This window comes from Hyperolius riggenbachi, chromosome 10, assembly GCF_040937935.1.
Source record: "Hyperolius riggenbachi isolate aHypRig1 chromosome 10, aHypRig1.pri, whole genome shotgun sequence".
In the NCBI taxonomy this organism is placed as follows: Eukaryota; Metazoa; Chordata; class Amphibia; order Anura; family Hyperoliidae; genus Hyperolius; species Hyperolius riggenbachi.
This window is the reverse complement of record NC_090655.1, coordinates 216,537,163-216,678,752: the sequence shown is the minus strand read 5'-3', so window position 1 is coordinate 216,678,752 and position 141,590 is coordinate 216,537,163. Positions and strand designations below refer to the sequence as shown.

The 141,590-nt window shown below is 45.2% G+C and overlaps 4 protein-coding genes across 8 annotated transcripts in view; all 4 read left to right on the top strand.

Annotated features, from left to right (window-relative positions):
* The first annotated feature begins 10,958 nt into the window (after positions 1–10,958).
* Positions 10,959–40,418, top strand: LOC137534457 (uncharacterized). Of its 3 annotated transcripts, XM_068255955.1 has the most exons (5): positions 11,017–11,048; positions 20,582–20,711; positions 21,733–21,971; positions 27,073–27,834; positions 36,906–40,418. In XM_068255955.1, exons 4-5 carry the CDS (start codon positions 27,084–27,086, stop codon positions 39,308–39,310), a joined length of 3,156 nt encoding a protein of 1,051 aa, XP_068112056.1. In that variant the 5' UTR covers positions 11,017–11,048; positions 20,582–20,711; positions 21,733–21,971; positions 27,073–27,083; the 3' UTR covers positions 39,311–40,418. The 3 variants fall into 3 exon arrangements, with proteins under 3 accessions (XP_068112055.1, XP_068112057.1, XP_068112056.1); XM_068255954.1 differs by lacking the exon at positions 20,582–20,711 and having other exon boundaries at positions 10,959–11,048; XM_068255956.1 differs by lacking the exons at positions 20,582–20,711; positions 21,733–21,971 and having other exon boundaries at positions 10,990–11,048.
* Positions 40,419–55,887: 15,469 nt separating this feature from the next.
* LOC137534463 (uncharacterized) lies at positions 55,888–66,241 on the top strand. Its single transcript, XM_068255964.1, has 2 exons — positions 55,888–55,929; positions 62,268–66,241. Exon 2 carries the CDS (start codon positions 62,556–62,558, stop codon positions 65,175–65,177), a length of 2,622 nt encoding a protein of 873 aa, XP_068112065.1. The 5' UTR covers positions 55,888–55,929; positions 62,268–62,555; the 3' UTR covers positions 65,178–66,241.
* A 19,154-nt stretch (positions 66,242–85,395) lies between these two features.
* On the top strand, positions 85,396–120,362 carry LOC137534477 (oocyte zinc finger protein XlCOF6-like). Of its 3 annotated transcripts, XM_068255988.1 has the most exons (9): positions 85,396–85,632; positions 85,724–85,873; positions 93,432–93,489; positions 93,803–93,900; positions 95,248–95,341; positions 100,024–100,121; positions 100,262–100,373; positions 103,691–103,788; positions 116,947–120,353. In XM_068255988.1, exons 3-9 carry the CDS (start codon positions 93,456–93,458, stop codon positions 118,231–118,233), a joined length of 1,821 nt encoding a protein of 606 aa, XP_068112089.1. In that variant the 5' UTR covers positions 85,396–85,632; positions 85,724–85,873; positions 93,432–93,455; the 3' UTR covers positions 118,234–120,353. The 3 variants fall into 3 exon arrangements, with proteins under 3 accessions (XP_068112089.1, XP_068112088.1, XP_068112090.1); XM_068255987.1 differs by lacking the exon at positions 85,724–85,873 and having other exon boundaries at positions 85,396–85,643; XM_068255989.1 differs by lacking the exons at positions 85,396–85,632; positions 85,724–85,873; positions 93,432–93,489; positions 93,803–93,900; positions 95,248–95,341 and having other exon boundaries at positions 100,084–100,150; positions 116,947–120,362.
* Positions 120,363–131,515: 11,153 nt separating this feature from the next.
* LOC137534488 (zinc finger protein 547-like) overlaps positions 131,516–141,590 on the top strand; it is an 11,356-nt gene continuing 1,281 nt past the window's right edge. Inside the window, exons 1-10 of the mRNA XM_068256006.1 lie at positions 131,516–131,612; positions 134,078–134,230; positions 134,476–134,667; positions 134,752–134,875; positions 135,001–135,098; positions 136,373–136,472; positions 138,580–138,698; positions 139,073–139,175; positions 139,283–139,380; positions 141,043–141,590. The exon at positions 141,043–141,590 is cut by the window's right edge and continues 1,281 nt beyond it. Coding sequence (XP_068112107.1) covers positions 134,153–134,230; positions 134,476–134,667; positions 134,752–134,875; positions 135,001–135,098; positions 136,373–136,472; positions 138,580–138,698; positions 139,073–139,175; positions 139,283–139,380; positions 141,043–141,590 — 1,460 coding nt within the window. The 5' untranslated portion in view covers positions 131,516–131,612; positions 134,078–134,152. The remainder of the gene's footprint in view (positions 131,613–134,077; positions 134,231–134,475; positions 134,668–134,751; positions 134,876–135,000; positions 135,099–136,372; positions 136,473–138,579; positions 138,699–139,072; positions 139,176–139,282; positions 139,381–141,042) is intronic.

The window sequence follows — 141,590 nt, the reverse complement described above, 5'->3', positions numbered from 1 at the left end:
TATGACAGTCTACATCGGTAGGAAGATGGCCAGGTTTTTTGCCAGGTCTACCTCTGTAGGAAGATGGCACGGTCATTCGTCAGATCTACCTCTGTAGAAAAATGACAGGGTCATTTGCTAGGTCTACCTCTGTAGGGACATGGCAGGGTTTTTGCCAGGTCTACCTCTGTAAAAAGATAGCAGGGTCATTGTCCAGGTCTACCTCTGTAGGAAGATGGCCAGGTCTATTGTCAGGTCCACTTCTGTAAAAAGATGACAGTTTACATTGTTAGGAAGATGGCCAGGTCTTTTGCCAGGTCTACCTCTATAGGAAGATGGCCAGGTCTACCTCTATAGGAAGATGGCCAGGTCTTTTGCCAGGTCTACCTCTGTAGAAAGATTGCAGGGTAATTTGCTAGGTCTACCTCTGTAGGAACATGGAAGGCTATTTTGCCAGGTCTACCTCTGTAAAAAGAACATTAACAAAATTAGGACCAATCAGGATTCCCTACACTGTTTTTTGGGAATCTAACTAGTTTAGTTTTGGCAGATCTCACAGAACTTCACTGAGATGAGACTACATAATTTTCTCAAATTGAATGACCTCCAATACCTGAGATATCCATTGAGACAGTTGGGGCTGATCAGGGAAGAACCACCTTAGAATGTTTTTCTTCTGGCTAAAAATAGTGTTTTGCTTACAAATGTTCTGAGAGGATGTAGTCCCTTGATCTCAAGCATCAGACCAAAAAGACAAACCTTAGAGTCTAAAGTAGCATACTTCTGACATCAAATAAGATTTAAATGACCTGTCACCAAAAGGTCTCCTCCACCACAGGGCACGACCAAATAAGAAGAACTAAATCTGCATCAAACACTTCACACTTAGGGAAGTCAGTGTTGTCTCTCAGCTGTTTAGCAATCATGGAGGCTGGAATCCAGTACTCCCGATGGACAACATAAGGTTGAATGAGCTGGTTGTGCGCTGCAGTTGAGGAAAACCGGACATCAGAGTGAATAACAATATTACTGTGCGAGTGAATAACAATATTACTGTGCTCCCATTTAGCAACCCCTAAAACCACTTGATGCTCCTTAGCACTCAAAATATGCATGTACAAATAAGATATAAGGCCTCGAGCCCCTAGAACTCCGAGGACCCTGATCAGTGGATAGTTAGTGATGTGTAAAATACCTGTGACAAACTGAGCTTTCAATGCTTATCTGAGCTGAAATGCCCTTAGTGCTGCTGAGCCAGGCACCTGGTGCCTACTACTAATTTCTTCCATAGAATTATTATTATGTATTGTGTTTATAAAGCTCCAACATATTACGTAGCGCTGGACAATAAATACATACAATGATACAAAGGATGACAGATGTAACAAGGTTATACAACATAGGACAAGGTTATCCAACATAGGACAAAGTTATACAAAGAAAACAGGGTACAAGATACATGATCAGGCAATTTTGGGTTGGTTAGTTAGGCCCAGTAATACAAGTACAAGGGGATCATAGGAAAGGAGCTTACGATTATGTAGAGTACTCTAGGGAAGGGAGGACCCTGCCAAAGACTTACAATCTAAGGAGGGGAGGTGGACACACTTGATAGGGCTGTGGAATAAATATTCAGTAGAGAGTTACTGTGTGATAGGGGGTGGGTAGGCCATCTTAAAAAGGTGGGTTTTGAGGGCTTGCTTGAATGTGTTAAAAGAAGGGAGCAAGTCTGATGGGCGGTGGAAGGGAGTTCCACAGGGTGGGTGCGGCTCTTGAGAAATCCTGCAGGCGCGCATGGTAGTGGGAAATGCGTGGGGCAGTTAGGCGAAGGTCGTTGGAGGACCGGAGGGGATGAGCTGGTGTATACCTGGGAACAAATTCCGAGGTGTAAGTAGGGCAGGTTTTGTGCAGAGTTTTATAGGCCAGGCATAGTAGAATCTTGAAACTGGATAGGCCAGCCAATGTGATTACCCCTCTTGTCTTCTAGAAATTGAGGTTGAGGAGAGCACGCAGGTGGGGAAGTGAAACTTTGGACAACAAGGGAGTCTCCGGAGGAAAGTCCTGGTATTTGTGCACTTTCTTGCTGAGTCTCCAAACCTGAATAGCTAGTCTTTGTACAAAAATTAGTGAACATGTGCCCCCCCCCAACACCTTAATCTCTAGTTATCTAGCTTGCAGTCACTGCCATGTATCCCATTTCTCTTTGCTCTCTGACCTCCCATGAAGCAGCCTGAAGCACCTACTTTCTATACTGGGGGCACCTATACTTAGCTTCCTATACTGGGTGCACCTGTACCTGGCTTCTTATACTGGGGGCACATATACCAGGCTACCTATATTGGAGGCACCTATACTTGGCTACCTATACTGAGGGCATCTATATCTGGCTTTCTATACTGGCGCCACCTATACCTAGCTACCTTTATAGGGGCACCTACAGTATATCTGGCTTCCTATACTGCGGGCACCTATACTTAGCAACCTACTTATACTGAGGGCATTTTTTGGTCACACCACAGCTATAACGTGCCGTGCAAATTGTCGGGTGGTGTGCGATCATTCCAAATCAGGGGGGCACATCCTCACAAGTTTGCAGCAAAACTCAAAAAAGTCCAGAACAGGACCTTTGTGGGCCTGTTCACATCTCTGTGTTATAACTGAGTGAAGTTATTCTAACTCGCTGCATTGTATTAAAGTCTATGTCCAGTCTCCACTGCAGTTGACCACTGCAACTGACCATTGTGAATCAAGCTTAATACTTTAATCCATAAACCCTGAACAAGTATGTAGATCAGGTACCCTAAGCACTATTTAATACTGAAAAATTATTGCAAAGCGCAAAAAACTTTATTATGCAATTTTTCGGATATTATGTTTTGCGATTTTTATTGTAAGCTAGGAACACAAGGAGAAACGCAAGAAGAAATGCAGGAATTTCATTCACTTATTTGTTGTGTCCTTTAATAGTGAATTAAAAGAAAAGAAAACAATGTGTGGCAGGAGATCATGTGATTATGCCTAACGAGCATGCTGGGAGATCTACATCACCAGGAGCCATAAGCCGTCTTATGCATTCTCTACCTCACTGTAACTGCAACAAAAGAGTCTGGCTCTATTTCTCTTTAGACTTAATATAAGATGCCCCCCTTGACTCAGGACTACATTAGCATTAGCATGCCTAGACTAAACAAGGGAATGATGCTGAAATAGGTAGTAGAGTATACTCTGAAAATAAATGTTCTAACAAAATGAAAATCATGAGCAAAAAATAAACATAAGGGAATGTAGATCTAATTACTGTAGTACCTTTGTGCAGTTAATGGTAATGACATGTTTCTATAGTTTTGTATTAATGATATTTTTATTTTTTTACAAATGTGAACCCACCAAGATGATGATTATCAATAAATGCAAATATGACTTTAATAAATGATTTATTTGTGTCTTTTTATTGTGCATGTAGGAGATAAAATGTAAATGATGTTAGAGTATGCAAAGCAGATGCCTCAGAACCTGTACCTAATAGGCTACCCACTTCCATTTGTGGACCACTTGACCATCTAACCTGCAGACGGTTGGATCTGCTACCCATCCCACACCTGTGGAGGATCTGTAACTCAGAGTATTAAAAAAACTGATACCTCAGGATGGGGAAGCCTCTGGAACCTTATGAGGCTTTCCACGTCCTCCGCAGCCAGCCCGATCCAGCGCTCGGACCCGCAGACAAACGATAACAATCACAGTGGCCTGCCTGCGCAGGCACACCAGCTGTCTGCTCGGGCTCTGGAAGAAACAGCCTGATCAGGTGGGCTCTACTGCGAGGGCCGAGCCACAGACTGCTCGCATCTGCGCAGTAGAGCAGACCCAATTGGGCTTGGCTATTTCTGCCGAAGCCCGAGGAGTTTCTTTCAGAGTAAGCATGCATCAAGGGTGTGGCCACCTCTATACACCTATGCAGAGCTCACAATGACTGAGTGCCATCGCCTCATCGGAGAGCGTGCATTGGGAGTGTGTCACCTCTCACACTGGAAGGCTCGTGCAGCACAGTGTGCTGGATTTGGTACTCTTACCTGATCTGGATGGGGCCCTCCTCTCTTCTGAAAAGTAACTGACTCGAAACTCCACCTGGATTTATTGCAGCAATACTGCTTTATGGCATAACAGAACCAGAGCTACTACAACAGCATAATGTTTCGCTCAACCAAGCTTGGTTGAGCAAAACATCATGCTGTTGTAGCTCTGGTGCTGTTATGCCATAAATCAGTATTGCTGCAATAAATCCACGTGGTGTCCTGGCTCAATTACTTTTGATGTGAACTTTTTGCTCCTGAGAGTCAGGGGTTCCTGGATCTACTCCCCGGTTGGTATACTAGGAATATCCATAGGTTGAGTGTGTGGTGGCTTTCCAAATTTGGACCCTCTCCTCTTAGAAGGTAGAGATAGTGCAGTGAAAAAAAAACCTGCGAGAATCTGAAGGGAAAAGACAGAGGACAGAGTTGATGTAGAGAGATGAATATGGTATCTGTGAAAAATCAAATGGTGGTGAGAGAAACCGCTCATAGAATGAGGAATAAAGTAGGGATGCTCAAATCCAAATTCGGGTGAATCCGCATAGTTGCTATCCAGGTTTCGCCCAGTAAACCAGGGGGGGGGAGGGGTTCAAGCTTCTTCGGGCCGTCCCTCGGCACCTCCCACGATGCGTTCCATGCGGCGGTCACGTGAGTACAAACACTTCCTCCTTCCGGGTGGAAGGAGGAAGTGTTTGTGGTCACGTGATGCGCGTGGCCCGCGTCGTGGGAGGCGCCGAGGGACAGACCGAAGAAGACGTCAGACAGGTAAGTTTGACACCCCCCCGCACAGCCCGCATAGGTTTACTGGGTGAAATCCTGATAGCATCTATCCGGATTCACCCGAATTCAGATTTGAGCATCCCTGGAATAAATAGTCAGCATATTATGGATAGTAGTTAGAAGACGGAAATGAAGACCAACTACAGAGCGACAACAGAAGCAAGCAAGAAGAGAAAGAAGCAAAGCCATATGCCTGGCGGGTCTGGATGCGGAATTAAGACACCGTAAACACGTGAAGCACGGAGAGGAGTGGTCCCGGAGGTCATTGGGCGCTGACCACAGAGGGGGACTTCCTGCAGAGACAGCCAGTGCCCAGCTTACAGGTAGAGCCCATTCCAAAAACTGCGATTTTTACCTACAGAATTTGTAAGTGCACAACTTTTACAGTCAATAAAATGTTATTGTTTTACGCTATTAGAGGCTTTTTACTTTGAGGTATTGCTGCAAGCAAGGTATGATTCTATATGAATTGAAGAGGATAAAGCAGAAGAAGTCAAGTGATTACAGTGTAGTCAGCAGGCCAGATTTACCTCACAGAAGCCTATAGGCACAGATGTCCTGGCACCGCAGACTTCGACCTCCATGAACCTACAAACCCCCACCAGACTTTACTGCAAGAAAGTGTACTGGCTGTCCCAGCTGTCACTTCTCCCTTACTTTGGCCGGGTTCAGGTAGCTACAGGTGCCCCATAGTATCAGGTGGCCAGAAGTATCCTCAATATTAAGTAGCTAGAGGTGCCTCCAAGTATTAGGTAGCTAGAGAAACCTCAGTATTAAGTAGCTAGAGGTGCCCCCAGTTAAAGGGAGATCTCGTCAGTATAATGCTGAGAACCGGGTGAGTAACCTCTCACTTCTACTCTCATCAGGACTCTGCGTATGGAAGGAGGGAGGCACTGGAGAAGGGGAGTGAGCCACCTTTCCATCATCAGGTGCCTGTTGGCGCATGCCTACAGTGCCTTATGGTAAATCTGGCCCTGGTAGTCAGTGAGGTGGGGGAGAGCCTAGTGTCCCAAGATGTATGCTGTCCTATGTCTAAGGTCTTTTGGTCTGGTGAGTCTGTATGCATTGGGAGTGGTGGTGGATCATCAATGCCATCTTTCAAGTGTTATTGAAATACCAGTAAGAACAGTAAACTGTTGACGAACAGTTCTTACCAAATACCTTTCCTATTAAAATAAGCCTGGAGATCCTTATCTGCATATATTTCCCAGGAAAAAAAATTCCCCTCCCACTTGTGATGTGACCTCTCCCCAGTTGTGATGTGGCCACTCCCTGCTAGTGATACAGTCACTCCCCACTTGTGGTGTGCTCTCTGTTGATGTCATTCAGTGACCGCAGAATTTTTCTCATCATTTCTATTTTATTGCTACACAAAGAACATCACAACTTACATTTATTTTTAAACTTATTTTTTTCCCTTCACAGATGGCAATAAATAGGTTACTTTACCACCAATGTATAAATAATATATACAATATGCATATTGTGAAGTTTGGATGAGAGGAAAATGCTCCTAACTAGAGATGGCCCAGCTTTGGAGAACTCATGGAGAAGCATGTGATCAGTTTGATCAGCTGATAGATTTGCTGTGATGACTTCCTGGTTTAACACATGATCATGACCAACAAATCTCTGCTGGTCTAGGAAGTGGAAACTGTGCTAATAATTAAAACCCATAAGCCACCAGTAACCTAGCTGGCAGCTAATTTTGATTGCTTAGGCCCCATTCACACTTACAAAACGCTAGCGCATTTGCTAGCGTTTTGCTCTGGCGTTTTTTGGTGATTAACGCCATTCACACTTGGGGCGATTTCCCAGCAATCGCGATTAGCGCTTCTATAGCACTAAACGCAATCGCTGGGAAATCGCCTGAAAATGGTGCAGGATACAAATTTTTTGGGGAGCGATTTGCATTAATCGCCAGCGATTAACGCAAATCGCTCAAGTAGAAACAGGCCCATAGGTTATTATTGCACTAGCGCTTTAAAAAGCGATAGCGCTTGATCGTTTTGCCGAAATTGCCGGCAAAACGTTCTAGTGTGAATGGGGCCTTACTCCACAAATAAGTGCGTTGAAATGAAAGGGCAAACATAATTCTCAGATATTCACATTATGTCTGTAAACAGTTTAGACACCAGGCTTTAAAATATTGTGAATTCTCCCTGTTCTGCGGGTAGTACTGACATCACCAGGAAGATTGTAGCTCCCATTAATCTTTTGTGAATACATACTTCAAACAAATATGGCATCTGCATATTGAAGCAAGAGATGTGTTCATCACAGTATGTCTTCATTGTTATTTCCTTCCATGCCTGATTTCTGCAGTCTCAGTATTTTTTCCCTTGCCTGGAAGCAGGGCCGGCCTTAGGTTTCACAGCGCCCTGAGCAAAAGCTGATTTTTGTGCCCCCCCCCCCCCCCGCCCCCTTCATCCTCTTTCCACGTACGCACACCCACACACCCACCCATATGCAATTCACCTTTTCTCCTGAGATATCTCCTAGGACAGTGGTTCCCAGCCTTTTTGACGTCGTGACACATCACGCCAAATGCTCAGATCTCCGTGACATGTCACATATGTATAATAGAAAAAATATTATTAATAACCACGAATGGATGGAAAGAGTGCATTATCCTGAATATACTTAAAAATGAAGGCTAGAATCTTTCAGGAATATTAATAAAAACAAGCCCTCCCCCCACTTAGAATGATAGCACAGCACCAACAATTTGCACCAGGCGTTATAGCCGCAGTGCGCCCCCCCCCCCCAAAAAAAAACGACCTCAGACTCAGTATAGGTAGGTAGCCGGGTATAGGGGCCGCCAGTATAGGATCTCATGTGTAGGTACTCTCAATATAGGTTGCCAAGCATAGGTGCCCCAGTATAGAAAGTCAGTTGAAGGTCTCCATCCCTCCCATAGGTAGCCAGGCATAGGGGCCCCCAGTATAGGTAGCCCGGTGTTGGTGCCCTCAGTAAAAGTAGCCAGCTATATGTGCCCCAAGTATAGGAAATCAAGTGTAGGTGCCCTCAGTATAGGTAACCAGCTATAGGCGCCCCCTTGGAAGCTTGTGCCCTGAGCGACCGCTCCAGTCGCTCAGGTCAAAGGCCGGCTATGCCTGGAAGTGGCCATGCCAGCACTGTGCACAGAACCGGAAGGTTTCACAGCACTTATTGACTGAAGTGCTTTTGTGTCACCGCAGCAAATCAGCACTACACGTTTAGTGTTAAATAATGTTTCTACTCCCTGGTTTGGCTATAGAAGGTGAAAACAAGAAGTGGCCATAAATAATTCTGCACTTCCGCACATGATCTGCACTGATGAGATAACTGGGCATATGTATACTTAGTGTACAATCTCATATGACATCTTTATTTTTCCTGTGCAAGGTGCATTTTAAAGCCCATCTAACCCTGACACTGATTACAACAGAGTTTATATTGATTAGCATAAATTGTCTGTATTAATCCTTGGAACTGCACGTATTGTCCAGCTCTGGTTATCCATAGCGTGTTAGTTCACATCCTATAAAAACACGCACACGGCTTTGTTCACATTATAAATCGCAAGCGCTGAGCAATTTATACTATGATTTTTTTTATTTTTTTTCCCCCACGATTTGCACTTACAAAAGCACTTACAAAAGCACGTTTCTAAGCGCTTTTGCTCAGCAATGATTTTTTTTTTCACTTCCTGACGTCAGTCCCATTCATCCTATACCTTCCATTTAGCCAAAGCGCTCAGAAAATGGTATATGTAGCGCATATGAGATTTCAATGATATCGAAACGCTTAAATGTGAACAATGTCATAGGAAATCATTACACAAGCGCTTTTAGGGCAAATTGGTAAATCGCCAGCGCTTAAAAAAAAAATCAGCAAATGCTGATAGTGCGAGCAAGCCCTCAGGGCCCATTCACACTTAGAAATGCAAAACGTTGGCGATTTTTGCCGGCGTTTTGCGGGAGTGATTTTTCCGCAATTTCACACGGAAAAATCACTGGACTGTGCAGCGAGGAAATCGCCTGAAAATGGTGCAGGCTACGCATTTGCATTTTGCGATTTTGGGTGATGTGCGGCGATTAGTGCAAATCGCCCAAGTAACAACGGGCCCATAGACTTTTATTACACTAGCGCTTTCAAAGGCGCTAGCATTTGAGCTTTTTGCCGAAATCGCCAGCAAAACGCTCAAGTGTGTATGGGCCCTTACTGAGTGTATTAGTTTTATCCCCCCCCCAAAAAAAAAATGGCACTCATTTGCCAAAATGCAAAAAAATTATCTTTATGCAAAAGAACATGAACATGCATACAGTCGCCAGCATATGCCTGTGCGGTTCCACGCAACCCACTCATACATCCAGGGTACCCATTGCAAAAAGGACAGTTGGAAATAAATAGGGCCCTTTTAAGCTAGCTGTATGCATGCATAAGTAGCGCTTTTGTAACATCTGATGAATCCAGCATCTGAAAGCAATTCTGTGCAATCGTATAACCAAGCAATCTGTAAAGCTAAGAAGTTCCAAGCAGCTAAATCCAGCATCTAAGGTGCACAGCCAAAGTTCAGCAGCTTGTCCGAGGTGGTAAAAAAAAAAAAATCTACTTACCCGGGGCTTCCTCCAGCCCCTTGCAGCCATCCTGTGCCCTTGCCGCAGCTCTGCTCCCAGCTACTCGCCCGGGGGTCGCCTCCGGTGCAGATGCTGACTTCGCCAGGTCGGCATCTACTGCTCCTGCGCAGAGTCCCGTGGCGAACCCAGGACGTTATCCAGGACAAATTTCAGCCTGGGATAGAGGACCCCAAATCTGGGACCTGTCACAGGTAAAACGGGACATCTGGTCACGGAAAGCAAAGCACCACTGTGAACATGGGTGTCAGAGCCCTTTTCCACCAGCGCGTTTGCGCTGGCTGAATCGCAAAGACGCAAACCGCTAGCGATTTTACAATCGCTACGGTTTGCTTTTTAACATAGGAATCGCGGTAGGTCATTTCCACTACCGCGATTCGTTTTTTTACGGGAACGCGAACGCGCGGCGGAGCGATATTTGCCGCAATTTTGCTATGCAGTGCATAGCATAGCAAAATCGCGGCCGCAAACGTCGGGGAATCGCTGGTAATAGCGATTCAGCAATCGCTAGCGTTCAGTGTGAACGCTAGCGACTGCTAGTGGAAAAGGGCCCTAAAAGAAGTTTAGTACAAAGTCTTGGCTCAGCGCCAGCTTTCTGCTTTACTCAAAAATATGCAAATAATAAATGTAGATTTGGGCAAGATATTTAACCACTTAACGACCGCCGAACGCCGATAGGCGGCGGAAGGTCGTAAGTGGAATTGCATGGACCTTTCAATGTCAGTTCACGGAGGGTGTCTCCGTGAACAGCCTGCGAGCCTCAGATTAAATGTAAACACCCGGGGAAGAAAACCCCGGTGTTTACATCATACTGTGCTGCTGCGCAGCAGCACCATAAAGGAGATCGCCGATCCCCGCCCTCTGATTGGCCGGGGATCGCCGGCATCTGATAGGCAGAAGCCTATGAGATGCGGCGCAGGCAGTGTTGCCAACTCATCCCTTTAATTACTGACACATATGAATTATACAGGTTTTGGGGCTAGGTAGATGCAGTTAAAGCACTGATTATGTGCAAATAGCCCCAGAACCTGTATAACTTAGATGTGTCAGTAATTAAAGGGATGAGTTGGCAACACTGGGCGCAGGACGGATCGCTGTCCTGTGCCGCCCATAGGAGGGAGGGAAAGGAAGCGAGGAGGAAATTTGCCCCCTCCCCCGCGCCACACGCAGATAGTCGGCAGCGAACAGACCCCCCATCAGGACATCCCCCTAGTGGGTAAAAAAGTGGGGAAGTCTGATCGCCCTGCCTTTTATATGATCTATGCTGTGGGCTGGAGAGCCCACGCAGTACAGATCTTAGAAACCAGCCCCAGTCCTTAAGTGGTTAATATATACAGTACAAACATAATTGGCACTGGCATGTGGCTCTGTAAACAAACAAAAAAAATAGCCGGCAATGAAAGGGTTAATATCTGGTCGGAAATGAAAATAGACCTAGGAAAAAAAATAATCACTGTGTTCATAAGAATGTCCTCTGTGCTGGGAGTAGCCATTTTGTTGTAGCCAAAAGGAAGTAAACAACATCCCCCCTCCCAGCAGCCCTGCTGAGCTGGGATCCGTGCTGAGCTGAAATCTGGCTGCACGGTGAGGAGGAGGAAAGGTAATGGTTATTTATCCTGTTATTTTTGTAATCATTTCATTATTCTCCAGTGCTGTGTGGATTTCTCATTATACAAAGAAAGGAGGTATATTTATAGCATTTCATACAGAAAAAAATGACATAAATCCAGGAACTTACACACACTTCCCAACATTTTGAGATAACATAGGACATCTTTAAGCCGTGCCCCTGCTAAAACCTTAGTTAGTGACGCCCCCACTCTCTCTAATCAGGCATACCATAAAGAATTCATAAGCAAAACATGCAAATATGTCATTCAAACCACACCGGTCCTTTTTATCATCAATCCTTCGTATTAACATTTAACAATCTATATCTATCTATCTATCTATACATACATACATACATACATACATACATACATACATACATACATACATACATACATACATACATATTCGGATGTATGGGTGTATGTGCCGCGATCACGCGAAAACGCCTTGATCGATTTGAACGAAACTTGGTATACAGATCCCTTACTACCTGGGATGATATGTTCTGGGGGTCTCGCGTCCCCCCTGCACACCTGGGCAGAGCTACAAACAGAAAATCAGATTTCACCCATTCAAGTGAATGGAAAAGGCTGCCATTCTCACAGTAATTGAGCCAGAGTCCCCACACTTGGCGCAGTTGGTCACTTGGTGACCGAGGTTACAAATTCAGGAAAAGTGGGCGGAGCATGAAACAGCCAATGAAATTTCAGACATTCATTTTAAATGGAAAATGTAAACTGCAGCCATTCTTACTGTAACGATCGGTGTCAGCACACAGAGAGAATCTGATTATTGGTGAACTGCAGTATCACCAAGAATACAGATATATATATATACCTGATTATTGATGATCTGCAGAATCACAAATAATACAAGTATAACTAACCTCTGGACACCTGATGAAGTGTAAGTGTTTGGTGCAACAGTATATGAGCCTGGATCACCTGAGGAGCAGGTGACCCTAGAGCGTATAACGAGTATCTCCTAGTTAGGGTTGGAGATAACCAGAGAGCCAGTGATTCCCTGAACTGCTGGGAGTCAGACTCTACTGCAGTCAAAGGACTCCTATGGGATAGAGTCCCTAACTGGATTGCAGAGGGGTCCCTCTGAGGGACAGGGAGTCCCTGCAACTACTGAACACCCCACCGGGGGGTGTCACAGGTAGAAGGGTCGGCCAGGCCGGGTCGGCAACACACGAGCAGATAAGGTACAGAGACAGAAGGCTGATTCGGTAACCAGAGACAGGCAGGGTAGGCAACAGGTAATCAGATATGCGAAGGTACCGAATCAGAGAGCAGGAGAAGGGTCAAGAGAGCAATAGGTCATAACAGATATCAAGCAGAGGCCTAGTCTAGAGTGTGAGGTCCGTGGTCTCAACACTCAGGAACTGATCTAAAGAATAACACAGCAATGACACAGAATCCCTAATCTTGGGTGTGAGGTCCGTGGTCTCTACACCCTGGAACTGTTCTAAAGAATAACGCAGCAATGACACAGTATCCCTAATCTTGGGTGTGAGGTCTGTGGTCTCTACACCCTGGAACTGTTCTAACAATAACGCAGCAATGACACAGTATCCCTAATCTTGGGTGTGAGGTCCGTGGTCTCTACACCCTGGAACTGGTCTAAAGAATAACACAGCAATGACACAGTATCCCTAATCTTGGGTGTGAGGTCCGTGGTCTCTACACCCTGGAACTGGTCTAAAGTATAACACAGTAATAACACAGTAATCTGGCTAAGTGTGAATTCCCAGGTCACCTGGTTCTAATACACTGAGGGATCTGACTATGGTCTGAGTGCTAACACATAAGCATTCGCAACGGCAGACAACCAGCAACTGACAAGCAAGAAGTATATATAGCAGAGCGCTCCTCAGCGCCGCCCAGTCCCATTCAGCCAATCACCTACTGCGCTGGGATCAGCTGATCGTCCTGATCAGCTAATCCCTCTCCTATTGGCATAAAGGGCCTGCCTGTTAGCGCGCGCACGTTGCTCTCCATCTGTGTGCACTACTAGGCTCAAACAAACCAGACGCATGCTGCTGCGGAGAAACCGCCGGTCTGAACGCGGAACCAGCCGCCTCGCTGTCAGACCGCGCGGCGGTGTCTCCGCAATCCATTACACTTACATTGTTAATCGCAGGGTTTTCAAACTTGGCACACTTGGTTACTGGGTGAATGAGATTAATATTCAGGAAAGTGGGTGGAGCCAGCCAATCAGACTTTCTTGGTGGATAAACTGCTTCCATTTAGGGACACAGTGGGACGTTAAAGTCACACGTTAAAACAGCATTTAACGCAGAATACCTCACTGCAATGAAAAATCAATACCTCGTTCACAGTGCACACGTTGCGTTGGTGCCTAACGCTGCACGTTAAGTAAAAGTACTGCATGCTGTGCGTTATACACGTTATTAGCTGCGTTGGACTGTTTGCACATGCTCAGTAATGACTTGGAAGCATACTTTTCATTGCCTGTATTTTCTACTGTATCTGCTGTATGTGACGGTAACGCTGCATTGCGACATTTTGGGCGCGTTGCGTTGTAAGTTTGCGGTGCGACTTTAGCGTTGCATCAAAACGCAACTTCTCACTGTGAATCTAGCCTCACACATTTTTGATGCCAGGAACCTGAAAGCTCACAAACTTGGTCATTGAGTGACTGTGTGTCAAGGTTACAAATAGTGGACGGAGCCAAAAATAAAGTTCACTAGGAAAATATAAACTGCAGCCATTCTTACACTGTTACTGGCAGGGTTCTCAAACTTTGCACAGTTGGTCACTGGACGACTGGGATGAATATTCAAGAGAGTGGGGGGAGCCTACAACAGCCAATTAAAATTCACCTGTTGATTTTCAAAGGTAATATTTACATTGCTGCCATTCTTACACTGTTAATAGCAGATGCTTCAAACCTGGTACTGTTAGTCACTGAGTGACGGGTTCAAATTCGGAAAGGGGGCGGAGCCATGGACAGCGTTTGTGAACAGCAGTTTTCAGATCTTGCCACAGATTCTCGATTGGATTTAGATCTGGACTTTGACTGGCCCATTCTAACACATGGATATGTTTTGTTTTAAACCATTCCATTGTTGCCCTGGCTTTATGTTTAGGGTCATTGTCCTGTTGGAAGGGGAACCTCCGCCCCAGTCTCAAGTCTTTTGCAGACTCCAAGAGGTTTTCTTCCAAGATTGCCCTGTATTTGGCTCCATTCATCTTCCCATCAACTCTGACCAGCTTCCCTGTCTCTGCTGAAGAGAAGCACAGAGAGCATGATGCTGCCACCACCATATTTGACAGTGGGGATGGTGTGTTCAGAGTGATGTGCAGTGTTAGTTTTCACACATAGCGTTTTGCATTTTGGCCAAAAAGTTCCATTTTGGTCTCATCTGACCAGAGCACCTTCTTCCACATGTTTGCTGTATCCCCCACATGGCTTGTGGCAAACTGCAAACGGGACTTCTTATGCTTTTATGTTAACAATGGCTTTCTTCTTGCCACTCTTCCATAAAGGCCTTTGTGCAGAGCACGACTAATAGTTGTCCTACGGACAGATTCCCCCACCTGAGCTGTAGATCTCTGCAGCTCGTCCAAAGTCACCATGGGCCTCTTGACTGCATTTCTGATCAGCGCTCTCCTTGTTCTACCCGTGAGTTTACAAGACAAGCCTTGTCTTGGTAGGTTTACAGTTGTGCCATACTCCTTCCATTTCTGAATGGTCACTTAAACAGTGCTCCGTTCAAGGCTTTGGAAAAAAAAAATGTATCCTATGCCTGCTTCAAATTTCTTAATAACTTTATCCCTGACCTGTCTGGTGTGTTCTTTGGACTTCATGGTGTTGTTGCTCCCAATATTCTCTCAGACAACCTCTGAGGCCGTCACAGAGCAGCTGTATTTGTACTGACATTAGATTACACACAGGTGCACTCTATTTAGTCATTAGCACTCATCAGGCAATGTCTATGGGCAACTGACTGCACTCAGACCAAAGGGGGCTGAATAATACACACACCTCACTTTGCAGTTATTTATTTGTAAAAAAAAATGTTTGGAATCCTGTATGATTTTCATTCCACTTCTCAGGTGTACACCACTTTGTATTGGTCTTTCACGTGGAATTCCAATAAAATTGATTCATGTTTATGGCAGTAATATGAAAAAATGTGGAAAACTTCAAGGGGGCTGAATACTTTAGCAAATCACTGTATATGTGTATATACACCCACACACACCACACACACACGTTCAAAATTATTCAACCCCCCACTGAAATTGAGTGTTTTGGCCAGTTTGACACTGATTTTGATCATTTCAGTCATCTTGTTTACAGTTAAATCAAAGAGGCACTTGTAAGTCAGACAAATATAACATAACATTTATAATGAAATAACCACAAATGTATTTTCTGTGCTCACATCATTATCAGTTTTATTCAACCCCCAAGTGACATTCATTCTTAATACTTAGTACAATATCCGTTTCCAGTTATAACAGCTTTTAAACTTGAAGTATAGCTTGTTACAAGTGTCTTGCAGCGATCTATGGGTATCTTAGCCCATTCTTCATGGGCAAAAGCCTCCAGTTCAGTCACATTCTTAGGCTTGCACGCTGAAACTGCTTTCTTTAAGTTCCACCAGAGGTTCTCAGTCGGATTTAAGTCTGGTGACTGTGATGGCCACTCCAAAATGTTCCAGTCTTTGATCTGCAACCATGCTCTAGTGGACTTGGAGGTATGCTTGGGATCATTGTCCACACACGTCTCCCAAGCCTCAGGTTTGTGACAGACTGCATCACATTTTCATCCAATAACTCCTGGTACTGAAGAGAATTCATGGTACCTTGCACACGCTGAAGCTTCTCTGTACCTGAGAAGCAAAACAGCCCTAAAGCATGATTGAAACCCCCCCCCCTTCCCCCGCCATGCTTCACAGTAGGCAAGGTGTTCTTTTCTTCATAGGCCTTGTTCTTCCTCCTCCAAACATAGCGTTGACCCATGGTCCCAAACAGTTCTAATTTTGTTTGTCTAATTTATATAGATAAAAATGTTTATATAAATACAAAAACAAGATGTCTGAAATGATCAAAATCAATGTCAAACTGGCCAAAACACTCAGTTTCAGTGGGGGTTGAATAATTTTGAACACGTGTGTGTATATGAGCATGTGTGTATGTATGTATATATGTGTGTATGTATATGTATGTGTGTGTATATATATATATATATATATATATATATATATATATATATATATATATATATATATATATTCGTTATGGACAGAACCCGAAGTCTAAAAAATGCGAAGTGGCCATCTCACTGTTAACCTCTTGAGGACTGCAGTGCTAACCCCCCCCCCCCCCCCCTCCCCCAGTGACCAGGCCACTTTTAATAAAATAGGCCACTGCAGCTTTAAGGCTAAGCTGCAGGGCTGCACAACACCACACACAAGTGATCCCCCCCCCTTTTCTCCCCACCAACAGAGCTCTCTTTTGGTGGGGTCTCATCGCTCCCCCATGTTTTTTTTTTTTTTAATAAATATTATTGTTGGCTTTAAAAAAAAAAAAAAAACCTGTTTCTTTAAATACCCACCCTCCCTCCCCACAGCCAGCCAATTATTGCGATCAGCTGTCATAGGCTTCTGCCTATGAGAGCCGATCGCTTTCTTTTCCCTCAGGGGGAGAGCCGTGTCACACGGCTGTCCCCAGTGCAGCCCTGCTGCTGATCGCAGCGCTGCACCATGTAAATAGACGGCGATCACGCCGTGTAACAGCCTCCCGAGCAGCAATAGCCACTCGGAGACTGAAGGCAGGGCGGAGCTCCGCCCCCCAAGCAGGAGATGTGCTCGCAGCCTGCGTGCGATCTCCTGCAAAACAGAGCCCCAGGACTTTACGCCAATCGGCGTTAGGCAGTCCTGGGGCTGCCGCCGCGGAAACGCCCATCGGCGTGACGCGGTCAGCAAGAGGTTGATGTTAGAAATTAAAAAAAAGATTTCTGCATTCCCCGGGGCCGCCTAATACTCTCTGACAAATGAAGCCGGCTTCTGGGCTTTGATTCCCCAGCAGCCACCTAATTCCTGTTTCAAAGTGTCAAATGAAGCCAGCTTTCCGGCTCTGGCTCTTCTCCCTTTGCCCCTCCTATTAAGCTCTGGCAGCCGGGGACACTGGCATCCCCCCAGAGTCGTTCGTCATGGCAGTGAAGCAGAGCGGGAATGCGGCATTCATTGCTTCTGCCACCACCCGCTCTGCCTAAATGAGCGGCAGGAATCCCTGCTTCCCTGCCGCAATGAATGACTCTGGGGGGGGGACTCCAGTGTCCCCGGCTGCCAGAGATAAAAAGGAGGGGGACAGGGAGAGGAGCCAGAGCCGGAAAGTCTGCTTCATTTGACACATTGAAACAGTAATTAGGTGTCCACTGGGAAATCGGAGCCGACGAGCATAGAGTATAAGGTGGCCGCCGGGAATCTGTGAAATCTTTTTATCATTTCTAACATTGGCCGCAGTGAGACAGCCACTTTGCATTTTGCCTGGTCAGCTGAAATGGCCAGACTTCTGCTTCTGGCCGTTACATACACACGGCGATAAGTCAAGTCGAGTTGACTCAAAACCATAGCATGAGTGTACGGTAATGGAAGTGCATGAACAGTTAGGAGACGCAAGGAGGAGGACCCTGCCGAAGGCTTACAATTGAGAGAGGTAGGGAGATGAATGGTAGGGGCCCAGAATTCAAAGGTGAAAAGGTGCATTTTGATGGCTTTCTTGAAGATGTTGGAGGGTGCAAACCTAATGGAGGGAGGTAGGGAGTTCCATAGTGTTTGAGCAGCTCATGAGAAGTCCTGGAGTCGTACATGGGACTGGGTGGTGTGGGAGGGCCATCAGTCAAAATTCATTGGAGGAGAGGAGTGAGCACCTTGTTCTCCCCAAGCACTTTTAGCCGGGTACTCCACCCGGCTAGTTTTGGTGACCACCCGGCTGTCATCAGCTCACTTCCTCCTAAGCTGTAAGCAGAGTTGCTCACAGAAGCACTGGCCCTGCATTCTCATCTCGCCCCACCCAGATACTATTTCATGCCACCCGGCTGAAAAAAAATTCTGGGGAGAACAGTTTTGTATTCTAGACCCAGTATCTTTAAATCTGATTCTGGACTGGATAGGAAGCCAGTGGAGGCATTCACAGAGGGGAGCCGCCGTGTTGGAGCCATGGGAGGATGGGATAATTCTGGCTGCTACATTCATGATGTAGTGCAGTGGGGCAATTCGGTCCATAGGGAGACCAGGCAGAAGGGCATTGCAGTAGTCAAGGTGTGAAATTATTAGGGCATGGATGAGAAGTTTGTTGGTGACAGAGGTCAGGAAAGTGCAGATATTATGGAGGTAGAAGTTGCAGGACTTTGTGAGGCTTTGGGTGTGCGGGGTAAAGGAGAGTGTAAAGTCTAGGGTGACAACTATATATAATAGTCTGAGCCTTGGGGCACTCCCACCGAGTGGTGGTTGGTGTTGGATGAGGACTCATTGAAGGAGATCATGAGGAGCGTCCGCTGTGTCAAAAGCTGCTTAAAGGTCTTGGAGGAGAAGAATGGAGTATTTTCCTTCACCTTTAGCTTAGACAAGGTCATTGACCACTTTGGTGAGCACTGTTTTGGTTGAGTGGGCAGGCCTAAATCCAGATTGCAGTGTGTCCAGTAGGGAGTTGGCGTCTAGGTACTGGACCAGGCGTTTGTGAACCATACACTCAAGGAGTTTTGAGGCAAAGGGGAGAAGGGAGATAGGGTGGTAGTTGGAGGCTAGTGCTGGGTTGAGGGAGGGTATATTGAGCAGGGTTAGCAGTACAGTGGCCTGCTTGAAGACAGAGTGGAAGGTGCCTGTGGATAGGGAGAGGATAAACAGGGCAGTTATCACTGGGTGACTGGGTTCAAATCCAAGAAGTAAAGATGTAGTTACTCAGAAAGGACGGGTCAAGTGGGGAGGTGGTGGTATGAAAAGTCTGCAGTAGGTGGTTGACTTCCTCAATGTTAGTAGTAGTGAAGCAGGTGAGGGAAGGATATGGTGGAGGAGGAGTTGGATGAGAGGGTTTGGGAGGTGAAGGTTAAAGGCTGAATATTTCCTAATGTATGGAGACAATTTTGTTATTGTAGTGGGTGGCTAAATCTGTGGGAGAGAGGAAGGAAATTGAGGGTAGGGTGTGGATATAGGCAGGGAGTTGAAAGTGGAAAAGAAACATCGGGAGTTGGAAGCTAGTGTTTTGATGAGCTTGGTGAAGTGTTCCTGCTTCGAATCAGCAAGGGCAGTCTGTAAATGTTGCAGGTTAGCCTTGTACTGTAGGAATTCCTGATTAAGACGAGTTTTCCTCCATGTCCGTTCAGTGGCGCTTGCTACTCTCTCGAGTAAACCAGAAAGAAAAGGACCTGTACATAACCACTGCACCACCAATTAAGTATATAAGATAACAACTTTTATTGAACAATAGAAAAATCCATTCCATAAAAACATCTAAAAAGGTAAAAACCACTAGAGAACACCTATATAGACACATGATAATGTCATAAATATAAACCTCACCTCTGATCTGTAATGAATACCTGCGCTGCAAAAGAGCCCAAATTGGGGTTAAAAAAATGAGCCCCAAATGTGAGCAAACGACCCGGGTTGGACTAATGAGATAATTGCCTGTGATAACCCAGTGCTAGTGCTCAAAGGAACAGGTTAGGACCCGAAGGAAAGTGAAATGATATGCTCAGAAACCAGCCCAGGGTCCCAGCAAGGTATGAATATGGCAGCGATAGTTGCAGGCAGAGGGAGGCACAGAAGCGATCCACGCGTAGCGTGGTCCACGTGACTACTTCGTCAGGAGCTCTTTTCTTTCTGGTTTATTTGAATACAATTTTCCTGTATTATTGCATGCCTATTGCATTTGGGAAGTGCTGATGTCTTAACAATTCTAATGCATGCTACTCTCTCGAGGTTGCGAGTATGGGTGGTGCACCAGGGCTGGTGGTCAGGGGGCGTTTGCTGTAGAATATTAGGGGAGCAGCTTTTTCTAGGCCTGATGACAGGGTTTGAAGATACTGAGCTGCAGCAATATTAGGACAGGTTTGGGTGGTAAGAGAGAGGAGGAGAGGTCATGAAGGTGATCAGCTATGTCACTATGGTTGAGCTAACGTAAGTCCCTTGGTCATTGACCAGGTGGGTGGTCGGGAAGTTTGGAGGTGCCTTCTGTGAAGAGATTAAAGGTGAGAAGATGTTGGTTTGAGGGCAGGAAAGGTGTGATGCCAAGGTCTGTAATGGTGGTGGATTTAGTAAGTATTCAAGAATTTGACCTGCAGAGTAGGTGAGGGTGTTGGTGTGTTGTACTATGCCAAAGGGAGTTGGCTATGGTGAGTAGCTGGGTCACGACAGAGTTGTTGGGTTCATTGATGGGAATGTTGAAATCTCCAAGGATGGCAAAGGTCAGAGAAGATGATGTGTGGGAGCCAGGAGGCAAGGTTGTCAAGGAAGTGTGATGTGGAAGCTTTTCCTTGTAGGCTATGTGGTGGAACACATCCAACCAGCCCAGGATTAGCGTGGATTGCACAGAATTACAGTCAGCCTAAAGAAATGGATCATGCTGCAACGTAGAAGAGTGACAATTGAGAACAGCTCATATAAAAAAAGGTAAGTTCACCAAGTTTCAAATTTTTTGCATAGGCCACTAAATTTAGGTTTGTACTTTTCACCATCATTAGATTTTTGCCATGCAGAAAACCAAATTCTAACAAAGCTACAGCTGCACTTTAGATGTCCATTTGGTAGAATTTTGCAATTTTTTAGTTTGGCATATACTGTATGTAGAAAAAAAACAAAGTCTTGTAAAAGTAATACCTTTTTAATGGCTAACTGATAAAGTTAAATAAAGCAAGCTTTCTGGGATCTAGTCCCCTTCTTCAGGCATATTTCCAGATGTTAGCTGTAGTAAAACACTGATGCAGGTAAATGGCAAACATGAAGAGGCAGTTGTGCTGGTTGCTGTTTAGCTGTTAGATGTCAGGTGATCAGCAGGCTGGAGCCAGTGAGCTCATGCAAGCAAACATGAAATCTAGCAGGTTTCTGAAGATCATGAAGCCAAGTCAGTCATGTTAAATAAGGAGTCATGAATCCCCTTCCACAATTTAACCCTTCTGTTAATGTCTGAGACATTTTTCATAAATTTGTACTCAGAAATCTTTCTTGCTTGTTCATTTTTGAAGCTACCCTTAAGAATAAGTACTTTGAAATCTTGCATGCTGTGTCCTGGTTCACAGAAGTGTTGGCCCACTGGTGTCTCCATTTTACCCTCATTAATTTTAAAGCGGTGATGGTTCATTCTTATGCACAGTTTTTGTCCTGTTTCTCCTATATAGATTCCTCTTGAGGGGCATTTCATGCAGTGTATCATGCATACAACATTGGATGACTAACAGGAAAATTGGTCTGATATTTGATGATATTTCTGTGAGTTTGGTATTTGTATTTGGCTTGTGCACAAGATATAAGGGCAGGTCTCACACCTTGCGTTATTGCAGGGTAATGTGCCTGGAGTTTCTGGTGTTAGTTTGGCATAGAAATCTTCTATTTCCACTGCACAAACCATTTCGGTTACGTTGTTTTTCAAGTGATTGTGACCTTCCCTCAACCCCACCTTCTCTTTGGATTGCAGCCTGGAACAACCTTTTTTCCTGAACCCAAGAACTCTTAGGATTGCTGCCTGGACCGACTTTTTTCCTGAACCCGATTACTTTTAGGATTGCTGCCTGGACCGACCTTTTGCTTGAACCTGATTACTCTTACGATTGCTGCATGGACCTACATTTTGAATGAAAACCAGTATTCTTTGTATTATTGACCTGATTTACGCTTTTGTTGAAGATCACAAATCTGAGGATCTTCAAATTTAAGGTAATTGTCAAATGTACTGTGTTTTGAGTATTTGTCAATTTTTTAATTTTGCTCCTGCAAGAGTGGTATTATATATATCATGTGCATTGTGTCGTGTCGTGTACTATAATGAAAATGTCATGTACTTTACAATTTGTAATTTATGTGTGTGACTGCATACACAATACTTACAAATGTTGCCCGTCGTCGATCTAGGGCCAATTTCCTTTTTGACAATATCGCTAGGCCTGGAGAGGCATATCTAGAGGGGTACAGGCGCCACAGCACCATGGCTGCCCCCTCATTCCTTGTGCCCCACTACCATACTGGGGGATTTCTCTTGGGCATATGTACCTGCTCTTATGCTGAAGGACAGCTCTCATTACCTATACCGGGGTGGAGCTACTTATACTGGGAGACCTGTCTCACTACATATATTGGCAGGGGCCTTCTAATTATATGGGGGGAGTACCTGGCACTACCTATACTGGGGGACTACTTATACTGGGGGGACACCTGTCACTACTTATGCTAAAGAAGGCTACTTGAGCTGGGGATACACCTTTAACTAAATATACTGGGAGGGCAACCTAAGCTGTGGGCTACCTATACTGGGTTAACTAGCTCTGGCTACCTATACTAGGATGCTAGCCCTGGTTACTTATAGTGTGGTGGCTACTTATATTGGGGGGACCCGTAACATTGCCCAGTGGGAGGGATTGGTCTTTCTCGCCCTTTGTCAACTGTGGTACTACTCTAGTGGTCTATCTATTGATATGCCCTTGTGGGGCATTTTATGTGGGGAAGACCAAAAACGAGTTTCGGTCCAGAATCTCACAACATATATTACTAGTATAAATAGTTCAAGTGTTACCAATCTCACCCCAGTGGCCAAGCATTTCAAAACAGCTCATGGTGGTAAATACCATTCTCTGCGATTCGTTGGTTTGGATAGGATTCACGGTTCACTTAGAGGGGGGGAATATGGATCGTTTACTTTTACAGAACGAAGCTTATACATAGGTGGCATGTCAGAAGGGTTGGGACACGCCTCCTGAAAAAGCCGGTAGTAGCCGGCGAAATCCTTCCAGCCATCAGTCACCAGAAACAGTAAGAGCCCAATGGGGCATACCCTATCGCTCACCAGCAGCCTGGACGCTATGTGACAGCAGCAGTCTAATGCACCTGCCTACACAGTGAAGTATTTACCTTCAGTTTGGCTAACCTCTGCTTATAGCGAACTTGCTAATGCATATGCTTGTGCCTAACAATCTACAGTCTGCTGCCTGCATGAACTCTGCTTTGAGCTTGCTTTTGCTGACTTAATGAAGACTAACTGGCTGACCAAGCAGTAGTTGCTGAGTAGACCTGTCAGGCGGTGGTTCAGTGGCGGATCTAGAGGGGTGCAGGCATGGCTGGTGCCATGGGCGCCCATGTAGCATGGGCACCATGCCTGCTCCAATGTCACTGCCGACTGCCTTCCCTCACGGTGGCACCCTACCCCCGCCGCCTGTCCCTGATCATTAGTGACTGACGTTATTCTTCAGATCGCGTGGCAACTGCAGAATCACAGCCTGCGCACGCTACCCGCACTGAACTTATTCCAAATGCGGAAGTGACATCATTGACCTATGACGTCACTTCCGCATTTTGAATACAGTGAGAGCGGGTAGCGTGCGCGGGCTGTGACTCTGCAGTTGCCGTGATTTGAAGTATGTCACTATGAGAAGATGATCGGGGACAGGCGGCGGGGACCGCACCAAGATACAGCATTGACGTGGTCGCCGTGATCTGAGGTCTATCTCCATGAGAAGAGGATCGGGGACAGGCTACAGGGGCGGCAACAGGAGGAGACCTAGCACTATCTGACGAACCGGGCGCCGCAGTTTGAGGTCTGGAAGAGCACCCAGTCACCAGCCTGCTCCCTGCACCCAGCCTCTGCACCCAGCCACCAGCATGCACCCTGTCCCTGCACCCAGCCACCAGCATGCACCCTGTCCCTGCACCCAGCTACCAGCATGCACCCTGTCCCTGCACCTAGCCACCAGCATGCACCCAGCCACCAGCATGCACCCTGTCCCTGCACCCAACCACCAGCATGCACCCTGTCCCTGCACCCAGCCACCAGCATGCACCCTTTCCCTGCACCCAGCCACCAGCATGCACCCAGCCACCAGCATGCACCCTGTCCCTGCACCCAGCCACCAGCATGCACCCTGTCCCTGCACCCAACCATCTGCCTGCACACTGAACCTGCACCAAGCCCGCACCCAGGCACCAGCATGCACCCTGTCCCTGCACCCAGGTACCAGCATGCACCCTGTCCCTGCACCCAGCCACCAACATGCACCATGTCCCTGCGCCCAGCCCCCAGCCTGTATCCAGCCACCAGCCTGCACCCAGCCACCAGCCTGCACCCTGTCCCTGCACCCAGCCACCAGCCTGCACCCTGTGTCCCTGCACTCAGCCTGCACCCTGTCCCTGCACCCATCTACTAGCCTGCACACTGCCCTATAACCAGCACCCTGCCCCAGCCATCAGCCTGCACACTGCCCTAGCTAGCACCCTGCCCCAGCCACCAGCCTGCATACTGCCCTAACCAGCACCCTGACCCAATCTACACCCTGCTCCAAACAGCACCTTGCTGCAATCTGCCACATCCTGCACCCTGCTGTAATCTTCCCCAATCAGCACCCCGCTGCAATATACCCCAACCAGCAATCTGCAGTCTGCCCTAACCTTCACCCTGCCCCAACCAGCACCCTGCACTCTGCTGCAGCCTGCTCTAACCTGTACCTTGCTTCACCCTGCTGCAACCTGCACCCTGCCCCAGCAAGCACCCAGGTAGCAATTGTGGGACTGCTATGGCTACCAAATATCTAGGGGCACATGTTGCTACCTAATACTGATATCTAGGGGCACATAGCTACCTAATTCTTTTATTTGGTGAACATGGCTGTTTAACTTATGTATCCAGGATGGACTTGGTTTCTAAATTGTTTTATCTTGAGGCATCTGTCTATTCAATTTGTTTATTGTGAGGCACCTGGCTACTTAATTATTTTATCTGGTGTGGTTGACTGTTACAACTTTATTTTTATTGGGCAACAGGTGACTACTTGATGAATTATCTGACGGCATGTGACTACTTGATGAATTATCTGGCGGCATGTGACTACTTGATGAATTATCTGATGGCATGTGACTGATTTTTGTGTGTGTTGGGGGGGGCGCAATTTCAGCATTTGCCATAGGCGGCGTACTACCCAGATACGCCTCTGCGGTGGTCTGACTATTATCAGCGCAACACCTGTGTCACAGTATATTTTCTTCATTGTATCTACTGCATATACTACAAGCATCATTTCTGGATACTAACATTTGAACTGTGCGATCATTTTTGGCTTGGAGTAGAGGACGCATGACACCTGATCTCCCCACACTTTCTTTTGGAAACTAAGTGCAATCCTGTGGATACTCTTCATCTCCTCCTATATATGGCCCAGTGCACACCGAGCGGTTTTTGGAGCGATCCGCCGGCCGCATCCGCCTGGAAAAATGCTTGGCTAATGTATTGCAATGGGATGGTGCACACCGGCGGTTTGAGGTTTTTGCCAAGCCGCAAACGCGCCTCCTGCTGCGCGTTTGCGGTTTGCTAAAAAACCTCAAACCGCCGGTGTGCATCACACATTGAAATACAATAGTCAAGCGTTTTCACTGGCTGATGCGGCTGGTGGATCGCATACAAAATCCACTTGGTGTGCACCCGGCCAAATATCTGCTCTCTGCTCCCAAAACCGCTAGCGTTTTGACGATCTGCTAGCGGTTTTGGTGTGCACTGGGCCTATGTCATAATGGACTATTAGTATTTTTGAGCTGTGCAGCTTTTATTTAGATCCATGTGCACATGAGATGCAATTCCTTTGAAGGATTTTGTGGGTAGTTTTTGGTGGGTATGTGGATTTGAGGGTGGGAGGGTTTGGGTGATCCGTTGTCATGCGTGGTTTTATATTAAAAAAAAAAAGTTTTTTTGCAAGACGTTTAATAAAGTTTTGTACTTTTATAAATCTATTTGTATTCAATCAGGTCATTCCCCTCCCATAGTCTATCTCAAAGGGTTTTTTTTTCTATTGCAAGAAAATAAGCTGTTATTATGGGGCAAAGTGGTCTAACTGGGGAAGGGGGGGGGGGTGGCGCAATTTCAGTGTTTGCCATAGGCGCTATGTTACCCAGATACGCACCTGCCTAGATACACACAACCTTGTCAACTGCGGAGTTGACGACACATTTTATTGCTATCCGTATTAGTGTGTAGTACACGGAAGGACAATAAGCCGCACTTAATTAAAATCACACATTGGCCGGGGGAGTGAGATGAACAATTGGATTGTCATCGAAAAACCTGGATTTACCTCACAGGAGCCTATAGGAACAGATTAACTGGCACCCTAGACTCCGTTATCCAATAACCTACAAAAACCTACAGAACCAAACCACAAGTGTGCTGGCTGTCCCAGCTGTCACTTCTCCCTTACTTCCCCTGCCTGTCATAGGTAGCTTCAGGTGTTCCTTAGCATTAGGTAGCCAGAAGTACCCTCAATATTAAGTAGCTAGAGGTGCCCCTGACTGATGGGAGATATTGTCAGTGGAATGGTGAGAGCAGGGTGAGTAAGCTATCATTTACACTTTCATCTGGACTCTGAATAGGGAACAGGGAGGGAGGCGCCTTTCCATCATCATGTGCCTGTAGGCAAGTGTCTACACAGTGTCTTATGGTAAATACAGCACTGTACATCGAGGCATGATGACGTGTAGCTGGCATGTGTGATTTTGCATATTGAGAGTTCTGCGCATTTGCGGTTCTCTAATATTGAATTGCGCATTCGCAGGACTTTCATGCCGACTGCCAGGACATAAGCATGCAGGAACACAGGTACTAACTCAAGTGTGAATGTATTAGCTTTATGCTTTTTCCCGGTATTAAAAAAAAAAAAGATAAACATAGCTGCAAGTCACATGCCATAATTTCCAAGGATCGAAATATGTCACCCTCCATATCTGTCTTACATCATGTTTACCTTTTAATTGTATTTTATTCAATTTTATTTTCTTTTTTTTTTAGATACCTGTACAATGCCAAAATGCATCATAAAGAATTGCTCCAACAAAACTGGTCAACCTTCATCGTCACAACCAGTAATAATGCATGTATTTCCAAACGATATTACCGGGATAAAAAAATGGATTCTGAGTACTGGACACAAATTTGAGAATGAGGATGGAGTAGCAGACAAAATTTTAAAAAGTAAAACAGTTGATCTTTACAGAATGTGCTCTGAACATTTTGATCAAAGCTGTTACACTGAGACTGGGAAAAAAAAGAGATTTAAAAGATTGAAATATGAAGCCGTACCTACCATCTTCACAGCTGCAGAAGACAATATCTATATAGATGAGGAGCGTGTTATGTCCGCAGGTCAAAAAAAGGAAAAAAAAAAACCAGTTTGTGCTGAATGTGAGCGTAGCATTGAAAATGGAACTCCCAAGACGTTTGTTGATTCTTCTACACAGACAGATGACAATAGAGGCATTGAATCCTCTTTTTCAAATTTACATGAATCGTCTTTTTCTGAAAGTCATGTTGAACATCCATACTCATTACTCGACACCGTTGAAGATAAGTGTTCAAGAACCACCATCAAAGAGGGGCGAAGCTTGCCATGCTGCCGTGAGGACACGTTCTCTAGGAGCTCCTCATCTACAAGGCAAAAATTAGAGTGGGAAGCCGAGCATCCCTCATCTAGCGACCCCACAGCATGTCAGGGAGAACCAAGGGGAAAGCAGGATCAAAATCATCCTCCCACGGATCTCCGGCAATACAGCAGTAAGATAAAAAATACCTTAAAGAGGCACTTAAAGCGGAATATAACCCTGCATTTCAACTTTTTTTTTACTAGACCAGCATTGGAAGGGTTACACAGGGCTTTAAAGTTCCTGGAGATTTCTGCAGACGCATCCAAAGCTGAAATAGATACATTTTGTTTACATAAATGTATCTTAAGTGTTGAATGTGACTCACTCTCTCTCACTGAGAAGGAGCTTGGAGGACAGCCAAAAAGTGCGTAACATTTATCAATAGGTACATTCAACTAAATAGAATGTATCTATCTGAACTTCTGCATATCTCTCCACGGAACTTTAAACCTCTGTGTTTAACCCTTCCAATGCTGGTCTAGTAAAAAAAAATGCTTTTTGCATATAATATGCTGTAAATAATATTTTAGAGCAAAGTTGAAATGCAGGGTTATATTCCGCTTTAAGTAAAAAAAAAAACTTTTTAAACATAAAGGATGATACAGTGCTCTACTAAGACACTTACTGCAGTGTCTTTTATCTCCTGCAGCCCTCCATTGTCTGGCAATCCTCCCCATCAGTCTCCCCTGTCGGCAATGACCCAGGATCATAATCCGTAGCAAGCTCCCTCCTGCGATGGGTCCTAATTTCGCCGGCTGCGCTGCAAGTTCCTGAGCTGCGCAAGCAATAGCATCTTGGCTACGTGCGCGCGCGTGCACGATGGTTGCGCGTGGTGCACGCACACACCTGCTTTCTAGTGCACACACATAGCCAGCGATCCAGGGACAGTGTTTTATTACAACTTATTGCAGTGCGTCAATTTTATTGAATATATATTATATTCAAAATGATTTTTTTGTATATAACGTTACATTATTTATACATTAATAATGTACCTCCCAAAAATTGGGTTTTTTATTAACGTTTTACTATGCATATAAGTATTGCATGATTTATTTCTACAATTAATTATTATGATAGCATTTTTTTTTATTAATTATATGTACACAGTATATTTTATTTAGTTTGCTCTGACGAATTGCAGGTTGGCATAATCTCCAATGTGAAACGCACTTTCAATAGTGCTTCAATTGTGTTCACCAAAATTTATACTGAGTGCTATTTCACACTTGGCGTTTTGAGCATCGGTTACCCATGATCGCTGTACAATTTTAAAATTGCGTGCAAAATTTTCCATATGAACGCAATTTGCATTTATGATTACCATGTAGTAGAATTAGAATACGGCCCCATTCACACTTGCAAGGGCGGGAGTGATTTTTCAGCGGAAAAAATCACTGAACAATGTGGCTATTTTCCCGCGATCGTGTTTAGCGCTTCTATAGCACAGAAACACGGTCGCAGGGAACTCGCATGAAAATGGTGCAGGCTACGCGTTTGCCGATTTGCGTTAATCGCCGGCTATTACCGCAAATCATCCAAGTGAGAACGGGCCCATAGGGTTTTATTACAGTAGCGCTTTAAAAAGCGCTAGCGTTTGAGCGTTTTGCAAAAATCAATGGCAAAATGCTCTCGTGTGAATAGGGCCTTAGGCTTTAAACCCACTACAAATCTATATCGCAATTGCTTGCGTTTTTAATGCGCTCTTTGTAAGCAATTTCTTAACCTTTTTTGTCGCTTTTATTAGCAATTTTAAAAAGTTTTAGGGCCCGTTTCCACTTGTTGCCACACGCGACAGTGAGACGCGCTGCGGCACTTCCGGGTGTGCGGGATCGCAGGCGAATCCCAGAAGCCGTGCCATACACAGCTATGGGATTCGCAGCCTCCCGCATGAAATCTGTGGCCAGTGTCGGCCAAATTGCTAGGGTAAGCGATTCGTCCGGCGGCGCCATAGTTTCCTATGGCAGAGTTTCCCTGCGCGACTTGCCTGCGGGGAAACTCTGCGGATTCGGAGCAGTTTCCGCTCCAGTGGAAATGGGCCCTAAGCGTTTTGCCAGTGATTGTGTAGCGATTTGTGCTTATCGCTTTTAATTCTTACTGGTCCTCTCAATTAATTTTAATTCTTTTCAGGTCTGGAACCCACTACAAAACGTAATAGCAATCGATAGTGTTTTGTATGAGCGGTTTGTAAGCGATTTCATGAGCGTTTTCAGGAGCAATTTTAAAAAGTGTATTCAATTTGCCAGCGGTTGTGTAGCGATTAGCATTTTAATTCTGATTGGTTCTTTTAAATTAATTTTTAATTTTGTTACAGTGTGCAGTAACTTCAAAACGCTATCAAAATCGCTCTGTGCAGGTTTTGAAGAGCGATTACGCCAGTGTTTTTATACTTTACATTGCAGAACCGCTAAACGCCAAAAATGCTTTATGTCATGTGTTTTGCTATTTGGTAATCGCAATCGCTGCAGTGGAATGTGGCCCATCTATTAACATAAGCTGAGCGTTTAGAGAAATTGCTAGCAGTTTTAATCGCTTCCTAAACGCTCATAAAATTGCTCTAGTGGGTTCCAGCCCTCAAAGTGTGCGGTAATGCAATAACACTAGCAAATCACTATGCATAGCGATTCATGAGCGATTACTCCAGCGTTTATATAGCTTACATTGCAGAAACGGTAATGCAAAAAAACGAACTCTTAAAAATGCTGCATATCCTGCGTTTGCGATTTTGGTAATCACAATTCTTCCAATGGAATTCGGCCCATCTATTAACATTAGCTGAAGGTTCAGTGAAATTGCTGTCGTTCTGAATCGCTCTCTAAACGCTCACAAAATCGCTCTAGTGGGTTTCCAGCCCCAATGCTGGGGATACACGGTATGGTTTTTTTTTTTTTTTTTAATCAATCAAGCCGCTGATGGCGCGATTGAGAATTTCCGCCGTGTCCGATACCCCGCCGGATCGATTCCGTGCTCGATACGGGCGGGCAGGACAATAGAAGAAACGAGCGGAAGATAAGACAAGAAGACAAAACGTACCGTGTATCCTCCGCATAATGCTGGGAATGCACCACACAATTTTATGTTAGATTTTCTGTTAGATTTACCTGCCAGATAGATAAAGTCCAACATGTTGGAAATTATCTATAACCAACTGTCTGCCTAGCAATTAGGCATTGTTCTGCTCAGCAGGAGATAACCAGAAGACCATGCATCGGAGATAATGTCCAGTCTCTACAGAAAATAATCTAATTACATTAAATCTAACAGAAAATCTTATGCTGGGCATACACGGTACGTTTTGTACCATGTAATCGAGCCGCTAGCTCGATATCGGCGCGTCCCCGCGGGCGCCCGGATCGATTCCTGCTCGTCCCCGCGGGCGGCTTATTTTCCGCTCGTTTATTCTTTTGTCCTGCCCGCCGGTATCGAGCGTGTAATCGATCCGGCAGGGTATTGGACACGTCGGAAATTATCAATCGAGCCGTCAGGGGCTCGATTACACGGTACAAAACGTACCATGTATGCCCAGCATAACAGAAAAATTCTAACAGAAAATTGTATGGTGTATCCCCAGCATAAGAGCTCTTTCACCAAATGCAGTTTCCTGCATTTTGCAATCAGATTCAAATCACTCATGGGCCTTGATTCACAAAGCCGTGCTAACTCATAGCATGGTCGCACTAGTGTTTCGTGCGCGGAAATGCACGTAGGGGTTTTCGTGGTCAATCTAGAATTTTTGCGTGCAATTGCGAATTTCACGTGGGCAGACTCTGCCATGTTCACGCTGAAATTTACGTCTGCATGCGATAAATTCACAATTTCACACGAAAACCGTTACGCACTTTATATCGCACGCAAAGCGCTAGCTCGAACCATGCAATGAGTTAGCATGGCTTTGTGAATCAAGGCCATGGATTGCAAAAGTAAGTGTACCATTACAGTACTTGGAAAAAAAAAAAAAACAGTCCATTCCATTCCACAGCTCAGAGATTCACTATACTGTTTGCCGTACCTCATTCACAGTTGCAAGCAGGGCCGCCATCCGAAATTGTGGGGCTCCTCACACATTATCATGCCTGGGCCCCCCACCCCCCCATGGGTTCACCCACTGGTTGTTCTGCCCACCCACTAGCCACCCCACCCCACGAACTGCGCTGAGGCAAAAAAGGTGCATGGCTCCGACATTGATGAAAGCGGCATGCACAGCGTGATTCGTCAGAAAGTGGGCTTGACCATGGCATGTTATTGGTGAAGCAAAATACTAGCAAGATACAGGTATGAACTTGGAGATAGGAACTTGGAGGTCCGTTTTTAGCCTTTATCTGCTCTTTTGTCCCCCTCCTTTTCTTCCTGTGCCTCTTTTGTCCCCCTCCTTTTCTTCCTGTGCCTCTTTTGTCCCCCTCCTTTTCTTCCTGTGCCTCTTTTGTCCCCCTCTGTCTCACCTCAGTCTGTGCCTCTTTTGTGTGCCTCATGTTACGTCTCATCTCTTTTCTCCCTGTGCCTCTTTTTTCCGCCTCTGGTCCCCCTGTGTCTCTTTTATCCCCCTGTGTAACCTCTTGTCCCCTTCTGTCTCAGCTTATCCCCCTGCCCTAGCCAGGTGTAGGTGCCCCCAGTATAGGTATCCCGGCATAGGTGGTGCCCCAGTATAGGTAGCCTGGTATAGGTGGTGCCCCAGTATAGACCAGCAAGATACAGGTGCCCCCAATATAGGTATTCAACTATAGGTGGTGCCGCGGTATAGGTAGCCTGGTATGGGTGGTGCACCAGTATAAGTTTTCCAGGTACAGGTTCTCCCAGTATAGGTAGCAAGTTATAGTCGCCCCAGTATAAGTAGCCAAGTATAGGTGGTACCCCAGGAGAGGTAGCCAGGTACAGGTGGTTCCCCAGTATAGGTAGCCAAGAATATGTGGTGCCCCAGTATAGATAGCCAGGTCTAGGTGGTGCCCCAGTATAGATAGCCAGGTATAGGTGCTTTTAGCCCCGGTATAAGTAGCTAGGTATAGGTGGTTCCAGCCCCAGTATAGGTAGCTAGGTATAGGTGGTTCCAGCCCCAGTATAGGTAGCCTGCTAGCTAGATATACTGTAGGTGGTGTCACAGTATTGAAAGTCCGCTGTAGCGGGCTCACTCATCTGCTCCCCACGTTCAAGCACTGAAGTCACTCTTCTCTCAGTGCTGGAACGCGGTGTGCTGGTTAGGAAGTCAAAGGCCCGCAGCCATCACATACGGCACTTCCAGTGCTTTGGGAGGGCCCAGGGCCCCCAGAAGCCCTGGGCTTCTCACTGCAGTTTCAGTTGTCTACCACCCCCATACCTATCCCCCCCCCCCCCCCCCCCTCGATGGCTGCCCTGTTTGCAAGAGCACTAGTGACGATCTATTTCTTACATGACTGCACTGCAGCTCAATTTTGAATGTAATAACTTTTCCAATTGAAAAAGAGGCCTAGTGCTTTCACAAACTACACTGCAGAACAAAATTGTTGTCCTGCCACCAGTTTGATGTGTTCGAGCTCAACTACCCTACTGATTTCAGTAGCTCAATCAAACATTCAGAAGTTTATTATTGTAATTTTTCTGTACATACAATAACATTTATATATTGATTGATCGCATCCACAGATTAGCTGCAGTCAAGTATGAAATTAAATCCAACTATTGCGTTTCTGAATGTGTTTTAGCTACAGTTCTCTGTATAGTGTACATTATCACAATTGAAACAATGCAGGATGAAAATTCCGACAAAAATGCAACGCTATTGTTTCACACTAAGGGCCATTTATTTTGCATTCAGATTTCAATCACTTGTGGAAAATATGGCCATACCTCAGGCGATTTGGCATCCGGTCAAACATCCAAATCTATTATTATAATTGAATTGGTTTAAAATCGGTATCGAAAAATGCATGCATAATCTAAAATGCTACCAATTTCTGTACATAAAAATTGTTCATATTCTCGATCTAGCATGCTGCATGATGCCTGGCCAACATGCTGGATTAATTGGGCTTCATGAACGTCTTTCTATATTCCAACTATAGACGAACGTGACTGAACACTCAACGCTGTGCCCCTACCTATTGAAAATGTTTTCCCGTGCTGCGTGCAAAGTATACATAAACTGTCCACAGCCTTCGCTTGCCCCCTATTGGCTTCTGTGATTCCTCCTCTGCATACACGTAAGTACAGCGTGGTTTACTAGTAAGGGTGCTTGTGTGACGTCAAACACACACAGTCTTACTAGGAAACCACGTAGGGCGCACATGCATGCAGAGGAGGAAGAATGGGGGCCAGTGAGGGACAAGCATAGGCTGCAGAAATTTTATGTATACTTTACACATGGAATGGAGGAACATATACACTATGAGGGGACAGTGTCGGGCCGGCGGATGCGACACACAATCGGCCGATTCCAAATCGATTTCAGCATTTAATTGATCAGGAATTGGAATGTGGATTATGGTCAACTGTTAGATCTCTCTTACCAAATTCCATCAGAGAGATACTTGTCTCAGTCTTATGCTGGGCATAGACGGTACGTTTATGCGCCGGTATCGAGCCGCTAGCTTGATGCCGGCACGTCACCGCTTGTCCGCGCGGGCACGTGGATCGATTCCCGCTCGTCCCCGTGGGCGCTTCTTATCAGCCTCTCGTTTTTTTCTATTGCCCGCGAGGATCAAGCGCAGAATCGGTCCACCGCGGTGATCGGACACGTCAGATATTCTCAATCGAGCCAGCAGAAGCTCGATTGATAACAAGAAACATACCATCTATGCCCAGCATAATATGCCTATAAAACACATAAATGTCTGTCTACTTTTAGGGTATTAATAAAAAAAATAAAAAATACAGCGAACAAACCAATTAATAAGATTTAATTGAATTGTTTTGTTCAATTGGTTTCAATGTCTAGTGCATAAGATGGGGGGGTAGCAATGTCTAGAGCTGTTAAAAGTGCATTATTTTATTAGGCAACACGTTTTTTGGGCCAGATAAGGTTGTTGAGTGTGGATGCAAGAAAGTCAAGGAGGTTGTTTAGTGCAGTTGTGCTCCAAGGTTATTCAGATCTCCTTTCCACCATCTAGGAGGGAATAAGGGGTGTGGTTGCTTAAGGATTGGGAAATTGGTAAAAAGTTATAAGTTGATTTTCTGAGAGGGTGAAGGATGGGCAGGGTGGGTGATATTGAGAGAATGTGATCAATATTGTTGTAGTGTGGTGTGTAGGGGAATTGGTGTACTATAGGGGGCCATACACTGGCCGACCAACCAACCAATCAACCATCCAATTTGATTATTATAATCGAATTGGCTGAAAGTTGATCTTCAAAAAAAGGGAAGAGACTGGCTTGGCAAGCACATCAGGATAAAAAACTGTCACCACTTTATTCACACATTAATAGGCTTCAAAGTCACTGCTATGCATCAAGCACCTTGTGACAATACACTCTGATCCTCAGACCATACAGTTCAAAACATGCCCAATATTCAGCATAAGCAAAGCAGATTGCAAAGCACATGACATGCAGGGAGCGTAGACTTTTGCAGTGCAGGCTATACTTGCGTGACCCTTGTGGTGGCAGGTGAGGGTCTGGATGGAAGCACCGATGCTCAGGGATTCTCCAGGGTGACTGTCCTTACAGCCGTTTCGACCCTAGCTATCCGTGGGCCTCATCAGAGGGGCGGTGTCGCACTATCTGGGTCCCGGTATTGTGGCTTGCTCCTCCGGCTCCTACGTCCGGTATCGGCGCATCGTGCGTTGCTAATTGTTGATCTTGCCAAGTGCATGCCCAACAGACAAAGCAACCAATGTCTGGACCGAAATTGGCCACATGGTCGGTCGCGCATGCTGGAAAATGTTGATCCAAAGTTGGTCGGTTATGGCGGCCGAATTCCGAACGATCAACGAGACGAAACCCCTGCCGCTGCAATGTATGTAGTGTAGTGCATTTATGCATTACCTGTCCGGTGTCAGCCTCCATGCGGTTTCCGTCTTGCCGGGTTATGCATACACGCTCGCGGCGATATGTCTGACGTTAAGAAGGTGCATAGCGTCTGACATCAGACACTAATGTGTATGCGGCTTACCATGCAAGATGGACGGACACCATGCGGAAGCTGCTACAGGACAGGGAATGTATAAATGAATGACACTACATACATTTATACATTGTGGGGGTAGTGGTGGGACAGACGCGGTGGCTCAGTCGATTCACTGATGATTTCATGCTGAAATCGGACGGGAATCGGCCTGTAGTGTATGGGCAGATTCGACTAGAGACAAATTTATCTCTAATCAGATTCGATTAGAGATACATTTGTATCTTGGTGGAATCTGCCCATAATCGTTGTAATGTATGGCCACCTTATGAGAGGTAAAGTTTATTTTTGAGGTGGGGATTGAGAGGCTGGTGGTGGAGTAATGATTGTTCATGTGAATAATAAAGGCCACAAGGATGATAATGGAAATGTACAAGGAGAGGAAGTTTTCGAGTCAGGAGTCCATATTGTACAGAAATTTTGTATAGGAGCAGGATGGGCAGCAGTAAAGGACTGTAGTCACTGCATGGTAAGGATGTTAGAGGCGGATAACATGGGTCTCAAAGCAGGCAAAGTGCAAGAAACAGGGGTGGCATGGTGGACATGGAAAGTGCATGATGTGGAGAGTATAATAAGTACTTATTGTTGGTGTAGGAGCTTTGAAAAGCTGAGGAAATCCACTTACTGTTCACGCAGCAGTAATCAGATGTTGCTGATCAAAGTGAAGAATTGTTTCTGGTTTCTGTTATGTGTGAAAAGAACGCGTTTTATACTGCTTGGCCTGCAGGTTGATTTCACCATTTTTTTCCACCTCCGCCGCAAAGAAATTTGTGAAAAGTTGGAGGCATTCGTCCAGGCAGTGTGATATTCACCAAAATTTAAAGACCTGTACACTACCAACCTGACTTCTCATTATTTGTGATACAGCACTGCCTGTCCGATCACCATCAACTCTTCCCACATTCATTCCCAATTAACTACCCCCTACCGATCGGCTACATTCAGCATTCAGTACTTTTCCTTATACCTATGACGTGTCCCTGGAAGAAAAAGCTGTAGGAATTTTTACAACAAAATAGTAGAATATAGTATTTTTTATTCCATTTTTAATTGTAATAATTTTTAACTTATATATATATTTTTTTTAATTCTTTTCAAATATTTTTTTTACAGCTATACCAATCATGCCGAGCTGCATAATCAGTGGTTGTCCTCACACATCTGCTCAAAATTTGACACAACAAGGAATAATTCTACATGTTTTTCCAAGTGAACCGATTGCAATCAGACGTTGGTTGGAGAACACTGGACAAGTTTTCAACAACATTGACAGTATCATAGATAAAATAGTTGAAGGCAAGAAGAATGACTCATTCCGGATTTGTTCAAGCCACTTTACAATCGATAGCTATAATTATAAAGGCACTCGAAAAGTACTAAAGAGACTGGCTTTACCATCCGTTTTCCCACATGTTGAAAATAATTTAGTTATAGATGAACAGTGGGTGTTATCATCTGGGAAAAAGAGGCCTCCTCCAAAAAAAAAACCATTAAAGACCGGCGAAAGTTCTGAAATATGTTCCAAATGCCAAAATTCCCTGACATTGGGTATAACATTAGTTGAATCTAGCACACAAACGGAAGATTTACAAATGGATTTTGCTATTCAAGGTCAATCAGTAATACAAAATGAACATTTACAACAACTTTATGCACTGTCTTCACAATTTTTCTCCACACCATTGAAAGATGTAACTGTGATTTCTGAAGCTTCCCCCTTTGTTTTGTCCTCACGCCAAGAAAGTCCAATCTCTTTTGGGCCACCACAGTTCAGTTTACGGCATACACCTTTAATCCAGGAACAGCAAGATGATAGAGAAATAGAAGCTCACAGTACAACAATAAATCCACCTACAACTCAACATGATGACTCCGAAATGATGTGTACAGACATTTCAGCCATTTCCGATCAAAAAACACCATCTCGTGGAGAGGAGTACGATCGTTTAGATGAAACGCAAACTGATTCTGAAATGATGATCATCGTTAAAGATGAGCAAGATCTGTATCTAGAAACAGCTGAAACCGAATCTAATATCTTCAAAAATTATGTCGATATGCGAAAATTTGTAGTTTTCGAATCCTGTTTGGACGAGCTTCTGAAAAAGGTTAAATGTCAATATGATCAGTCATGTCAAAAAACTGTAACAAGTGTCAACAAGCAACTTCAAGGTTCCGCAATTATTGTTCGTGGAGTTTGTGAGGACGGACATAGGTTTAAAATTTTCGAGTCACAACCCAAGGTAAAAAAAAACTATGCAGGGAACATTTTATTAGCCGCTTCCGTGATATGTTCTGGTTCAAATTTTTCAAAAATGGCTCATTTCTGTAAAGTATTTGGTTTACTTTTTTTTTCGGAGGTTACTTTTCATCACTATCAAAAAACACTTTGTTTTCCAGCAATTCATAACGCTTGGGAAAAGGAAAGAAACTCTGTTGTTCGTCAAATCGCAAGAAGACCGGTCACAATTGGAGGAGATGTGCAGTGTGACAGCCCAGGGCACAATGCAAAGTATTGCGTGTATACAATGATGGATCTAATGTCCAAAAAAATTGTTGACTTTGAAGTTGTTCAAGTCACGCAGTGTAAATCTTTAGCGGCCATGGAAAAATACGGTTTTGAACAATGTATGAGTCGAGTAGTGGAGAACAACATTGACATTGAACATCTGGCTACTGACCGACATGTAAGCATTCGAAAATACATGAGGGAAAAATACCCAGACATCGATCATCAGTTCGATGTCTGGCATTTTGCTAAAAATGTATCCCAAAAAATTTGTGAGGGAAGCAGGAAAGGAGGATGTGGTGATTTAAAAAAGTGGATAGACAAGATAAACAACCATTTCTGGTGGTGTGTGAAAAATTGCAGAAACGATGAACATTTACTCAAACAAAACTGGCTGTCGGTACTTCATCATGTTCGGAACGAACATGAGTGGTATGAGGATGGAGTTCTTCACAAATGTTCTCATCCTCCTCTATCACAACAAGAACTGGAAAACGGAAACTGGCTTCACATAAGCACCCCTGCTTACGATAAACTTTGCAGTATTGTTGAGAGCAATGACATTATCATGGACCTCAAACATCTCACGTGGTCATGTCACACTGGGCCATTGGAGGTGTTTCACAGCTCGGTTTTGAAATACCATACAAAATGCATTCATTTTGGGTATGACGGCATGCAAGCAAGAACAATTCTTGCAGTTCTTTCAAACAACTACAATACTGACAAAGAACAGGCAGTTATCAAAAAGAAATCTAAACGCAGTGGAGAAGTTGGAACTAAACCGGTCAAATACTATGCCCCAAAAGGTAAAGGGAAGTGGTCAACAAGGAATATCTATGAAGAACGCAAATTTGATTACCTAAATGACATTCTAATTGATACCCTACAACTGCACGAGGGATCGCTTACTTCATCATGGGTGTCCAGGTCTGACAGTTTACCTGAAAACCTTGCTAAAATACCGATGCCAGACAACACAGAACTACTTAGCAAAAGACAATCTTGATTTGGAACCTCATCTTAACAGATTATGTATTTTAATTAGATGTCTGACAGCTGTGTACATCCTACAACTTTGAAAGGGGTCTATTTTTTATAATTTTACATACAAGAATATTTTTGGTGTTTTTATGTTTTCTTAAGTTTTTTTATTATTACATTTTTTAACAGAATTAACAGATAGTAGCAATGAACGATTTTAGGAATATATGTAATAGATCAATTTTAATTCAATTTGTCATTTTAAATTGAACTCAGATTTTGCTACAATTATAAATCACCCTCCCACCCTTCTGTGCCTCAGTGTCCCCATGTCTCTTTTTGTGCCCATTCTGTGTCTGTCTTTGTCTCTCTAGTGATGGCCCCTTTGTCTGTTTCCCCTTAGTGTCTCTCTTTGTGCCCCCTCTTAGTCTCTATCTGGGTCCACTTTGTCTCTCATTGTTGACCTTTTGTTTCTCTGTGCCCATTGTCCACCACGCAGCGCTACTGCCGGGCATAACTTCCGCCACGAGTCTAGCTATGCCTGTCTATCCACTCTGTCTCCTGCATGCTCTATTGCATGGCCTACTTCCTGTATGTCCTGAGACATACATGAACCAGGAAGTATGCCGTGCAGTATAACCAGGAAGACTGCGAGAGGGGGTGAACAGCATAGGATTTCTGCATAATGCTGGGTAAACACGGTGCCTTTCCGCACTCGATGCCCTGCTCGATTCCCGGCTGCTCGATTTTTTTTCCGAGCATTTCCGATCGCATTTGATGATTGTTAGGTCAATTCTCATGTAAAGTATGCAAAATAAACCAAACCATCCATCGAAACGCGAATCGAAAATAATCAAGCGCCGGGAATCGACGGGAACGCACCGTGGGAATCGAGTGCGGGAACACACCGTGTGTACCCAGCATAAGGTATGTCCAACACTGCCGATGATGCAGAGCACATTCGTCTAAACCTGTTTGAAATTTGAATCCGCGTCTTTCAAATTCTCCTCATGAGGAAATAGACCATTTGTTTATTCGAAACATCTAATTTATGTATAATAAATTTTGTAGAAAATTCTATTGATCTGTTAGTCCTTACCATTGTTTTTGAATTTTAGAAATTGGTTTGTTATTCTCATAGTTATTCTGTTTAACAATTTTTGTTGTAATTTTTATTAAAAAGTTTAATTTTATTTAAAAAAAAAATAGTTTTTTAATTGGAAAGTATTTGTATATTGTTTAGCTAAATTTACATTAATTTTCTTGAATTGGTTGGAAATAGTCTTCCTAGTATCCGGTGCAAGTATGCACCTACATAGGCTCAGGGATATCAAACCTATTACGCCAACTGTGTTGTCTTCTTGAGGAGCCAAGGCAGGACCAGAGATTGTGCCTGTTCTGCCACCACCCAGCTTACAGCCACTGTCCTGGATGTATGGCAAACCGCCCTGAGCTAGAGGGTGTAGTGGACAAAGTGATGGAGAGGGGGGGGGTCATATCCCCAGACTCCCTAACTTGTGACCCCCCCTATCAACTCTCCCTCCAGCTATGTGCGCAGCATGTGTGTCAGGCAGAGAGCAGGGAAGTAATAACTCACCTCTTGCTTTCTTTTTCCTGCTCTGCGTACCGCAGCTTGTCTCTTTCTCAGTGCCACCCACCGTACTTGAACAACTTTAGTGGTTTGTTTTTAGGAGCAGAGGAGCTGTGATATGCAGCACTGGACGGTGTAGAGTCAAAAATAAAAGTGGTAAAATATATACAGGATCTTCTCAAAAAATTAGCATATTGTGATAAAGATCATTATTTTCTGTAATGTACTGATAAACAAAAAAAAGTCAACCTTCAAATAATTATGTTCAGTTATGCACTCAATACTTGGTCGGGAATCCTTTTGCAGAAATGACTGCTTCAATGCGGCGTGGCATGGAGGCAATCAGCCTGTGGCACTGCTCAGGTGTTATGGAGGCCCAGGATGCTTCGATAGCGGCCTTAAAGGGAACCTTAACTGAACGGGGGTTAAAGAGTTTCACTTACCTGGGGCTATTACCAGCCCCCTGCAGCAGTCCTGTGCCCTCGGAGCCGCTGTGAAATCCTCCGGTCCCCTGCTGTCACTTAGTTTCGTTTTTGACGACTCACTAGTCGGCTGGCCGCCATGCGTATTGTTGGACGCATTACCTACTGCAATTAGCGCTGTTGCGGACCGCAACGCGTACAAAAATACGGTCCGCAACAGCGCTAATTGCAGTAGGGAATGCGTCCAATAATACGCATGGCGGCCGGCCGACTGGTGAGTTGTCAAAAACGAAACTAAGTGACAGCAGGGGACCGGAGGATTCCAGAGCGGCTCCGAGGGCACAGGACTGCTACAGGGGGCTGGTAATAGCCCCAGGTAAGTGAAACTCTCTAACCCCCGTTCAGTTAAGGTTCCCTTTAAGCTCATCCAGAGTGTTGGGTCTTGCGTCTCTCAACTTTCTCTTCACAATATCCCACAGATTCTCTATGGGGTTCAGGTCAGGAGAGTAGGCAGGCCAATTGAGCACAGTAATACCATGGTCAGTAAACCATTTACCAGTGGTTTGGGCACTGAGCAGGTGCCAGGTCGTGCTGAAAAATGAAATCTTCATCTCCATAAAGCTTTTCAGCAGATGGAAGCATGAACCCACTTTTGAACCAGAAACAGCGGCAGAAGCGCCTGACCTGGGCTACAGAGAAGCAGCACTGCTGGCACCTGCTCACAGTGCCAAAACCACTGGCACTTTGAAGGTTGACTGTTTTTGTTTTAAAAACACTTTTCTTTTATTGGTCGGATGAAATATGCTAATTTTTTGAGATAGGAAATTTGGGTTTTCATGAGCTGTATGCCAAAATCATCAATATTAAAACAATAAAAGGCTTGAACTACTTCAGTTGTGTGTATTTGAATCTAAAATATATGAAAATCTAATGTGTATCAGTACATTACAGAAAATAATGAACTTTATCACAATATGCTAATTTTTTTAGAAGATCGTGTGTGTGTGTGTGTGTGTATGTATATATGTATATATATATATATATATATGTATATATATATATATATATATATATATATATATATATATATATATATATATATATATTTTACTTTTTTTTTATTTATATATTTATATACTAAAGCTGATGCATCAATATGCTTGTATGATCTTGTACATTTTATCACCCAATATTGTTCTAACTCCAATGTCACTTATGTGCCTTGCTTTATCCCTTGCTTTATCCCTTATGTGCCCAACTATGTCCCATTATGTCAACTCCTGTGTGCCCTTTGTTACCTGTTGTCAAGAGTGGCCACTCTGCCCTCTGTCTCCATACCCCCTACTATAATTGTAGAATGTGTTTGTTGCGGCTGGATTAAATTCCCACAAGGACACCGGGATTGTAGGCATCTGTCTCCTGTTGAAATGCTGGCTATTCTCCACCGCATACCCGCTCTATCTACTGTGTATCTGGTCCACTTGTGCAAATTAGGCAGCCGGCTACAGTAAGGCTTGCCCTAGTGGGTTGCAGACATCTGTCACAAGTGCAAGTCTGCCTTTAGTGAAAGGCTTGTAACGATAGCGTCCTAAGTACAAGCCTTTCACTACAGCCATACTTGCAGACGTCTGTAATTTCCACAGGCATGCGATACGGAAGTCGGATGCCCGATTTGCACTAAGTGAGACACGGCTTAGTTTGCATTGCACAGGACACAGATGCCTATAATCCCTGCGGCAATGCAGTATGTTATCCGGCTGACTGAACCAGTTCTACAATTGTGCATTGGTCATGGAGACACGGGGGAAAGAGCAGTGAAGCGTGCACACACAGGCCAGGGAATCCCCAACATGGCTGCGTGATGGCGTTTATTATCGATACTAGTTAGTAGGTGATGGATGCTCTGCATTTCACGTATAAGATACATTGAATTTTTATTCATTTTTTTTTGTTCACAAAAATATATTTAAAAAATTTAATTACATGACATAAAATGCATTAATACTTCACTACACAATAATATAGATATGAAAAGTTATAATCTGAGTAGGAGTTTGGAAGCAACAGAACACTTTGTGCTTGATTCACAAAAGGGTGCTAACTTAGCACACCAAAAAAAGCCCATTAGCGCGCCCAAAACCCTTTAGGGCGCTCAAAGTTTTATTCGCTAAATTAGCGCGCACAAAGTTTTGCGGTGCGTGTGAAACCGAAACGTCTCACCTGGTGCGCCAGAAACGACGCGCTGTGTGATGCTTTGGGCGCACCCAGGGCGACGTTTGTGCATGCAACACGCAGCGCTAAACTTTACATACGCTAATTTAGCACACAAAACTTTTAGCGCCCTAAAGGCCTTTGGCCATGCTAATGGGCTTTTTGGCGTGCTAAGTTAGCACCCTTTTGTGAATCAAGCCCTTTGTCTGTTTCATTCCGCAGATTGTGTCATCAGGTCGTTGATATTGAGGATGGCGGCCATAATACAGTTGTATTCCTCTTCTGCTACTCTCAAACAAAATTTTTTTTTTCAATTATTGTACATTCACATATGCCTTAGAGTAAATACAAGTAAAGTGTTATGGGGTTTGGGGTAGAGACATTTCCACAATTACCCCTATGGACAACATCCTTTTGACACCAAGAGTAGAGATGTGAAATCTTGCACTACTGCAGGAAAAAAGTCGATGTGGGCCAGCAAGGATCACACAATGGCAGCTCCTTTAATGCTCGGCTGTGAGCGAACTACTGAGAGATAAAACCAACAAAACGGGAGGAGCACTCTGTAGTGTGATACCTTTTAATAAATTAAAACTGAGCAAATACAAGAATGCACTTACTAGATATGTGCGAGTGACAAGCATTCAATAAGGCATGTAGCCTAGAAGAGAACCGTCCCCTCATAGGAGTGGAACCTGGGGCCAGATGGTATATGGACATCAGATCGATCTCCGAAGTGACTGTGTGCAGGTATCGTCAAGACTCGTTTCGGCGTATCCACGCCTTCGTCAGTTAACTGACGAAGGGGTGGATACACCGAAACGAGTCTTGACGATACCTGCACATGCTTGTCACTCGCACATATCTAGTAAGTGCATTCTTGTATTTGCGCAGTTTTAATGTGTTAAAAGGTATCACACTACGAAGCGCTCCTCCCATTTTGTTGTTTTTATTCTTTTGGCACCGTTCACATCTCAGTGGGAATCGTGCAATTCCCGGCTCAACGCAAACCACTACCGCTTTTTAAAACCGCTTATCACGTTATTCTATGGTATTATTCTAACTTCCGCAATCGTCCGTATTTTGCAATTAGCAGTATTCACTAACGCGTTACCAGCAGCGTTTATGTGGAGATTGAGCGATCACAATTAGCATATATAGAACCGCTAATTGCGATCGCTCCCACAACTATACTGTCTCCAATGATTTATCTACGTTAATTGCAGCAAAATAAGTCATGCAAAATGCTAGCGGTATTCGATAGAGTTTTGCGATTTTTGGTGTGAACGGGCCGTTAGGATGAATAGTGCAGCATATGTACAATATCTTTCAAATTCTTTACATAAATGTGTTCTGTCTACAAACCTTTTTTTCTCCTTTGATCAGTGATGCTGCCTAAAGGGTCTCCACTTCCATGTGTTTATGTCATGTGATTAAACAGCTCGTACAAAAGAGGTAAGACATGTCTGTTAGCTGCACAAGATGGAGGATGGACCACATTGTGCTACCATGTTTCCCACCAAAATAAGAATATTTTTTTAATGTATTTTTTTCAAAAACATACTTGGACAGTGGTTCCCATAATTTTTGAAGTAATGAAAACTCATGCCACATGCTTTGATCTCTGTGACACATCACATATGTATAACAGAAAATTACGAATAGTGCTAAATGTATGTAAATACTAGGGATGGGACAAATCCACAATTTCTTTGAATACGAATACGAATCTAAAAAGGTTCTCAAATATCTCGAGCCTTTTGAATCACGAATAGGGTATAGTGGCCTTCAGTATAGGCAGCAGGTTATAGGGGCCTTCAGTATAGGTAGCAGGCTATGAGGGGCAGCAGTATAGGTAGCAGGGTAAGGGGGCTTCAGTATAGGTAGCAGGGTATAGGGGGGCTTCAGTATAGGTAGCAGGGTAAGGGGGCTTCAGTATAGGTAGCAGGGTATAGGGGGCTTCAGTATAGGTAGCAGGCTATGGGGGGCTTCAGTATAGGTAGCTGGGTAAGGGGGCTTCAGTATAGGTAGCAGGCTATGGGAGGCTTCAGTATGGGTAGCTGGGTAAGGGGGCTTCAGTATAGGTAGCAGGCTATGGGGGTGCTTCAGTATAGGTAGCAGGCTATGGGGGAGGGGCTTCAGTATAGGTAGCTGGCTATGGGGGCTTCAGTATAGGTAGCAGGCTATGGGGTGGGGAACTTCAGTATAGGTAGCAGGCTATGAGGGGCTGCAGTATAGGTAGCTGGGTAAGGGGGCTTAAGTATAGGTAGCACATATCCTCCTCCCTCCCCCCGCAGCCTCCTCCGCTCGCCCCCCTGCATAAATAAGGAGAAGCAGCCTCTCACCTCCAGCGTGGAGTGCAGTGCGGCAGACTTCTCCTTCACTTCCTTGTTCCCCGCTCCGGCTCTTTCTAGTGTTGTCCGGATCATGATTGATTCAGTACTTTGATCCGGATCTTTGTTGTGAGTCGAATCATCCGGATCATCAAAATGAATGATTTGGTTCACAAAGGGGGTGGAGCCAGGAGTGGCACGCCCCCCTCTCAGCAGGCAGGGGGTCCTTGAAGCAGAGCAGAGATGGATCGCTCAGTTGGAGGGGAGCCAGCCTTGCAGGGACAGGTAGATGAGAGAGGGGACATGGGTGCTACTGCCAGATATGTGTAGTGCACACGTACTGGCTGTAATGTGCTGTTAATCTTAGGCCGTCTGTTCCGTAGCTGTGCATAGTGAACACATGGGAAACTTTTGGCTCAGAAGCACAGCTCAGTAACTTTGCAGAAAGCGTGCTGGGCTAGAATGACAGGGCAGGCACTGTAATTGCAGTGCAATATGATCATCCTGCACTCTGCTCTAAACAGCTGCACTTGACCTCTCCCTAAATTTGGGGAATGCATTCTTTCACTGTGAGACGTTTGCATTCAAAGTATACAGATGCACATATAGGTGAAATATATTTAAAGCATATGATTGCAACATGTGGGTAATGTGTGCAAAAAAACATTTCTGCTCTCTGCTCAACCCTCTTTGTCCACCTCCTCCCTTCTCTGTACATCTTCTCCCCTTCTCTGTCTGTCCAACCCCTCCCCTTCTCTGTCCATTGTCTCCTCTCTGCCCACTCCCTGCCCTTCTCTGTCCATCGTCTCCCCTTCTCTGTCTGTCCCCCCCCCCCCCCCCCCCCTTTACCCTTCTCTGTCCACTGCAGGGAAAGTTCTGACCTGCCAGTCATTTCACCCCCAGAATGCTTCACTAGTAAAATGATTCGAGATTCGGTTCTTTTCAGATTCGGATCTTTTCAATGATTCGATTCGAATCATCCGAATCATTGAAAAGATCCGGACTTCTCATCTCTAGCTCTTACTGATGATGCGTAGTAAGAGCCGGTCACTAGGGGGAATAAGGAAGACTGCAGGAGGTCTGCCGCTCCGTGCTTCACACTGGAGGTGAGAGGCTGCTTCTCCTTATTTATGCAGGGAGGCAAGCGGAGGAGGCTGTGGGGAGTGGGGGAGGACACTTGCGAGTGGGTGAAGCGGCGGATGCGTGGTGATGCAGCATCGGAATTCGGTGGATTCGACGAGCGGTAAATAACGTCGGGATTTGAATCCACAAATCCCAAATATTTCCTAATATTCGAGGGATTTGAGGATTCGTCGTCTCATCCCTAGTAAATACACTTAAAAATGAAGCCTATAATCTTTGTGGTATATTAATAAACAAAATAAGAGAAACTATTATCCCCCCATTTGAAATGATTGCACCGAAACAGACTGCAAATTTTTGCATTGGTGCAAAGGTCCTCTCCAAACACACACTCTTGCTCAGTACATGTTAGTTAGCCAGGTGTACTACCCCCCCCCCCCCCCCATCAGGTGTAGGTGCCATCAGTATAGGAAGTCCTGTTTAGGTGCCCTTAGAATACATATGTAGGTGCAATCCGTATATATACATACAGTGGGTTGCAAAAGTATTCAGCCCCCTTGAAGTTTTCCACATTTTGTCATATTACTGCCACAAACATGAATCAATTTTATTGGAATTCCACATGAAAGACCAACACAAAGTGGTGTACACATGAGAAGTAGAACGAAAATCATACATGTTTCCAAACATTTTTTACAAATAAATAACTGCAAAGTGGTGTGTGCATAATTATTCGGCCCCCTTTGAACTGAGTGCAGTCAGTTGCCTATAGACATTGCCTGATGAGCGCTAATGACTAAATAGAGTGCACCTGTGTGTAATCTGTCAGTACAAATACAGCTGCTCTGTGACGGCCTCAGAGGTTGTCTAAGATAATATTGGGAGCAACACCATGAAGTCCAAATAACACACAAGACAGGTCAGGGATCAAGTTATTGAGACATTTAAAGCAGGCTTAGGTTACAAAAAGATTTCCAAAGCCTTAAACATCCCACGGAGCACTGTTCAAGCGATCATTCAGAAATGGAAGGAGTATGGCACAACTGTACACCTACCAAGACAAGGCCATCCACCTAAACTCACAGGCCGAACAAGGAGAGCGCTGATCAGAAATGCAGTCAAGAGGCCCATGGTGACTCTGGACGAGCTGCAGAGATCTACAGCTCAGGAGGGAGACTCTGTCCATAGGACAACTATTAGTCATGCACTGTACAAAGTTGGCCTTTATGGAAGAGTGGCAAGAAGAAAGGCATTGTTAACAGAAAGCATAAGAAGTCCCTTTTGCAGTTTGCCACAAGCCATGTGGGGGACACAGCAACCATGTGGAAGAAGGTGCTCTGGTCAGATGAGACCAAAATTGAACTTTTTGGCCAAAATGCAAATGCTATGTGTGGCAGAAAACTAACACTGCACATCACTCTGAACACACCATCCCCAGTGTCAAATATGGTGGTGGCAGCATCTTGCTCAGGGGGGGCATCTCTTCAGCAGGGACAGGGAAGCTGGTCAGAGTTGATGGGAAGATGGATGGAGCAAAATACAGGGCAAACTTGGAAGAAAACCTCTTGGAGACTGTAAAAGACTTGAGACTGGGGCGGAGGTTCACCTTCCAGCAGGACAATGACCCTAAACATAAAGCCAGGGCAACAATGGAATGGTTTAAAACAAAACATATCTATGTGTTAGAATGGCCCAGTCAAAGTCCAGATCTAAATCCAATCGAGAATCTGTGTGAAAACTGCTGTTCACAAGCGCTGTCCATCTAATCTGACTGAGCTGGAGCTGTTTTGCAAAGAGGAATGGGCAAGGATTTCAGTCTCTAGATGTGCAAAGCTGGTAGAGACATACCCTAAAAAGACTGGCAGCTGTAATTGCAGCAAAAGGTGGTTCTACAAAGTATTGACTTAGGGGACCGAATAATTACGCACACCCTACTTTGCAGTTATTTATTTGTAAAAAATGTTTGTAATGATGTATGATTTTCGTTCAACTTCTCACGTGTGCACCACTTTGTATTGGTCTTTCATGTGGAATTCCAATAAAATTGATTCATGTTTGTGGCAGTAATGGGACAAAATGTGGAAAACTTCAAGGGGGCCGAATACTTTTGCAACCCACTGTAGCTGCCCTCAGTATATGTATGTAGGTAGCATCAGCATACTTAGGTAAGCATAGGTTCCCCAAGGAAAGAAAGTCAGATATAGCTGCCCTCAACATAGGAAGTGAAGACCAGGTGCACCCAGTAAAAACTGCTGAAAACGGATGGTAAAACCCTGAACAAGTGATTCTTTTCATTGGAAAATATAGTATAGAAAATGTCAGGGCCGGAGCTACCATTGGAAAAAATGGGCAATTGCCCCAGGGCCCCAGAGCCTGTAGGGGCCCCCAAGGTGTCCCTCCCCATCTTAACTGTTGCTCCCCAGGGACTTTGCAGAGTTTGTTAAGTTGGGAGTTGATTGGGGGAGGGTCAGCAGCCAGCTCAGGGGCCCAGGAGGAAAATTTGGCTGCAAAAAAGGGCCTCTAATTACGCTTTTTGGTCGGGGGGTGTCTGTTGGGGGGCCCCCAGACTAATTTTGCCCTAGGGCCCAATTGTTACTTGAACCGGCCCTGCATAATGTAATATGCGAATTAAACAAAAATGTGCAAATAGTAATCATGATTTTTATAAGTTAAAAATAAACATATTATCTATGTAAAAACCAAAATGAAATACAAATTTGATACTCAACATAACTGTTTATTGAAATATTTGAAAAAACTATATTATATATATATATATATATATATATATATATATATATATATCTATCTATCTATCTATCTATCTATCTATCTATCTATCTATCTATCTATCTATCTATCTATATATATATATATATATATATATATATATATATATATATATATATATATCTCTATATATATCCGTGAAAAAAAAATTACAATACCAATGAAGTATTAAACTACAACATTTGATATTAACCTTCCTGGCAGCGCAGGAGGTTTTCTCCGGCCCTGCTGGGCCGATTTTCTTAATTTTTTTTTTTGCTGGACGCAGCTAGCACTTTGCTAGCTGCGCCAGCACACTGATCGCCGCCGCCCCGCGCCCGATCGCCACTATACGTTGCGGCGCGCGGCCCCCCCCCCCCCCCCAGACCCCGTGCGCTGCCTGGCCAATCAGTGCCAGGCAGCGCCGAGGGGTGGATCGGGACTCCCAATGACATCACGACGTCGGTGACGTCATCCCGCCCCGTCGTCATAGCGACGGGGGAAGCCCTCCAGGAAATCCCGTTCTTTGAACGGGATTTCCTGATCGGAGATCGCCGAAGGCGATCGAAGCGGGCGGGGGAATGCTGCTGAGCAGCGGCTATTATGTAGCGAGCCCTGGGCTCGCTACATGATTTAAAAAAAAAAAAAAACTGCCGCGCTGCCTCCTGGCGGAATTTTTCATACCGCCAGGAGGGTTAATATTATTCAGTGACCATGTGCTCAGCTGCACCATCTCGATGTTCTCTGTATCCCATGTAAACACAGACAGGGTCAGGGAATGCTTGTCTGACTTTGTTTACAACACATGCAGGAATAGGCCTTCGATTGCTGTGACCCAACACTCCATGGACCCAGCCAGTAAAGGCACGATACACTGACTTTCGGTAAGATCTGTAAATTTAAAAACATCTTGTTTATATAACAGAATTTATAACAATAAAACATAATACAGCAATTAACATATTTATTAACCACTTTACCCCCGCGCGTACGTATTTCTCCGCCCCTTTTTCCATCCTTTAAAAACCAGGGACGGAGAAACACGTACTTTCCGCGTTCCCGACGCTGCCCGCGCTCCCGCTCGTAAACACGCCGCCCGCCGCTAGTAAACACGCCGCCGCCCGCTCGCCCAGAGATCAATGAACGGGAAAATCCATTCCCGTTCGTTGATCTAAGCCCCGCAATGATCAGCTGCTCTCCTATGGGCAGCGCGATCATTGTGAGAAAAAACTCACGTGTCCAGCCTCCTTATTCTTCCTCCAAGCTTCCGGAAGGAAGCTTGGAGGTCGCATTAAAACAAAAAGTTACTGTGGCCATCTTGTGGCCAAATAGTAAACTACACCCTACACATTTTTCACATACAAATAAATGACTTTTACACATAAAATTAACTCATTACCTCCCACACTCCCCATTTTTTTTTTTTTTTTTTGTAATTAAAAAAAAATTAAAAAATTTACAATTAAAAAAAATACATAAATAGTTACCTTAGGGACTGAACTTTTTAAATATTTATGTCAAGAGGGTATAACACTGTTACTTTATAAACTATGGGCTTGTAATTAGGGATGGACGCAAAACTGAAAAAAATGCACCTTTATTTCCAAATAAAATATTGGCGCCAAACATTGTGATAGGGACATAATTTAAATGGTTTTATAACCGGGACAAAAGGGCAAATACGTTTCATGGGTTTTAATTACAGTAGCATGCATTATTTAAAAACTATAATGGCCGAAAACTGAAAAATAATTATTTTTTCCCCACATTTTTCCTATTTTCCCATTAAAACACATTTGGAAAAAAATAATTCTTGGCATAATGTCCCACCTAAAGAAAGCCTAATTGGTGGCGAAAAAAACAAGATATAGTTCATTTCATTGCGATAAGTAATAATAAAGTTATAGACGAATGAATGGAAGGAGCGCTGAAAGGTGAAAATTGCTCTGGTGCTCAGGGGGTAAAACCCCTCAGTGGTGAAGTGGTTAAAATATAAATTTGACGTTTTCTACGCTTATAATATGTAGAAAAAGTACATATATACTGTCCAAAATTGGTCCACCAATTAGAATCACTGGACTACCATAACTCATGACAGTTGCTCTATTGTCACCACGTGCCTCTTTGTGGACATTATGTTTATTACATTTCCCCCTCATGTCCCCGCTTGCCTGTGCATTATCTGTAGTATTGACAATTTGCATTATCTAATCCATGTTTCTTGCCAAATTCTCCTTTTGCAAATGCTTTATCTACTGTCATCTTCTTATGAAAGCCTGCTCTAGAGTAGCAGTGCGATTGAGAGGAAGTCTGTTTAATTCTGCAGGAACCATAGATTAGGTGAGCAAAAGAAATATGTAAGTGTTGCTATTCAGAGCCGGATTAAAGTGGATCCGAGATGAACTTATACTCATTGCATAATTGTGTTCCTTTCCTATTGTTTATAGGGCATTCCTCAAGCCAAATACTTTTTTGTTTTAATACTCTAATTCCCTATAAACTAAACAAGCCACGCCCACGGGTTTTCAGAGAGCCAAGGCACTTTCAGACAGTAGCAAGGGCTCATGGGAGCTCAGTCTGGGCAGGAGGAGGGGAAGTTATTACTAGCCAGAGATTTCAGAGGCAGAGGGGTAGGAGGAGGGGGGGATTAGAATTTTTGCTCAAGATGCAGATAAGCCTGCCTCTGTGTAATGTTTACAAACAACATGGCTGCTGTCATTGTATCACAGGAATAATCAATCATATTCTATTAAAGCTGTTTGCAGCTAGATAGATTGCTGTGTGAACTATCTAGACGTTCGGTAACATATATAGACAAGTTACTTGTTATAGTTAGTTTTTCATCTTGGATCCGCTTTAAGGCCGAATGGGGCCCTAAGCAAAATAGCAGATTTGGGCCCCCCTCTAAATAATATATATATATATATATATATATATATATATATATATATATATATATATATATATATATATATATATATATATATATATATATATATATATCACACACTCACAGTATAAGTTAAGCGAGTGTTGAGTGAGGATGGAAGGAGGATGTTAGAACTGAGGAAAAACAACTGGGGGAGATGTATAAATTGAGAGGGGTAGTTAAAACTGAGCAAGCAGCCAAAGTTGAGAGAGATCAATCAGGTTGGTGTGAGGAAAGAAAATATGGAGGGCAGGTAGAAGCAGCTTTGTGCCCTACAAGTAGCTAAAAGTACATAGCTACTCATAATTGGAATTTAAATTAGATAGCCCTGCCTGCGACAGAGGGGTTAACTTACCCATGCCTTAGCCAATGCGCTTCACGTTGCTCCCATGCTTTTTTCTTCCAGATTGTAAAAAGAAGCAAAGGAGTGACATGGAACACGATGGGGAATACATCGGCTAACTCAGCGGCATGAGTAAATTAAACCTCTCCTCTACCGCAGGCAGCGCTAATTTAAATTTTGATTATGAGTAGCTACCTACTTGTAGTGCACAACACTAGTCAAATGTGAGGTTGTGATCAGGATGAAGTAAATCAGGGTAGGAGAAGGCAAAAAAACTAGGTGCTAGCAATAGGGGCAGGGGGTCAACAAGGGGGGGGGGGATCAGTATGGGGTGAAGCAATTCACAGGTCCATAATCTTACACAGAAATAAATATCATAAATAAGCCAATCATCTTACTGATGACCTCCAGAATCTTCTCATAATTTTTTCTCTCAGATGATAGATGGGGAGGGAGGTGGATAATCTATATTGGGGTTCTGGTTCAGGGCAGTTTCTACCTCCCAGGGCGAGAATGTATAAATTGCCCTCCCCCCCAAGACTCAGGCACGCTATTGAGATGCAGTAGCCAGAGGTGCCCCCCACTATTAGGTAGCCCCCAGTATAGCTAGCCTGAGGTGGGCCCCTGTATTAGCCAGAGGTAGACCCACTGGCCTTTATAGGTAGCTAGATGCAGCCCCCAGTACTGTATAAGCCTCCCAGTATAGGTAGAAAAAGAGCCGCCCTCCCATGTAGGTAGCCAAAGAACATGCTGTACACATTGCGTCACATACAGTGAAGCATACAGTCAATGAAAAGTATGCTTCACTGTAACCGTTAACGTGCACGTCTCACAGTAACACACTGCATGCAGTGCACTACCATGCCACACTCTGTTGTGCGGCAGCGCACCCACCGCATAGGTGGTGCATTGTAGTGCAGCAAGCTGCGTTACTGAATGCTGTTATGCTGAAACAATACAGTGACCAGATTTTTCTAGGCAAGTGGGACAGGCGGGTGCGCCACGGTGAAAATGGCTGTAGCCATGGCATGACATAGGCGGAGCTAACTGTAATGTAACACCGTAACTCAAATTAGACTGCATTCATCAAACACAAAATGCCAAATGCTGTAGCAATAACCCTAAAGTAGTAGTTGCTATAACCATCAAATAAAAGTGGCAAACGTTACCTCCAACACATGAAATGTAGCAAACATTAAATGCAGCAAACATTACCTCCAACACATGTTAAAAAGCAGCAAATGTTACCTCCCACACATGAAATGCAGCAAACGTGAAATGTGGCAAGCCTTACCTCCAACACTTGTGTAATGCACATACATTACCCCACATATATGAAAGGCAGCAAATGTTACCTCAGACATTAATGCATTAAACGTTCTCCCTCACTGGGTGCTGTTGGGTAGGAGGATGACACTAAGTGCAGCTGAGTGGGAGGTTGACTTTGGGTGCTGCTGCCTGGTGACACTGGGAGCTGCTGGGTGGGATAGGAGGGTGACACTGGATGCTGCTGTGTGAGTTGGGAGGGTGACATTGGGTGCTACTGGGTGGGGTGGGAGGGTGACAATAGATGCTGCTGGATGAGGTGGGAGGGTGACATTGGGTGCTGCTGGATAAGGTGGGAGGGTGACACTGGTTGCTGCTGTGTGAGGTAGGAAGGTGACACTGGGTAGGATGTGAGGGTGCTACTGGGTGCTGCTAAGTGGGGTAGCATGGTGACACTGGGTTGGAGGTTGACACTGGGTGCTACTAGGTGGGGTAAGAGGGTGACACTGGGTGTTACTGGTTAGGGTGGTAGGATGCTACTGGGTGCTGCTAGGTGGGGTGAGAGGGTGACACTGAATGTTACTGGGTGGGGTTGGAGGATGAGACACTGGGTGGGAGGGTGCTACTGGGTGGGTTTGGAGGGTGCTGCTGGATGGGGTGTGAGGGTGACACTGGGTGGAGGGTGCTACAAGGAGAGGTTGGAGGGTGCTGCTGGGTGGGGTGGAAGGGTGAGGCTGGGTGGGAGGGTGCTACTGAGACTGGGTAGGGTTGGAGAGCTGCTGCTGGATGGGGTGTGTGCCGCGCCATGTGCAGTGTCCTCCTCTATCCCTTATGACCGGGCTGCTGAGACACAGCACACACATTACCTCCTTCTTCTCAGCACATTGCCGTTGTGTATGTGTGAGAGGCACATAGACAATGACAGCACGCTGGGGTGGAGGTATTATGTGTGCAGCAGGGGTTGGACACTGACTGGGCGGATCAGAGGAGGGCAGGAGGAGTCCTACGGCATACCCCAGACTTTACACAGGACAAATTTGAGCCAAGTATAGAGGACCCCGAATCTGGGACCTGTACTGTACTGGGTAAAGTGGAACATCTGGGACTTGTACTGTACCGGGTAAAGTGGGACATCTGATTACAGAACTCAATGCACCAATGAACGTGTGCGTAAAAAGCATTTAGTACAAAGTTTTGGCTCAGCGCCAACTATCTACTTTACTCAAATAATATGCAAATAATTCTAAGTTGAAGCAGAATTATGCAAATGTCACAGTGAATCAATGCAGTTTGCAAATTACCAGTCAAATGCTTTCACTGCAAGATTTGATTAGATCATTTTACAACAGATTTTCACAATAATTAGCATAATTGCCAATAATCTCAAATTTATTTGAACCTCAATGACAATCCTACTGACTAATATGAACTTTTCTGCATGTAGATTTAGGCAAGATATTTAATAAATACAATACAAACAGAACTGGCACTCGCATGTGGCTGCGTAAACAAAACATAGCTGGCAGTCTAAGGGTTACTATCTGGTCAAAAAGGAAATAGACCTAGTAGAAAAAAATATCACTGTGTTCATAAGCATGTCCTCTGTGCTGGGAGTAGCCATTTTGTTGTAGCCAGAAGGAAACATCCCCCCCTCCCAGCAGCCCTGCTGAGCTGAGATCTGGCTGCAGGAGGAGAAGGTAATCATTTATTCTCTTTTCTCTTCATTCTGTTTTTTTTTTTTCATAATTTAATTATTCTACAGAGGTGTGTGGATTGCTTATTACAAAGAAAGGAGGTATAGTTATGGGATTTCATACAGAAAAATGACTTAAATCTAGGAACTTACACACACCTCTCAACATTTTGTGATAACAAAGAAGGACACCTGTAAAGGACTTCCGAAAAGCAAAATATATCATCTATTTTTTACTCACCTGGGGATGGTCAGTCCGCCCCTGGTTGGGAGCTCTGCTTACTTAGTTGTATAGCAACTAAAGTCTGAAATCAGCGGCGGACTGACCATCAGGGCACTCGGGCATGGACCGAGGGTCCGTGGTCAGTAGGGGGCCCGCCCCTGGCGTAATTAAGAGGCAGGGAAGGGGGAGCAGCAGTGGGGGGAGCGAGCATAGTAGTTACAACTCAGTTGTAACTAGTCTGTCGCATTGGTAACAGCACCTCCCTGGGATGACGTGACTGCATGTCATCACAGGGGGCGCTGTTACCAATGCGACAGATGCCGGGAGAGAAAGGAGATAGAGACAAGACAAGACAAGACAAATAACATTTATATTGCGCTTTTCTCCTTGCGGACTCAAAGCGCCAGAGCAGAGCAGCAGCCACTAGGGCGCGCTCTATTGGCAGTAGCAGTGTAAGGGAGACTTGCCAAAGGTCTCCTACTGAATTAGTGCTGGCTTACTGAACAGGCAGAGCCGAGATTCGAACCCAGGTCTCCTGTGTCAGAGGCAGAACCCTTAACCATTACACCATCAGCCAACTGCCAGGCTGCGGGGGATTGGTGGCGGAAGTTGAGTTGCAACTACTATGCCCGCTCCCCCTGCCTCTGCGGGGCACCTACCTATCTAACCTATACAACGGGCATCCAACTATCTAACCTAAACTGGGGGAGAACCTATTTATCTAACCTATATGGGGCACCTACCTAGGCCTGAAAGATAAATTGAATTTAAACCGAAATCGTGATCACCAAGATCACAATTTCAGAATCACGTCATTTCCACATGGGGGAAGTTTGAAGAAGTAGCTTTAAACGTCCCGGCGCCTGCAGGAGGTGAATTGGATAGACGGCCATCGCTGGACTCGTGTTTGAAGCTATGTCCAGAACTGATGCAACTTGGGGGACAGAGGAGGCACCGAGAGACACAGAGACAGAGCGGGCACAGAGAGACACAGAGAGAAACAGAGCGGGCACAGAAACGCAAAGAGAGAGACCCAGAGGAGGCATACAGAGACAAAGGGGGCACAAAGAGAGACCGGGGGACAGAGGGGGAACAAACCTTGATTTGAAGGAAATTGTGAATCCAATTGAAATCGCAATTTCAGACAGAAATTGATCAATTCAATTTTTTCCTAAAATTGTTCAGGCCTACACCTACCTATCTTACCTATAATTGGGGCACCTGCCTATCTAACCTATACTCAGGACCTGGGCCGGATTTGTACTCTTTACCGCACAAGGCCACTGTCACCAGCTGCCCCCCTTCAGTGTAGGTGGCCAGATGACCCCTCCCCCCTTCCCTTTAGTACAGGTAGCCTGATGATCTCCCAGTACAGGTAGCCAGATGACCCCTCCCCCATTTCCATCCAGTATAGGTAGCCAGATGACTCCCTTAATCCCTCTCCTCCTCTTCAATATAGGCAGCCAGCTCGCCTTCACGCCGCAGCAGCCATCAGTGTTACTCATCTCTCCACTGGTCTCCAGTGCAGAAGCTTCCTCTTCCTTTCCGTCTCCAATGCTGCCCAAGTCCATAGCTGCCGGCCACAATGCTAACGTGCACAGAGAGCAAGATGGCTGCTGCACAGGTGGCTAGCAGCAGAGTACGGTGATCAGGTGCTTGCCTGATCTCTCTGCATTGCAGCATGTGCAAGCTTGCAGCGGTTTATCCTGCTGCTTTGGTGCCCTTGCTCCTGTGGTGCCCTAGGCCATGGCCTAGGTGGCCTTGTCCTAAATCCGGCCCTGCTCAGGGCACCTACCTATCTAACCTACACTGAGGGCACCTACCTATTTAACCTATACTGGGGCACCTACCTGTGTAGCCTATACTGGGAGTACCTACCTATCTAACCTATACTACTGGGCACCTACCTATCTAACCTATACTGCGGGCACCTACCTATTTAACCTATACTGGGGGAACTTACCTATCTAGCCTATACTGCGGTCACCTACCTCTGAAGTGAGGATGTTGGAATGCCAGCTGTCAGATTAAGTGGAGATGAAAGCGGTTAGAGTGGCTGTTACCTTATAAGAAGCTGTCTATAACCCTCCAACTAGCATACAATCTAATGCTAGATACACACCATGCAATTTCCCGTAAGATCAACAACCGATAATTTCTGACATGTCCGATCTGCTCCCAATCAATATCGGGATTGACTTGTGACTTGTGCAATAGTGATGTGAAAATTGATGGCGTTATCAGTTGGGAGCAGATCAGACATATTAGAAATTTCAATTCAACCCATCGATCTGATGGAAAATTGCATTGCGTGTACGAGCATAACCTATGGGATTCCACATTCAGCTGTTAAAGAAAATATGAGGGACTTAGCTTAGAAGAAGGAAGTCTCTGGATCCTATATAGGCTTTCCACATCCTCCTGGACCCCACGTTTGTGGGGACAGCCGTATATGTTCATTTGGCCGCGCTCCCCGCCGTGTGTAGGTGTGCGGCTGTACGGTACCTGTGCAAGTATCCTGGCTGTTGTGCGAACCAGTGTTTGCAAGTATGCGCTGTCCTCAGGACCACCCCCGCAGCCCAAGACCCTCCTAAAAGTTAGTGCCATATTCACACAGGCACAGTATGGCCACGCTCATGTATGAAGAGGAGCAAGAACTTCAGGAGGGTCCTGGGCAGCCGCGGTAGTCCTGAGGATGGCGTGAGATCCAGAGGCATTCCTCTTCCTAGGTATCTTTTTTTTTAATTTTTTTTTTTTATGCTGCCTCAGGTTTACTTTAAGCTCGCAAGGGAAGGGCTTTCTCCCTCTTATGCTTTGTAAAATGCTGAATGTTTTGTTAATCACCATTCATCCGGTCTCCTCCAAGTGTCTGTGCCTCCCCCCCCCCCCCTCACGGTGAGTGTTGCTGGCTCACTTGTCATGCCAGTGCAGCAGATCCTCACCTCCTCCAGTGTGTTTTTGAATTGTCATTGCAAATGCCTAAACAATGTGACACCAACATATGTACTGACTTGCTGCATGCGCTGGTGTCATGTGGTACGTCCACTTACAGTGGCAGTTCAAAAGACATCGGAGGAGGCGAAGATTCGCACCAGCGTGACATGTAATCCTGCAGCACTCATCACAGGCATGTGGGTGACATATACACTGGGGAGGGGGGGGGGGGGGGCTGGCAGGCGATAGCAGTGTTAGGAGTATTCTCAGTAGAATTCATGCTGAAAACTATTCTATTGGTCGAGCTTGAGGCAGATCAACAGGCGTATGGGTGCAGTGAGCCTTGTAGGAAGACCTTTTTCTCAAGGAAATTAATGTGTGCAGTGTCCTTTAAGATTTAGGAGAAAGGATGGTCCAAATTCTGCTTTATTTCTTCTTAATCAATAAAAGACAACAAGACAAGCATCAGCAAACTTACAACCAGGCATAAGCATTGACAAACAGGTGTAGGAGGAATCTTGGCTAACTTTTCACCTACGACTTAGGGCTTTCTGAAGAATCTTGACCAACATCTTACCCACAACTCAGGGCTACCTCAAGAAACTTGGCCAATGTTTCAACCACAACTTAGGCTTCATTCTCATCATCTAATGTTGCACACCATACGCGCTGCCAAAATGCAAATGGCAGTGCGTATGGTGTGCGACACGCCAGAACGGCAGAAGTGCATAGACAGCAATTCTGCCATTCAGATCATATGAGCTGCGCAGCGGTGTGATACTCTATCGCACTGCTGCATGCATTTTTCGGCCAAGCGCAACGCTTACCCATTCACTGTAGTGAATGAGATCAGCGGTGTCGATGACGTTGCATTATGATCATACAGCCAATCTGTGTTGCAATGTGGATGAGGCCTTAGGACTTTCTCAAGAATCTTGGCCAACATTTCACCAACAGCTTCGGGGTTTCTCAAAAGTCTTCTTTCAGAGCAGTCTGTGAACTAATGAACGCTCCTCTGGCAGAGGAAAAGTAAATAGTCCAGGAACAGTTGAGATAATAAAAGTCAAATAACAGCCCTCTCCACGACTTTGAAAGTCGCAGAGCTTAATTGCTTTTTTGCATAGAGATAACAACTGGAGATTCTTAACTCTTCCTGTACTGGAAACAATTAGACTGATGTATCTGATCTTAATGTTTTATTTCTTAGCTGTACTACACATACAAATCATAATTTTTTTTCGCTTCAGTGTCTCTTTAAGGACCACGGGCTTAAACCCCCCTAGTGACCAGGCCATTTTTTTTACTAATTAAGCCACTGCAGCTTTAAGGCCTCGGTGCAGGGCCGCACAACTCAGCACACAAGTGATCCCCTCCTCTTTGTCTGCCCACCAACAGAGATTTCTGTTGGTGGGCTGTGATCACTCCCACGATTTTTATTTATTTTTTAATAAATATTTTTTTTTTGCTTTCATTTTCTAACCCTCCCTCCGCCAGCCAATCAACATGATCGGCTGTCATAAGCTTCCCTGCCTCCCCAGTACAGCACTGCCGTAGATCACAGCGCTGTACACAGTAAATAAAAGTCTCCTAGCGGCAATCGCTGCTGGGAGACTCATTTCAAGGGGAGGTGCGTGCATCGGCCTGCAAAACCCCGCCCCAGGACTTGGCGCCAATTGGCGTAAGGCGGTCCTAGGGTTGCTGCCCCGTTCACGCCCATCGGCGTGACGCGGTCGTAAACAGGTTAAAGAGGAACTTTCATGAAAAGGGGTAAAAAATAAATTCATACATTGCAAAGTAAGTAGTTAAAGGGAAGGTTCAGGGACGCCTTGAAAAAAAGAAAAATCCATATCCACTTACCTGGGGCTTCCTCCAGCCCGTGGCAGGCAGGAGGTGCCCTCGCCGCCGCTCCAGAGGCTCCCGGTCGTCTTCGGTGGCCGACCCGACCTGGCCAGGCCGGCTGCCAGGTCGGGCTCTTCTGCGCTCCATGGACGGGCTCTTCTGCGTCCCACGCGGGCGCGCTGACGTCATCGGACGTCCGCCGGGCTGTACTGTGCAGTAGCAACCTCTGCAACCCCTATTGCTATGCCACTGCCTGTCCCCAATCAGGATTAAGAAGTCACTCTCTGTAGATCAGGAAAAAAGGGGACATCAAATCAAAATTTTTATCATATCTAACCCATGGGAGGTTTTAAAAAATCGTGTGAACTAAACCTGCTGACTGTGTGAAAGAGTTTTGTGAAATCTTTTCACGACTTCTACATTTCTTTTCATAAGGTTTACTTAAATGATATTTCACATGAGTGTGGAACATCTCTTTTAAAATAATCTTCAAAATAAGACATTACCCTGAAGTGAGGGACGCCTCCGGATCCTATTTAGGCTTCGCTCTGTGGTCTGAAGCCCACCGTTACTGGGCGTCCCCACTTAACATTGTAGCCGTGCAGCTGCTCTTGCTTCATCATAGCCACGCGAGCCCATCTGCGCATGCACAGTAGCAAGGAGCCTGTGGCTCTGACTTACTCCCCATGCGTGGTCAGGCTCGCACGACTACTGGGCGATCACGATGCAGGATGCATCCGATATCATTAGCGACAATGCCTTGTTGCTGGTCTTCAGGGGGGGTGGGGCTGTGTTCATCGACAAGCTGAAGGAGGGAAGCCTCAATAGGATCCAGAGGATTCCCTCACTTTAGGTAAGTATTTCATTTTGTACCTGAGCTTCAGCTTTGGTACACTTTAAGTGCTATTTGTTATCTATTCTTGGGGCTAAATTTTTTTTTTCAGTTAGCACAATTTGAATTAAACAATACGAACTACCTTGCCACCCAGTGGCGTAGCTAAGGAGCTGTGGGCCCCGATGCAAGTTTTACAATGGGGCCCCCAAGCACTCTATACATAACAATTGATACGGCGCACCAAAACCTGCCAATGGCAACTACAGTGTCAGAGGTGCAAGAAGGGGATGGGGGACAGTGTGTTAATGATTACCACTATTCAAAGTATCTATAGAAGTGATTATTATGAGCACAGGACCAATAGAAAGCTAATACTGTAGTTGAAGGAGGGCCCTTTGGGGCCCCTCTGGTCCAAGGGCCCCGATGCGGTCGCTACCTCTGCACCCCCTATTGCTACGCCCCTTGTTGCCACCTTACAATAAGTAAACTTTTTTTTCTGTTTTTCATGTAGGAAAATACCCAAGTGCATAGTTAGAGGTTGCCCCCATGGCACAGGGGTGAACGTTTCCTGTAATCCTTCATCAGTTTCTAAATAGATGCCATAAAGCATTGGCTGATGGTCGGAGGTCTAGATGAAGAAACTATGGAGAGAGCAGTCCTGTAAATATTGGAGGATAAACGAGAAGATACGTTTAGGATGAGTGCTACACACTTATCCGCCAACAACGAATGTATTAAGGACTGTAAATGAAAATCGTGGCCCCGTGTTACCCCTAATCTAAAGCGTGAGAATAGTACTATGAGTGTTATAAGGATTTATAGAAGATCACCAGAGTCATCCAAAACCTTCAGTGTTTTGCCTAAACTCTGTTTCTGCACCTGCCATCATTACAGAAAGTCTTATGTGGATGCATCCTCCCAAACAGATAAAAATGATTTCTCACCTTTAGCTGCAGAGGAATCCTATTCATTGGCGGCAAGTTACAAAGACGTATATACTGATCATAGATATGATTCAAACACTCCGTATGTTTTGAATGATATTAGGAGCTCCACACCTAATCACCTTTCTGCTGAAAGCTACGGAGACATAGACGGAGATCCTGGACCTGACTGTAATTCTTCCTGCGCTTTGGAAGACAGTGGGATCTCTCCCTACAATCACTTTTCTGATCTCCTTTCCAATGTAACTTGCAATGACATATACAGAGATTATGGACATGATTCCACACCTAATAACCCTTCTACTGCAAGCTACAGAGACATAGTTGGAGATCCTGGACCTGACTTAAACTCTTCCTACGCTTTGGAAGAAATTGGGACCTCTCCCTCCAATCACTTTTCTGATCTACTTTCCACTATAACTTACAACAGAGATCATGGAAATGATTCACGTTCTTCAGACTTTTTAGAAGATACTTGGAGATGTTATCCTGCAGCTTACGAAAAAATTTTTGGAACTCCTGGTAAAGACAAATATTCTTCATCCATGTTAGAAGATACTCCTAGAGCTATCCCGAATCAGCTTTCCATTGCAGGCCAGCTTTGGAATGTTAGATCGCCCTGTAAATCCTCTGCTACCAATACAACGTCACGTCAACCTGCTAAGAACAAAGAGATGAGTTTTAATGCTGAATCACACCCAGAGAGGTCATCTCTATGGTTTTCACCATTAACCGATTTTCAAGACCTGGGAGCCGATATACAAATTGAGGCACCTCCCTCACCGGTCATATTAGAATCTAGAATGGAAATGTTGACTTCTTTCTCTGAAACCGATTCAGCAATTACTTCTTTCTCTGAAACCTCATCAATAGATGAACCAATCTGTAAAAAGAAAAAAATACCTTCTGATGTCTCTTACGCACCTCATCTAAGTGAACTAAGTGACTCTGATTGTGCAGATACAGAACAGGATCCTGCTGGTGAAATTACCATGGGTGAGAAGACTGTGGTTACGGAACGCAAATTCATAGTTTTTGAATCCTGCCTTGATGAGCTTTTAGGGAAGCTTTACTGTAAAGTAGATTGTTGTCTTCAAAGATTGAAAAGATTTGATAAGAGAATAATGGGAACGCTTTTAAAAGTCTTTGCGACCTGTGCAGGCGGCCATAATTTTCTGCTGTGGCAAAGTCAGCCACGCATCCGGAGTGTTGCAGTGGGAAACCTACTACTTGCATCTGCCATCGTTTGCAGCGGTTCGTCATATACAAAAGTAAAAGAAATGTTTGATCTGATGAATATCAATTTTTTTAGCCCATATGTTTTTTATAAATATCAAAATGAAGCAATTTTCGGAGCAATCGATCACAACTGGCTTCTAGAAAAAGAGCGAGTGTCCTCGATAATTAGCCATAAACCACTGTATTTGATTGGAGATGGCCAATGCGACAGCCCTGGCTATAATGCTAAATATTGCGTGTATACCATGATGGATATGCAGACTTCCCTCATCCTGGACTTTGAGGCTGTACAAGTGTCTCAGACCACGTCCTCCGTAGCGATGGAAAAGCTTGGGTTTAAAACATGTGTTGACCGAATTAGAGAAGAGAAATATGATGTTCATATGATCGGGACCGACAGTCACCCAGGCATTAAAAAATTAATGAGAACTGATTACAGCGACATCAACCATCAGTTTGACTTGTGGCACTACAGCAAGTCTATCAAGAAAAAATTACTAAATGCCTCAAGACCTGCTGGCTGTGAAATCATTCTGGACTGGATAGGCCCCATTCTTAATCACTTTTATTGGTGCAGCAGGACATGTAAGGGCAACATTGAAGTGTTTCGTGATCGCTGGCATGGTGTTTTAAACCATGTGTGCAACATTCATCAGTGGAGGAATGGAGACGTAGAAAGTGGATGTAAGCATGGTGAGCTAACTGGAGATAACGGTTGTCGACCCTGGCTTAGCAAACCAAGTCTGGCTTACATAGCCCTACGGGATGTCATCCTCTGTCCACAGATGGACAGGGATTTGAAACATTTAGTTTTTTATTGCCGTACGGGAGCCCTTGAGTCATTTCACAGCCTGGTGTTAAAGTACAGAAGCAAACAACATCACTATCCAATGAATTCTATGGAGGCTAGAACCAAGTTAGCAATTTTATCTAATAATAGAAACACAAATCGTCCTCAGGCTGTTTTGAAGACACCTAATCGAACAGGTGCTCCAGCTGGAACTCCCCAAACAAGACTAGTATACTCCAGATTACAAAAAAAATGGCAGGTGCGTAAAGTGTACGAGCCAATGAACAATGAACATGTCAAATCCATAATGATGGATGTTGTAAATGTGACCAAAGGTGATCTAAAACCAGTATGGCAGTCCAGAAACAACAAATTGCCTAAAAATGTTGCGACTGTTGAAAGACCAGACAAGTCTACCGCCATTGCACAACATCGCTCAAGGTTTTAAATTACTGAAGATTTGTCATGATTTCTGAAAACTAATGGTGGTAATCCAGAATGTGGTAAAACCACCGGTAGTCCCCAATTAACGAACAAGATATGGACTGTACGTTCTATCTTTACCTGCATCCATTTGTAAGTTGGAACACTGTTCTACCTTTTCATCTGTGCTCCCCTTTCCCTTAAGTGTCCCTCTCTGTTCCATTGTCCCTGTCTGTGCCCCCCTGTTCCTTCATTGTGCCACCTCTGTCCCCTGTGTCCCACTTGTGTCCACCTGCACCGTTTTCAGTCACCTGTGCCTTCAGTATCCCTGTCTGTGCCATCTTTGCCCCCCTGTGCCTCCCCTGTGTCGCTCTGTGCCACCTCTGTCCCCCTGCACCTCCAGTGTCCCCCTCTGTGCCACCTGCACCTCTTTCAGTGCCCTGTGCTTTCAGAATCCCCATCTGTGCCACCACTGTGCCCCTCTGTCCCCATGCCTTCAGTGTCCCCTTTTCCTCCTTTAATCCATCTTCGAATTCAGTATCGTCATCTGTGTCACCTCTTTCCCCCTGTGCATCCACTGTGTTCCTCTATGCCACCTCTATCCCCTTTTGCCTCCAGTGTTCCTCTCTGTTCCCCTGTGCCCCCCTCTGTGCCACCTTACAACCCCCTGTGCCTCTTTCTGTCCCCCTCTTTGTTTCCATTAGTTCCCCATGCCACCTCTAATCCCCTTGTGCATCTTTCCTGGTGTTTGTGGCCCCCCTCCTGTGCTCCCTGAAGCTCACTCTATAATGTAAAACAGAGTTCCCCAACCCTATCCTCAAAGCCCACTAACTGTAAAAAATAAAATCAGATGGATGATGGATTTCCACAAAACATGCACTGTTGGTTGGCCTTGAGGACAGGGTTGGGGAACACTGAGTATAGATGCAGCAACAGCCTTACTTCTCTCACCTCCTCTCCAGAGTCCAAGGCTGTGTGTCCTCTCTGCTCACCTCTCGCTCTAGTGCCCGGCATCTCTTCCTTCTTGTTGCGTGATTAAGTACCAGGCACTAGATTGAGCTTCTGGGAGCTCTGGAGGGGGGTGCACCGAGACACGGAGGGAAGGGGGGGGTGTTGAAGCTGCTCCTTCCTCCTTCTTTAAAGGATACCACAACTGAAATGTGACATAATGAGATAGACATGTGTATGTACAGTGCCTAGCACACAGATAACTATGCTGGGTTCCTTTTTTTCTTTCTCTGCCTGAAAGAGTTAAATATCAGGTATGTAAGTGGCTGACTCAGTGCTGACTCAGACAGGAAGTGACTACAGTGTGACCCTCACTCATAAGAAATTCCAACTATAAAACACTTTCCTAGCAGAAAATGGCTTCTGAGAGCAAGAAAGAGGTAAAAAAAGGGGAATTTCTTATCAGTGAGGGTCACACTGTAGTCACTTCCTGTCTGAGTCAGGACTGAGTCAGCCACTTACATACCTGATATTTAACTCTTTCAGGCAGAGAAAGAAAAAAAGGAACCCAGCATAGTTATCTGTGTGCTAGGCACTGTACATACACATGTCTATCTCATTATGTCACATTTCAGTTGTGGTATCCTTTAACCATGACAGGATTGGTGAGCTGTTTATATAGGCGGGTCATTGCATTCTTCACATATGATGGAGTTATTGCTTCTTGAACTAGCATATTTACTACGGTATGTCTCTGCTGTTACTTCTTTCCCATACATCATTTCTGCAGCCTGCTTTTTCCATGCGTGGGAGCTGCCATCTTCCTGGTGTTGTCAGCACTATGCATAGAACAAAGAGAAGTCAAAGCATGTTTAGTCCATGTAGCCGAAACAGTTAGAGAATCAGTTTCTTAATATGAAGGTATGGTGAAGCACAGCTTCTTTTAAACAAAATGGATGCGCCTCGGTCCAATCTGGCAGCACTCCAGAGTAAATTGGTGTTTCCAAGCTATTATACACTATATTAAACAAGTTGAGAGTGTGTGTTATATTGTCATTGATATTCAGCCTAGCTTGAAAAAGGAGGTGATACTTCGAAACGTCGCTACCATGGCTGTTTTGTATCATTAAAGAGCATTAAAAGAGCATAAAATACTACGGATGGTGCCGGTCTGACCTTTCTTCTAGCAAGAATCAGTTTCTTATAAATTATTTTTTTCCATTTGTAATAACTGAGAGATATAATAATTATTCATCACATATATCAGATGGTACATGAGAAAAGAGGCTGAGATCCAGATGAGGTGAGACCGTCATAATTAAATACAAACTGAAACTACAGAATGTACATTGACATTAAAGCAAGCCTAAAATGAAAATAAACTGAAGAAGTAAACAACTGTATATATTGACCTATTCCGAAAGAAGACTTTCTTGGGGTCTCATTGCCGTATTTTGGTTTTAGAGGTTAATGATCTATATTTAAAGTTTTGACTGTCTCAGGTAAATGACAGCTGATTTTTAAAATGTGTCTTCATCTCCCATTCAGCCAAATCTTGAACCTTTCATCTGTTCCTTTCACTCAGAAGTGTTTGTGTTTTTTCCTGCCACACAGTTAGTAAGAAAAAAAGCCTATTTCTAGGAGCAACTTTCCTATCAAAACAATTGGTTGTTGGGCGGGGGGTTGTCTGTAAAAATATTCCCTAGGTACGCCACTGTACCTCACAGAAGTACCTGACAAAATTTCTTATTCAACGGGACTGTATTGATACTTGAACAATGCATTTCGCTGGTCTGGCCCACTTCTTCAGGTATTATGCCTAAACGGATGGGGTCTCACTATGTTCTCTTTAAGGGGAATCTCAGTATTCCCTTTGTTCTTTATAAAAGCCCTCCCTGCAAAGGTTCAATAGAAAAATACCAGCAGGCCTCCCTACTTGTTTGCATACTGTGTTTAGCAGTTGGACAAAGCAATTGCCATTCAGTAAGGTCTTTTAAAAATAAAGGAAACCCTTAGAATCCCCCATGAGGAGATGGACTTGTTTAAAACTTGTCAGATTTTACTATTTATACTGTATGTATACATTTTCAATTTTTCAGGATAGTAGTCATTCAATAACCTCTGTCTACCTCTCCTAAATTTTCTTTTATATTAACAAAGAAGTAGTAGTGATTAGAGGATAGTGAAAGAGGAGGGTCAGGGAGGGAGCAAAGGGGGAAGGGGTAAAAAAAATGCTCTATTGTTGTATATAAATGTGGATGTACATAGATGTGATTATATTTAGTCTAATTGCTGGAATCTGTGCTTATAAGTGAGAGATAGTCTGGTCAGGCCCGGCCCTAGACCTTTTGCCGCCTGAGGCAATTTTCAAAGAAATCGCCCCCCCCCCCCAAGCCGTGGGTGTGGGGGCCGCCCGAGCTGGAGGGGACAGCGGGCAGGGAGGGGGTATTGGGCCTAGCGGCGGGGAGGGGGGTCGGACCCCCCCTCCCTCGCCTGGGTCCCCCGTCCTCCGCTCCCCTCCAGCTTTAACAAGGTCCGTGCTGGCTGCAGCTATTTGTAAGAGGCAACGGGCAGGGATTACTCACCTCTTCCTCGTTCCAGGCCAGCGTGCGCTCCACTGACGTCACTTCCTGCGGCGTAGCAGGAAGTGACGTCAGTGGAGCGCACGCTGACCTGGAACGAGGAAGAGGTGAGTAATCCCCGCCCGTTGCCTCTTACAAATAGCTGCAGCCAGCACGGACCTTGTTAAAGCTGGAGGGGAGCGGAGGACGGGGGACCCAGGCGAGGGAGGGGGGGGTCCGACCCCCCTCCCCGCCGCTAGGCCCAATACCCCCTTCCTGCCCGCTGTCCCCTCCAGCTCGGGCGGCCCCCCACACACACGGACGGGCGGGTGCCGCCCCCCCAGAAGTGCCGCCTGAGGCAAAAGTTTCACCCCGCCTCATGGGCGGGCCGGCCCTGAGTCTGGTGAGTGGAGGAACTCATTTCAGTAGAAGCACATTTTACAAGAAGCTCTGTTCTGAGTTTTTAAGACAGGCAGTAAGGTTTTTGCGTGACATTGTTAATAATGTGATTGTTAATGATATTTTAAGCTACTGCTGAATGGTAGGGGGATGAGGTTATCTCTACAAGCACAAAATGTGAACTTCTGCTGTTCTTCTAAAAAGGGTTAAAAAGATGGCAGGGTCATTTGCCAGGCCGACCTCTGTAGAAAGAAGGCAGAGTAATTTGCCATGTCTACCTCTATAGGAACATGGCAACGGCCATTTGCTAGGTCTACCTCTGTATAAAGATGGCAGGGTCATTTGCCAGGTCTACCTCTGTAGGAAGATGGCAGAGTTATTTGCCAAAACTACCTCTTTAGGAACATGGCATAGTCATTTACGGGGCCTACCTCTGTAGAAAGATGGCAGGTTCATTGGCCAGGTCTGCCTCTGTAGAAAGATGGCAGGGCCATTTGCCAGGTCTACCTCTGTAGGAATATGGCAGGGTCTTTTGCCAGGTCTACCTCCATAGAGAAAGGGCAGTACCATTTGCCAGGTCTAACTCTGTAGGAATATGGCAGGATCATTTGCCAGGTCTACCTCTGTAGGAATATGGAAATTCATTTGCAAAGGTCTATCTCTGTAGGAAGATGGCAGAGTCATTTTCCAGGTCTACCTCCATAGAGAGAGGGCAGGGTCATTTCCCAGGTCTACCTCTGTAGGAAAATAGGAGGGTCATTTGTCAGGTCTACCTCTGTAGGAAGATGGCCGAGTCATTTTCCAGGTCTACCTCCATAGAGAGAGGGCAGGGTCCTTTTCCAGGTCTACCTCTGTAGGAAAATAGCAGCGTCATTTTCCAGGTTTAACTCCATAGAGAGAGGGCAGGGCCATTTGCCAGGTCTACCTCTGTAGGAATATGGCAGAGTTATTTTCCAGGTCTACCTCCATAGAGAGAGGGCAGGGTCATTTGCCAGGTCTACCTCTGTAGGAAGATGGCAAGGTTTTTTGTGAGGTCTATAATGTAAAAATAGAATATATCATTTATAATAGAACTATTTACTTGTTAATTAACAGACAAAGCTCCCTTAGGAATTGTACAATGACAGGAAAATAAGTTATAGGGCACTCTATATAGTTTATTGTGTGCACAGTTTTAAAAAAATGCTGTCCAAAGTGTCAAGGGACCAATAATCCCACTTAGTAATATCGATAAAATCCCATATGCTAATCTGACCCCGGCCTCCTATGTGCTGAAATTCAGGCTTGCACAGCCTTGACAAAGCCCAAAGGATTGGGCGACTGGAGGGTTTCCAAACTGCTATCTGGTATTCCACGATTGGGATCTGGCTGCACCTGCACACTCCATACAGTTTAACGTGTACCTGAGACAAGAAGGGTCTCAGGTACCATACTTACCTGGGGCCTCCTTAAGCCCCTTTAAAGCTGCTCGTCCCTCACCGTATCCCCAGGTGGCTCCGGTCCCCCGTAATTCAGCCCGAAAGCCTGGCCAAGTTGCGCTTCGTTGCGCATGTCTTTTGTCAAGTCAACTTCTGTAGAAAGATGGTCTGTAGGAAGAATTTAAATAAACCTGTATATGCTGAACTTCCGAGGCAGGTTATCTGGGTGTATGCACGGAGGTGCGTGGTGCCAGATGACAGCGTGGCTGTAGCTGCAGTGCTATAGTCTGCACCCTGCGTAAGGGTAATTTGGGGTTCTGGCGATCGCTGGAGCCCAAATCCCTTCTCCCTCCGAGTTGCTACGACTCGGAGGGGGAATAGTATTGATTCAGTAGCAGCAGGGTGAAAGATCATTTGGCTCGCCCTGCGCCCAACTGAGTGGGTGGTGTACTAATACGTAAGCTGTACTTCTGTAAAAAACAATATTAACCCTTAAAACACTATTAAAGAACAACTGACAAGAGAGGGATATGGAGGCTGTCATATCAGTTTCCTTTTAAACAAGGCACATTGCCTGGCTGTCCTGCTGATCCTCTGCATCTAATACATTTAGCCATAGACAATAAACAAGCATACAAATCAGATGTTTAAATTAAAGCAGAAGTGAAGATAATCTAAAAATAAAGAGTTTCATTTACCTGGGGGCTTCTGCCAGCCCCTTGCAGCCGTACTGTTCCGCGCTGGTCCTCCATTCTCCCACCGCCAGCTACTTTCGGTTTCACCGTTGGGCCACTGCGCCCATGGGCGTCCGCACATATGGCAAAACCGGGCATCTGCCCGAGCCTGGCCGCCCGCTGCCCCCCCCTGGCCGCGTGCCCGTGCAGCCAGCAGGAGGGGAACACGCAGAGAAGAGAGAGAGCGCTATGGGCACAGTGGGGAAGGGCGGACGTCTCCCCCCCCTTCCCTCACCTTAGGGGTCTCTCTCTCCCTCGCTGTCCCCTCCGGAATGAAGTGTGCAGCGGCTGGCAGCGGTGGGCGGAACTTACCTCCTCTCGCTCCTGCGCCGGAAGTTCTGGTGCCGCACTCTGGTCTGGATCAGGCCAGAGTAGCGGCTAATCCATCCGGCGCGTGCGACGAGAGGAGGTAAGTTCCGCCCACCGCTGCCAGCCGCTGCACACTTCATTCCGGACTCCGGAGGGGAGAGCGAGAGAGGGAGGGAGAGCCCCCTAAGGTGAGTGCCCATAGCTCTCCCTCTTCTCTCCGCTGCTCCCCTCCTCCTGCACACATGGCCACTTTTTCTGGGGACATATCCCCCTGGCTACATATACCGGGACATATACCCCTGCCTACATATACTGGGACATATACCCCTGCCTACATATACTGGGACATATACCCCTGCCTACATATACTGTCTGGGACATATACCCCTGCCTACATATACTGTCTGGGACATATACCCCTGCCATGGGCGTCCGCACATATGGCAAAACCGGGCATCTGCCCGAGCCTGGCCGCCCGCTGCCCCCCCCTGGCCGCGTGCCCGTGCAGCCAGCAGGAGGGGAACACGCAGAGAAGAGAGAGAGCGCTATGGGCACAGTGGGGAAGGGCGGACGTCTCCCCCCCCTTCCCTCACCTTAGGGGTCTCTCTCTCCCTCGCTGTCCCCTCCGGAATGAAGTGTGCAGCGGCTGGCAGCGGTGGGCGGAACTTACCTCCTCTCGCTCCTGCGCCGGAAGTTCTGGTGCCGCACTCTGGTCTGGATCAGGCCAGAGTAGCGGCTAATCCATCCGGCGCGTGCGACGAGAGGAGGTAAGTTCCGCCCACCGCTGCCAGCCGCTGCACACTTCATTCCGGACTCCGGAGGGGAGAGCGAGAGAGGGAGGGAGAGCCCCCTAAGGTGAGTGCCCATAGCTCTCCCTCTTCTCTCCGCTGCTCCCCTCCTCCTGCACACATGGCCACTTTTTCTGGGGACATATCCCCCTGGCTACATATACCGGGACATATACCCCTGCCTACATATACTGGGACATATACCCCTGCCTACATATACTGGGACATATACCCCTGCCTACATATACTGTCTGGGACATATACCCCTGCCTACATATACTGTCTGGGACATATACCCCTGCCTACATATACTGTCTGGGACATATACCCCTGCCTACATATACTGGGACATATACCCCTGCCTACATATACCCCTGCCTACATATACTGTCTGGGACATATACCCCTGCCTACATATACTGTCTGGGACATATACCCCTGCCTACATATACTGGGACATATACCCCTGCCTACATATACTGGGACATATACCCCTGCCTACATATACTGTCTGGGACATATACCCCTGCCTACATATACTGTCTGGGACATATACCCCTGCCTACATATACTGTCTGGGACATATACCCCTGCCTACATATACTGTCTGGGACATATACCCCTGCCTACATATACCCCTGCCTACATATACTGTCTGGGACATATACCCCTGCCTACATATACTGGGACATATACCCCTGCCTACATATACTGGGACATATACCCCTGCCTACATATACTGGGACATATACACCTGCCTACATATACTGGGACATATACCCCTTGCCTACATATACTGGGACATATACCCCTGCCTACATATACTGGGACATATACCCCCGCCTACATATACTGGGACATATACCCCTGGCTACATATACTGGGACATATACCCCTGCCTACATATACTGGGACATATCCCCCTGGCTACATATACTGGGACATATACCCCCTGCCTACATATACTGGGACATATACCCTTGCCTACATATACTGGGCACATATACCCCTGGCTACCTGTTCTGGGGACATCTCTACCCCTGGCTACCAGTTCTGGGGACATCTATACCGCTGGCCACCTATTCTGGGGACACCTATAGACCTGGGGCTACCTATTTTTGGGGAACCACTGCTGTCAGATTGAGTGTATTTTGGGGAACTGCTGCCAGGTGAGAGGTGTCTACATATTAAGGGGGCATTCTGCCTATTTATGTGAAAAGCTGTCTATTTATGTGCCTCATGACTGCTGAATTTGTCTTGTTGCGGGCCTCATGGTTACTGACTTTGTCTTGTTGGGGGCCTCATGATTTGTTGGGGGCCTCAAGATTGCTGAATTTGTCTTGTTGGGGGCCTCATGATTGCTGAATTTGTCTTGTTGGGGGCCTCATGATTGCTGAATTTGTCTTGTTGGGGGCCTCATGATTGCTGAGTTGGTCATGTTGGGGGCCTCATGATTGCTGAATTTGTCTTGATGGGGGGGGCCTCATGATTGCTGAATTTGTCTTGTTGGGGGTCACATGATTGCTAACTGCGAGACTATGGAAAAAGCTGAATCATCATCATATGAGACAATAGCATTAAACCTACTTTTTCTGCTTTTTAAAACAGAAAATGAAACTGGGAGGTTCTAAAAAAAATGAATAATTTTTTTCAGGAGTACGATGGATGAAATTGTTTATCTTCACAGTTTATTTTCAACTTAATTTTCCATAATGTTCATGTATGAGTTAAAACGTTTGTATTTAGTTTAAATTGCTGTTGGCACTTTGTGATAGTAAAGTGACTTTGCAGTTTGGACACTCGACCTCCAAAAGGTTCGCCACCACTGTCCTAATCTAATGTCCCACCATTGCTTAGTTCATGTAAACTTGTCTCCACCCACGACCACACCCACATTCTGGTTCATGACCACACCCATTTTTCGGCGCGCCGCGCTACGCGCGCCGCATGACGTAGCTCCATTTTACCAGCCCAAATTTTTAACTCCCCACTTTTTGCCCCCCCCTGGAAAATTTTCTGCGGACGCCCATGACTGCGCCTGCACGACTCTGGCCACGTGTATCCTTCTTCTTGTTCCAGTCCACAATATTGCTATTGCAGATGGGAACACATAAAAGAATACGCTTGGCAGCCCCTCGACTTACAAGTAACGAAGCTAACTGGCAGCAGGGAACGGAGGATCGTTGAAGAGCAGCACGGGACAGGACGGCTGCAAGGGGCTGGCAGAAGCCCCAGGTAAGTGAAACTCTTTATTTTTAGATTATCTTCATTTCGACTATCAGTTTGAGTGGATTAGATTCATGCTTGTTTCAGGTGCGTGATTCAAGCACTACTGATGCATGAAACATCAGCAGGATGCCATATATGGCAGCCTTCATGTCCCTCTCAGGTCAGTTGTGCTTTAAAACCAAGAGTGTGCCTCTGCAAAGTTAACTTTATTGAAAATATGCAGAATCTGACACCAGCAAGAAGAATATAGAATATGAACAAGTGAACCTAGCATGAAAATAAACTGATGAGATAAATAACAATAATAAATAATTGTATAATTTCTCCTACTCCTCAAAATTGCTTTTTTAGATACCCCATGGCTTTATTTTATGTTCAAACATGTACAAAGTAGACTTAAAGTTGTATTGTCTCTACTCAATGGTAATCTCAAGAGCCCCAGAGCTTAAAAAAAAAAAGTATGTAAACTATTGACCTTCTTTTATCCATCCCCTGCTCTCAGAATAACGACCGCCGATAATGACCACCTCAGCCGATAATTAGGTGTGTGTACGGCAGCAGGCGACTACCAACCCATGAGCGATTCACCAGACGGAACTACTCACCCCCAGCGATGCCAATCCCATTTTTCGGGCCGCTCCCCTGCCCGCTGTGTGTTGTCACAAACGTGCCGCGCATTGACCCTCTATTGACCTCCTGCCCTGCATGTATAGCAACACAGCGCATTGTCAGCTACACAGCTGACACGGGTGAGTGCAGCCCAGGCCCAGCGATGTCATCCAAGGGTATCAGGTCCTGATCCCCGATGGGCAACATCCGTCAAAGGTGTGTACACATCTTAAAGGGAACTGAGCACATTCTCTTTCAATGGAATCTCTCCTGGCATAGAAGCTGCCATGTTCCCCCCCTCCCCTTCTCACATTCCTTATTTACAGAAGTCAGAGATGCTATCTTGACACATTGACACAAACTAGGTCTTTGAAGAAACAGTCCTAATTACTAACCCCCTTTGTTGTCTAATAGCATTGTTTACCTCTTGGTAATTAGCCCAATAAAACAATTAGGAACCTGAAAGCTCTGCGGCCGGGGACGGCCGGGCAGCCCTGCTGAAACAGGGTAATTAATCTACTTTAACTGTAAAATACAAGGTAAAATGAAAGTTTATTTTAATAATGAAACAGATTGTCGGCATGCATTTTTCATGTGCTATAGAAATGTCCTGAATGATAAAAAAAGGTGCTCGGTTCACTTTAAAAAGGAACTTCAGCCTAAACAAACACACTGTCATTAATTTACTTTAGTTATGTTAATTAAAATAGATAGGTAATATAATCTCTTACCCACCCTGTTTTAAAAGAACTGGCAAGTGTTTAATTTCATGAGGGCAGCCATCTTTTTGGTTGAAAGGAGGTGACAGGGAGCAAGAGACATATTTCCAACTGTCCTGTGTGCTGATCACCCCTCCCAGTTGCTAGGCAACGTGAATAACAACATAGGAAATCCCATCATGCTTTGCACAGCAGCAGGGAAAAAAAGCCCGGGCAGTTTTCTTTAATGTGTGGAGCTTAGCTAAAAATACAGCTAAAAATGATGCTGTGGTAAGAAAAACAAAATTCTGATGCTGTGAAAATGTTAAAGAAACACCAAGCCTTTTCAGTTCTGCTGAGTAGATTTTTAGTCCGGAGGTTCTCTTTAAGACTGCTGCAGGATGGATTCTCTTTACCCAATCCAAGAAATATAAAATGTTAATAGCTTATTGCACAAGAAGAATAGTGCAAAATTCCCATAAACACACCTCTAAACCGTATGGAAAGCCTCCGCTGAAGGGTTAAAGCTGTTCAAGCAGCCATTATCTTCTGTACCTCCTGGCGCCATTCATGCTGAATACGTGCGTCAACCTATGTGTGTCTTTATAGATCAACAATTTTAAATGACAAGGATGAATAAAAGGGAGTTTTTAAGATAACATTGCCTGCGCATAAGGGAAATCTTCTTTGATTTCTCTGCTGCTTAAAAAATGTCCATATTAAAGCCTATGGACTAAGAATGTGATGTAGTTAAAGTTCATGTGGGTGTAAAAGCAGGCATCCAGTAAAAGCAAGTGTCCCAGTACTTTCTGCAAAATAGTGTATGTTCATACAGTACTTTCTTTACTATATAATTTTCTGATATTGTTGGCTGAAAATCAAGTGCATGTACAGGTGTCCTGTAATGTTGTTGGCGTTTGAATTTCCCACAGTAAAGCACCACTTAGTCAAATCAGTCAGGCCAGTTGTGTTTATAGAGATAGTTAGGGCCCATTCACACTACCACGATTAGCAGGCGATTTTTAAGTTGCTAGCGCAATTATAACCCTCAAGTGAGGAAAGAATGATGATGGAGCACCGGTTCTGCTATTAAAGGTTTATTGCATCACGTAGGCATAACAGGCACACCAGAAGTGAAGGGTGGAAATACCGGCCTAACAGCCGTTTCGCGGCTACTGCCGCTTTCTCAAAGGCACAGCAGGTAACAACCTGTTATAACACTATGGCAGTGATCTCATTGCCGCCAATCATGGGCGTTTCACGATTAACAGCAATAGCAAAACGTGTTAGCTGCAGCATTTTGCCGATCAAGTTACACTGATGGCAATCGTTGGGAATTGCGGGAGTGTACAGTGATTTTACCACGCTAATCGCGGTAAAATCACCCGAGCAGAACGGTAGCACTAAGCGCTTCTGTTTTGCTACTTTGTAGTGTGAATGGTCCCTTACAGAAGTTATACAATACAACCTGGGCACCCGGATTAACTCCTTTTATTTAGTTCTTACCACATGCTACCAACTTTCAGGTGTTACTGGGGCTGGTAACCTTATCTGCCATTACGCCACATACAGATCAAACTTGAAAAATTAGAATATGTGCAGGTGTTTTGAATGAATTAACTGATTATTAGAGTCTGACACTCTGAGCCTGGAATATTGAACCTTTTCACAATATTCTAATGATCTTAGATTTTGATTTTGGGGTTCTCATCAACTGTAAGCCATAATCATCAACCTAATAACAAATAAAGGCTTGAAATATCTCGCTTTACATGTAACGCTTATATTTCATTTATTAGTTTCACCTTTTAAGTTAAATTACTGAAATAAATGGACTTTTGCAGAATATACTAATTTTTTGAAGTTTCACCTGTACGTGGACTTTATATTCAGGAATTTCATTCACTTGTTTGATGTACCCTTTTATGATGAATAAAAAGAAAAGAAAACAATCTGTGGCTGGGTTCCTGGTCATGTGATTATGCCTAACAAGAGCATGCTGGGAGATCTACATCACCAGGCGCATCAAGCTGTCTTATGCTTTCTCTACCTCACGGTCAGGGCCGCCACCAGAAATTTTGGGGCCCCTCACACATCCCCACCCTGGGCCCACCCACTGGTTGCTGTACCCGCCCACTAGCCACCCCACTCCCGTGTCCGTGCGTGAAGTGTGCTGTGGCGAAAAATGTGCATGGCTTCTGACACTGAAGAAAGCAGCATGCAAAGCGTGATGCAGCAAAAAGTGGGCGTGACCATGACATGTTGTGGGTGGAGTCAAATACTAGCAAAATACAGGTAGTCCCCGGTAACCAAGTATAGGTGGTGGCCCAGTATAGGTAGCCTGTAGCCAGATATAGGTGGTGCCCCAGTATAGAAAGTCTGCTGTAGCGGGCTCACTCATCCACTTCCCACGTTCCAGCGCTGATGTCACTTTTCTCTCAGTGCTGGAACGCGGTGTGCTGGTTAGTGAGCCACAGAGGCCTGCAGCCAGCACATGGGGCCCTTCCAGGGCATTGGGGGGGGGCTCAGGGCCCCCAGAAGCCCTGGGCCCCTCACTGCAGTGTCAGTTGTCCCCCCCTGATGGCTGCCCTGCTCACGGTAACTCTGCAACAGAAGACACTAGCTCCGTTTTCCTTTTTGAATGATAAAATAGAATAATGGAATGTAGATCTAATTTGTACCTTGTGCAGTTAATGGTAATGAGATTTTTGTTTTTCTAGTCTTGTATTAATGATTTTTCTAACAAATGTGACGCACAAAGATAGTTATAAATGCAAATATGACTTCATTAAATTATTTTTGTGTGTCTTTTTATTGTGCATGCAGGAGACACACTTTTAAATAGAGTATGCAAAGCAGATGACCTAGAGATTTATGTGGGCTTGCTTTGTTAGATTTACGCCTATACTCTGCTCATGGCCTGTACCCAATATGCTACCCACTTAATTTATGGACCCCTTGCCTACACCAATCTAACCTGTAGATGGCTGGATCTGCTACCCAACCCACAACTGCAGCCCTCCATGGTACAGCTTGCTTTGGCATTGTGCCAATCCACCACTCCCTCCCAGAGTAAGCATGCATCAAGTAGGGATGATCAATGAGATGCAAATTCTTTCACGTTGGTGCAAATTTTTAAGCAAATGTATGGAGTTTGAAAATTGACCAATCAATTTAAACCCAGGTTTAAACTGATTGGTCCATTTTCAAACTTCACACATTTGCATAAAATTTTGCATCAACTTGGAAGAATTTGCATCTCATTGTTCATCCCTAGCATCAAGGGCATGGCCACCTCCCTACACCTATGCAGAGTTCACACTGACAGAGTGCCAACACCCCCATATAGAATGTGCATTGGTAGTGTGCCACCCCCCTCCCCCCGCATACTGCATCTATTAAAAATCTATTTGTAGTGTGGCAGGAATAGGTTAAAGAAAACCTCTAGTTTAAAAAAACCCTCTTTTGATACTTACCTCTGGATCCTAACGAGGAGTCTCTGGATCTCTCTGTTCCCTCCTTTGAAGTCCCCGATCACCGGGGGAGTTAAATATTTACCTTCCCCAGCGCAGGCGCATTAGCAGCTCTCTGATTGGGCTCGGGCAGAAATAGCTGAGCCCGATTGGGTCCGCTCTACTGGGCAGGCGCAAGTCTCCTGTGCAGTAGAGTGGACCCGATCTGCCTTGGCTATTTCCACCTGAGCCCATCGGAAAGCCGCTACTGCACCTGAGCTGGAGACGGGGAAGGTAAATATTGCAGGCGCTACTGCACCACAGCCAACACAGGCTGTTGACTGTGGTTTCGAGGGAGCCAGTGCTGAAACAGAGGGAGAGAGGTGGATGACGAAAGACTCATTAGGGTCCAGAGGCGTCCCCCTCCCAAGGTAAGTATCCCCAGAGGAGTTTTTTTAATTTACAGTGTTTCTTTAAAGGACACTTTAACTGAATAAAAAAATGGGCAGTTGCTTACCTGAGGCTTCTTTCAATCCTCCGAATCCTTCCCTTGCTGTAATCCTGTGTTGCCTAGTTCTCCAGTGTTGACCTCCAAACCCTGAATGTGTAGCCCTGCACCTCCTCCAATGTGCTCCTGTAGACAGGAGCCAAAAATTGCTACTGCACATGCACAGAATTCTCCCGGTTGGGGCAGTGCGATGGGGAGGTGTGCGCATGAACAGTGGGTGGCCAGTGGCCCGACTTATGTAGGAAGATAGCAGAGGAACGATGGAGCAGGGAATGATTGGAAGGGACCAAGAGGCCTTCAGAGGGCTGGAAGAAGCCCGAGGTAGGTAACTGGGCAATTTTTTGTTCAGTTAAAGGGGCACTACAGCGAATTTAAAGCTTTTTAGTTATATAAATAATATCTATGGCAGCAGAGGTCTGTTAATTACAAAAACGTACATGGATTTTTTGCTGTACACAGAGGGGACACATTACGCATGTAAGGTTTGTGCAGGGCGTCCATTTACTGGCACAGTCCATTCACATGTGGGGTAGAACAAGCAGCTTTATTGTTCTTTTTCCTCCCCTCTGCGGCTGTGTTTATCTTTTAAACCTCTGATGCCCCGCGCCCTGCTGGAGACGTCTGTGTTTCAGAGCTGTGAGGTTCTCTGAGGCCCCTGCAGCCTCAGCTGGTGGAGTAACAGACTTATGTTGGCCACTAATGATCCAATCTTTTTCATCCAATCTTACCATTTCTATCTAATATAAGGGAACTGCCTATAGTATCCAATTAATATATTCCATCAGTTTACTCTTCTACTACATAGATTTGGTAAGATTGGATGAAAAAGATTGAATCATTAGTGGCCACCCTGAAACTGTTCACAGCAGAGCCTGTATGGATCAGGAAACAGTCGTTCGTTATCGGCGGAGATCCCCAAGCCACATGGCCGTGTGTACTTAGCTTTATAACAAGTGCCCCGTCCTTACAGGTCCTTGGGGATCAGCTAGCCAAACACTTATCTGATTAGAGAGAAAAGGAGACTAGGATCAGCGATACTATGCCAGGGAAAAAAAACACATATATAAGTAGATAAATACTTGATCTACTTACATAACACATGTATTGTACTGTCCACATTTTGATTTCAGTGAATGTTATATAGTAAATTACGAGAATTCTGTTCATGGTGGGGGCCATGCCTTTTGCCCACAGTTAAGGCTAACTCGTGATGTAATTTCTGCCCTTTACTTTTTTTCTTGTCTCCTCCAATCGCTGAGTCGCCTCAGCCTTGCTTGTAAACACAAGTGAGTAGGGGATTAGGTTTCAGATAAGAATCTGGCAGGGAAATAAAGGGAAGAGGAGGAATAGATTATAGATAAAAAGAACCCCCAGCATGCAATTATTTGGCACGACTACTAAAGGGCCAGTGTTCCTTAAAGCGGAATATAACCCTGCATTTCAACTTTGCTCTAAAACATTATTTACAGTATATTATATGCAACCAGCATTTTTTTTTACTAGACCAGCATTGGAAGGGTTACACAGGGCTTTAAAATCCCTGGAGATTTTTGCAGACGCATCCGAAGCTGAGTTAGATACTTTTTGTTTACACACATGTATCTAAGTGTTTATTGTGACTCGTCTCTCTCACAGAGAAGGAGTTGGAAGACAGCCAAAGAGTGTGTAACATTTCTAAATATATACATATAACTAAATAGAATGTAACTATCTGAACGTCTGCTCGGAACTTAAAACCTCTGTGTTTAACCCTTCCAATGCTGGTCTAGTAAAAAAAAAATGCTTTTTGCATATAATATGCTGTAAATAATGTTTTAGAGCAAAGTTGAAATGCAGGGTTATATTCCGCTTTAAGTATGTGATAACTCCAAATCATAACAGCAGAAAAAGTTTTGAATGCAGGCTTAGCATCTTTATCACTTAATACACTCAGACCAGTTGCTGTTGAAATTTGATTTTTATGGTGACGATACCGCTTTAAAGGGATTCTCTAAACAAGTTTTATGGCTGGAACAATAAAGTTATTTCAGTAACTATCACCTTTAAAGCCCCGTTCACACCAGGGGATTTCTGACACCCGGTAGGGATCAGTACATGATGCTGTATAGATAAGTGACGGGCCTCCAGGCCAGTGACGGGTCTGTTGCTATTGAGGGAGTCGAAGGGAGAATGAGCGCCGTGCAGGGGAGTAGGAAGAACAATGGGATCGGGCAATGTTTGGGCACGGGGGGATTCCTAAAGTTCCAGCATTGTGGATCTTGAGCAGACGTTGGGCATTGGGTGGCTGCTGTACACACGCTGGTGCGACCCACTGTTCTCGGCCGAGGCGTTCTTTATCATTCGCCACAGCCGAGTTCATTCCAGCGTGTACATAGCATTACAGAATTAAGCCAGCCCAGCAGGGAGCTAGAAAATACACTATGCAGACACTGAATAGTAGACATGGAGAGAAGTTGTTGACCTTTCATATTTGTTATAATAATTCTGAAAGCTGATTGCCCCTATTTCAGCACAAACCCTCCTTCAATTGGCTGGAAATCTGAAAATTCAGCCTGTGAACTTGGCAACTACAGGAACCTTGCAAAGCCCTAGATTTTGGCTTCTTAATTGGTCATCTTATGCTGTGAAGAAAATTCTAACAGCTGGACTTTAAAATTGGGACCAGACCAAAATTAATCTCATTATTCTTACTTTATGGTAATCTAATTTATTTTCTACAGTGGTTTATTTGCTTCAATTGTTGTCTGTAATACTGATTCACCATCTTTTATTTTATTAACCTCCTTGGTGGTATCCCCGAGTGTAGCTCGGGTTACGTTTTACAGGTATTAGTGCAGGGGTCTCAAACTCAATTTACCTGGGGGGCCGCAGGAGGCAAAGTCAGGACGAGGCTGGGCCGCATAAGGAATTTAACAATCGCGGCGCATCGCCGCCTCTGCCCGCCCCTCTCACTCTTCCTTCACAGAGAGGGGCGGGGAGAGGCGGCGATCCGTGCGGCGATTGACGTCAGGAGGGGCAGAGCTGAAGCTGAAAGCTCTGCCCCTTCCAGGAAATGCCGGCGGATTGCCCCCCGGGCGATTTGGGGGCTCTGCAGCCCTCGTTTAGCGGCGGGGATGCGGCGGATAACTTCGGAGCACTGAAGCGAACTATAAGGAAGCTTTTGCCGGCGAGGGCCACAAAATATTGTATCGAGGGCCGCAAATGGCCCGCGGGCCGCGAATTTGAGACCCCTGAATTAGTGGTAACTCGACCTACACTCGTGGATACCGTTAGGAGTGCCTGGTGCAGGGATTGTAGCAGAGATGTTGATCACTTACCTCGCCAAGATCCAGTGGCAGCAGCTTCCTGCCCTTCTGGGGCTGCATCACTATGCCAAAATAGTCGTCTATCACATGACGACAGATAGTAATATCAGCATAGAGTTGCAGCCCCCCCCCACACTACAGGAGGAAGACTTCCAAGACATGACCGGTTCACGGAAGGTGAGTAATCTACAGGCTCCCTGCAGCTCTGCATAGTGGATGAGGGGCCACTCATGGGACCAATACTGAATGGGGGTCACCCAATGGCTACACAGTAAAATCCCTTTATAGTAAACTCCAAGGGACCAGAAAAAATAGTTTACTATATTAGAAGTTTACTATTTCAAAATTGGTCATACCTTGTATATTGATACAGACACATTTACTGGGACCTGAGGACTGAGTTTACTATATCCAGAGGTTTACTATATCAGAGGTTACTATAGCGGGATTCTACTGTATATACTGAAAGGGGGGGGGGGGGGGGAGGAGCACACTCTGACATCCAAAAAGGATCTGGTCCTTAATGACATCCAAAAAGGATCTGGTCCTTCATGACATCTAGAAAGGATCTGGTCCTTGAAGACGTCCAGGAAGGAACTGTTCCCTGTTGACATCCAAGAAGGATCTGGCACCTGATGACATCCAAGAAGGATCTGGCACCTGATGACATCCAAGAAGGTTCTGGCACCTGATGACATCCAAGAAGGATCTGGCACCTGATGACATCCAAGAAGGATCTGGCACCTGATGACATTCAAGAAGGATCTGGCACCTGATGACATCCAAGAAGGATCTGGCACCTGATGACATCCAAGAAGGATCTGGCACCTGATGACATTCAAGAAGGATCTGGCACCTGATGACATTCAAGAAGGATCTGGCACCTGATGACATTCAAGAAGGATCTGGCACCTGATGACATCCAAGAAGGATCTGGCACCTGATGACATCCAAGAAGGATCTGGCACCTGATAACATCTAAGAAGGATCTGGCACCTGATGACATCCAAGAAGGATCTGACACCTGATAACATCCAAGAAGGATCTGGCACCTGATGACATCCAAGAAGGATCTGGCACCTGATGACATCCAAGAAGAATCTGGTACCTGATGACATCCAAGAAGGATCTGACACCTGATAACATCCAAGAAGGATCTGGCACCTGATGACATCCAAGAAGGATCTGGTCCTTGGATACTTTGAAGGAGAATCTTGTCCCTAAACAAACAAAAGCAATCTGATTGGTGTCTATGGGCAACACCACGTGCTGCCTTTCTAACCTAACCTTACTGCACTTTGCACACTGTGTATAAATAAGATATTGTGCTACATATCTTATAATACTATTATTAAAGATAGTCATTGAGATGGTCATAATTCCAGATTGCATGCAAACTGGATGCAGCTTGGAACTGGACCAATCAGATGCTAAAGATGATGGACCCAGTTTCAAGCAAAACATGGAAAAAGGGCGCCTAAGGCACCCTGGAAAGAAGGGCACCGGCATAGGCTGCTATCCTAAAAGCTGAGATTAGCAGCTATACACAAACATTTGGGCACCTGGAGGTGCCCCATAAAACACCTGGCTGGGGGTTACCCACTATGCAAATTGCGGCTATAAATAAATTTTATCAGGCGTTCCAGGTGCCCAAGTCTCTATTGCTACTAATTGCTGCTTTGCAGCAGGGTTTTCTTTCATGTTAGGAGTGTGGGAGCCCTTAGGGGGTAAGGTTAGGCACCACTATGTTAAGGTTAGGCATCAGTAGAGGGAGGGTTGAAGATTACCAGGATTTTACTATTGGAATTAAGTAGTACTATATTGGTAATTTTACAGATATTCCACTAGTGACAATATCTGGCACCCTTTTTTTCCAGGCACCTTTTCCCATGTACTGCTTTCAAGATGCACACAATTTGCATTGTATATTCATGCAAGCAAGAAATTATATAATATATACAAAAATATGTACTATAAACAGTAGATAGATAGATTATAAGCATATACCCATATACCATGGCTAAATACCTATTTAACATTATTATTAAAATGTTAATATTTTATAATATTGCCGGTCCAGTATATAAAGTCATCAGCGTGGCTCAGCTGTCTCTCCACATGACATTTCAGATTTTACAATTCACATTATTATTTACTACAGAACCCACAAGCGCCTCTTACTTCACCCCTATGGCCCCAGCACTTCCGTTCTATGCGGTCCACCTCTGACCAGCTGTTTCCTGATCCATAGTGACCCGTCCTCCATTCAATACGTGCGGCGGCCATCTTCTTGTAGTGCATTCTTCTAGTACTGCATTAAGAAAGCTGGGGCTTGGTTAAATTTTATTGTTTATATTTGCACAGTTTTTTTCTAACTCGTCGGAAATGAAAACTGACCTAATAAAGAAAAAAAGTAATGTATGCATAAACATGTTTTGGTGCCAGCAGCAGCCATTTTGCTGTACAAGGAAGGAAACATCCCCTCTCCCAGCAGCCCTGTTGAATTGAGAGCTGGCTGCACGGTGAGGAGGTGGTAATTAATATTCTCTTTCTTTTCTCCTCGTTCTGTGTCCTTTCTTTATTTTTTTCTTTTAATTTCATTGTATTCTACAGAGGGCAGTGAAATCAGCAAAGGGGTTTCCAGCACTCTTTGTATACTGGATGGAGGTGCCGTGAATTTCCTTACTTGTCAGTTACCTACAGGCTACACTACATGTTGTCTGAAGGAAGCAAAGTGTGGGTTGCTCAGTACAAAGAAAGGAGGTACAATTTATCACAATGAAGGATTTTAGCAAGTTCACATTATAAAATAATATGATGAGGTCTGCATTGTGCAAGTTCAATTTCATTTGGAATTTTATCCTAAAACATTGTGACTTATTTTTCTGTTAAATATCTGCAGATATGCGGTTAGTGGCTGCTAAGGCTACACAATAAGATACAAAAAGAGTGTATTAATCAAGAAGTCTGAGGAGATGCATAGGTTTTTATACAGAAACATGGCATGAATCTAGGAATGTATGTAGTTTTGCAGTCTGAATGAGAGCTATGAGATAAAGTGGTTATGGAAGTGATTAAAGTGGCTGTTAACTTATACCAGAGAGAAGTGGCATAGGATCCTCAGCTTTATGTTCAGTCAGACAGGGTGGCTGTTTAAGGGCTCTGCCTCTGACACCAGGGCTGTGGAGTTGGTACAGAAATCATCCGGCTCTTTATTTTATGAAACCACCGACTCCCGGTACTCAAAAGTTGCTCTGACTCCACAGCTCTGTCTGACACAGACAGGAGGCCAGGGTTTGAATCCTGTCTCTTCCTGTTCAGTAAGCCTGCATCTATTCAGTGAAAAGACCCTGTGCAAGACTCCCTAACACTTCTACTGCCTATAGAGCATGTCTTAGTGGCTGCAGCTCTGGTGGTTTGTGTGGAGATATATTTAGGTGCTGATGATATTAGGGAGTACAGAAACCTATTCTATCATTTTTATGTCTGCTGTATATCTTTCAGAGGTGGAGGTCAGCCAGTATGACTTGAAGATAGTGGCAGCTAGCTTCATGGACTATTAATGTGATTGTGTGTGGTGTCAATAGACAGACAAAGGGAACCTCATTACCTGTTTCTGGCTGTCCAGAGGAACTGTTCGCTGTGATCTTTTGTATTAATGTAGACAGCTGCCATTGTCTTCAGTGAATGGACCAGTCCCCTTCAATAGGCAAGGAAGTGGGTATTGTCTTGACCATATGAAGGTCTTTGAGTTTCTGCTAATGGGATTATCTGCCTGTCTTTTTGAACTCAGGAGACAGCCCATTGTCTCAATACACAAAGCAAGCCTTAGCGCATAGCTAGAGTTGATCTCGACTTCTGGTCGAACAAGCGGCATGCTCCTGCCGACAACGTTGAGACTTTCAAGTTGGTAACGTTTTTTTAATCCCCATTTTTATTTTACGCAAATATCTGTGTGTGTTATCTTTGTAACTTTTATCTTGTAACTATTTTTACTTTGTTTTTTGTAATCTTTTGTATATATTAAGTTCTGCACTGTTCTATGTTTTTCTGGAATATTTAATTATTATTTAATAAGCTTGACTTCTGCCGTACTAAACTAACACTCATAGCCTAAAGGAGACTGAAGTGTAACCGTGTATAAGTTCATGCCTAATTGTACGCTTGAGCAACACTACCGTATGAAATTGTAATTGCATTGTGTGTGGGGGCGTTTGTCATACGTTGGCCTAAGCGCGCAGCTGACCCAACGTACGAACAACGCCAGTGCAAGTAGCGACAGCAGAGTGGCTAACAGTATCGTTCGGAACGACTGGTAGTGGGTTTTCGCTTCACGACAGTGTAAGATTGCAACTGTGTGTGTGTGTGGGTGCGTGGCGTTCCCGTATTCGGCCTAAGCGCAAAGCTGACCCGAATATGAAAACGCGGAGTGCGCGCTGAGGACTCAACAGCAGAGTGGAAGAGTCTAGCGAACAGCTAGTGGTGGCAGTGGGAAGTGTTTGAGGGGTTCCAGACTTGTTTGTAGCTTAAATAAGGCTGTTCCCCGCTTAATCTGGTCAAACCCGCAGTCGGGAACCGTATACGCAGGCGTGCCGCGGGCCGGTTCCTGACATAATTGGCTGGCAGTGGTGGAATCGTTTAGTACATTAGTACGCAGTTTAGCTCGCTATTCTGAGTACTAAAGGCTGGAAGCTTGCTAGAAGCAACTAGCCTACAGAAGTCTACTCAGTGCAGAATCTATATACGTTTTTTTTGTTCAAAGATACACACGTGGTATTTTGCTTTCCCTTCCCCCCTTTTTTTTCTTTTTCTTTTTTGCAACACGATGGCTCAGAAAGCATCCAGCTATGCAAGGCAAAACAAAGAGATGCTACTCAACCTGTGTGAGCACAAAGGCATCGAGACGGTGAGCGGCCAGACGAAGGTGCAGTTGGTTCGTGCCCTCGAGGAGTATGAGGCAGAGCAAGCCCGTGCTTCAACGTCAGCGGATGCAGCTCACGACACGCCAGAGGAGGAATCGCTCCCGCCACAGAATGCGAGTGGAGACGATGTCCTGGACGATCCACCGAGCAGGGAGATGCCATCTCTGGAAGCTGATCTACAGCTACTGAACTCGGCTGATCCTGAACTGCGCCTAAAGCTGATCCTACTGCACCGACAGGCAGAGGAGGGGAGAGCTGAACGGCGACGCCAGGCCGAGAGTGAAAGACGCCGGGCAAAGGAGGGGAGAGCTGAACGGCAACACCAGCTGGAGCTGGCTAAACTTCAGCAGCAGAACCGGTCTGCTGGACCCGCAGAACGCGAAGGTGAGCGAGTCCACAGAATCCCCCTGGATAAGTTCCCCGCTATGGACAAGGACTCTGACATCGACACTTTCCTACAGGGGTTTGAAAGGACTTGTCGGCAGTATGGGGTGCCCCGTGAGCAGTGGGCAAGATACCTCACACCAGGGCTGAGAGGCAAGGCCCTGGAGGCGTTTGTGAGTCTCCCCCAGGAGGAAGAAACAGACTTTGAGGCAATTAAGAAAGCCATAGGTGTATCGAAAACGTTTCAGGACAGTGCAGCGAGGTCCTAATGACAGTTACCTGGATCACGCGTGCAACCTGCGCACTGCCTTCCAGCAGTGGGTAAAAGGACTGTCAGTCAAAACCTTGGATGCCCTGCAGGAGCTGATGATAAAAGACCAGTTCCTACACACCTGTCCTGTTGAGGTCCGGCTGTTTGTGCTGGATCGAGAACCCAAGACAGTGGATGAGGCTGCGGAAATGGCCGATGCCTACACCGCCCATAGAGCACCTGAGTCCCGGAGGACTACTACGCCCAGCTGGAGAGGAGAACAGATTGCTAAACCTGGGTCACCCAGCACCCAGAGGAGGCAAGCACCGCTGTCTCCGGGATTCAAGCAACCTGACACTCGGAAATGCTTTGTATGTGACAGGGTGGGTCATATCAGCACGACTTGCCCAGAGAGGAAGAGGGAGGCCCCAAAATCCAGTGAGGCTTCAAACGCCAGTGAAGTCCCAACGGCTTTGTGTGCTACCAGGAATGCCACTGGCTATGCAGAGAATCTGCAGCTTGTCACGGTTGGGGGTACAGTTGCCACTGGGCTGAGAGACACTGGAGCAGAAGTGACTCTCATACATCCCCAGCTTGTGAACCTGGAGCAGTACATACCTGGGAAAATGATTGCTGTCAGAGGAATTGGGGGTGTCACCCCAGCAATACCCACCGCCTTGGTCCACCTGGATTGGGGGGCCGGCAGCGGACTGAAAGAAGTTGGGGTAACTGACAAAATCCCCACCAACGTTTTGCTGGGTACTGACCTGGGACGGTTAGTGGCCCGGTATGAGCCTGCTCCAAACCCTGTGGAGCCCGCCTCCCCAGCAGAAGTTCAGGACTATTGCAAGGTACTGTGTGATAATGCTGGGCAAGTGGGGAGTGCTGGTGAGGCCCCAGGGGCTATGGACTGTGTACTAGAAGCCAGCCCTAGTGATTCTCCAGTGCCTAGGCCTGGAGTGGGACATGTTGATACAAGGAATGCAGAACCGGATGATGTCATTTATGACGCACGGACTATCGATGCAATCGATGCTGGAACTGTTGATGCTACGGGTGAAGGGCTGAGTAGCAATGGGTGTAATACTGCAGATAATGTTGATGTTTTATGTGATGTCCCAAATGACAATATATGTAGGGCTGATAATGCTGATGTCATATGTGTTGTGCTACATAATGCTGTGTGTCATGTGGACACTCCGTCAGCTGCAGGAGTAATCGCTGGGCTGCAGCAGGTGGACTGTCCACTGAAGGGGCAGATGGCACCAGGCCAGATCCTTCCCCTTCAGATGGTTTCAAGACCAAAGGTGATGTGGTTTATGATATGGGTAAGGTGGGCGCTCCCTCGGCTGCCGTGGTAACCCGCAGCGCTAGCGAGTCTACAGCAGAGGGACTGTCCACTGAAGTGACAAATGTTGCTGGGTCAGCAACATCCACTTCGGAACCTGGCTCTGAGGGCCCAGGAGCCTCTCCGTCTGCAGCCTTCCTAGAATGTGTGACAGGCAGCACTGAGCTCTCTGGGGCTGTTCGATTTGACAGCAGCCTGGAAGAGCTCTGGGGGCTAGCCAGCAGGTCACCAGCTGGGAGGGGCGGGCTGAGAGGGTTCTGGGAAGTTATTCCCTCGGAGCTGTCCGAAGTGGAGGAGGCAGCCCGGCAGAGAATCGTTCCCCAAAGGGACCGAGAGATAGCTCCTGCCACTATAGAGAAAGTGCGTGTAGCGACGGTTGGAACCCTCCCCCAGCTGCAGCACTGTCTCTATGGTCGCGAATTCACGGTCGTCACTGACCCACATTCCCCTGGTTGGTTACGTCCGGTTGCCAAGGGCAACGACACATTGCAGCAACCTGACCTAGCTTTCCAGTCGTGTAGCTTGGAGCTAACTGACAGGTGGGGAACCCTCCTGAGGATGCTAAAGGGTTACCCCACCCGGCCAGGCCGTCAATGTAGGCTATGGCAGGATGATTCGTTAGAATCACCTGCCAGCGCTATCCGGAAGGGGAGCAATCATGGGAATGCTGATGGGCTGTCCCGTCAGGCAGAACCAACAGTGTAGGTGCAGGCAGGATGAACTGGGAAGATCATCTGCCTTGCACCAAGTTAACGGCGGAGGTGTGGAGATATATTGAGGTGCTGATGATATTAGGGAGTACAGAAACCTATTCTATCATTTTTATGTCTGCTGTATATCTTTCAGAGGTGGAGGTCAGCCAGTATGACTTGAAGATAGTGGCAGCTAGCTTCATGGACTATTAATGTGATTGTGTGTGGTGTCAATAGACAGACAAAGGGAACCTCATTACCTGTTTCTGGCTGTCCAGAGGAACTGTATGCTGTGATCTTTTGTATTAGTGTAGACAGCTGCCATTGTCTTCAGTGAATGGACCAGTCCCCTTCAATAGGCAAGGAAGTGGGTATTGTCTTGACCATATGAAGGGCTTTGAGTTTCTGCTAATGGGATTATCTGCCTGGCTTTTTGAACTCAGGAGACGGCCCATTGTCTCAATACACAAAGCAAGCCTAGTCAGGAAAAGACTAACACATGTCAACAGGATATTTGTTGTTCTCAAGATTATGACAAGCGTTCGGTGATGTCAGAAACGGGGAAAGTGCATTAGTTCCTGGGGGCTGGACATTAAATGCCCCAGGGGACACTTCAGACTATTTAAGCTGACCCAGGAAAGCCACCGGTATCTGCTCTTGGAGTTAGCACATAGCTAGAGTTGATCTCGACTTCTGGTCGAACAAGCGGCATGCTCCTGCCGACAACGTTGAGACCTTCAAGTTGGTAACGTTTTTTTAATCCCCAATTTTATTTTACGCAAATATCCGTGTGTGTTATCTTTGTAACTTTTATCTTGTAACTATTTTTACTTTGTTTTTTGTAATCTTTTGTATATATTAAGTTCTGCACTGTTCTATGTTTTTCTGGAATATTAAATTATTATTTAATAAGCTTGACTTCTGCCGTACTAAACTAACACTCATAGCCTAAAGGATACTGAAGTGTAACCGTGTATAAGTTCATGCCTAATTGTACGCTTGAGCAACACTACCGTATGAAATTGTAATTGCATTTTGTGTGGGGGCGTTTGTCATACGTTGGCCTAAGCGCGCAGCTGACCCAACGTACGAACAACGCCAGTGCAAGTAGCGACAGCAGAGTGGCTAACAGTATCGTTCGGAACGACTGTTAGTGGGTTTTCGCTTCACGACAGTGTAAGATTGCAACTGTGTGTGTGTGTGTGGGTGCGTGGCATTCCCGTATTCGGCCTAAGCGCAAAGCTGACCCGAATACGAAAACGCGGAGTGCGCGCTGAGGACTCAACAGCAGAGTGGAAGAGTCTAGCGAACAGCTAGTGGTGGCAGTGGGAAGTGTTTGAGGGGTTCCAGCCTTGTTTGTAGCTTAAATAAGGCTGTTCCCCGCTTAATCTGGTCAAACCCGCAGTCGGGAACCGTATACGCAGGCGTGCCGCGGGCCGGTTCCTGACAGTTTGAGTCTGCCAGGAGAAAAGCGCATTATAAATGTACTATGTCTTGTCTTGTCTATTACTGAAGGGTTTGGGTCACAAGAAGTGTTTCTATACTTAAGAGTACAGAGGTCCATTTTGGAGGTCTTTCTCTCATCTCATTCTCTCATTGTGTGGTGCCCTTTAAGATTTAAAGTGAAGGGATAGTCCACTCTTTTTGGCTTTGCATTTTAGAATACTGTTCCTCAGGATTCTTACAGGCATCAAAAATATGAAATCTGACCTACCTAATCATGCCTGAAGCTGAGCTGTCACATAAAGCCAATAGTCTGAGAAAATATTTCTACTTCTACTGGATAGCCCTCAAATGCCTGAGCGTCTCTGCATTACTGGAGAACCAAATAAGATCCCAGATTAGTCTCACCATTTGACCAATGATGCATGCTGGTTTTTAAAACTCAGTTTTTATTATTATGAAAGATGCACAGAAATGACATATATTAAATGTAGTAAATTATTCAGGATACCAACTTTTTATTATTATTTATATAGCACTGACATCTTTTGCAGCACTGTACAGAGTATATAGTCTGGTCTCTAACTTTCCCTCAGAGGAGCTCACAATCTAATTCTTATCATGGTCATATGTCCATCATAGTCTTGGAACAATTTAGGGGGGAAGCCAATTTAGCTTATCTGTATGTTTTTTACATGTGGGAGGAAACCAGAGTGGCCAGAGGAAACCCACACAGACACGATCTAAAACATTGTTTCTCCTGCGCACAGTGTCATCTCACCCTATTATGCTGCAGATTATGCTGGCTCGGTTTCATGGAGGTGTCCGCCATGGTTTCTGCAAATTCTGCTAATTAGATTACCTGCAGTGCTTGAGATCGTTATGTAATATTTCACATTTGCCTCAGACACTAAAAGGCTATCTCTGCCTCTTGGTGTCCCTAGAAGAGAATGTTTACATTGAAAGAGGTAAAACAATGATTCAGTACTCATTCACAGCTATTCATAGACAATGGAAAAGTCACTATCGAAAACCGCATGAGAGCATTTTTCACTGGCTTCCGAATTCTCAGAAACAAATGTGCCACAGAGCTGCACCTGACAGGACTAAAAATGTCGCCACCTGTAATAAATTTCAGAATGTACCGGTAATTCTGGGTGAGGAAAGTTTTTACAATAGGCAAACATTAACTAAATTATAAATATTGTACAAAAAAATAATAAGCTATAATAAGTGTTACTTTCACTACAGTACCTCTTCAACTGAAATTTGTTTTCTGCAGACCAACACTTCATGGTTAATCATTATGATGGAGAATCAGCACCCCCTCCCATCTTCAGGTAAGTAGAGACCTCAGTAGTATTTCACATAAAGGGGAGAACAGTAGAGATGATAAATTAGATGCTAATTTTCTAAGTTGGTGCAAAATTTGTTGCAAATTGAATGCAGCCTTGGAACTGGAACAATGAAGTGCAGCTGTGGACTAGCCAGATTCCAATCTGCATGCAAATTGAACAAATTTGCCTCATCTTTGTAAATTAGCATCCCTATTATTATTTCTGGAGAGCAATATGGAGGATTCACCTGGATACACCTATCCCCTGATATAAAGACATAACAACTATGCACCTAACCAATTTGCGTTTCCTACAGGTGGACGAAGAAATAGAAGTTCACCAGGGACCAGGGACAATCCTTGTTATTCCCGGAGTTCTATGCAAGAGGATAGCGACCTTCAGCGATATAATCAGGTACAGTCTTACTAAATTGCAAGCCACGTTGTCAGTGTGACTTTCGCTTAGACTTTATTGATCTCATAACTTTATTTGTCTTCAGTCCTCATATCCTGAACATCTCATGGTCTTGCTGCTTTCACCTGGGCAAACATATCCAATGTTAGATCACTTGCTGTCCCTAGAGACTACCATACATCTAGCTTATGCTCTTTCTATCCTCTTCGCCTCTCCACATATGGTGCTCCTCTCCCACTAACTGCTCGCTCTTTTCCTCCAGTTACCGACTAATGTCTTCACTCATAACTTCTTCCAGTGGATGGCTACAAGACTTTCACCAAGGCTGCTTCCATTTTCTGGAAATTCCTCCCCTACTATTAGGCTTGTCCCTACTTTAAAGTTTATCTTCAGTCAGAGAAATAAGATAGATAGAAATAAGAAGTATTGCCTTTCACATGGACAGGCTGAAAACCAATATCTTATTATTATTATTATTATTATTATAAATAGTTTTTCACACTTTGCTGTTTGAGTGTCTTCTATCCTTTGTCTGGTCCTGATTTCTGCTCTTGGAGCTTCAGGGAAATACAGACTAGACTCATCTGCTTTTGCTAATGTCTTGCCTGAACAATTCTCTTTACTCCTCCTACATCATCTGAGTCTGCTAAATCCTGTTTGCATGTCATACATTTTCGCATTGTGAACAGAGCTGCGTAATCAGGCATACAAATACTGGGAAATGGATGTGTGTGTGCGTGCGTGTATGTGTGTGTGGTCATTTAAACATACTTTAAAAACTACCTACTTAAACGCAAAGTTCACCCTCCCATATGTTTCATTGAGTTTTCTTTATTTTATGTTTCATTGTTCGTATTGGCGAGTATGGAACCTATACTATTGCTTATACTATTGGCATATTTGATGCAGCTATTCCAGATGCTATCCCAAATGACTTGTTGCACAAGACATGATGCTGCTAGGAGAGTGGTGGCTGCTTCCATAGCACAAAGCAGATCACTTCACCCTGTCCAGCTCCTCCCACTGCTCTCTCTTGTGGAGACAACTGTAGCAAATTATTAGCACCACCTTTCAGTACCTCCCTCACTACCTCATGTGGGATAAGGGAAGGAGTACGTAGCATAGACTGCTATTCAATCAACTAAGCAGCATCTGATTATCCTCACAGTATCTGTCCTGGAAGATTGCTGGCAGTGGTGTTTACTATACTACCCCTGGTGGTTGTCCATCACATGTTTTTTTGCCCTGTTCACACTTGCTTATCGATGTTGCTACTATTAGAATTTGCTTTGTAAAGGTCTGGATTTAGGTGGACCTTAAATCTCTCTAACTTTTTGACTTTTCTAGAGTGGTAACTTGATTGTTATCAAAGTTGAGCCTGAAGATGAAGAGATGTGTGAGGACCATAACGAGGTGTCAGTTGAAGGAGACAATTTTCCAGGTGAGGTGGAAACACTATGGGGGTCTGCTTATAAAAATCATAATTTGCCCCGTAAAATAATGCACTTTTCTAGAAACATAATTTGCTTTCTTTCTGAAGGATTTATTTTGTCTGGTTATTCACTTAAGTACCAGCGGTCTCTGCCTCCTTAAGGACCAGAGACCACTGGTAAAAGAAACGGCGGAATACCGACTAATCGCCGCCGCAATCGCTGTCCACGCCGCATGCCGGGAACCTTAGGCCACCCATTCTGCCGTCTCTATGACGGCTGAGTTCTGTAAGCTGATCAGGAACCGCTTTCATTGGTTCCAGGCCATATCTATCAATGTAAGCCAATGGGAGTTGCTTACATTGATAAACAGGGTCAGGAGCCAATGAAATCGGCTCCTGACTGGCTCACAGGGCTCTGCTGTTATAGAGACGGCAGAGCGAGTAAGCTGAAGCGGGGAAACAGCGGCGAGTTTGGTGAGAATGTGCAGCATCGGTGAGCTGAAACCTATGCCCTGGCAGCCACATCAGCATCAAAACAGGGTGTAGATTTCAACTAGCATCATCCTTAACAAGTTAATTAGGAGCAGAGTTTGCAGAGGACTCAATTAAAGTGGGCTTGTCAACCCCAAATAAACTAATATGCAGGCTTCAGCCTTCTACGCACGCTAGATGGAACTTGTCCAAGGCGGCTGATATGACTGTTTCTGCAGAGAATCCAGTGTGTGTACAGTGGCTTCCGATGCTCCCTGACGTCGCCCAGCAATCAACCTGGCAGATCGACTCAACTGTGCGCTGAGAAGATTCTGGTCTTCTCATTTTGTGACCGAAGTATTAGAGTTTTAATAGTAGTATTCTAGTGAACCCTCTTGCCTTATTTCTTTCAGTATTGACTGGTAGATCTTCTAGCAGTCCAGGAAACTCTCAGTAGCTCTCTCCTCATCCACAATTCAAAAGCATCCATTTTTCTATGAATGACCTGATTTATAGTCCAACTTTCAAAGCCATATGTTACTACTGTGAAGACCATAGCTTTAACTCTCCTGTTCTTCATTTGTAAAGTGACATCTTTATCCTTTAGTATCTTGTTCAAATTTGCCATAGTTTTCCTCCCAAGTAACAATCATCTCTTTATCTCATGGCTACAGACACCATCTCCAGAGATCTTTGGTCCCAGGAAGATGAAATCTGTTATTTCTATTTTTTCCCCATCTATTTGTAGATGGTTCATTGGAGCAAATTACATGACTTTAGTTTTCTTGATGTTAAAGTTAACCCGCGTCGAAGCTCGGGTTCTAAACAAGTCCTTACCCTGAACAGAGGGAATCCTCGGGATCCTGTTGAAGCTTCCCTCGCTTGTCTGAATCCTCCTGTTGCTGAACGCGACCCCTTCCACATTGGGGCCACACAGCACTACTTCCTGATTCATAGATGCGTATTACACGTTCTTGCATGCGCAGTAGCATGGAGCCCTCTGCTCTGGCTTACTGCCCATGCGCGGGCGGTCCCGCACATCTAATGCACATCCATAAATCGAGAAGAGGAGCTGTGCGGCTCGATATGATAAGTGACAGTGCATTGTCGCTAATCTTCGGGAGGGGGAGGGGGCTCAGTGATGGGGGTCCTTACAGTAGAGAAGAAAGCCTCAATAGGATCCTGAGGCTTCCTTCACCTTAGGTAAGTATCCAATTTTGTACCCGAGCTTCGGCCTGGGTACACTTTAATCAGTAGACCAGCTTTGGCACTTTCTTGTTTGACATTCATGATCAGGTTCTACAATTCTTCATCAGTTTCAGCCTTCAGAGTGGTATTCCGTATTACATATTCAGCATATAAACAGTATGCACCCTTACTGTTCCTAAATTGCCACTACCCAGGCCTCTTACTTGTGAGGCAGTGATTGAAAAACTGCCTTATTACCAACACAGTAATAAATTGATAATTAATGGTTATTGAATGTGTAGTTGCAATATTTTATTTGGAAATAAAGGTGCATTTTTTCAGTTTTGCATCCATCACTCCCCAAAATGTTCACCCCCAAAAATTGAATTCCTGGATCCAGTTGAGGGACTTAGAAACTCTACTTTATAATTGTGTGATTTCACTTTGGATTCAGGAGGCACCCAAGATAATTTTTATAATTTAGACGCAAGGGTCCCAGAGCCTCAGAATTCGTTATGATCCAGGCTTCCTTTTATAAAAGAAGTCTACCGCTATATCCTCGATTCTAAATTTGAGTATAGTAATCAAACCTGCTGTATGCATCTCCTTGAGCTTAATATGAACAGGTCTAAGGCCACATACAGACATCAGACCATAGTCTTTGGAAAATGAAAGATCACAGACCAATCTTACCACCCTTCCTGTAGTATAAGAGCCATACTCTACACAGTCTTTTCTATGGAGCTGAACTCCACATCAGAAAAAAATCATTGCAAGATGCTGCACACACAGATGCTGTACAGACACAAAAGATCAGTATCTGCAAAAGATCTGTTCCTGCCAAAAATCCATTCCTGCAAATTGCAATGATAGTCTGAGATCTGCAGATCATCATACACACATGATTTAGCTGACATTCATCTGCAGATCAGATCCACCATGATGGATTTTCAGATCTGCAGATCTGCAGATGAATGTCAGTTAAATCATGTGTGTATGATGATCTGCAGATCTCATAGACTATCATTGCAATTTGCAGGAATGGATTTTTGGCAGGAACAGATCTTTTGCAGATACTGATCTTTTGTGTCTGTACAGCTTCTGTGTGTGCAGTATCTTGCAATGATTTTTTTCTCATGTGGAGTTCAGCTCCATAGAAAAGACTGTGTAGAGTATGGCTCTTATACTACAGGAAGGGTGGTAAGATTGGTCTGTGATCTTTCATTTTCCAAAGACTATGGTCTGATGTCTGTATGTGGCCTAAGAGGGGACACTTTGTTTCAACCGAATCGGAAATTGGTGCCAATTAACCACTTGACCACTGAGGGTTTTTACCTCTTTAGGACCAGAGCAATTTTCACCTGTCAGCACTCCTCCCATTCTTTCGCCAATAACTTAATCACAACGACTTGATCTATAGCTTGTTTTGTTCGCCACCAATTAGGCTTTCTTTGGGAGGTACATTATGCTAAGAATTATTTTATTCTAAACACATTTTAATTGAAATAATGAGAAAAAAATGTCGGTTTTCGACCATTAGAGTGTTAAAATAAAATGTTTTATTGTGTATAAAACCCACACATTTTATTTTCCCATTTGTCCTGGTTATTGCAACGTTTAAAATAATTCCCTAGTTCAATGTTAGTTGCAATATTTTATTTGGAAATAAAGGTGCATTTTTTCAGTTTTGCATCCATCACTAATTATAAGCCCGCAAATTAAAAAATCAGTTTTATGCCCTTGTCACATACCTATTAAAAAGTTCAGTCCCTAAGGCAACTATTTATGTATTTTTATGTAATTTTATACATATATATGGTGTGTGTTTTGGTACTATGGGAAGTGTGGGAGGGAAATTGTTAATTTTAGATGTAAATGTAGGTATTTTTATTGAATAAAATGCTTTTTGATGTAGTTTTACTATTTGGCCACAAGATGTCCTCAGTCATAATTTCCGATTCACTTATGTAAGGACGTGAATCGGAAGTTATGTGTGCACAATAACAGGAAAATTCATTGGAATGGGGACTTACATTTACTGCGTTCCCATTCATTGATGTCCCCGCTAACCGGCAGTAACGGTAGCTGCGGCCGCCTGCTCCCATTGACTAATTATCGCGTACCTGGGACTTCAAGTGAAGTTTTCCAGGACGTGATTATACTGCACCTGGTGCAGTAAGTGGTTAAAGGACAACTGAAGTAAGAGGTATACGGAGGCTGCCATATGTATTTCCTTTTAAGCAGTACCAGTTTCCTGGCAGCCCTGCTGTTCTATTTGGCTGCAGTTGTGTCTAAATCACACCAGAAGCAAGCATGCAGCTAATCTTGTCAGATCTGACAATAATGTCAGAAACACCTGATCTGCTGCATGCTTGTTCAGGGGCTATGGCTACAAGTATTAGAGACAGAGGATCAGCAGGATAGCCAGACATCTAGTATTGTTTAGAAAGAAAGAAATATGGCAGCCTCCATATGCCTCTAACTTCAGTTGTCCTTTAAAGGCAAGACTCACAGCTTTTCAATAGTAGTTCATTCTCACCAGGAAAGTAAACAGATTTTTAATAGGAGGTTGCCAAAATCAGTAGACAAGATAATATGTGGGCACCTGTTCTTTTAATTTTTAAAGTGAACCAGAACTCTTGCACAGGACAGAAGGAAAACAGAGAGAAATACACCCTTTATGTATTTAGAACGTTTATCCAGTCTAATTCCCCCTGTGTCTGTGTCTAATCAAAAGTTGTAAGCTGATATCTCCCCGTGTCATCTGACTGACGCGGCATATAAGCTCAGATAAGCTCTTTTGAAAGCGCAGGACGTTAACAATATATCTGCTTCTATGAAAGCAGGAAGCAGAAACAATGCAGATTTATTATAGGATTTGTATCAGCTGTAACAAAGAATTGTTTTTGTTTAAATATTATTATGCTGATGCTTATCTTTTAGAGCAGAGAGGAAGTTTTCAGTTCAGGTCCGCTTTAAGAGGAAAATAATTGTATTATTATTATTTTATGATTGCTTGTGTTTTCCTACAGATGGATCCAGTAGCAGAAGTCCAGCACAGAGATATAGCAGTCCTCTGTATTCCCAGGATTTTGCAGAAGAAGATGAAGATAACTCAGATGATGATCCAGTATGTGGAACTTGGGACTGTATCCTATAGTCAGTAGTGCATTTGGGTCATGTGACTTTTGCAGTGGCTTTTTAGAATTTGAACAAGGCCGAGCTTCCTTTTTCTTACCTTGATGTTCTTTATGGTTTGTTTTTATCTAGGATGACAATATAATTACTATTAAAGTAGAGGTGAAAGATGACGAGGAAGAGACTTACCCAGAGGGCGAGGAGTCGTCTAAAGAGGGGAATATTCCTCCAGAAATCAGCACAGGTGAAGAATGTTTACTAAATGCAGAAAAGAGTCACCCATTCTACCTTTTTAGTAACTACAACAATCCCCTCATCCACCAACATCCGTGAGCAATGTGGACACAGTATGTGCCCAGTGGGGGAGTCAGGAGACATCAGCCCCTATTAGAAGTAATGGGGAGACAGTATGTGGCCAGTGGGGGAGTCAGGAGACATCAGCCCCTATTAGAAGTAATGGGGAGACAGTATGTGCCCAGTGGGGGAGTCAGGAGACATCAGTCCCTATTAGAAGTAATGGGGAGACAGTATGTGCCCAGTGGGGGAGACAGGAGGCATCAGCCCATATTAGAAGTAATGAGGAGACAGTATGTGCCCAGTGGGTGAGTCAGGAGACATCAGCCCCTATTAGATGTAATGGGGAGACAGTGTGTGCCAGTGGGGGAGTCAGGAAACATCAGCTCCTATTAGAAGTAATGGGGAGACAGTATGTGCCCAGTGGGGAGTCAGGAGCCATCAGCCCCTATTAGAAGTAATGGGGAGACAGTATGTGCCCAGTGGGGAGTCAGGAGACATCAGGCCCTATTAGAAGTAATGGGGAGACAGTATGTGCCCAGTGGGGAGTCAGGAGACATCAGCCCCTATTAGTAGTAATGGGGAGACAGTATGTGGCCAGTGGGGGAGTCAGGAGACATCAGCCCCTATTAGAAGTAATGGGGAGACAGGATGTGGCCAGTGGGGGAGTCAGGAGACATCAGCCCCTATTAGTAGTAATGGGGAGACAGTATGTGGCCAGTGGGGGAGTCAGGAGACATCAGCCCCTATTAGTAGTAATGGGGAGACAGTATGTGCCCAGTGGGGGAGTCAGGAGACAGCCCCTATTAGTAGTAATGGAGAGACAGTATGTGCCCAGTGGGGGAGTCAGGAGACATCAGCCCCTATTAGAAGTAATGGGGAGACAGTATGTGGCCAGTGGAGGAGTCAGGAGACAGCCCCTATTAGTAGTAATGGAGAGACAGTATGTGCCCAGTGGGGGAGTCAGGAGACATCAGCCCCTATTAGAAGTAATTGGGAGACAGTATGTGGCCAGTGGGGGAGTCGGGAGACATCAGCCCCTATTAGAAGTAATAAGGAGACAGTATGTGCCCAGGGGGGGGGGGGGGAGTCAGGAGACATCAGCCCCTATTAGAAGTAATGGGGAGACAGTATGTGCCCAGTGGGGAGTCAGGAGACATCAGCCCCTATTAGTAGTAATGGGGAGACAGTATGTGCCCAGTGGGGGAGTCAGGAGACAGCCCCTATTAGTAGTAATGGAGAGACAGTATGTGCCCAGTGGGGGAGTCAGGAGACATCAGCCCCTATTAGAAGTAATGGGGAGACATTATGTGCCCAGTGGGGGAGTCGGGAGACATCAGCCCCTATTAGACGTAATGGGGAGACAGTATGTGGCCAGTGGGGGAGTCAGGAGACATCAGCCCCTATTAGAAGTAATCAGGAGACAGTATGTGGCCAGTGGAGGAGTCAGGAGACATCAGCCCCTATTAGAAGTAATGGGGAGACAGTATGTGCCCAGTAGGGGAGTCAGGAGACACCAGCCCCTATTAGAAGTAATGGGGAGACAGTATGTGACCAGTGGGGGAATCAGGAGACATCAGCCCCTATTAGAAGTAATGGGGAGACAGTATGTGCCCAGGGGGGGGGGGGGAGTCAGGAGACATCAGCCCCTATTAGAAGTAATGGGGAGACAGTATGTGCCCAGTGGGGAGTCAGGAGACATCAGCCCCTATTAGTAGTAATGGGGAGACAGTATTTGCCCAGTGGGGGAGTCAGGAGACAGCCCCTATTAGTAGTAATGGAGAGACAGTATGTGCCCAGTGGGGGAGTCAGGAGACATCAGCCCCTATTAGAAGTAATGGGGAGACATTATGTGCCCAGTGGGGGAGTCGGGAGACATCAGCCCCTATTAGACGTAATGGGGAGACAGTATGTGGCCAGTGGGGGAGTCAGGAGACATCAGCCCCTATTAGAAGTAATCAGGAGACAGTATGTGGCCAGTGGAGGAGTCAGGAGACATCAGCCCCTATTAGAAGTAATGGGGAGACAGTATGTGCCCAGTAGGGGAGTCAGGAGACACCAGCCCCTATTAGAAGTAATGGGGAGACAGTATGTGACCAGTGGGGGAATCAGGAGACATCAGCCCCTATTAGAAGTAATGGGGAGACAGTATGTGCCCAGGGGGGGGGGGGGGGGAGTCAGGAGCCATCAGCCCATTTTAAAATGAGGAGACAGTATGTGCCCAGGGGGGGGGGGGGAGTCAGGAGACATCAGCCCCTATTAGAAGTAATGGGGAGACAGTATGTGGCTAGTGGGGGAGTCAGGAGACATCAGCCCCTATTAGAAGTAATGGGGAGACAGTATGTGCCCAGTGGGGAGTCAGGAGACATCAGCCCCTATTAGAAGTAATGGGGAGACAGTATGTGCCAAGTGGGGGAGTCAGGAGACATCAGCCCCTATTAAAAGTAATGGGGAGACAGTATTTGTGCAGTGGGGCAGTCAGGACCCATCAGCCCCTATTAGAAGTAATGGGGAATATTCCTCCAGAAATCAGCACAGGTGAAGAATATTTACTAAATGCAGAAAAGAGTCACCCATTCTACCTTTTTAGTAACTACAACAATCCCCTCATCCACCAACATCCGTGAGCAATGTGGACACAGTATGTGCCCAGTGGGGGAGTCAGGAGACATCAGCCCCTATTAGAAGTAATGGGGAGACAGTATGTGCCCAGTGGGGGAGTCAGGAGACATCAGCCCCTATTAGAAGTAATGGGGAGACAGTATGTGGCCAGTGGGGGAGTCAGGAGACATCAGCCCCTATTAGAAGTAATAGGGAGACAGTATGTGGCCAGTGAGGAGTCAGGAGACATCAGCCCCTATTAGAAGTAATGGGGAGACAATATGTGCTCAATGGGGGAGTCAGGGGACATCCGCACCTATTAGAAGTAATGGGGAGGCAGTATGTGCCAAGTGGGGGAGTCAGGAGACATCAGCCCCTATTAAAAGTAATGGGGAGACAGTATTTGTGCAGTGGGGCAGTCAGGACCCATCAGCCCCTATTAGAAGTAATGGGGAAAAAGTATGTGGCTAGTGGGGGAGTAAGCAGACATCAGTCCCAATTAGAAGTAATGGGAAGCTAATGTGTGTCCAGTGAGAGAGTCAGATGCCATGTTAGAAGTAATGGGGTTACAGGAGGTGACTTGTAGCAGAGCAAGAGGCAGTTTGTACAGCATCTCAGTCTGTTGTACGAGAACAGAAATAATCGTCTTTATCTTATGGTTTACAGATGGAAGCTATAGAAGGCTAAGGAGAAGTACACGTTGCATTAATACTGCACTAGCTCGTGACACAGGACATTCTTCCGTTACTACAAAAAAACTGACGGTACGCTACAAGGGTCCTACTGCCCATGCTGGATTGCTTGGGGAATGTTGATAGAAATGGTTAATGGCAACTATTAGTACTTTGGATTTGGGCAGCACGGTGGCACAGTCACTGTCTCATATGTTCGCTCTGGGTACTCCGATTTCCTCCCACATCACAAAAACATATAGATAGGTTAATTGGCTCTCTCCACCCAAGTTGTAAGGATTAAATTGAGACCTTTAGTGAAGGGCTGTTAGGTGGCCATTCAACTATCAATTTTGCAGCCTGAACAACCCTACGATTCAATAATTTTATCACATTTCTTGAAAATCGGTGCCACAACAAGCAGGCTCGATCGACGATTCGACTGATTTCCGGCCAACACATCTCTCTCTGATAAGATTTGATCAGAGAGGGAGCTGTCTCTTGGTCGCTATGACTACAAGTCCACAGAAAAGAATGAACCTGCTGCTCAAACTGCTAAATCAGTCCACCAGGGAGTCTACGAGTTCACCAGTCCAGCACTTGAGAAAGGCCCCCAGGCTGAAATGTTGTGTTATTTGTGGTTATGGTACTATAATAAATTTGCAACTATTGCGAAAATCCAGGTAGAGACCCAGCCGCTCCTTTTGTTGGACTCTTGGTCGATTTACAGTGTATTTGCTAGATGTATGGGCACTTTAAGTGACACAACCATATAACCTGTAAAGTACTGGGGAAGATTTCAGCGCTGTTTAAATACACAATGATAATAACAATATGATTTACATAGCACTAGCTCTCCATGGTGTTGTACAATAGAGAGTACATACTGTAAAACTTCTGCATAATAAAAAAAATGATAGGATACAGCTGAGATACCGCAATGACATATAGTAGAATGTTATACAGTTAGGCTCACAGGTTTACATACCCTGGCTGGATTTGAGATTTTTCATAGAATATTAACCCATTCAGGTTCCGTGGTTTTCACGTGAGAAATGTTCACCTCCCATTCATTAGCCTATAACTTTATCACTACTTATCACAATGAACTGATCTATATGTTTTTTCCGCCACCAATTAGGCTTTCTTTGGGGGGTACATTTTGCTAAGAGCCACTTTACTGTAAACGCATTTTAACAGGAAGAATAAGAAAAAAATGGAAAAATTCATTATTTCTCAGTTTTCAGCCATTATAGTTTTAAATAAAATACATGCCTCCATAATTAAAACTCACGTATTGTATTTGCCCATATGTCCCGGTTATTACACCGTTAAAATTATGTCCCTATCACTATGTATGGCGACAATATTTTATTTGGAAATAAAGGTGCATTTTTTCTATTTTGCATCTATCACTATTAACAAGTTTAAAATAAAAAAAATATAGAAATATGTCATCTTTACATTGATATTTAAAAAGTTTAGACCCTTAGGTAAATATTTACATGTTTTTTTTTTTTATTGTAATGTTTTTTTTGTTTTTTTTTTATAGTAAACATTTTATTTGGGTAGTTTTGGGAGGGTGGGAGGTAAACAATAGATTTATAATGTAAATGTGTGTTCATTTTAATTTATTTTTATTTTCAGTTGTAGTATTACTTTTTGGCCACAAGATGGCGGCCATGAGTTTGTTTACATGACGTCACTCTAAGCGTAACACATGCTTAGAGTGACGCATCGGGGAGGAAACGGCCAGAAAAGGCGCAGCTTCCGAGAGAAGCTGTCACTTTTTCAGCGGGGGAGAGGAATAAGTGATCGGGCACCATAGCCCGATACATTGATTCCCTGGCTACCGAATCCGCGGCCGGGAGTGCGCGTGCACGCGCGCGATCGGCCCCGGGAGCGCGCGGTAGCGCGCATGGTTCCTGGACGTAGTTTCTACGTCCAGGAACCAAAATAGGTTAATGATAACACAAACATTTTCTTTCCTTCTAGGTAGGATGACTCGAAGCTGTGCGGAAAACCATGTTTTCTGCATTACGCTTTTTATCATTTCTCAGGGCGTTTTTGTGTGCGTTTCTCATTTGTGTTTTTTTTGCATTTTTAATGTGTTTGTGTTTTGTATTTTTTCAATACTTTCTCTTTATCAATGGAGTAAAATACAGTATTTATTTTGAGAAAACAAAAAAAAGCATCAAAAACGTATATAAAACACAGTCCTCTGCCCCCTAGTAGAGATACAGTAGAGATACACAAAGTGCGTTTTACATGCGTTTTTGAGAATTCTGCAGCTTGTTGTGTGTTTTGAAAAATGATAAAGAGCCTCATCCACAACTACCACAGAAGACTTCAAGCTGTCATTGATGTTAAAGGGGGCAATACATGGTATTAAGAACTGGGGCATGTAAACATTTGATCAGGGTCATTTGGACAGTTTGTGTAGTGATTATGATTTAATAAGAGTAGACACAATTGTTTGATGATAAATAGCTTCAGCCAACCACTAACCATAAGTGAAAGAAAGGTTTTTGTGTTATCATTCACATTCTATGTAAAATGGTTAAAGTGGATCCGAGATGAACTTTTACTCATTGCATAATTGTGTTACTTTCCTATTGTTTATAGGGCATTCCTCAAGCCAAATACTTTTTTTGTTTTTGTTTTAATACTCTAATTCCCTAGAAATATCTCTGTAAATGACAATCTTTTGCTTTTTTTACACACAATTGTCCATTTACAGAGATATTTCTCCCACCCAGCATGGGTATGTGTAAAAATACACCCCAAAACACATTATACTACTTCTCCTTAGTACGGCGATACCACATGTGTGGCACTTTTTTGCACCCTAACTGCGCTAAGAGGCCCAAAGTCCAATGAGTACCTTTAGGATTTCACGGGTCATTTTGAGAAATTTCATTTCAAGACTACTCCTCACGGTTTAGGGCCCCTAAAATGCCAGGACAGTATAGGAACCCCACAAATGACCCCATTTTAGAAAGAAGACACCCCAAGGTATTCCGTTAGTAGTACGGTGAGTTCATAGAAGATTTTATTTTTTGTCACAAGTTAGCGGAAAATGACACTTTGTGAAAAAATCTAATAAAAAGCAATTTCCGCTAACTTGTGACAAAAAATAAAATCTTCTATGAACTCACCGTACTCCTAACGGAATACCTTGGGGTGTCTAATTTCTAAAATGGGGTCATTTGTGGGGTTCCTATACTGTCCTGGCATTTTAGGGGCCCTAAACCGTGAGGAGTAGTCTTGAAATGAAATTTCACAAAATGACCTGTGAAATCCTAAAGGTACTCATTGGACGTTGGGCCCCTTAGCGCAGTTAGGGTGCAAAAAAGTGCCACACATGTGGTATCGCCGTACTCAGGAGAAGTAGTATAATGTGTTTTGGGGTGTATTTTTACACATACCCATGCTGGGTGGGAGAAATATCTCTGTAAATGACAATCTTTTGATTTTTTTTACACACAATTGTCCATTTACAGAGATATATCTCCCACCCAGCATGGGTATGTGTAAAAATACACCCCAAAACACATTAAACTACTTCTCCTGAGTACGGTGGTACCACATGTGTGGCACTTTTGTGCACCCTAACTGCGCTAAGGGGCCCAAAGTCCAATGAGCACCTTCAGGCTTTACAGAGGTACTTACAATTTAGCACCCCCCCACTTGCCAGAACAGTTAACAAACCCCACAAATGACCCAATTTTGGAAAGAATACACGCTAAGGTATTCCATGAGGGCCATGGTGAGTTCATAGAAAATTTTATTTTTTGTCACAAGTTAGCGGAAAATGACATTTTGTGGAAAAAAAAAACACAATTTCTGCTAACTTGTGACAAAAAATAAAATATTCTTTGAACTCACCATGCACCTAACGGAATACTTTGGGGTGTCCTCTTTCCAAAATGGCATCATTCGTTGGGGTCTGTCCTGGCATTTTAGGGTCTCTGCAATCATTACATGTATGGCCAGTATTAGGAGTTTCTGCTATACGCCTTATATTGGGCATAAGGGTAATGCACTCTGGGCTGAAAGGAAAAATGAACGTCAAACAATCAATCAATCAATGTGGATGAAAAAATATCTGCCAAAAAAATTTGAAAAAAAATAAAGAGGGGAAGGCGTCTGCCAGGACATAGGAGCTGCCGCCCCAAAAATCCAAACCCACCAGCTCGTATGCCCTGGCAAACCTGATTTATCCATTCACACCGATCGATGTGGATGAACAAATCATTGCCAGAGTTCTTTTTTGATACAAAGTGTTTGCCAAAGCATATGAAACCCCAACACCACTCCTCGGCCCATATGGCTCGGCAAACGTATCTTTTTGACTGCGGAGGAGAAATCTCGTCCTGCAGCGCTACATGCACCGACTTGTGTGTAAGCTGACAGACGCGCAATGTTCTGTCAGGATGCACCATCAGTGCTGCAGCTGATTGGTCGGTCTGGATAGAAAAAAGAGAGAAGGAAAAAGACAAAACAATACAAAAAGGAGGGGAAGGCGTCTGCCAGGACATAGGAGCTGCCACCCCAAAAATCCAAACCCACCAGCTCGTATGCCCTGGCAAACCTGATTTATCCATTCACACCGATCGATGTGAATGAACAAATCATTGCCAGAGTTCTTTTTTGATACAAAGTGTTTGCCAAAGCATATGAAACCCCAACACCACTCCTCGGCCCATATGCCTCGGCAAACGTATCTTTTTGACTGCGGAGGAGAAATCTCGTCCTGCAGCACTGCATGCACCGACTTGTGTGTAAGCTGACAGACGCGCAATGTTCTGTCAGGATGCACCATCAGTGCTGCAGCTGGTTAGTCGTTCGCTCGGTCCACCTGGAAGGTTATTGGATGGAAAAAGAGAAAAAAAAATACAAAAAAACCCAAAAAACAAGCAAGCAGCAAAGCAATTACTTCATTAACATTAACCACCCTGGCGTTCTATTAAGATCGCCAGGGCGGCTGCGGGAGGGTTTTTTTTAAATAAAAAAAAAACTATTTCATGCAGCCAACTGAAAGTTGGCTGCATGAAAGCCCACTAGATGGCGCTCCGGAGGCGTTCTTCCGATCGCCTCCGGCAGCCAGAAGTAACACGGAAGGCCGCAATGAGCAGCCTTCCGTGTTTGGCTTCTCCTGTCGCCATGGCGACGAGCGGAGTGACGTCATGGACGTCAGCCGACGTCCTGACGTCAGACGCCTCCGATCCAGCCCTTAGCGCTGGCCGGAACTATTTGTTCCGGCTGCGCAGGGCTCAGGCGGCTGGGGGGACCCTCTTTCGCCGCTGCTCGCGGCGGATCGCCGCAGAGCGGCGGCGATCGGGCAGCACGCGCGGCTGGCAAAGTGCCGGCTGCGTGTGCTGCTCTTTATTTCAGCAAAATCGGCCCAGCAGGGCCTGAGCGGCAGCCATCGGCGGTGATGGACGAGCTGAGCTCGTCCATACCGCTAAGATGGTTAATAAACTTTGAACTTTTTTAATAAAAAACTTAACATTGCAAACCAAACATTAACTTCTTTGCTTACCTGTTTTTTTTTTGTTTTTTTTTAACTTACCTCCCGAGGACAAACCTCTCCTCCCCCATGGAACAATGTGCGAAGTGCAAATCGCACAGAGTTGTGGCGAAGTACATTACGCAATTTGTCCCAAGTGAAAGGAGAGGTTTCTGGCAGCCCTGTGTATTAGGGTCTCTGGAAACCCGATGTTTGGTTTCACACTGCATATTGACATATCCGGTGGGTCGAGCCCGCCGCACCGTATCGTCCAAAACAGACCTTCAGGCAATACCACAAGAGTAGCATTCGGCCTAGTAATGAACTGCTTCGCCATAGACCAACATGACTTCCGGGCCGATCGATATTGCCACAGAAGCCACGCAGTAACGTAGGCATGCACTAGCGTTAAGTCAAGCACTTCCGGCGTAGGGGGGGACCGCAAAGTGTGACTTTTGCTAGGCATTTTGCCCTAACGCATCGCAGCAGTGTGAAATAGCACTGAGAGACCCTTGTGTGCCTACCGCTGTGTGTGGAGTTCCCTACTCTCTAATAGTGTACCTGCTCGTGGTACCTCTCAAAACACTCCCCTAGGCATAGGCCAGGCTGGTCAGGACAGGTGGGACAATAAACAGTGGTGTCACGCCTTATTCCAGCCCTGCTGCAGACACGACAGCGTTTTCTTCGGATTCGTTGACCTGGGGTACTCGGAATTGGATAGGCGTAATGCCTTCCATGCAGCCGGCTAGTTGCATCTTGGGGTTGGGCCACGGCACCTCCTGGATACAGGAGTTCCATCACGATCTGTTTATTAAATTGAATAAACGATCCAGTTCTCCCAGCCTTACTGTAGAGAACAAAGCTGTTGTAAATTGCCAATTGAATGAGGTAAAAAGACACTTTTTTATACCAGCGTCTTGTTTTTCGGGCAACTAAATAGGGCGCTAACCTCTGGTCATTGAAATCCACCCCTCCCATGTTAGTATTATACTCATGGAAGACAAGGGGTTTTTCAATGACCTGAGTTCGTCGTTGAATTTCAACTGTCGTGTCTGCGTGAATGGTGGACAGGAAGTAAACCTCCCTCTTGTCCTTCCATTTCACCGCGAGCAGGTCGTCAGCACATAAGGCGGCCCTCTGCCTCCGTTCAAGTCTGGTGGTAATGAGCCGTTGGGGGAAGCCCCGGCGACTAGGCCGCACGGTGCCACAGCATCGGATTTTTTCGATTTTTAAGTGCTGAAAGAGGGCCACACTTGTGTAATAATTGTCCACAAAAAGATGGTACCCTTTCTGGAACAAGGGTGACACCAAGTCCCACACAACCTTTCCACTGCTCCCCAGGTAGTCAGGGCATCCGACCGGCTCCAATTTTGAGTCTTTTCCCTCATAGACCCTAAAATAAGATGTATAGCCTGCGGCCCTTTCACAGAGCTTATAAAGTTTCACCCCATACCGGGCGCGCTTGCTTGGGATGTACTGTTTGATGCGAAGGCGCCCGGTAAAGCGTATGAGGGACTCGCCTACGCATATGTCCTGGTCAGGGGTATAAGCATCTGCAAATCTGGATGACAGGTGGTCTATGAGGGGTCGAATTTTGTGGAGTCAGTCAAAAGCAGAGTGGTCACTTCGATGACAGGTTTCGTTGTTATTGAAGTGCAGGAAGCGCAGGATGTTCTCAAATCGTGTCCTGGACATGGCAGCAGAGTACAGGGGAACATGATATGCTGGGTCCGTAGACCAATAAGACCGCAACACATTCTGCTTTACTAGTCCCGTGTGAAGGAGAAGGCCCAAAAAAAATTTCATTTCGGAAACTTGGACTGGTTTCCACCGAAAAGGCTGGGCAAGGAACTTTTCCGGATTGGCGGTTATATATTGTGTGGCCTTACGGTTGGTCTCTGCCACAATAAAGTCTAAGAGATCCTGGGTGAAGAATAGATAGAAAAAGTCTAGGGCCGATCCTAGATTATCTGTCTCCACCTGGACTCCAGACTGGGCGGTGAAAGGGGGAAGTACGGGTGCGGCGGAATCAGGGGATTGCCAATTTGGGTTTGCCAGCACCTCTGGTAAACTAGGGGTAGTACGGGCCCGTCTTCTTGGTGGCTGCGACTGGGATCTTACTGCACGTGCCACCGAACCAGTTTCAACTTCCATGCTGGTGCTCGCCACTTCACCAGGGTCTACGGAAGTACTGGTGCTAGGTCCAGGAGATGTTGTGCTGCTGGTGCCTGCCCCACCATGAAATCTCAGACCAGCACAAACACCACTCTGCTGCCCTTGAGGCCGATCCTGCGCCACCTGCGGTACAACAACATGGGGTGTGGGACCTCAACCTCGTCATCACTATCGGTCAGTGAGCCACTGCTCAATTCAGATAATAGGATAACAGAGGCGCCAATAGGATAAAAAACACTAAAAGAACTTAAAAACCCATTTTGGTAATAGAGGAGGCAGTGGTGGACTCACCCCCTCCAAGCAGAACACACGACTGTGGATTTTCAGTCAAAACAATTTTATTGGATACTCCAAATAAAGTGCAACGCGTTTCACGGGATACAAACCCGCTTCATCAGGCAATAACAGATAGGAGTAAACAGCATCTGCCAGTATCATCAACACTGAGCGCCTCAGACAGAGGCGCTCAGTGTTGATGATACTGGCAGATGCTGTTTACTCCTATCTGTTATTGCCTGATGAAGCGGGTTTGTATCCCGTGAAACGCGTTGCACTTTATTTGGAGTATCCAATAAAATTGTTTTGACTGAAAATCCACAGTCGTGTGTTCTGCTTGGAGGGGGTGAGTCCACCACTGCCTCCTCTATTACCAAAATGGGTTTTTAAGTTCTTTTAGTGTTTTTTATCCTATTGGCGCCTCTGTTATCCTATTATCTACATCAAGTCCACCCTTGGTGGAGGGTTGTACCCTTCCTTCTTCAACTACAGAGAGCGACTTTTTAATCCTGAGTGGGGTCAGGACAATCTCCCCACCTGCTTTGACAGTGGTTGCCTACTTGGTAACCCTGGTTTGTGAGTATTAAATTAATATTATTACTCTATCAATTATACCTTACCAGTACATACTACACTATATTGGGCTCTTGGTGTTCTCTCTTTTTCTACTGCTCAATTCAGGTTCAAACTCTGACCTGGAAGATTCGTCGAATGAGGCGTCCCAATCGTCCTCATCCGACTGGGCCATGTACCTGAGAACCTCATCATCGGAATACCCCTTTCTTGCCATGGTGGTCTGCTAAATTTAGGGGGTATTCCTCTGAGACTACCCAGAAAAAAAGAGCACCTACCTAGCAAAAGGGAGTATTTGAGAGGTAGAAAGCTGTGGTCACTGAGTTTTGATAAAAAAATAAATCAAAACTGAGGTTTACAGTGCCACAGCTATTGTACAGTGTTTTTTGCAGTGATCAGAAAAAAAATTCTGTCACTGCGGTGGGGCGGGCTGAACGCAAGTGCAGGCGAACGATCAGGCCTGATTGGGCAAACACTGCGTTTTTTGTGTGGATCCTAGTGACCCTAATAGATCTGACTGCGATCAGTAATGATCACTTACAGATACTATATAGTACCAATGTTGATTAGCGACAGTGATGACGCTAATTAGTGACTGTGGTGCAGTGGGCTGAGCACTAACTGACACAAAGGGGCCTAGCTAACTGGCCTAACTGCTAACACTAGTGATACTAAAAAAGTGACAGTTTTCACTGATCACTGTTTTTAGATCACTAGGATAGTGACAGGGGGGTGGTGGCGAGTGAGGAATCAGAGGCAATCAGAAACAATCACAGGACAATCAAAGGCAATCACAGGGCAATCGCAGGCCAATCACAGGGCACTCAATTCACGGGACAATCGAAGCCAATCACGGGACAATCAAAGCCAATCACAGGGCAATCAAACCAATCACGGCACAATCAAAGCCAATCACAGGCCAATCAAAGCCAATCACAGGGCAATCAAACCAATCACTGCACAATCAAAGCCGATCACAGGCCAATCACAGCCAATCACAGGCCAATCAAACCAATCACGGCACAATCAAAGCCGATCACGGGACAATCAAAGCCAATCACAGGGCAATCACGGGACAATCAAAGCCAATCACGGGACAATCAAATACAATGACAGCACAATCAAACTGAATGTCAGCACAATGAAATACAATTACAGCACAATCAACTACAATGCACTGGGAAGGTGATTGGGGGGGGGGGGGGGGTTTCTGAGGGCGATCTGAGGGTTATGGGGGGTTGATTAGGTGCCCGCACGGGGCAGATTGGGTCCTGATCTGATGGGTGGCAGACACAGGGGGTGACCGATGGGAGATCAGTGAGTGATTACAGGGGAGAATAGATGTAAACAATGCACTGGGGAGGTTATCAGGAGGGGGGGTCTGAGGGCAATCTGAGGGTCTGGGTGGGTGATCAGGTGCCCCCAAGGGACAGTTTAGGGTCTGCGCTGATGGGTGGTGGTGACAAGGGGTGATAGACAGGTGATAGATGGGTGATAGACAGGTGATCAGTGGGTAAGGCAGCTATATAGCTGTATACAGCATACAGGGGGGTGGTCTGGGAGGGGGGTCTGGGGGGGATCTGAGGGTAGGGGGGGTGATCAGGGGACCCTAGGGGGCAGTTAGGGACCTAACCTAGGGGATAGCGTCCCTAGATAGTGACAGGGAGTGATTGATGGGTTTTTAGGTGGGTGGTGGTGTGCAGATACTGGTGTGCTGGGGTGGTCAGGGGGGGTTCTGAGGGCTGGGGTGGGCGATCGGGGGGTCTGTGTGGGGCAACGTGCGCTGGTATACTTGTCTGATAGGGCTGCCTGTCCTCTCTGATGGTCGCACGACGAGTGACCATCAGCGGAGGAGGCAGCCAGTATAATACACTTTGTTACAATAACAAAGTGTATTATACTCTCCTGATTGGCCGGATCGCCGCATTTGAAACCCGCCGGCGCTGCTAATTGGCCGGCGGGTTTCCGTGCAGGGTGGGCGCTCCGCGTCATTGATGACGCGATCGCCGCACAGCCACCGCTGATGCCGCCCCCGCCGATGGGCGTATTGCGGTCGTTTGGGCCCAGGGTGGCGGCGATCGCGTCATTGATGACGCGATCGCCGCACAGCCACCGCTGATGCCGCCCCCGCCGATGGGCGTATTGCGGTCGTTTGGGCCCAGTCTTTGCCGCCGCCCATCGGCTGGGGGCGGTCGGCAAGTGGTTAAAGCAGACAGATTTGCTGTTTAAACCATCTGAACTGTACATAAGATATATAGACAAGTTACTTGTTATAGTTAGTTTTTCATCTCGGATCCGCTTTAAAGAGAACTGTCACGAAAAACTGTCATTCACTAAGTGCTTTTAAAAATAAAGAAAACAAACCCTGAGACTCCCCCCGAACCATGAGAAGATGGGCTGATCCAAAATCTGTCGGTAATGTCAGATTTCTACTATGTGCTGTAAGTGACAGCAACACAGGAGAAAGGTAATTTATGGCTCGTTGTACTCTGGAAGAAACAGATTTCTTATTCGTATATGTTTACATTTATTTTACATTTTAAGATTTTTGCAACAGAGGTCCTTTAAGAAATCATAAATTCTGCCAGGGTAGGCACAACTGTACATTCTTCAGTATACCCAATTTTAAGGTTAATTATCTTGTTTTCAGTATCAGAAACATTTCCTATATCTAATGTATAATGTATATTGCTGTATATTAGTAGCTAACCCCGCCCTCCCAGTGATGCTTAACCTAGGCTGTGAGATAACACAGCCTCCTGCCCCAGAGCACTCTGGGAGACCAGGAGTCCTTTCTGCTTATTTCAGAAAACATAACAAACCTTTCACAATGACGCACCTGCCAGCAGCAAAGATGTCTCCACCTGTGATAAATTTCAGGATGGTGAGGAAAGATTTTACAATGGGCAATCACTAACTAATTTATACATTAAGGCCTCGTTCAGACTATACGCGCTGCCGTCCGCATTTTGGCAGCTCGTGTAGTGTGCGACACGCAAGAACGGTAGAAGGGCATAGACAGCCTTTCTACCGTTCCAATCATATGCGCTGCGTGGCAGCGCGATTGCGCTATCGCGTGCTGCACGCATTTTTGGGAATCGCAGCGCAGATCCCATTCATTGTAATGAATGGGATCTGCAGCGCAGCGCATAGGAGCGCAGATGGCGTGCGATCGGACGCGTTGCGTTCCAATCGCACAGCCATCTGCGCTAAATGATGTGAACGAGGCCTAAGAAAAATGAAGGTAGATTCAATAGAACACCTTGTTTGTGTTTTAGAAAACATTTCAAAATTCTTACAGTGCAACCTCTTCTGTGTTGATGATTTGAAGTAGATATCCTGATGGCTACAAGCCTAGACCTGAAGAAGTTACATGGTAAGATTGACAAAACGTCTTCTAGAACCCAACAAAGGCACCCAGTTAAAGCTACTGTATTAAAGCGTACCTGCACAGCACACAATGAAAAGCCTTTATTCCACACAAAGCTGCTGAAGAAATGCACTGCTCTGCGTTCTGTTTGTTTAGCCAGATCAAGTGCCTTATAAGGTCTTATCAGCAACTGTGAATAGACTGCAGGAGAGCTCTGCGAAGACAGCTCTCCCCATTTAGTAAACACTGAGGCTTAACCCTTTCAGTGCTCCTTGCAACACTGAAACCAAGTTAAAACTTCACTTTAAGGATTTCCATAAACTGTAATACACTTTTTTTCCATAAAGGTTATCATGCTGTTGTTGAGAGGAAGTTATGCATTTAGTACCACTTAAGGAAGAAAAATAGAGGAACTAACCAAGGATTGAACTTCATCCCAAACAGTAGCTGATACCCCCTTTCCCATGAGAAATCTTGACCTTTTTTTTTTAAATAGCTCGTCTGTATGGCTGATATTGTAGTGAAACCCCTCCCACAGTGTGGTGTCAGGACCTAGGTCCTGACAGTTTCCTGTCTGTGAACCTTGTTGGATTGCGAGAAATAACAGCTGTTTCCAACTGCCAAGCAACCAGTATCCTCCTCTGTGCATATGTACATCTATAAAACCCAACCTTTTAGCCTATTGCGTTGTTAGGGGGTGTGGTTATAGATAATGGCAGTTGATGTTGTCTGATTTGTTTTTCCTGTCTGCCTGTAGTGAAGATGATTACGTGCATGCTGATTGTGGATCAAACTATATGAACACATTGCATGGCAAATATCAATCCTTTCTTGATCTCTCGCCTATTTTTTAACTTCTCACTTTGCATTATATTGATTTATTTTATTCCCTTTTGCTAAAGTTCCTCTTTAAACTGGAAACGTTTCTGTCCTAGAAGATTTTTTCAGTGACTCGGTTATTTGTATTACTAAGTCATCTTCTAGAGCACAAAATGGTGTCCAGTTGAAGCTAGATGATCAATTAATTACTTTTAATTGATGCAAAATGATACACATTGGAATAGCATCTGTAAAAATATTAATCTACTGCATTTGATCGGTCCAATTCCATGTTTGCACAAAATAAACATAAAAATTGCAACTGGAAATTATAAAAATGTAAAGGTCAACTTTAGCTCTGTCTACCTTATTTTTTATTGGGACATAAAATGGAGAAATGAGGACCATCTCTGTTGAATATTATCTGCAATCTTGTTGCATGTTGATTTTGTTTTGGTAAAAACTTGTTTTTGTTTATAATATAGAAAAAAATCTTACCTAGATAATTTTTTTTGCATCTCCTCAGGGACTACAGAGCATTGGAAAGAAGGTTTCATGTTCCGAGTGTGGGAAATGGTTCTCTCGGAAGTCCCAGCTTGTCTGCCATCGCCGGATTCACGGAGTAAAGCCTTTCACCTGCTCTGATTGTGGGAAGTCTTTTAGGCAAAAAGACCACCTTCTACGGCACCAAACTACCCACACGGGAGAGAAGCCGTACTCTTGTACGGACTGTGGACAACTTTTTACCCAGAAGGCATCTCTTGGCAGACACCAGGCTTTACATTCTGGCGAGAAGCCCTTCTCATGTTCAGACTGTGGGAAATGCTTCAGGCAGAAATCAACTCTCGTTAAACACCAGCAAATCACGGTCAAAAAGAAGCCGTTTTCCTGCCCTGATTGTGGGAAATGCTTTGAAAAGAAGTCAATTTTAATTGGACATCAGAGGACCCACACAGGCGAGAAACCATTCTCCTGCACCGAATGTGGAAGAAACTTTGCACTAAAGTCAACCCTTCTGGTCCATCAGACCATCCATTCGGGCAGCAAGCCACTTTCCTGTTCTCTCTGTGGGAAGGGTTTCCTGCATAAGTCACGTCTTCTCCTTCATCTTAGAGTTCATACAGGGGAGAGACCCTTTAAATGTACTGTTTGTGGAAAGTGCTTTCTCCGGAGAGCACGTCTGGTAGAACATGAGAGACGTCACACTGGGGAGAAGCCGTATTCATGTGAGGAATGTGGAAAGTGCTTCACAGAAAGGCAGCTACTTGTGTTCCATCAGAAGAGACATGCCGATCCGACTCAGAATACCTGCCTCATCTGCGGGAGATGCTTCATCCACAAATCCAGCCTCCGCAAGCATTATAAGATTCACACCGGAGAAAAGCCCTTTTCATGTGCCGAGTGTGGGAAATGCTTTGCACACAAATCGCATCTGGAGAGGCACCAAAACATCCACACTGGGGAACGGCCATTCTCATGTACGGAGTGTGGAGAGAGCTTCCGGTGGAAGACCACCTATGTCGATCACTTGGCTATGCACTTAGGCAAGAGGCCGTTCTCCTGCTCTGACTGCAAGAAATGCTTTGCGCACAAATCTCTTCTAGAGCGCCATCAGCGAGTCCATACCGGAGAGAAGCCGTTTAGCTGTTCAGAGTGTGGCAAGGATTTTCGGTGGAAGGCTGACATGGTCTGTCACCTGGCCACACACAGTGAGGAAAATCCATATTCTTGCTCGGATTGTGGGAGGAACTTCACAAGGAAGTCATCTCTTAGTAGGCACCAGAAGAAGCGGCTGTGTGCAGAGCCTATTTGACATGCATATGTCATTGATAGAGATGGTTCGTTCTTCCGTCACAAATTCTCCTTTAAGAGCGTTTGCAGAGAATTGTGCAGTCAGTTTGATTGTGTTATCCATTTTAAAGCAAACCTGAACAAAATAAGTCCGTACTTGAGGGCATCTGTGCTGTGTGCTACCTGTCTAAATAACATGTTTTTACCATTGCATAGTGTCATCTGACTTTGCAGGCTAGATCTGCAGAATTTGTAGTCTTCATTTCATGAGAGGTTGTGAACGTTGGAAGTTCTGAAAATGATCATACTTGTACAGCTGATGTTCTTTAGGGTTATGTGACAGCTGCTGCAGGCACTAAAGGGTTGTTTCTGCTTCTGCTGCTCCCTGCTGGGAGATTGTTTATACCATGGGGGCAAAGCAGGCTGTTTAGGCATAGCTCTTGATTTCAAACAGCCTCCAAAAAGTAGATGCATTTCTAAAAAATGGAACTGCTCTTGTCTTTGTTTGCAAAACCAATCTGCTCTTCCTTATATGGTTAAAGAATATATACAGTATATAATTTGAACCAGGGATTGGCAAAGTAATATGGAATTCTGGAGCCAATCTGTCCCATCCAGGGGGAGTATGATTTCTTTAGGTGCCAGTTCCATTGACTGCACTTGGAGAAAACCCAAAACTTAGTGCCAGCTGTAACTTTTAAGGAGTCTTGGCTTCCTGGCCTCTGGAATTTATCCATCCTTAAAGCATGCTTGTGACTGGTGGGGGGATGGGGGGTGATATTAATACTTACCTAAATAGTGGGAAACATCTGGATGGTCCAGAGGCTTTCCAGATCCTCCTCAAACCCACTGTTGCTGAAGAAATCTCTTCTTTTAGCATTGCTCCCAGCCTTATGAGTGCATCCGTACTGTGCATGCGCGAGTACGATCCATGTGTGCCCAGCAGAAAAAAAGCTGCTTGTGTATAGAGGAAAAAGATGGATAGTGTGAAGTTAAGGCCTCTGCCTCTGGCACAGGAGACCAGGGTTAAAATCTTGGTTCTTCCTTTTTCAGTAAGCCAGCACCTATTCAGTAAGGAGTTCTTGGGCAAGACTCCACAAATTTGCTATTGCCTACTGAGTGTGCTCTTGTGGCTGCAGCTCTCATGCGCTTTGATTCTGCCAGGAGAAAAGCGCTATACAAGCGTTGGAATTATTATTATAAGTGTTTTTGTTCTATCGAGCATATGTAGAATATACTCCCACATGTCCAATATAGATGCACTCATACAAGGTGGGAGCATGGCCACAAGAAGCACATTTGACAAGCTTTAGTTGCATATGTTTTGAAGTGCCCAGTGCTGGAACGGTAGGCTGCAGGAGGGTCCAAGATGCTTCCTATGCCTGAGGTACTTCATTATATTATTAAAGGGGAACTGAAGAGAGAGGTATATGGAGGCTGCCATGTTTATTTCCTTTTAAGCAATACCAGTTGCCTGGCAGCCCTGGTGATCCTCTGCTTCTAATACTATTAGCCATAGCCCCTGAACAAGCATGCAGCAGATCAGGTGTTTCAGACTTTAAAGTCAGATCTGACAAGACTAGCTGCATGCTTGTTTCTGGTGTTATTCAGATACTACTGCAGATAAATAGACCAGCAGGGCTGCCAGGCAACTGGTATTGATTAAAAGGAAATAAATATAGTTGCCTCCGTATACCTCTTACTTCAGTTCCCCTTTAAAATCCACTTCAGGTACCCTTTAAGCTAAATAATACACTTTTAATAACTAGGCATGTGCCTCAGACCATCATTCTCTTTAGTTAGCTGTGCGTGCTCAGTCAACTAAAGAAAACGGGGCAATATAGTGAATTAGATCATTGTAAGCTAAGTGACATAATGAAATAAATATGCTGTAGAAGTTTAAAAAATGATAAAACAAAGCTCAACTGTCACATTAATCACCTACCTGGTGGGCATCCTGTCACTTGTGTGGTGCTATAATTAAGGACCAATGTGTCCTAAACATGTCAGTTACCTGGTTGTATGGTTTTAACCTGATTTAATAAAGTTGGAACGTTTTTGCTACAGACATCGTGCGGAACTTCCTTCCTTTCTCGGTTAGCAATGGGGATGCAGAGCAGCTCACTTACTTGTGGGGGCCAACAAATGTCACAAATTTCCCTCCCTTCAAACATGTGCTAGGAGTGGTGGTGTGTTCCGGTCCCTCACGCTGCTGCTGAAGTTATTCTACTTAGCTACGTTGCTCTTACTATCAGCATCTCTGAGGCCCCCAGCACTCGAGCAGGCTTCAGTGTGGACACCTCTCTGCATCTGTCCTTCACTTTCATGCACAGTACACTTGGGTGGTGGATGGATGGAGTTGGAGAGAGGTGTCCACACAGAAGTCTGCTTGAGTGCCGGGGACCTCACATTACTGGTAAGAGCAGCATAGCTAGGTAGAATAACTTTGGCAGTGGCGTGAGGGTTTCTAAAAGAGGTTACAAAGGTAGCCTTACAATTAAGCATTAGTTTCTCCAAATGTGTTTTCACCAGTATGCCCACACGCTTCACAACTGATTATACGCATGTGCAATTAATTTGATCCATATAAAAACAAAAGAGCAGTACTCTGCATAAATGTATGATCTATAGTGAATTAGATGTACAAGGAAATCATTTTATGCCTTGGATATAAACATGTACAGAGAGAACAGACTTCTGCATGCCTACCTTTCACTGTTTATTCCTTTTGATTAGGAGGAGATTGGAGATAGAGTAGGGTTATTAGTTTGAGGAGGAGGCAATTGAGAGGTAAGCTGATTAGTTTGAGAAAAGGGCAATTGAGAGGTAAGTTGATTCATTTGAGGAGGAGATTGGAGAGAGTTTGAGGAGGAGATAGGAGAGAGTTTGGGTGATTAGTTTGAAGAGGATACATGAGAGAGCTTGGGTGATAAGTTTGAGGAGGAGATGGGAGAGAGGTTGGGTGATAAGTTTGAGGAGGAGATGGGAGAGAGGTTGGGTGATAAGTTTGAGGAGGAGATAGGAGAGAGTTTGAACAGGAGATTGAAGAGAGGTTGGGTGATAAGTTTGAGGAGGAGATAGGAGAACGGTATGGTGATTAGTTTGAGGAGGAGGCAATTGAGAGGTAATGTGATTAGTTTGAGGAGGAGGCAATTGAGAGGTAATGTGATTAGTTTGAGGAGGAGGCAATTCATTATTTGTAATGTAGGCTCTCCTGAATTTTTAGGTTAAGCATTCAAGATCTGCTGAGCTTCTTTTTGTAACATAAGAAGACAAATGATAGATGACTAGACATGTTCAATGAGGGGTAAATCGTTCTCCCTTGCATGCAGATTGTATGTAGCTTGGAATAGGACCAATCAAATCCACTTCCTGTTGATTTTGATTGACCCATTTCTGAGCTGCATACAGTTCGCATTAAACTTCGCGAAAGCTGGACTTGTTTGCATCTCGTTAACCATCTCTTCAGTACTAATGGCAGCCTCTGCTCTTGTCTGGCCTTTATAGTATAAGTACCCCAAATCTGGAAAGCCAATCGTAATGATCTTGGAAAAGAAATTGAGTTACAAGTTTAGTTTGTTTTTGCCAAATGATATATAACAGCAATGTAATCATCTGCTCTGATGGTCATTATGATTAACGAGAACCTGTAAGGAAAGAAAGTGCCCCTATGGAGTACTTACCTCCAGGGATGCTCAAATCCGAATTTGGGTGAAACCCGGATAGTTCTATCCGGATTTCTCCCAGTAAACCTGTGCAGGCTGGGTGGGAGGTCAAGCTTACCTGTCTGACGTCTTCTTCGGTTCGTCCCACGATGCGTTCCACGCGGCGGTCACGTGAGTACAAACACTTCCTCCTTCCAGGTTGAAGGAGGAAGTGTTTATAGTCACGTGATGCGCGTGGACCGCAGTGTGGGAGGCGCTGAGGGACGGACCGAAGAAGACGTCAGACAGGTAAGCTTGACCCCCCCCCCGCCCAGCCCGCACAGGCTTACTGGGAGAAATCCGGATTGAATTATCCGGGTTTCACCCAAATTCGGATTTGAGCATCCCTGCTTACCTTGGGAGGGGGAAGCCTCTGGATCCTTATGAGACTTCCACCAGAAACAGACTAATGACAAGAAAAACAGCGCTTAAAGTGTATTCAAGTGTTGCTCATAGCCAAACGGACAGGTCTCACCTGGTTCTGTAGGGCTACTATGGTAAGAAGGCAGGATGAAGCGTGGGTGAACACGTGCAAAATGCGTTGTTTATCAACACAAACCCAGTAACTTTAGTTACCAACCCTTATTTTTATTTTCACCTTACTTTGCATGCACCTTCTGGCAATGTAACATGACTGCTCTTATTAAACACTAATTTAAACACAAGTTAAGCCACCACATAGCTACACAATGGCCTTGATTCACGAAAGGGTGCTAAGTGTTAGCACGCTAGTGAAAAGGCACTTAGGACGCGAAAACGGCCGCTTCACGTGCAAATATCTGCGCAAGCGTTCGTGCGCGCAAAAGTTAGTGTTGCGCGCGAAACGTCGCACTGTTCGCGTGCAAAATAGCCTGAAAAGCTATTTTACACGCGACCGGTGCGACATTTCGGGCGCACCAACTTAACGCGCGATCAGTAACAGCTTTGGACGTGCAAATTACTTAGCACCCTAGTTTTCACGTCCAAAGCTTTTAAGCATGCTAACTATGTTAGCACCCTTTTGTGAATCAAGCCCAATACCTCCTTTGGAGACAACGACTACAGAGCATAGAGCCTAGTCCTCGGCCACAAGTGGGACAAATGCGATTACTGGCTGCCTTTTCACCACAGCAGCCCTACAGAACCACTCCTCTTGGTCAAGGTATAAAAACTTTGGATACTTCAGAAACACTTAAATGTGATAATCGTACTGTTAAAAGATTTGTAGCTGACTCAGTGCACACACGGGTTAGTGCAAATACATGCAAAATGAGGAAGGCTTCTGCCAGACAAATGCAATAAATTGAGAGCAGCTGCTAAAATGCCATGATAAAACAGCAAACAGGTATTTGAAGCTGTTGGTTCCTCTGGAATCCTGTTAACATCAAGGAGCAGGATACTCCAGAGGATTTCAGTTATAAACCTTCTATTTGGCCACCCTTAGCCAATGCTCACAAGCAGTAGCTGCTGTTGTGGGCCCAGAACTACATTACTGATGAGTGCCATGCAACCATGGATGGTCCAGATGAAAGTAGTGGTGGAAGGTTGGTGGACGGTCACGATGTCTCAACAAGGCTGCAATGTCAGCAAGGAGGTGGCAGAGTCATGTTTTGGGGTTTTATGACCTCCTAAAGCTGCAAACTCAACAAATTACCATTTTCAATTCTAAAACTCTGTTGTGCGTCTATTAACCGGTTCAGCGCCGCAGTGCCGAAAATCTCATGCATCCGAGCAACGTTCACCTCCCATTCATTCGCCTATAACTTTATTGCTACTTATCACAATGAATTGATCTATATCTTGTTTTTTTCCGCCACCAATTAGGCTTTCTTTGGGGGGTACATTTTCTAAGAGCCACTTTACTGTAAATGCATTTTAACCGGAAGAATAAGAAAAAAACGGAAAAAAATAATTATTTCTCAGTTTTTGGCCATTATAGTTTGAAATTAATATAAGCTACCATAATTTATTTGCCCATATGTCCCGGTTCTTACACCGTTTAAACGATGTCCCTATCACAATTTATAGTGCCGATATTTCATTTAGAAATAAAGGTGCATTTTTTTCAATTTGCGTCCATCCCTATTTATAATTGTAAATAATATAATAACATATTCTCTTGACATGCATAATTAAAAAGTTCAGACCCTTGGGTAACTATTTATGTTGTTTTTTTTTTTAATTGTATTTTATTTATTTATTTTTTTATAAAAAAAAGTGTATGTGGGTAATTTTTGGTGTGGGAGGGAAACTGCTAATTTTAAATGTAAAATTATATTTTTTTTTTTAATCAAAAATTTATGTGGGTGCAGTTTACTATTTTTCAGTGAAAAAAGTCCTGGATGCGAACGATCTCGCATCCAGGAACTAAAATGATGGGGAAAAGTTTCCTGGGGGCAGAAATACCGCGCTCTCTGGAGAGAAAGCGTCGGTATTTCTGCGGGGAAGTTAGATCGGTGAATGGGAATTATATTCCCATTCACTGATCGAGGGGCGGGTGGCGGGTGCGCGCGCCCGATCGCGCGCACCACGTAGGGAAAACAGCAGTGCCTATCTGGACGAGGAAACTCGTCCAGATAGGCCGAACTTGTAACAGTGCATTTAAAAGTTGTAGTTTTTTTTTTTTTTTTTAAACATACCGTTATCATTTGGAGGTTGGTTCTGTAACAATCAAATTAAACTCTTATAGCTGATGACTCAAATATTATGCTGACTGCTACTTGCATCAACTATTTAGGGAAATAAGAGAAAAATATAATTTGCATAATCATTTGGAATTGTATGTAAAGTTAAAACAAACCTTTAAAGTGAACCAGGCACTATTTTAGCACCCACTCAGGGCATCTCAATAGCACATTAAACATACATGCCAACAATGTGTCTGATTATAAAAATAAACTTACATTTTACTTCTTCTTTTTACATTTAAAAGTTTAACAGAGGCCTTTATTATCCTACTTCCTTCTACTTCCCAGACCTGCCGACAGCAGAAATTTGAGGCAGATAAGGACTGCTGTAATTATTTTATTGCATGCATTAGGAAAAAGCTTTCATCAGCAAGGGGGGTTGTAGATATTGGTCACTATGTTTCAAAGATTTTACAGAAGCCACAGATGCTATCTTCACACCTTCCCTGTGGATAAGTAATGGGAAGCTAGAAGGGGAGGGGAACATGGCAGCTCCTATAGCTATTAGAAACCAGGAAAAAAAGTGGTTCTTGGTTCCCGTTAAAGTAATTATTGTTAGCCTGGCCACGCTTGCCCCATTTCCCCAACTGTAGAAATATGCCCATATAACTTGTTCTTGTCTTTAATGCTGCAGATGCCTGAGCACTTCCCAGAAGCCTGCAGTGGAATCATACCCCACACCCTCTCCTCAGTCTGAACTACTTCCCTCCATTGTCAACAGTGGAAGGGCATCCTGATTGGCAGAGGTAGTGAGAAACAGCTTGGCTTAGCCTGCTTTCTCTGCATTTACACACTAAGCTGAGGAGAGCATAATCTACTACTTGTCTGGTCAGAAAGTTAGGAAAATGTTCGCAGACAGGTTAGAAAACTTAGGGTTCTGACCCAATACCACACTATGTAGAGCGAAAACATGTTTCCCCTGAATTAGGGCTTTAAGAAATGTAAAATGTATTATTGCATGTTTACTCTTTAAAGCAGAGGTGGGGAACCTATGGCTCGGGAGCCAGATGTGGGTCTTTAGATGGCTACATCTGGCTCACAGAGAAATCAGTAGGGGTTGATTCACTAAGCTACATTGCTCAAGCAGTGCAGCTTAGTGCGGCAGTGCAAGGAAAATTTTCAAAGTAGACACGCTACTGCTGTAGCATGCACAGCTAACTTACTCGCGCTCTCCTCAGAACGAATCTGCTGCTCCAATTCTCCCACTCTTGACCCTGTCAGGTCCAGTGACTTTGTAGGATGAGATCCACGCACTTTGATTGCCTGTCGCTTGACAGGAAGCCTATTGGGCCAAAGTGCTGGAATCTTTTCCTACAAAGTGAATCAACCCCCAAGTCAGCTAGCTAATTGTGCAAGCTGTTAAGGTGGCCATACACTGGCCCGATTCGCGGCCGTTTCGACAGCAGATTCGATCCTGGGATCGAATCTGCTGCCAATCGTTTGCGCTAAACGCACCCGCCGATCCAATTTCCTCCCGAAATCGGATCGGTCCGTCGATCGCGCCGTGCGGGAAATTACCCTCGATCGCCCGCGGGTAGGGTGCGCGTCGCTAGCGGTGGCCGATCCGATCAGGTATACATTACCTGACGCTGGCTCCCAGGCGTCTTCTCAGCGCTGCACCGCTCTGTTCCGGCTCCATCCCGGCGCTTCCTGTGTCACTGCAGTGACCAGGAAGTTCAAATAGAGGGCGCTCTATTTGAACTTCCTGGTCACGGAGTGACACAGGAAGTGCCGGGATGGAGCAAGAACAGAGCGGTGCGGTGCAGCGCGGAGAAGACGCCCGGGAGCCAGCGTCAGGTAATGTATAGGGGAGGGGGCACAGGCGGCAGGAGCAGCTCAACAGATTGTGATCGGTTTCAGGCTGAAATCGATTCACAATCTGTTTGCAGTAAAGGCAGCCATACGATCCCTCTCTGATCAGATTCGATCAGATAGGCATCTGTCAGCTGGTCGATCTAATGGCAAATCGACCAGTGTATGGCTACCTTTAGTCTGTATTTCTCCTGTCTGGCTCTCGGGGAAATTGCTGATGTTGCTGAAACCCAAGAGAAGCTGAAGACGTGTCTGACACTACCACTGCCCGGCAGATCAACTGTATACACATCACCATGGCAATAGGGACATGAGCCCTCTGCTGCGTATGCGCACTATCCCAGTTTGAAACCTATTGTATGGCTCTCATGGCAATACATTTTAAAATATGTGGTGTTTATGGCTCTCTCAGCCAAAAAGGTTCCTGACCCCTGCTTTAAAGGGAACCTAAACCGAAGGAGGGAAAAAGAGTTTCACTTACCTGGGGTTTCTACCAGTCCCCTGCAGCCGACCTGTGCCCCGAAGTCACTCACTGTTCCTCCGGTTCTCTGCTGCGGCTAAGTTTCGTTTTGCCCCGACTAGCCAGTCGATGGCCACTGTCCCTGCGTGGCCCTGGCCGTGTGCTTCCTTGTTCATGCTCCTGTCGCCGGGAGTGTCCTGCGCAGTAGGGGAAAATATACTGCGTCTGCCAGGGCAGTTTCTAGGCTAAATTGTACCTAGGGTAAGGGTGTGAAAATTGCACCCCTTTCGCCCCAACCCCGTGGACTAGTGAACCCTTACTCTTTAGGGACAGTCACACAGCCACAGGTCACAAGTAGATCTGCCTACTCACCGGTAACCAGCCGCTCATCCAGAAGGAAGCAGGGACCAGGAAAACACACAGGCGAAGAGAGCCTGGAAAGCCGACTCCTCCATGGGTGCCATGCACTGACAGCCTGCAATACCGCTATAGGACATCAGGTGTCATCATCACGCGGTGGTGACGTCGGACGCAGGCAGCCCAGGAGTAGTCAAGGAAGGTGATAACGCTAGTAATCTTCTTTCTTCTTTCATTTGGCTGCATTGTGTGTTACCAGCTTCCTAGCAGTTATGTCCTTCTGCCTCCACCCCCCTTCTTTTACTTGCCGGTCTGCACCCAGGGTGGTTACCCTGCCTGCACTGCCCAAGAAACAGCCCTGGCACCTGCACAGGACGCGCCCGGCAAAATGAAACTTAGAATTGGCGGGGGACTGGAGGATCATTGATTGACTTTGCAGGCACAGGCTGCGGGGGGCTAGTAAGTGAAACTCTTTTTCCCCCTTCGGTTTAGGTTCCCTTTAAGGTACAGTATTCACATTTCAGTAGGTTTTGTTTTTTTTAAGTTTATCAATAAACTAAAGTTTCTTATTGCCCAGATGGTTTTATCTTGTTTTTTTATTATTCTAATGCAGGGCTGTGAAGTCGGAGTTGAGGAGTCGGAGCAATGTTTGGGTACATGGAGGCCGGAAAAAATGTACCGACTCATAATACTTTGAGGTCGCATTCACAGTGCCACGTTGTGGAGCTGCATTATAAAGTGTTATAACGCAGCTTACTGCACAGCAGTGCTAATACTATTAGCCGTTCACAGTGCGATGTTAAAGTCACGTTGAACGCAACGTTGAGGTAACTTACTGCTTGCAATGCGTTACCTCTTAACGCAGACACGTTGCGACTTTAATGTCGCATTCAAAAGCAGCATCCCACAGTGAATGCGACCTAAAACTAATTAAAATAATAATAATAATAAAGACAAAATATGATAAAATCAGATAGTAATTTCTCAGCCCCCTGACGTCACTCTGAGGAAGTCCATTGGGCGAAACATGTAAGTGGGAGGAGTCTCTGGAGGCCGGCCTCAATCATCCCTCTAACCTGACTGCGAGCTAGATCCCTGCTGTCAGGCTGACGCTGAAAATCAGCTGCGAGGAGCAGGTGGATTGCGCGTGAAATCCGGACCAAACCATGTTTGCTGTTTGAGCAGACTGCTGCAACATATGTAAGTAGCAGAGCAGCCGGATTCCCTGTGCTTAAATTACGCTGACCGCGGAGTGTGGGGGACCCGCAGGTCATTGGACACTGAAGGTAACCTCTGCCTGTTAACTTGCTGACACAACGATAGAAGGTGTCTCTCCTAGCACATATATGAACTTTTAGTACATCTGGTACCCTTATTGCTCACAGGTCGGGCTGATAAACTTTAAATGGTGACTTTTGTTTACAAGCAGTGCTGATGAATTATGGACTGTGCCTGATAATGACATAATGTGGATGCTGTGATACCATTGGCTATAGCAATATTTTGGACTTTTGGAGCAAGTTCAATCAATTATTGGGCTTATAATCCGTCTGAGTGCACTCAGGTCATCTGCTAGTTGCCCAGTTACCCTGCTCAGGTGCAGCATTTTGAGGTGGCCAGTTTATAGCTGTGTACCATTTGAGACAACCTGCATGTCAATTGCTGCTGTAGCGGTGTGATACATCAGTGAGTGGTTTGAGTGAATGGAGGTCTGTGAATGGGGGGATTTGGGGGCACTCCAGGGACCGTTAGGTTTTAATTGCTTTTAATCTTTGATTACTGTGAATTTTGTGACCAATAAATATTATTTTTTCATGGATCTGTGAGGCCTCTTAAAATTTTTGAATATTTGTTTTTGTTTTTATCAGATAAGTCATCATAAATAACTTATATACAGTAATAGCAGTGCTTAGTCCACAAAAATGAAATAAACCAATCAACAAATAGTTACTTCTGCTGCAGCAATAAAGCAGTCGCCGTATTTTTCAAGTCAGATATACAGTACAGACCAAAGGTTTGGACACACCTTCTCATTTAGAGTTTTCTTTATTTTCATGACTATGAACATTGTGGATTCACACTGAAGGCATCCAAACTATGAATTAACACATGTGGAAGTATAGTACATAATCAAAAAGTGTAAAACAACTAAAAATATGTCATATTCTAGGTTCTTCAAAGTAGCAACCCTTTGCTTTGATTACTGCTTTGCACACTCTTGGCATTCTCTTGATGAGCTTTAGGAGGTAGTCACCTGAAATAGTCTTCCAACAGTCTTGAAGGAGTTCCCAGAGAAGCTTAGCACTTGTTGGCCCTTTTGCCTTCACTCTGCGGTCCAGCTCACCCCACACCATCTCGATTGGGTTCAGGTCTGGTGACTGTGGAGGCCAGGTCATCTGGCGCAGCACCCCATCACTCTCCTTCCTCGTCAAATAGCCCTTACACAGCCTGGAGGTGTGTTTGGGGTCATTGTCCTGTTGAAAAATAAATGATGGTCCAACTAAACGCAAACCCGGATGGAATAGCATCCCGCTGCAAGATGCTGTGGTAGCCATGCTGGTTCAGTATGCCTCCTCAGAAGCAGCAGGCAGCTGCGAACGCGCAAGGCGTCTCCCCGGGCTTCCCACGGTCAATCTACTGGTAAGCGGATGCTTTTCACTGGGCACAGCACTGTCCATGTTTGATCTTAATACTTTGATGCTTCTGAAATGCACTGTATAGATAGGGACTCTGTTTGTTTTTTCAACGTTCACTAGCACTATATTCCATTTGGTTTTGGTGTCCTGTGTGTATGCGCACACCCATTGTTCTGTTTTGATGGGTGTGGGCATGCACACACATGTCTACCTCTTATGCACTGACACTTTTTTGCAGACACTGTTGTTTACATTACTTGTATTTGTTGTTTATTATATGTTCAATATCCAGATTTATAGCATCTGCACTTTCCCTTTGCACTTCAAGCACTTTATACATTCTGCACAAACAGCATCTGCTTATACCTGTATGGTATTTATTTAATTGATGTATATGTACCAAGTTATTTATGCAATAGTGGGATTATCTATCCATTACATTGGTAGCCTCTGGGAGCTTTTTACAGAGATTTTTAATTGTTTTTATTCTTGTGAACCGGCTTGTTAAAATAAAGATTTATGACTTGATTTGGAGACATTGTGGAGTTTATTACCTTGATATAGTGCCCTAGATGGCTTTCTCTTTTTCTGCAAGGTATTGTACCATAAGGCAACTCCTCTGTCTGTCTGGGATTATCGCGGACTGCACAGAAGTGTGGCCCACTTACCGCAACTGATCCATTGCAGACTGACAAGTGTGAATGGCTCCTATGTATAAAATAAGAGCAGTTCGCTGTCAGGTTTGTAATGCTGAGTTTTACTCTCAAGTGAGAATACAGCCTATTCGAGCAGCATCACGTTCAGCGAATGCTACGTGCGGCGGCTTTTGGCCATCTCACGGTGTTCCATGGTAACTCCCCATTAAACAGACACCATTGCATTGGAAAGCAACACACAGTAACAACAATACAAGAACAAAAGATCCTGTCTGTGTGTCCCTGTGAGTATTAAAGGGCCAGAGGGAGTTAAAGTGGCTTCCTCTAGCCCCCTCTAGGCTTATCGCTCCCACGCCATCCTGCTCTGCCTCATGGTTTGCCCTCAACTTGCCCCGTTAAGTCGTCCAGTTGGGGCCAGTTGGCGCAGGCACTGTACAGCCGAGCGTGCTCCCCTGTCTCTCTTGCTCCCGTCAAATCCTCTGGGCGTCTGGAGCGAGAAAGGAGGCGGAGGACGCCATGAGGACGATAATCCTGGAGGGGGTTGGAGGAAGCCCCAGGTATGTATATTTTATATGCAAGTCCCCATCTCAGGTTTCCTTTAAAGAATTTTTAAAGGGTTACTAAAGCCTAAAAAAACTGTGCATGCATGCGCAGATCCCTGCCGTGAGGAGGCACGTGGCCAGCCAGCTTTACGGGGGTCGCTGCTGCTGGATGGAAGGTCTCCAAAGGACAGCACCGGCACAGGATGACTGCAAGAAGCCCCGAGTAAGCAGTTAACTGATTCCCCCCCCCCCCCCCCCCCCTATCCACCCTCTGTAAATTTCCTTTAATAGGACTGGTGGATGTCAGAAAACTCCTTGCTCTCACACTACTGCTGCTACAAACATGCAGATCACACACTACTTTTGCATTCTCTTCCACACTATCACATTGGCAGCAGTCACATGTTTGTGTGATGTCACCAAGGTCCTTTAGCCCAGTGTTATTTTCCATCTATCCTGAGTGCACTCAGTGCAGGGATGGCTGAGAAGTGTGTGTGTGTGTGTAGGAGGGCTGCTGTAACTTTGTCTCCAGAGAGGATGCTGGGAGAGAGGAAGAGGAAATGTAATGGTAAGGAAATTCCATAACCAGAAACTGACATTGCATTCAAATCCCCACTGCTTGAAAACAGAGGGATTCAACCCCAGCGAATCAGTGAAATTTGCATGGCAAGTTAGAATTCAAACTCACATCTAATAGAATTTAGGACAGCATGAAGCAGCCTCAATATCTCCCCACAGATCTCCTGCAAAAATGCCAGTTACCTGCCTGTCATGCTTATCGTTATTATTATTTATTCCATGTATTTATTTAGTGTTAGCCAATTATTATTAATATTGCATATTTATATAGCATCAACATCTTCCCCAGTCTACTTAGTCATGTCACACTAAAGGGAGCCATACAGCTAGCGATGAAGAGACAAATCTCTCTCTAATCAAATCTGATTGGAGAGAGATCTGCTGGCTGCCCATACATACGATTGCAGATCAATTTCATTCTGAAATCAACTAGGAATCGACCTTGTGGCGCTGCAATCGCCAGTGCTTCCCCCTTCCCTAATACCGGGGGGGGGGAGGGGGTGGAAATTGAATATTAGAGGGACAGCGACGCGGTTTCATCATGTTCGTCGCTCCTCCCAATATCACTCGCTGTTACCACCGCGCACCTGATCGACCACAATGCCCCGACATCTTGCAGCATGTCCAATCAACATGCTCGGGCCAAAATTGATTGCATCGTCGATCAGACATACACTTTGTGGCACTGATTTTCATTCGATTCGATAATAATTATTGCATTGGATGGTCGATTGGCTGCCAAGTCCATAGGTGTACGGGCACCTTAACTGTCTGACAGAGGAGTTCATACTTTAATTTCTTGTGTTATGTTCCTGTTGCAGTCTAAGGCCAAATGATTTTTTTTAAAGAAAACCTGGGGGGCAGATGGGACACACACAGCACTTTCTCTGCCTCCTGACATGCCTCTGTGTCCACCAACCGCTGCTCTCTGCCCCCCCCCCCCCCCCCGCACTATAGCACCCCGAGTTTAGCAACAAGATTTGTCGCTATCTCGGAGGTAAACACAGCGTAGAGGAATTCCCTGTTCAAAATGCCCGCCAGGGGCGTTCCTGCAGGGTTTCCTTAGCTGCCATTGGGCTGCTCTCTCCCCTTGGCCGCCCCTGCTGCCGCTCCCACGCTTCCCTGCATGCTATGAGAGACACAAAGTCTCTCAGTGCAGCACCGTGACCTAGAGGTCACGAAAGTGAAAGTGGGCCATTGCGGCCCACGGGAGCGCTGGGTTTTGTGGCTTCCTGATCCGCTCAGTACCCGCGGATCAGGTAGCCTACTTTTTTTTTTTTTCTTTTTTTTTAGCCCACCTTGAGCTCTCTTTAAAGGGGGGAGCCAACTAACCTATCAGTATATTTTTGGAAAGTGGGAGGAAACACATGGAGAACATACAGTGTCCTGACTAAGGTTAGAAGCAGGAAACCAGATAGTGGCTCTCTGGCTACCTGAATGTGGGTCCCACTGGCTCCCTACAAGGGGGTTCTCTGGCTCCCTGATGGGAAGGGACTCTGGTTACCTAAATGGGGGCCCTCTGGCACCCTATGGACAGGGGGAGGACCTGGCTACCTACACAAGGGGGGCTCTCAAGCTACCTATACTGGTGGGGCATCTTCTACTAATGAAGCTGCATCTGGCTACATCTGACTACAGTACCTAATATTGGGGGCTCCTGTTGCTACCTATGCTATGTGGTGGGCTTCATCTGGCTAATACTGGGCTCCACCTCTGGCTAGATATATTGGGGGCTACCTAATACTGGGGGGCAACTCTGACTACCCCATTGCAACAGTGTGCCTGAATATACTTGGGGGGGGGGGGGGGGAGTGACCACAATTTATAGTCCCTCAAATTGGGAGCTCTATAGCCTACAAACTGCCCTGTGCCAACTTGCAAGTATTTTATAATTTGTTTCCTGGATTGGTACTGCGTTTTAGCAGCGCAGATTAATGAATCAAGCCCAGTGTTTTTCATAAGGGGTCAGAATTTTGAAAGATGTCATATTATCTAAATTGACCCCCAGCCTCTGTAACAAGTATGTAACAAATAGCAAAACTGGGTGTACCAATCCAAACTCTGATTCGCAAACTTGAGTTTTAGTTCTTGAAGTGAGAGCCACTTATTTTTCTCACAAAAATCTCTAGTGAATCTACTCTTCTCCATGCTCTTCAATTGTCAGCCTGTGGGCCCTGCTTGAACTCTGGATTGTTCAGTACTGGAATCGAAGGGGAGGGCCAAGGTGAGATACCTTCTGGTAAACATGTTTTGGCAAAAAATGTTTAGGGTAACGAGCACCAAACTTGAGTTTGACCTGTGTGTGTGTGGGGGGGGGGGGGGGGGGGGGTTTGCGCCGACGAGGGCAGGTTAACCATAGGACATGAAAAGAGAGCTTCAACTCCAACCCACTGTTTGGGTTTGGAGAGTCTATGCAAATCAATTATTTTGTATGTGTGCATGTTTTTTATTTAGGTTACAGGTATACAAAAATGAAGAAGATGGTGAACAGGTACATTTAACAGCCTCAAGCAGACAGCCACATTTAGGATGAGTGAAAGCCAGCATTATGCGACTGAGAGGATATTAAAACTCACCCTGGAGATTATCTACCTGCTGACAGGAGAGGTGAGGAGGATTCTGGGAGGATCACATGGCAACACTCCTTTCTATTAATAAAACACTGACCTGACTGGAGAGGAGAGTCACATGATATCACTCTTATCTTTATTAATAAAACACAGATTTGATTGGAGAAGTGATGACTGTAGAAGTAATAATTTTTATTCTTTTCTTTTAACAATCTAATTTTTGGAGGAAAGTCTGAATTTGTGAATATTGAAACACTGTACTTAATATATTATGTGGTATAGGATTATGGACCATTAAAGAAGGAGCTAGGTCATCATGTCACACCCAGCAGATATTTCTGTGGGTCTGGAAAATGGTACAGAAACCGGAGCTACATCATGGACTCTTCATCTTCCTCCTTGACACTTGAGGGTAACAGCAAAAAGAAGATTCTGGAGGTTATCAACAAGATTATTGAGCTGCTGACAGGAGAGGTGAGCAGTGCTGGGAATTATGGGACATTATCCAGAAACACAAAGGTTGTGTCTGTTTAGTGACTGTATTATTGTGTGTGTCAGGTTCCTGTAAGGTGTCAGGATGTCTCTGTGTATTTCTCCATGGAGGAGTGGCAATATTTGGAAGGGCACAAGGACCTCTACGAGGAGATCATAATTGAGAATCGGCCACCCATCACATCCCCAGGTAAGAGGAGACTCCTTATAAAGTAGAGGGCAGTATAGCAAGTCCATATACAGTAGATAAAAATATTCTCTCATATAAACACATTTAAATATGTTCAGTCGCTGCTGTGTCTCTGTTTTCTATAGATGGAACTGATTGCAAAAATGTACCAAAGAGCTGTACTGAACCTCTTTACGCTTGGGATAACCTACAGGAGGATGACACCATGCCACAGAGCTATCAGGTAAGCAAAACTATTCTTATTAATGATTTATATGGCGCTATCATATTCTGTGGAGCTGTAGAGAATATGAAACAAGCTTACAGGAGCAGTATTTCTCAAGGACGCATGTTCAGAATGCTTTTTTTTCCCCTTCCCTTTATGTCTGTGTATCTAATGAAGATCTGCTATGATCCTTATAGAATGCACCCATTCACCTGAGTGTCTGGCGTTTGTCTTGGCTCGCGGAGCAGTGCTTTTCAGCGCTGCTAGCTTTGGGCGCAGCCAGCGCCGCCATAGACTGTAATGGGAATCAGTTTATAGCGGCGCTCAGTGAGGAAGGTTGGCTTCGTCAGAAGACGGAGCCGAAGTTGCTTAAAAAACACAATAATTCGGCCTCCAGCAATCGCTGGAAGCCGAATTATTTCATTCCCCCACTATCCATGTCGGCCTGGAGGGGGAATAGTAATTAAAACGCCCCGGACTTGTGCAGAAGCAGGACCAGCCATTTAACAGCTGGATCCTGTGCCCAAGTCTACCAGCGCCGTATTCAAATGTACGCTTGGCTCGCTCTATAGTGACAGTGCTTGTAGCCGGAGCAGGTGGCTGTGGGCTCTACACTTGTGGCGCCTGCATGCGTACTTGTGGCTGCATGGGTGAGCATACTCGTCGCCATAGTAATGCCGGTGTGTGATTGCATCACTCATAAGGCGCTTGGTGGAAAGCAGTCATTGGACGATAGTAGCAGTTGTGTGCACGTGTGCAGCGCACCCGTATGAGCTATCCAGGGCCAGCCAGCCATTAGACAGGACCCAGGACCAGGAAGTTAATATGCGGCATGTGTGGATGCAAGCAGGTGAGTTATTGTAATGCTCCTGCTGGACTTTGCATACGCCCCTCTCTGGCTACCTGGGGGGGGGGGCTCTCTGGATACATAAAGAGGGTCTCCCTGGCTACCTAAATGGCAATCTCACTGACTTCCTATGGGTGGAGGTGGCTCTCTCCATGGACTCCTAAACGAGGGTCCCCTACGGAGTGTGATGCTGGATGCGATGCGGAGCAGAGTGGGAGCAACGATCGCCTGGGGATCGCCTCATGTCTCCTGATCAGTGAAGGGAGATGTCAGCTGTCATATGATAGCTTAATTTCCCTGTTGGGGTGTGAGCGATCGTGGCAGGACTAAGGTCCATTACAGTTATGTCCTGTCAGCAGCAGACAGCCACACACAGGCTGTAACTGTAACGTCCTTAGTCCCAAAAGGGTTAAAGAGCATTATTTGAACTCTGTGTCTTCTGCAGGCTGATGACTTGACTGATGTAAAACTTGAAGATGAAGAATATTGTGTGAGGAGTGATGAGCCGTGTAAGAAGGAGGAACTTCCTGCAGAGATCAGCACAGGTGAGGGATAAATACTTAATATAGAAACTATACATTCTCTTTGTTCAGTCACCACAACAATCTTTTCTTCTCCATAATTTTTCATCTGTCAAAAGTAAGTATTAAAGGGAAGGTCCGTGGAGCATAAAAATAAAAACTCCACTTACCTTGGGCTTCCTCCAGCCCCTGGCATCCGTCCTGTGCCCTCGCCGCAGCTTCGGTAGCTCCCGGTCTCCTCCAGTGCAGATGCCGATCTCACCAGGTCAGCATCTACTTGCATTCCAGTGTGTGCCGCACGTTGGAGGGCAAGTAGGCTTCTTTTACTGGAGGGGACCCCGGGCCACCGGCGGGAAGCAGAGCTGCGGCAAGGGCACAGGACGGCTGCAAGGGGTTAGAGGAAGCCCCAGGTAAGTGGATTTTTTATTTTTATAGTTCCTGGACGTGACCTTAAAGGAGAAAGTATGAGCCAAGTTAGGACCTTCATCCTCTATTAGAAGTAATAAGTTGGCAAAACATGCCCAGTGGAGGAGTCAGGAACTCCTATTAGAAGTCATGGGGTGAGAGGACTGTTGGTTCTCAATGTATGCCATGGTCATGTTCTAACAGGAACTCATGTAAATCAAATGTGTTGTAAGAGACATCAAAAATGGTCAAACATTTAAAAAGAAGGAAAGTCTAAGAAAAACACATGAGTTATAATTCATTACCTCACAGACAACACGTTTATTCATTCTCCCCACTGTGTTGTGATTGGTTACCTCTCAGGTGATCTCTGTCTGTACCTTTCTATAACATTGATAGTGGGGACAGTATGTGGCTAGTGGGGGATTCATGAGACATCAGCCCCTATTAGAAGTAATGTGGAGACAGTATGTGGCCAGTGGGGGAGTCAGGAGACATCAGCCCCTATTAGAAGTAATGTGGAGACAGTATGTGACCAATGGGGGAGTCAGGAGACACCAGCCCCTATTAGAAGTAATGGGGAGACAGTATGTGCCCAGTGGGGGATTCATGAGACATCAGTCCCTATTAGAAGTAGTGAGGGGACAGTATGTGCCCAGTGAGAGAGTCAGGAGACATCAGCCCCTATTAGAAGTAATTGGGAGAAAGTATGTGACCAGTGGGGGAGTCAGGAGACATCAGCCCCTATTAGAAGTAATGGGGAGACAGTATGTGCCAGTGGGGGAGTCAGGAGACATCAGTCCCTATTAGAAGTAATGTGGAGACAGTATGTGGCCAGTGGGGGAGTCAGGAGACACCAGCCCCTATTAGAAGTAATGTGGAGACAGTATGTGGCCAGTGGGGGAGTCAGGAGACATCAGCTCCTATTAGTAGTAATGGGGAGACAGTATGTGCCCAGTGGGGGAGTCAGGAGACATCAGCCCCTATTAGAAGTAATGGGGAGACAGTATGTAGCCAGTGGGAGAGTCAGGAGATATCAGCCCCTATTAGAAATAATGGGTAGACAGTATGTGTCCGGGGGGTGGGGGGCGGAGGCATCAGCCCCTATTAGAAGTAATGGGGAGACAGTATGTACCCAGTGATAGAGTCAGGAGACATCAGCCCCTATCAGAAGTAATGGGGAGACAGTATGTGGCCAGTGGGGGAGTCAGGAGACATCAGCCCCTATTAGAAGTAATGGGGAGACAGTATGTGCCTAGTGGGGGAGTCAGGAGACATCAGCCCCTATTAGAAGTAATGGAGAGACAGTATGTGACCAGTGGGGGAGTCAGGAGACATCAGCCCCTATTAGAAGTAATGGGTAGACAGTATGTTCCCAGTGGGGGAGTCAGGAGACATCAGCCCCTATTAGAAGTAGTGGGGAGACAGTATGTGACCAGTGGGGGAGTCAGGAGACATCAGCCCCTATTAGAAGTAATGGGGAGACAGTATGTGCCCAGTGGGGGAGTCAGGAGACATTAGCCCCTATTAGAAGTAATGGGGAGACAGTATGTGCCCAGTGGGGGAGTCAGGAGACATTAGCCCCTATTAGGAGTAATGGGGAGACAGTGTGTGCCCCCATATGTATGCCCCATATACTATACTGGGTGGATGGGGGATACTTACAGAAGTGTAATGCTTGTTTTTGAATTATGTTCTTGTTTTCTTCCATTCTTATGTTCACCAGTTGGACGATACAGAAGAGATAACAGAGGAGAACATTTTGTTGACTTGCCAGATGGTGATGTAGAAGATCCCAGCTCATCAGGTTCTCTGGCAGAAAATTATATTACATCGAAGAAGCAGGTACTCTGACTTTTTTGCAGTAATATAAGGTGACGGTGTATATCAGATAGTTTCAGAGGAAAGCTGTGAGCTGTATATAAGTTAACAGTGCATGTCTTCTTGTGAGGGTGGTCAATGGAGGTCAGAGTTTCACAATCATCTAGAGGTGACTGAGGTTGATCGACCAAATTCAAGGGACACTGCAAGCAGTAGGTGTGGGAGACACTGTCACTCCAAGCAAGTCAGTCCAGCAACAGCCAGTAGACAGGCAATGTCTGATACCCGCTTATCTCCAATCATGCTGTTTAATGGGGTGTCCTTTGAGTAAAAACCCCACTTACTTGACCACTGGAGGAGAAATAGACTCTATTGTTCAAACCATTTGTCTTCTGTAGGCTGATGGCCTGATTGATAAATGGGAAGATGAAGAAGCGGTGTGGGTGAGGGATGATGAGCTATGTGAGGAGGAGAAGGAAATCCCTCCAGAGGTCAGCACAGGTGAGGAATTAATACTCAATACAGTAAGAAGTTACCCACATTCTCTTTGTTCTGTCACCACAATATCTTCTTCTCCTTCCTTTTCCCTTGTTGTTCAAAAAATACAGGAAAACATTTTGCTGACTTTCCATATGTTGAAATAGGAGAAGACGCCAGCACATTAGATTCTCCAGCAGAAAATCCTGTTAGCACTCCTAAGAAGCAGGTACTCTGCAGTAATCTAAGGCAACAGTATGTGTCTTGTCAGATAATGGAGGAGGAATCAGTGCTGGATTAGTGATCTGTGTAGAGGTGGAAGAGTGTGCAATGTCGTGGGTTGGAGAAGGAAGTAGCGCTGGATCAGTGAGCTGTGTATAAGGTGACAGTGTGTGTCTTGTCAGATAATGGAGGAGGAAGCAGTGTTGGATCAGTGAGCTGTGTAGAGGTGGTAAAGTGTGCAATGTCAGGTAGTGGTGAAGGAAGTATTACTGGATCAAAAAGCTGTGTATAAGGTGACAGTGTGTGTCTTGTCAGGTAGTGGAGGAGAAATCAGTGCTGGATCAGTGAGTAGAGTACAAGGTGACAGTGTGTGTCTTGTCAGATAATGGATGGAGAAGCAGCGCTGGATCAGTGAACTGTCTATAAGGCAACCATGTGTCTTGTCAGGTAGTGGAGGGGGAAACCGTACTGGATCAGTAAGCTGTGTACAAGGTGACAGTGTGTGTCTTGTCAGATAGTGGAAGAGGAAGTAGTGCAGGATCAATGAGCTTTATAGAAGATAGCACAGTTGGCAATGACAGGTTGTGGAGAAGGAAGCAGTGCTGGATCAGTGAGCTGTGTATAAAGTGACAGTGTGTATCTTTTCAGATAATGGAGGAGGAAGCAGCGCTGGATCAGTGAGCTGTGTACAAGGTCACAGTGTGTGTCTTGTCAGGTAGTGGAGGAGGAAGCAATTCTAGATCAAGGAGCTATGTATAAGGTGACAGTGTGTGTCTTGTCAAATAGTGGAAGAGGAAGCCATGCAGGATCAATGAGCATTATATAAGATAGCAAAGTGGGCAGTGACAGGTAGTGGAGGAGGAACTGGTGCTGGATCAGTGAGCTGTGTATGAGGTGCTAGAATGGGCAAAGACAGGTAGTGGAGGAGGAATTGGTGCTGGATCAGGGAGCTGTGTATAGGGTGGTAGAGTGGGCATTGACAGGTAGTGGAGAAAGAAGCGGTGCTGGATCAGTGAGCTGTATATAAGGTGATAGCGTGTGTCTTGTCAGATAGTGGAGGAGGAAGCAGTGCTGGATCACTAAGCTGTTTATAAGGTGATAGAGTGCACAATGTCAGATGGTGGAGGAAGAAGCAGTGCTGGATCACTGAGTTGAGTATAAGGTGGCAGTGTGTGTCTTATCAGGTAATGGAGGAGGAAGCAGCGCTGGATCAGTGAGCTGTAAATAGGGTGACAATGTATGACTTTTCATATAGAGGAGGTGAAAACAGTGCTGTATCAGTGAGCTGTGTATAAGGTGACAGCGTGTGTCTTGTCAGATAGTGGAGGAGGAAGCAGTGCTAGGTCAGTAAGCTGTATATAAGGTGACAATGTGTGTCTTGTGAGATAATGGAGCAGGAAGCAGTGGTGGATCAGTGAGCTGTGTATAAGGTGGTAGAGTGGGCAAAGACAGATAGTGGAGGAGGAAGTGGTGCTGGATCAGTGAGCTCTGTATAAGGTGGTAGAGTGGGCAAAGACAAGTAGTGGAGGAGGAAGTGGTGCTGGATCATTGAGATGCGTACAAAGCAAATATATTTTGTTAGAGAGATATTAGCATTTAGATATTTACATTCATAACAAAGTGGGATATGAGTTCTTGTTAACATATGAGATCTTTTGTTCTTTGTCAGAAAAAGCGAACATTCAAAAGATCTGAGACATGTCCAGATTGTGGTAAATGCTTCACCCGTCAGTTTCAGCTAGTCCAGCACCTTCGGATCCATCGAGGTGAAAGGCCTTTTTCTTGCTCTGATTGTGGTAAATGTTTCACCTTGAAAACAACACTCGAAAGACACCGGAGAACCCACACAGGAGAGAAGCCTTTCTCTTGCCCTGAGTGTGGAAAGACTTTCACCCGGAAGAATTCTCTGGTCCACCATCAGGGCTCTCATAGACAGGGGATGCCACATTACTGTTCTGAATGTGGGAAGAGTTTTCAAAACAAGTTGACTCTCATGAGACACCAGAGGAAGCACCTGCAAGTGTTGCCGTACTCCTGCAAGGAATGTGGCAAGAGCTTCTCTGTAAAATCCTCTTTCGTCGGACATGTGAGAAAACACACGGGGGAGAAACCATTTTTATGTTCTGTGTGTGGGAAAGCCTTTAGTCTTAGGCCCTATCTGTTATTCCATCAAAGCGTTCACATGACAGAGAAGCCATTCTCCTGTTCAGAGTGTGG

Coding starts and splice junctions, on each gene's coding strand:
- LOC137534457 (XM_068255954.1), top strand. CDS start 27,084: ATGCCAAAATGCATCATAAAGAATTGCTCCAACAAAACTGGTCAACCT. Junction 27,835..36,905: donor GGATCTCCGGCAATACAGCA/GTAAGATAAAAA, acceptor TTTTTTTTACAG/CTATACCAATCATGCCGAGC.
- LOC137534463 (XM_068255964.1), top strand. CDS start 62,556: ATGAGTGTTATAAGGATTTATAGAAGATCACCAGAGTCATCCAAAACC.
- LOC137534477 (XM_068255988.1), top strand. CDS start 93,456: ATGATGGAGAATCAGCACCCCCTCCCATCTTCAG. Junction 95,342..100,023: donor TGAAGGAGACAATTTTCCAG/GTGAGGTGGAAA, acceptor GTTTTCCTACAG/ATGGATCCAGTAGCAGAAGT. Junction 100,122..100,261: donor ATAACTCAGATGATGATCCA/GTATGTGGAACT, acceptor GTTTTTATCTAG/GATGACAATATAATTACTAT.